Source organism: Megascapheus bottae, chromosome 15 (genome assembly GCF_031878675.1).
Source record: "Megascapheus bottae isolate mThoBot1 chromosome 15, mThoBot2.hap1, whole genome shotgun sequence".
In the NCBI taxonomy this organism is placed as follows: Eukaryota; Metazoa; Chordata; class Mammalia; order Rodentia; family Geomyidae; genus Megascapheus; species Megascapheus bottae.
This window is the reverse complement of record NC_143523.1, coordinates 45388319-45532078: the sequence shown is the minus strand read 5'-3', so window position 1 is coordinate 45532078 and position 143760 is coordinate 45388319. Positions and strand designations below refer to the sequence as shown.

General features: G+C 40.4%; 3 protein-coding genes across 13 annotated transcripts in view; 2 read left to right on the top strand and 1 right to left on the bottom strand.

The window, feature by feature from the left end:
• Ecd (ecdysoneless cell cycle regulator) overlaps positions 1-42216 on the top strand; it is a 47214-nt gene extending 4998 nt beyond the window's left edge. For 3 of the 7 annotated variants that reach the window (XM_090346523.1, XM_090346522.1, XM_090346524.1), the window contains exons 3-15: positions 568-685; positions 3358-3445; positions 3558-3736; positions 6595-6787; positions 7226-7354; positions 8608-8736; positions 10571-10656; positions 12558-12664; positions 12801-12987; positions 15269-15336; positions 18993-19207; positions 21809-22025; positions 33456-33540. In XM_090346523.1, coding sequence (XP_090202649.1) covers positions 568-685; positions 3358-3445; positions 3558-3736; positions 6595-6787; positions 7226-7354; positions 8608-8736; positions 10571-10656; positions 12558-12664; positions 12801-12987; positions 15269-15336; positions 18993-19207; positions 21809-22025; positions 33456-33481 — 1742 coding nt within the window. In that variant the 3' untranslated portion in view covers positions 33482-33540. Of the gene's footprint in view, positions 1-567; positions 686-3357; positions 3446-3557; positions 3737-6594; positions 6788-7225; positions 7355-8607; positions 8737-10570; positions 10657-12557; positions 12665-12800; positions 12988-15268; positions 15337-18992; positions 19208-21808; positions 22403-26150; positions 26930-31089; positions 31208-33455; positions 33541-42063 lie in introns of those variants that run through there. The other 4 variants (XM_090346528.1, XM_090346527.1, XM_090346525.1 and 1 more) reach the window with 4 other exon arrangements.
• On the bottom strand, positions 27728-51784 carry Nudt13 (nudix hydrolase 13). Of its 4 annotated transcripts, XM_090346536.1 has the most exons (10): positions 51665-51784; positions 51490-51542; positions 46682-46774; positions 40531-40670; positions 34480-34614; positions 33477-33583; positions 32105-32230; positions 31790-31901; positions 30783-30937; positions 27728-28621 (listed from the first exon to the last, which is right to left on the bottom strand). In XM_090346536.1, exons 3-10 carry the CDS (start codon positions 46762-46764, stop codon positions 28421-28423), a joined length of 1059 nt encoding a protein of 352 aa, XP_090202662.1. In that variant the 5' UTR covers positions 46765-46774; positions 51490-51542; positions 51665-51784; the 3' UTR covers positions 27728-28420. The 4 variants fall into 4 exon arrangements, with proteins under 4 accessions (XP_090202662.1, XP_090202663.1, XP_090202664.1 ...); XM_090346537.1 differs by lacking the exon at positions 34480-34614; XM_090346538.1 differs by lacking the exons at positions 40531-40670; positions 51490-51542; positions 51665-51784 and having other exon boundaries at positions 46682-46773.
• A 10516-nt stretch (positions 51785-62300) lies between these two features.
• Positions 62301-132220, top strand: P4ha1 (prolyl 4-hydroxylase subunit alpha 1). Of its 2 annotated transcripts, XM_090346545.1 has the most exons (15): positions 62301-62466; positions 86861-86967; positions 88135-88231; positions 92345-92496; positions 97268-97405; positions 101678-101917; positions 104486-104682; positions 108003-108179; positions 111788-111858; positions 120135-120234; positions 122894-122947; positions 123713-123778; positions 127219-127287; positions 127934-128030; positions 131338-132220. In XM_090346545.1, exons 2-15 carry the CDS (start codon positions 86892-86894, stop codon positions 131406-131408), a joined length of 1605 nt encoding a protein of 534 aa, XP_090202671.1. In that variant the 5' UTR covers positions 62301-62466; positions 86861-86891; the 3' UTR covers positions 131409-132220. The 2 variants fall into 2 exon arrangements, with proteins under 2 accessions (XP_090202671.1, XP_090202670.1); XM_090346544.1 differs by lacking the exons at positions 62301-62466; positions 111788-111858 and adding an exon at positions 113077-113147 and having other exon boundaries at positions 86878-86967.
• Positions 132221-143760: the final 11540 nt, after the last annotated feature.

Genomic DNA, 143760 nt, shown 5'->3' with positions numbered 1-143760 from the left:
TTTTCTGCTCTTCCAAATGCAGCTTCCTGGTATTCCTAGAACGTTTAAGCTCTGTGTCTGTACACATGCTATTTCCTTTTTCTGCTCATTCCTGCACTTTGCTTTTGGTTTCTTGTGCTTACGTAGCCTGTACTGCATACCTCTGCTAGGGTTCATCATCTTGTTTTCTGGTGCTTTGCTTTGCTGTCTCATTTACGCATTGGACTCTTCAAGAATTAATATCTTAGGCAGGCTCTGGTAGTTTACACCTATAATCTAGATACTCAGGGGGCTCAGAAAAAAATCCAGAAATAGAGACATGGCTCAAGTGGCAATGTGCCAGCCATGAGTGAAAAAGTCTAGTGAGAGTGAGAAGCCCTGAGTTCAAGCCCTCATATCAATTCTCCTTCAAACTTCCCCTCTTCAAAAAATAAAAAGGCTACGCAGCATTATCTTGGAGTGCCAGCTCCCAGAATAGTACTTAGAACACAGTTCTAGTGAAGGAATATTGATTCAATTGAATGATTGTACATGTATTTTTATTTTCAGTGATAAGTTTATTAATTATATCTTGCCTTTCTTTTGTAGGAAGGGTTCCTGCTCATATGTATGGCATAACCAAGTTTGGGGATAGCATTGAGGATGAATGGTTTATTGTCTATTTAGTGAAACGGATTACAAAGGAATTTCCAGAGTTAGTAGCAAGGTATGGGAGTTATTTTAATTACCCTAAAGGTATAATATATTTAAAATGGAGTAACTATAATTTTATTCTGTAATAACTTTATTTTTGTGGGCTGGTACAGATTATTCACATTTGGGGCAGATTTCAGAAGTGTTGTTTTGTAAATGCTAATTACAAAATAACAAATGTGCATGGTGGTGCTTTGGTTTTCTGGAAATAACCATGAAATTTTCTTGTAGATATTAAGTAATCCACTCGTATATGTATTTCACAGATGTATCTGATATGTTCCCTTCCCCTTTTACTAGATTGTTGCTATATTTTTTCAGAAGTAATACAGAGAGCTGTATTTTTTTCAGAAGCAACACACAGAAGAAATTTAAAGAGCAATCAATAGGAAGCATTGCAATTCTACCTTTTAAAATGGTACTGATAACGGGTAGTATAATAAGGGGCTCCACTGTAAACAATATACTAGCTGAGTCACTCTCAAGTGTAAAGCCTGGTTTCTTGATGCTGTTTACTATGAGATCATTTCCAATGAGTTCTTGTTATTTCTGTTTTCTGCTGGAGAAACTAGCCATCACAAAGAACCTCCGTAGCTGCAAGGTATAGATTATTTACTTGTAACAATATAAAGTTTGAAGAATAAAGGTATGGGTTTTTTGTTTGTTTGTTTGTTTTGTTTTTTGTTTGTTTTTTTTTTGCCAGTCCCGGGCTTGAGCTCAGTTCCTGAGCACTGTCCTTGGACTTTCTTAAGGCTAGAGCTCTACCACTTGAGCCTGAGCACCACTTCCAGCTTTTTTCTATGTATGTGGTACCAAGGAATTGAACCCCGGTTTTCGTGCATGCTAGGCAAGCACTCTACCACTAGGCCAAACTTCCTCCCCCCCCTTTTTTTGTTAATTAAAGAATTTATTAACATTAATTTTTATATCATATTTCAAATGACATGTTTAACAAACGAGTGTCCAAGAAGGGAATCTCTATATATAATCATTGGCACTTAGTTTTTAGAACATAATCAAAATTAGGCTAAGGGTTTATATATCATAGATACATATTAATTTATATAATATAGCATTATGTCTATAGAGTCATAGGTTTTTATGTCTATGTAGTTGTGTTTATATTTCCAATACCACGTCCATAGCATTGGGTATGCAAATATTGAGTCCTCACTCTTGTACTGTTTGGATCTAATAGCCACATATTAAGGATACCACATGTCTTTTGTTCCTTTGGCCTTGACTTGTCTCACTCAACATGATTTGCTCTAGATTCATCCACTTCCCTGCAGATGCCATTATTTTATCTTGTCTGTTGGCTATGTAGAATTCCATTGTGTGTGTGTGTGTGTGTGTGTGTGTGTGTGTGTGTGTGTGTGTATATATATATATATATATATATATATATACACACACACACCACATTTTCTGTATCCATTCATCTGCAGTCCCAGGGCATCTTGATTGTTTCCATCACCTGGCTATTGTGAATAGTGTAGAGATAAACATAGCTGAGCAGGTGTCCTTATCATATCTTGGGTTATGATGTTCAGGGCAGATGCCCAGAAGTGGTATGGCGGGATTATAGGGAAGGTCAGTTTTCAGTTCTTTAAGAAACCACACTGCTTTCCAGAGTGGCTGAACTAGTTTACAATTCCACCAGCAGTGCAGTAGGGTTCCTTTTTCTCCACAACCCTGCCAGCATCTGTCATTGTCTGAGTTCAGAATCTTTTTTTTTAATGGATCATGGGGCTGTACTCGGCCTGGGCACTGTCCCTGAGCTCTTCAGCTCAAGACTATTGCTTTACCCCTGGGCCTGGGCATTGTCCCTGAGCTCTTCAGCTCAAGGCTACCACCCTACCCTTGAGCCAGGTCCCACTTCCCATTTTCTAGAGGTTAATTGGAGGTAAGAGTCTCAGGTCCTTTTGTGCCTTGGCTGGCTTTGAACTTTGAGCCTCAGATCTCAGCCTCCTGAGTAGCTACCGCACTCAGCCTGGATTTTTAAACGAAGCCCTAGGTTTGATTCCTCGGTACCACATACTCAGAAAAAGCTGGAAATGGTGGTGTTGCTGATCACTGTCCTTTGACTTTCTCAAGGCTAGAGCTCTACCACTTGAGCCTCAGCACCATTTCCGGCTTTTTTTTCTATGTATGTGGTACTGAGGAATCGAACCCGGGTCTTCATGCATGCTAGGCAAGCACTCTACCACTAGGCCAAACTCCCGACCTCTCCTTACAATTTTATAGTATCTTTTAGGGTTTGTTAATAGTACTACTAAATGTTTTACTTTCTTATAACAATCTGTGTATAGTACATACTCAAACATTTACTGAGATGAATGGAATGTGTTAGAATAAAGCTGACACTTTGTATGCGTGTTTGTTACAATTGGGAGGCTTGAATTCAGGGCCTGGGCACTGACCTTGAGCTCTTTTTGCAGTCTGCCACTTTGAGCCACAGTGCTACTTTCAGTTTTTGAGTGGATAGCTGGTGATGAGCGTCTCAGTGGGACTTTTCTGTCTGGGCTGGCTTCACACCTTGATCCTCAAGTCTCAGCCTCCTGAGTAGCTAGGATTACAGTCATGAGCCAGGGGCACTGTCCTAGAATTAAACTGTTTTGATACCTAAGGAATCAGAATACCTAAGGAATTTTGAATGCAAAATTATGTGTTGCTTTCCATTAGGATTGAAGACAATGACGGTGAGTTCTTATTAATAGAAGCTGCTGACTATCTCCCTAAATGGTTGGAACCTGAAAATAGTGCCAACAGGGTAAGTATACTCAAAGTTAGAAATTATACCTAGATAAACTTCTACTGCATTATTTTCATGTGTTGTAGATTCTTGCAGGCCACAATGAGAATGAAAATGGGCTCTTTTGCAGGTATTTTTCCATCGTGGGGAGTTGTGCCTTATTCCTGCACCTGGGAGGTTTAGAGCAGAATCCTGGCTACCCACCACACCCCCAACAATCCCACAGGCACTGAGTATCCTCTCAGAACATGCAGAAGAAGTTCTGGCCTCAGAATCAATACGTGCTGCTGTGAATAAGCGCATCCATGGGTAAAAAAATAAATAAATAACACCAATATTGTTGATGGAGGACCAGGGATCTTGCTGAATTTAGAATCCCCTTATGTGGACTAATGCTGGCTTTCATTTTACCTGTATCCTTTCTTCATGAAATAGATAAACACTAATTTTACAAGGTGGAGAGGATTCATTGTGACATTTTTTTCCCCACATACATTCACAGTGTATCCAAATCAACCTTACCCTTCTATCATTCTCCCTTTACCTTCCTCTTTTTAAAAACAATTTCAATTGGAAGAGACCTTTATATCTTTCATTTAAATATATATATTTTTAGATGGGCTCTTGCTGTCTTATCCAGGCTAACCTGGGCTCAATAATACCTCAGCCTCTTGAGTAGCTGAGTTTACAGACAGGTATCTGGCTTAGATGTATTTTTGTTGGTGGTGGTCTTGGGACTTAAACTCCTGGTGCTGTCCCTTAGCTCTTCAGCTCCAGGCTACTGCCCTGCCCCTTAGCTGGGGCATTGTTCCTGAGCTCTTCAGCTCAAAGCTACTACTCTACCCCTCGAACCACAGCCCAACCCAGTTTTTGGTGGTTAATTGGAGATAAGAGTCTCGCAGACTTTTTAGTGCCTGGACTGGTATTGAACTGTTATTCTCAGATCTCAGCCTCCTGAGTAGCTAGGTTTATAGGCATGAGTCACCACACGTGGCTATTAGATGTATTTAATCTATCCCAGTATTTATTTAGCTTAGATATCATATTTATTATCTACAGCCCTATTATCTACAGCTCTAATAATTTAGAGCTGTTTAAAAATGAAACCTAAGGGCCAGAAGTTTGGCCTAGTGGTAGAGTGCTTGCCTAGCATGCACAAAGACCCAGGTTCAATTCCTCAGTACCACATACTTAGAAAAAAGCCGAAAGTGGTACTGAGGCTCAAGTGGTAGAGCTCTAGCCTTGAGAAAGTCCATGGACAGTGCCCAGGCCCTGAGCTCAAACCCATGACTGGCAAAAAAAAAGGAAACCTAAGCAAATACAATGTACTCATTTTTTTTCCCCCAGTCCTGGGGCTGGAACTCAGGGCCTGGGCACTCTTCTTGGGATTTCTCAGGGCTAGCACTCTACCACTTGAGCCATAGCACTACTTCTAGCATTTTCTGTATATGTGGTACCCAGGGCTTCCTGCATTCTAGGCAAGCACTCTACCAATAGGCCAGGCTTCTGGTCCCTGTACTTAGATTATTTTATTTAATTCCTGCGGTTCTGGGCTATATGTGAAATTCTTTGATCTATAAGGAACTCTCAGGACTTTATTCAGAAGGAAAATCTTAGCCTGCCTTGAGATAGCCCAAGGACAGTGCTCCAAGCCCCAGGACTGGCAAAAAAAAATAAAGGAGAGAAAGCCCAAGGATGGTGCTCAGGTCCTAAGTGCAAGCCCAGAGTTCAAGTACCATGAAAAAGAAGGAGTAGAAGTAACGTGAAAGCTTAAAAGAATATACTTTATGACTACAGGAAAGAAGAAAAGGAAACAAAGAAAAGAAAAGGAAAATAAAGGAAAGGCCCAAACATGATGGCTCATGGTACTTGCAAGGCAGAGACTGGGCGGATCACAGTTAAGGCCATTCTAGGCAAAATGTTGGATATTTCAATAAGTAATAAATATTTCAATAAATAATATCCAATAATATTCAGGAAATATTCAACAAATAATCTAGACATGATGGCACATGCCTATAATTGAAGCTACAAGAAAGCCACAAGTAGAAGGATTTTGGTCAAAGGCTAACCCCAGGCAAACACAAAGGATCCTATGTGAAAAACAACTCTAACAGAAAGGGCCAAAGACATGGATCAAGTGGTAGATCACCAGCTAAGCTAGCTTAAGTCCCTGTGTTCAAACCTCAGTACATTAAAAAAAAAAAAAGAAGAAGAAAAGAAAGGGCACCAGTGGCTCACGCCTATAATCCTAGCTATTCAGGAGGTTGAGATCTGAGGATCACGGTTCAAAGCCATCCCCGTCACAAAAGGACCTGAGACTCTTATCTCCAATTAACAGTGCTGTGGCTCAAAGAGGTAGAGCGGTAGCCTTGAGCTAGCTGAAGAGCTCAGGGACAGCACCTAGGCCGACAGTTCAAGCCCCACAACTGACAAAAAAAGAGAAAAGAATGGGGGAATTATGGTAACAATAAAAACAAAAAAAGCCTGCTATACCTTGGAATAAGAATAAAATCAAAATTTATGTTTCTAAAAAAGATTGTAAAAAGTATATGAAAATAAAAATGAAAGGTATGGAGGCATGGCTCACATGATAGAATGCCTGCCTAGCAATCTCCAGGCCCCAAGTTCAAATCCAATACTATAATTAATTTTTAAAAAATAGTTAAAACTAAAAGGGATTTTTTTTCAGCCACTCCTGGGGCTTGAATTCAGGGCCTGAGTGCTGTCTTTGGGGTTTCTCAAGGCTAGAGCCCTACCACTTGAGCCACAGCACCACTTCCAGCTTTTTCTATGTATGTGGAACTGAGGAATCAAACATGGGTCTTTGTGTATGCTAGGAAAGCACTCTACAAGTAGGACAAATGCCTAGCCCCTGTCCCTGAGCTCTTGAGCTCAAGATTACCACCCTACCCCTTGAGCTACAGTACCACTCCCAGTTTTCTGGTGATTAATTGGAGATAAGAGTCTCATGGACTTTGGGGACTTTGGTGCCCAGGCTGGCTTTGAACCATGATCCTGAGATCTCAGCCTCCTGAGTAGGATTACAGGCATGAGCAACCAGTGCCCGGATACTTTCACTCATTCTTGGTGTAAGTCAAGATGTATGAATGGTAGAGGAATTCTAGATATATAGTATAAAATAAAAACATTGTTGCCCATCACAGGTACCCAGAGAAAATCGAAGCCTCCCTTCATCGAGCACACTGCTTCCTGCCAGCTGGTGCTGTGGTCGTGCTAAAGCAGCAGCCCCGACTGGTGGCAGCAGCAGTCCAGGCCTTTTACCTGAGGGACCTCATCGACCTGAGGGCCTGCCGGGTATTCAGAACATTCTTGCCTGAAACACGAGTCATGACATTGGTAAAGTAGCTCTTTTAGTTGATTAGTTTTTCTAACTGGAAAGAGGGTTAAAACATGAATTTTCTAGAGAAAAATTGGAAACATTCTGTCTTCCTAGGATGTTAATACACTTTATTTCTTCTATCTTTTCTCAGAGAAGATTTTAAAGACATGAATCTCTTTATACCTGTTTCTCCCACCATTTTTGACCATATTTTCTCTATTTCTATATTATTTCCTTCTTTACACTGACAGTTCATCTCTTCCAGAGAACTAATAATTATTTATCTTTTACATCTAAGTTTTATATCTCTATAACTGCTCTAATTAAAATTGAGTAGACAGCAACTAGGGTAGATGTTTGCATTTCCCATATGAATGGGTGAATGTGGATAGTTCCTGTGCTTTGACTAGGCTTTCAGTTTCAGAGACTCAGGTATTTTGTGTCCCACTGCCCAGGTCACTTTCACCAAGTGTCTGTATGCACAACTGGTACAGCAGAAGTTTGTGCCAGATCGGCGGAGTGGATACAGGCTGCCTCCCCCATCTCATCCCCAGTACCGAGCCCATGAACTTGGCATGAAGCTGGTAATGTTGATACTTAATGCTTTTTATCCCTTTATGTAAAGGGCTCTTAACAGGACAATCACACAGGTCCTCAAGTCCTGAATCATGCCCTTTGTGTACGTGAATGTAGTACAGATGTTCAGTAAATGATGATAGGATAATTGCAAAACATCTGAAAAACTGAAGTTGATTCATACACGCTTACACCAAGGGAGACTCCATTTGGATTAAATAAACAGTGAAACCAAAATCGGAAAGAAAACACAAAAACACTTTATAAAATGAATAAGGAAATTTTTATGAAGCATGAGTTGACACTAGTAACAATGAAACAAAAGTTGATACTTTCTTTTTTAAACTTTTTATTGTTATAAAGGTGATATATAGCTGGGCACTGGAGGCTCACACCTGTAAGCGTAGCTACTCAGAAGGCTGAGATCTGAGGATTGCATTTCAAAGCCAGCCCAGGCATGAAAGTCCATGAGACTCTTATCTCCAGTTTGCTACCAGAAACTGGAAGTGGTGCTATGGTTCAAGGGGTACAGTGGTAGCCTTGAGCTGAAGAGCTCAAGGCCCAGAGCTCAAGCCCCATGACTCACAAAAAAAGAAAACAAGGAAGGAAGGAAGGAAAAGAAAAGAAAAAGAGTGAGCTGGGTTCTGGTAGCTCAGACTTATAATCCTAACTACTTAGGAGATTTGAGATCTGAAGATCAATATTTGAAGCCAACTGGGGCAGACAAATCCAAAAGACACTTGTCACCAATTAACCAGCAAAAACCAGAAGTAGAGCTGTGGCTCAAGAATAGAGCATCAGTCTTGAACAAAAAGCTAAAAGACATGGCCTAAGTCCCAATTTCAAGCCTCAGTATTAACACACACAAATATACATGTGATATATATATATATATGTGTGTGTGTGTGTCTCTCTCTCTGTATATATATATATATATACACACATATACACACATGTATACATACACGTGAATACATATATATATATATGACATGCATGTATAAGAAAGTGGTGCTTTCATAGTTAGGAAAAAGAATCTCTGATTAGGTACCCTTATTTTGTATCATTTTCTTTCTCTTTATAATCTTCAGTATACAGAAATTGAAAAATTAGATGTAAAGGAATGTTTTTCATAAAATTCGAAAAGTATTCTAAATATCCATATTGCCATGTGTTCAGTCACTTATTCTTGAGTGGCCAAATGGAAAGAAAATAATAGGAAAGGATAAAGTAACAATAAAATTTCTGCCTATTCCCCTAGGCTCATGGATTTGAGATCTTATGCTCTAAATGCATGCCACATTTTTCTAACTCCAGGAAGTCGCATATGACCACCTCACCACTTTGGGCCAGCTTCCTTGAAAGTCTGAAAAAGAATGAGTACTTTAAGGTAGGAGTTTTTTCAGTGTACAATCTGGGGAAAGTCAAGATGGTGACTTAGAAGTCCTGTGATCCATATTAAAAAAAAAAAAAGTAAAAAGGAGCTTATGAGCATGAGAATGAAGACAAGTTTTCAAATATGTAAAGTACAATATGAATGAAATTCAGGACAATTGGGAACATGTAGAATTAATACTCTGTAGCAATTGAATCAATTGTTAATATATGTAAAGTTATAGAAATTGAAGGGCTGAGAATGTGGCTTAGTGATAGAGTACTGTCCTGTTGTGCATGAAACCCTGGGTTTGATTTGTCAGTACCACATAAACAGAAAAAGAAAAGTGGTGCTGTGGTTTAGGTAGTAGAGTGCTACCCTTGAGCAAAAAGAAGCTCAGAGACAGTGCCCAGTCCCTGAGTTCAAACCACAAGACTGGTAAAAACAAAAATTTAATTGAAAGTAATTTGAGCATATATTACAAAAGGTACAGAAAGATGTAAACACAATACTTTCTTTGGTAAGGAAACATCCAAGGAATGGAAACATACATAAAAATAGTGATTATGAAGTTTGTGTAGCAGAATACAAAAGTATGTGTGCTATGATAGCATTTTTTCTCTCTCTTTTTTTTGCCAGACCTGGGGCTTGAACTCAGGGCCTGGGTACTGTCCTTGGGCTTTCTCAAGGTTAGGGCTCTACCTCTTGAGCCAGAGCACCACTTCTGGCTTTTTTCTATGTATGTGGCACCAAGGAATCTAACCTGGGTTTTCATGCATGCTAGGCAGGCACTCTACCACTAGGCCAAATTCCTGGCCCCCCCCATATTGGATTTTTTTTTTTTTACTTTATTTATTTATTGGTTGTAGGTCTTGAACTCTGGGCCTGGGCATTGTCCCTTGAGCTCTTCAGCCCAAGTCTACTCCTTTACCCCTTGAGCCACAGCACCACTTCTGGTTTTCTGGTAGAGATAGTAGTCTCATAGACTTTAGTGCCCGGGCTAGCTTTGAACTGTGACCCTCTGAGCCTCCTGATTAGCTAGGATTACAGGTGTGACCCACCATGCCCGGCTATTATAGCTTTTTGTTTTTTGTGGGTCATAGGTCTTGACCTTTGGGCCTGGCCGCTGTCCCTGAGCTCTTCAGTTCGAGGCTACTGCCCTACCCCTGGAGTCACAGCACCATTTCCAGTTTTCTTATGGTTAATTGGAGATAATAGTCTCATTGACTTTTGTGCCCAGGCCAGCTTTGAACCTTGATCCTCAGATCTCAGCTTCCTGAGTAGTTAAGATTACTGGTGTGAGTCATTGCACCTGGCTTTATAGCATTTTTTTTTTTTTTTTTTTTGGCCAGTCCTGGGCTCGGGCTCAGGCCTTGAGCACTGTCCTTGGACTTTCTCACAGCTAGCACTCTACCACTTGAGCCTCAGCACCACTTCCGGCCTTTTGCTATGTATGTCGGGTACCGAGGAATTGAACCCTGGTCTTCGTGCATGCTAGACAAGCACTCTACCACTAGGTCAAACTCCCAGTTTATAGCATATTTTTAAAGAAGTTAAATATTAGGAATGATTATCAGTAGAAAAATGTATAGAAAACAGAAGTAATAGTTATAGTAAGATTATGCTGTTTTTGGTTGTGTCTTAATTTTTGAAATTAATTGCTAATTAATCATACTCCCTTCATTTGAAGATACTGGAAACTAGGTAAGTACATTAATAGCCAGGCAGAGGCTGAGACTCACATCTTGTGATTTCTGAATGTTGCATCCCTGAAAGTTACTAGCGACCAGGTTATTTTAATGACACTATCAATAATGTTGTGATAAAAAATCTTTTTTTTTTTTTTAAGGGACTGATAGAAGGTTCAGCCCAATACCAGGAAAGGCTGGAAATGGCAAAGAACTACTTCCAGCTTTCAGTGAACCGGCCAGAAAGGTAAATGATAGTTGGTAATTGGATAGTTTGGTTTTTGTTGTTGTTTTATTTTATTTATTTTTTTGTGCCAGTCCTGGGGCTTGAACTCAAGACCTGGGTACTGTTCCGGGGCTTCTTTTGTCAAAGCTACCACTCTACCACTTGAGCCACAGCACCACTTCTGACATTTTTGGTAAGAAATAGGAGTCTCCTGGAATTTCTTGCCTGGGCTGACTTCAAACCACAGTCCTCAGATCTCAGCTTCCTGTAGCTGGGATTACAGATGTGAGCTGCTGGCACCCAGCTTTCTAAATAATAAAATTTGTCTATTGTCATAAAAGTGGCATAGTTATTCATTCTAGCAAATAAAGATGTAAGAAGGAAAAAAATTATACCTGAAGGTTGATCACTATTACTGATTTATTGCCTTCTACAATTTTCTTCAACTGTTTTTGTTGTTGTTGTTGTTGTTGATTGTGGGGCTTGAACTCTGGTCCTGGTCCCTGAGCTCTTCAGCTCAAGGCTACCACAGTGTCACTTCCTTCATCCCTTTTTTTATCTCATCCCTTTTTTTATCTGATGTCTTTTAATATTTTAATATGGCACCACTGTTCTTTCTGTTGTTGGATCTAGTGTGTATCCAGTTTATTATTATCTCGGGTCTTATATTCTTTTTTCTTACTATCTTGCAATTTTAGTTAATTTCTTCCTTCTTCTTCTTCTTCTCCTCCTCCTTCTCCTTCCTATTCTTCCTCTTCCTCTTCTTCTTTTTGCCCATCTTGGGGGCTTAACTTAGGGCCTGTGCCACTGTCCTTGCAGTTTTCTTGAGGCTAATACTCTACCACTTAAACCATAGCACCAGTTCTAACTTTTCTATGTACATGGTATCGAGGAATCAAACCTCAGCACCAGTTCCAACTTTTCTATGTACGTGGTATCGAGGAATCGAACCTAGATCTTTGTGCATACTAGGCAAGCACTCTACCACTAAGCCAAACTTCTTCTTTTTAGTCCTGCGGCTTAAAACTCAGAGCGTGGGCACTGTCCATGAGTTTTGTTTTTTTTTTTAAACCAGTCCTGGGGACTGAACTCAGGGCCTGAACATGGTCCTTGGGTTTTCCTCAAGGCGAGCACTCTACCACTTGAGCTACTTGTTTTTTTTCTGTGTATATGGTACCAAGGAATCAAATCTAGGGCTTTGTACATGTTAGATAAGCACTCTCGTACTAGGCCACACTTCCGGCCCTAGTTACTTATTTCTTAAACTATATTAATATCTAAACTTGTTTCCTGACCTTTAGTGACTCTTCACTTTTAGTTCAGTCATCAGAGCCAGGAAAATTAATCTCTAATCATGCTATTCTCCTCTCTCCTAATAATCATTAGATATTATCTCCATCAAAAAATGCATACATGAAACCAGTCACTGGTGACTCATACCTGTGATCCTAGCTACCAGAGGCTGAGATCTAAGGATCATGATTCAAAGTTCACATTTTGAAGCCAGCACAAGCAGGAAAGTCTATGAGACTCTCATCTCCAGTTAACCACCAAAAAGCCACAAATGGAGTTGTGGCTCAAATGATACAGTACTAGCCTTGAGCACAAAAAGCTCAGGACAGCACCTGGGTCCTGAGATCAAGTCCTAGTACCAGCACTTACACACACACACATACTGCATTCTTTAAGACCTCCAGGAAGCATTCTATTACCTTTTTAACATTTTCTGTCCTTTCTCCAATGAAAATGGTTATTTTTCCTTTGTCTCTTCTCAGCATGTGATATTTGTAAATATTTTTGTATTTTGCCATGTATTAACTTAGTTGGGATCAAATAAGAAAATATATTTTAAATGCTAGTAAAAGTTGCGTGTAGTGGCATACATCTGTAATCCTAGCTCCTTTGTCTTTTATTTTTTATAGTTTACTTGCTATGAGTCCAGGTGAAGAAATCTTAACCATATTACAGACAGTGCCATTTAATACAAAAGAACTCAAGAAAGAAGAGGCTAATCTTTCCCCTGAGGATGGTAAGTGATGGACTATGGTATAGCAGGAAAATTAGAAAGAATGAAAAGATCTCTTGAGTATTCCATAGTCTTTCCTGAGGGGATCTGTCTGTGGCACAGAGTTTCCTGTTTACAGGTATGCTTTCTTCTTTTTCAGATGACCAGTGGTTGAATCTCTCACCAGAGCAGCTGGACCAGCTATTGAATGATGCTGCTGGCAAAAATGAATCAGAGCCCATTTCTAAGAAAGAGGAGGAGCAGAACTATGACTTGAGTCAAATCTCAGAGAGCATGAAAGCTTTTGTATCCAAGGTCTCAACGCACAAGGGAGCAGAGCTGCCTCGGTAATTTGTCTTAAGGAATAATATTTAAATAGTTCCATTGAAGCTGTCCAGGTATCCAGGTAGTAGAAAGTGCTATTTCCACTTTTTTTTTTTTTTTTTTTTGGAGAAAGGGTTCTCCAGGGTAGTCCCAAACACCTGCACTGAAGCACCTGCCTGTCTGCTTTCACCTCCTGAGTAGCTGGGATTACAGACATATTGCCATTTCATGGATCTGGCCTTTTTTCTGTAAATGAATTACACTGCTTTGCTTCCTTCTTTTTTTTTTTTTTTTAATTTTTTGCCAGTCCTGGGCTTGAGCTCAGGGCCTGAGCACTGTCCTTGGACTTTCTCAAGGCTAGAGCTCTTCCACTTGAGCCTCAGCACCATTCCGGCTTTTTTGTATGTATGTGGTACCGAGGAATCGAACCCGGGCCTTTGTGCATGCTAGGCAAGCACTCTACCACTAGGCCAAACTCCCGGCCCCAAAGGACCTGAGACTTTTTTTTTTCCAGTCCTGGGGTTGAGCTCAGGGCCTGAGCACTGTTCTTAGACTTTCTCAAGGCGAGAACTCTACCACTTGAGCCTCAGCACCATTTCTGGCTTCTATCGATGTGGTACACAAAGAATCGAACCTGGGTATTTGTACATGCTAGGCAAGCACTCTACCACTAGGCCAAATTCTCGGCTTTGCTTCCTTCTTTTGGTGCCTGATACAGGCATAACTTACTCATCTGAAATAAAATTTTGAATAAGTTGATTCTTAAACCATTTTGGAAGTGAGACTTGAATAACTCAACAGAACTAAAAGCTGACATCTGGAACCATAGCAGTAAACTGTGCTCTTTTCTTTACTCTGTTACTCAGATCCTTGGTTGTTTTTCGTTTTTTTTTTTTTTTTTTGCCAGTCCTGGGCTCGAGCTCAGGGCCTAGCACTGTCCTTGGACTTTCTGAAGGCTAGAGCTTTACCACTTGAGCCTCAGCACCAATTCCAGCTTTTTTTCTATGTATGTGGTACCGAAGAATCAAACCTGGACCTTCATGCATGCTAGGCAAGTGCTCTACCACTAGGCCAAACTCCCAGTCCCTCTTGTGGACTCTTAGCAGGTAGTTCTCACCAAGAGAACTAAGGCTAAGGCTTAGTTAAGGCTTCTGATCTCCTGGTCCACAAGCTGACTGAAAGCTTCAAATTCAAAGGAAGAGGACTAAGGGACTTCATCTACAACAGAAATGCTAACAGAAACTACATTTGGCAAGTAACATTGAAAATAGATGGATAAAAATATTACTTGCATGAATTAAAACCCTTTTGTGCAACTACTTAAATTTTTTTTTGTTAAGAAAAAGAATTGTTAGTTACACAGCAAGTATATTGGTTCTATTGGTGGCAGTGCTCTTGAGTCTCATAAAAGACTAAACTTCGTATTCCTTATTCTCTCTTAAGGCAGGAATCAGGAAAAGTATGTTCTTTTTTGTTTTGTTTTGTTTTGTTTTTGGGGCTGGACCTAAGGCTTAAACTCTGGGCTTTGTGTATTGTTCCTGAGCTCCTTTTGTTCAAGGTAAGCACTCTCCTATTTGAGCCATAGTGCCACTTCTTACTTTAATTTTTTTGTGTTTTGGTTGGAGATAAGAGTCTCATGGACTTTCCTGCTCAGGCTGGCTTTGGACTATGATTCTCAGATCTCAGCCTTCTGAATAGCTAGGATTACAGGTGTGAGCTACTACCACCTGGCTTTTGTTTTGGAGGGGGAGAGGGAATAGTGGGCGGGGGGCAGTCCTGGAGCTTGAATCCAGCATCTGAGTGCTGTTTCTCAGCTTCTTTTTGCTTAAGGATCTACCACTTAAACCACAGTTCTACATCGAGCTTTTTTGAAAGCTTATTTGAAGATAAGAGTTTCACAGAAAGACTTTCTGTTCTAGGGTTGCAGGCATGAACCATCAGCATCTGACAGTATGTTCTTATTTTATCTTTTCGGATTTGATTATTAACATATATAAATGAACTCAGATAAATAACCTCTTCTAATGTTAAATGTATCTTATAAGTGCATAGCAAATGGGGTTCCTAAATGCATAAGTTAAATGTACATAAGTGAAATTCTTTTCTGTTCTCAAACTTTTCTTTTCTGTTGCCCTGCAAAGGCTAATAAACACATGAATTGTTTTTGGTTTTTTTTAGTAATAAGCTGAAGTTTTCCTTAGTGCTCCTCCTTTAAATATTTGTCAGTTTTCACTACAGTAGCACTACATTAGAAAAAAGTTGTGTTCAGTATAAATTAATTGTCTTTTCTCTTTAATCTTGCAGAGAACCTTCTGAGGCTCCTATTACTTTTGATGCAGATTCTTTTTTCAATTACTTTGATAAGATTTTGGGTAAGTTACAGTGTGATGTTCACTCATTTTGAAATGTAAAGGAGCTGCTAAAACTGCAGTATAAAATCATTCAAAAGTTAAAAGACCTGCTTTCTCCCCATGGTTCTCAATGACTTCAAACATGAGCTGCTACCTTGTTAAATAATTTCACAGAGCATCCTTGCTTGACATAGAACCTGCTCATTACATATTTGAGTGCATGAATGTTAAGTGGTTAGGTAGAGTTTTGACCTTGCCTCCTAGATTGTGTGTGGGGGGGGGTGGCTTTTTTTTTTTTTCCCTTCTCTCTTTCTCTTCAAGACTTAACTATTTTGGAAATTAGTAAAACAACATATGGTGGGGAACGTAGTAAAGCCCTTGGTAGCAGGCCTGGATTCATTCCTACTATCATCAAAAATAAATAAATAGCCAAGTGCAGTGGCTCATGCCTGTAATCCTAGCTTCTCATAAGGCTAAGGTCTGAGGATCTTGGCTCAAAGCCAGCCCAGGCTGGCAGTCCATGAGACTCTTATCTCCAGTTAACCACCAGAAAATTGGAAGTGGTGCTGTAGTTCAAGGGATAGGGCGGTAGCCTTCAGCTGAAGAGCTCAGGGACAATGCCCAGGCCCAGAGTTCAAGTCCCATGACTGACCAAAAATAAATGCCCAATAAAGAAAAAAAAACAGAATATTGAGAAATTTTCTGTGAAGAATACTTTGTGAAGAAAAATACAGTCAGTAAATAATTTGGAAATAGTTATTTCTAGTAAACAAAAAATGCATTATAAAGCCAGGCACTGGTGGCTCACATCTGTAATCCTAGGTACTTAGGAGGCTGAGATCTGAGGATCATGGTTCAAAGCCAGCCAGGCACAAAAAGTCTGTGAGATTCTGATCTCCAGTTAACTACAAACTTTTAGTTAACTAAAAGTGGTGTGGTTTAAGTGGTAAAGTGATATTCTTGACCCAAGAGTTCAGGGACCCAGCCCAGGCCAAAGCATTTTAAAAATATAAATTTGGGGGCCTGAAGTTTGGCCTCGTGATAAAGTGCTTGCCTAGCATGCATGAAGACCTGGGTTCAAATCCTCAGTACATACATTAAAAAAAGCCAGAAATGGTGCTTTGGCTCAAGTGGTAGAGTGCTAGCCTTGAGAAAGCCCAAGCACAGTGTCTAGACCCTGAGTTCAAGCCCCTGGATCAGCAAAAAAATAAAATAGGATAAAAATATATACATATATAAAAATTTTAATGCATTATATTGAAAATTTAATTGATAATAACTAGAGGGTTTTTTGTTCTTTTTTTTTTTGCCAGTCCTGGGCTTGAGCTCAGGGCCTGAGCACTGTCCTTGGACTTTCTCAAGGCTAGAGCTCTACCACTTGAGCCTCAGCACCACTTCCGGCTTTTTTCTATGTATGTGGTGCCGAGGAATCGAACCCGGGTCTTCATGCATGCTAGGCAAGCACTTTAACCACTAGGCCAAACTCCTGGCCCCGTTTTTGTTCTTTTTTATGATGGTACTAAGGTTTGAACTCAGGTCCTGGGCACTGTCCCTTACATTTTACATTTGAGGCTGGTTCTATATTACTGTGACATCTAGATAAGGCCCAGGACTGGCAAAAAAAAAAAAAAAAAAAAAAAAGAAAAAAATCAGAAAACAGCTACCAGATAATACTTCTGTATGGCTTTAAGCAATCGCTTTTTCACTGAGTTACACTCTTACTATTATTATTTTTTTTTTTTGGCCAGTCCTGGGGCTTGAACACAGGGCCTGAGCTCTGGCCTTGGGCTTTCTCAAGGCTAGCTCCCTACCACTTGAGCCACAGCACCACTTCCAGATTTTTTTTTTCCTATGTATATAGTATCAAGGAATCTAACCTGGGTCTTCATGTGTGCTGAGCAAACACTCAACCACTAGGCTAAACTCCTGGACACTTACTACAATTTTTTTTTTTAATGTACATTTTTATTTTTTTGAAAAAGAAATGTTTTATTTGTATTTGTATTTTTTTTAAGGACAACAATCATTAATTATATGGCTTATGTTTACATCATATTTTAAATGACAAGTTTAACAAACAATTGTTCAAGGAGGGAATCTAATTACATTCTCAGGGACGTAGTATTTAGAACTTAATTAAAATTAGGCTAACGGCTTGTATGTCATAGAAACATATCAATTTATGAAATAAAACATTATGATTATAGAGTCATAAGTTTTTTTGTCTATATAGTTATGTTTGTATTTCCATTACCATGTCCATAGCTTTGGGTATCCAGTTATTGAGTCCTCGCTCTTGTACACTTTTGATTTAATAACCGCATATTAAAGATACCATGCGCCTTTTGTTCCTTAGGTCTTGACTTGTCTCACTCAGCATGATTCGCTCTAGATTCATCCACTTCCCTGCGAATGCCATTATTTTATCTTGTCTGTTGGCTATGTAGAATTCCATTGTGTATATATACCACATTTTCTGTATCCATTCATCTGTAGTAGGGCATCTGGATTGTTTCCATCGCCTGGCTATTGTGAATAGTGCAGAGATGAACATAGCTGAGCAGGTGTCTTTATAATATCTTGGGTCATGCTGTTCAGGATAGATGTCCAGAAGTGGTATGGCGGGATCATAGGGAAGGTCTATTTTCAGTTCTTTAAGGAACCTCCACACTGCTTTCCAGAGTGGCTGAACTAGCTTACAATCCCACCAGCAGTGCAGTAGGGTTAATGTACATTTCTTAAAGATGGAGTACCAAAACCAGACTAGCCTCAAAATTTCAATACTGCCTATGCTTCTCAAGTACTGGATTACCCTACTGTATTACAGTACTTGCGAGGTATAGTACTTGCTTGGCTATTTTTTTATTATTGTTTTTTTTTATTTTGCAAGAAAAAAAATTATTTTTTCCAGTCCTGAGGCCAGAACTCAGAATCTGGGCACTGTCCTTAGGCTTTCTCCAGGCTAGTGCTCTACCACTTGAACCACAGCACCACTTCTGGCTTTTTCTGTGTATTTGGTTCGGAGGATACGAACCCGGGGCTTCATGCATGCTAAGTAAGCACTCTACCACTACGCCACACTCCTGGCCCAAGAAAATTTTTTAGAGTTCACTTTACAGAAGTAAGAGTCAGCTTAGCATGCACAAAGCCCTGGGTATAATTCCCCGGTACCACATACACAGAAAAAGCCAGTAGTGGTGCTGTGGCTCAGGTGGCAGAGCACTAGCCTTGAGCAAAAAGTGTCCAAGGACAGTCAAAGTAGACTGACAGCTAGGTACCAGCTGCTCACATCTGCAATGCTAGCTACTTAGGAGGCTGAGATCTTAGAATTACAATTCAAACCTAGTCTGGCCAAGAAAGTCCACGAGACTCTTATCTCCAGTTAACCAACCAGGAGAACTGGAAGTGGTGCTGTAGTTCAATTGATAGAGTGCCAGCCTTGAGCAAAAAAAGCTCAGGGACAGTGCGTAGGTACTAAGCTAAAGGTTTACAACTGACAGGAAAAAAAAAAAAGCAGACAGCATGGCCCATACATTTTCCCACAAATATTGGCATTATAATTTCTAGAACACATATTTGTAAAGTAGTTTGACTATAGTGCTTCTTCTCTGTATGTAACTCTTCTTTGAGAAGTATAATCATTCAAAAAAGTTTACCAGGTGGCTCTTTCTATACAGTGCCAGAGTCATACAAGTCAGACTCTGATGATCTGGATGAGGAAGACTTTGAAAGTCTAGGCAGTGATGATGACTTAGACTTTGGAATAAAGGAAGGTGGTGAAGAGGCGTCTCTGAAAGGAACTCTTGACACTCTAAAGTCATACATGGCTCAGATGGACCAAGAATTAGCACACACCACCATTGGTAAAAGTTTCACCACTCGAGAGCAAATGGTAAGTGTTTTTTATTCTCTGTCTTTATAAAATCTATTCTGTAAGATAGGTAAAATTGTATTTTATCTTAGTTTTTCCTTTTTTTTTTTTTTTTTTTTTTTTTGCCAGTCCTGGGCTTAGACTCAGAGCCTTCTCAAAGCTAAAGCTCTACCACTTGAGCCACAGTACCACTTCTGGCTTTTTTCTACATATGTGGTACCAAGGAATTGAACCTGGGTCTTTGTGCATGCTAGGCAAGCACTCTACCACTAGGCCAAACTCCTGACCCCTAGTTTTTCCTTTTGATTTGTGAGATTTGAAGTAAATATTAACAATGTTAATTTTATTTTTTTACTTATTTATTCTTTAGTGCTGAAGATCAAAACAAGAGCCTTTGCACATGCTAAGCACATCACCCTTGAACTATATACTCTCTGCCCCAAGAACACTCGTATCTTAACTCTGGTAGCATGAAATATTATAGGGGCTAGATGTAGTGGCATATTCATGTAATTCCCAGCTACTCAGAAGAGTTAGTCACAGGACTTCCCTTCCTCTCTCTTGCCCTTCCTTTTCATGACATCTGTATGTTGCCAGCAGTATCTAGCCTTAGAGAGAGACACTTTGGTTTTTTTGGGGGTTTTTTTTGCCAGTTCTGGGCTTGAACTCAGGGCCTGAGCATTGTCCTTGGACTTTCTCAAGGCTAGAGCTCTACCACTTGAGCCTTAGCACCACTTCTGGCTTTTTTTTTTTTTTTCTGTGGTACCGAGGAATTGAACCCGGGTCCTCGTGCATGCTAGGCAAGCACTTTAACCACTAGGCCAAAATCCCAGTAAGAGAGACACTTTGGAAAGACATAAACCCTCGAGAGTTTTCATGGATCAGAATTTGAAACTTATCTTTGTCATCTTCTCTGAGTTAATGGACGCATTAACAAGTAATTTTCATGTCATAGAATTAAAGGGAAAACCAAAGACTCAGCTGTAAAGCTGACACTTAGTGTCAATGCCCATTGCTTTGATCATGTAGACTACATTTACAACTACAATTGTGGGCTAGGAGTCCATACTCCAGTGGTAGAATGCTTACCTAATATGCATGAACCCCTGGGATCGATTCCTTGATACTACATACACAGAAAAAACCGAAAGTGGTTCTATGGCTCAAGTGACAGAGTGCTAGCCCTGAGCAGAAGTGCTCAAGAACAGTGTCCAGGCTCTTAGTTCATCCCAGGACTGGTCAAAAAAAAAAAAAAAAGTTTCTTTCAGTATTTCTCAATCCTAATAGAAAACATATATATTAGGTATCCATAACATCCTTAATTTCATTGTGAATATAATGACCTTGTTACAGTACAGATTTTTATTAAGCAGGTTCTAGATGAAGCTTGAAACTTTCTGTCTCTAGCAAGTCCTGAGAGATACAGATGCTGCTGGTCTACAGTCTGCATTTTGTATCTCAAGGATAAAAAAAGTCTATAGATGAAGCTGTAGGCTTTCATATCCTTTCCCCACCCATGAAATCAAGAGGCTCAAGTAACATTCCAGAGACTTTGTGGCTAGACCCCCACAAAGCCTTATTTTAAGCTTTTTCATGGAGGGGACAAAAAAAAATCTAAATTGTCAAAGAAAATTTAGATTCTTGTCATTTTCAAAAAAAAAAATTGTGTTTTTTTCTTTTGAAAACTCATAGGCAAACTATGAATGTGCCTCCTTAAATCTGGTTCTCTCATTTGTGCTATTTCAAAAGACTTGCTTAATTTGTAGAAATTTTTCAAGTTTTTTTGTTGTTTTTCTTTTTGCCAGTCCTGGAGCTTGAACTCAGGGCCTAAGCACTATCCTTGGGCTTTCTCAAGGCTAGGGCTCTACCATTTGAGCCAAAGCACCACTTCTAGCTTTTTCTATTTATGTGGTACTAAGGAATTGAACCTAGTACATGCTGGTAGACAAGCACTCTTACCACTAGGCCAAACTCCCAGCCCTTAAAGAATTTTTTTTCAGTCCTGGGGCTTGAACTCAGGGCCTGAGCACTGTCCTTGGGCTTTTTCTTAAAAGATTAGTGCACTATCAGTTGAGCCACAGCACTACTTCCTATATATGTGGTACGGAGGAATTGAACCCTGATCTTCATGCATGCTAGGCTAGGCAAGCACTCTACCACTAGGCCAAACTGCTGGCCCAATGTTTTTAAGAAAGAAATCTGTTTTTTGTTTTTGCGGGGGGTTGTGGGGCTTGAACTCTGAGCCTAGGCACTGTCCCTAAGCTCTTCAGCTCAGGGCTAACACTCTACCACTTTGAGTTACAGCGGCTCTTCCAGTTTTCTGGTGGTGAATTGGAGGTAAGAGTGTCATGGACTTTTGTGCCAGGCTTGCTTTGAACCACAGTCTCCAAATCTCAGCCTCCTGAGTAGTGAGGATTACAGGCATGAGCCACCAGTGCTGGATAAAGTATATTATCTTTAGAACTAAGTTTTAATGTGTTAGACTTCATTTTTACTTTATATTAGCAAGTATGAGTTCTTTCCTTTTTTATTTGTAATTCAAGGGTATACTGTCACTTAGCTTTGTATTTTAATTAACATTCACCCAGGAAGATATTAACCTATAATTTCATTTCCTTCCAGAGTAAGGAACCCCTATCCCAGGCTACCAGTAGTAATTCAGAAGAGGAAGATTGTGCAGCAGGAGATTCTGGAATGGCAGCAGTGGATGTAGACCTGAATTTGGTTTCAAATATATTAGAATCCTATAGCTCTCAAGCTGGACTGGCGGGGCCTGCTTCTAACCTCTTACAGAGCATGGGAGTACAGCTGCCTGACAACACTGATCACAGACAGATAAGTAAGCCAATCAAAGATTAGCCAGCATAATAGCTACATTGGTTTTTTTATTGTTGTTGGGGGTTTTTTGCTTGGTTTTTTTTTTTGGTGGTGTTGTTGTTTTTGTTTTTGTTTTTTGTTGGTTGAGGAGCTTGAACTCAAGGCCTGGGTGCTGTCCTTGAGCCTCTTGTATTCAAAGTTACAGCTCTACCACTGGAGCACCACTTCTAGTTTTTGAGTGGTGAGTTGGAATAAAAGTCTCAGGAGGACTTTTCTGCCCGAGCTGGCTTCGAATTGATAGCCTCAGATCTCAGCCTCCTATGTAGCTAGAATTACGGGGTAAACCACAAGTGCCAGCTGCACTGTTTACTTTTTAAATAAATAATGAATCCAAGTGTGTTCCTGTCTAGTTAAAATGCTCATTTAGTAAGAATATTCCTCTATTACAAGTCGCATAGATTCTCTTCTAAGCCCCAGATGTTGCCCTCTCTGCAGAGGTGCGTAAGAGTTTTTGTTATTGTTTGCCTTACCCTAAGACCTTTTATTGTTCTTTAACTCAGACTGAGCTTGAACTTGGACTCTTCCTTCCTCAGCCTCCCAATTGCTACACATGCAGTGTTGGAATTAGCAGGACAGACTCAGACTAGGACAGCCTCTGAGATGAGATTTACACACACTATGTTGATGAACCACACATTTTAATCCTCATGTTTGTTTCTTTAAAGATGATCCTGTATCTCCTGAATAGCTCTATATAATATTTTTGTAGTATAGTGAATATTTTTCTAATTGAAGTGTCTGGTTTTCCTTTAGTGTTCTTATATACATAAATAGATGCCCCGACCTGTGTGTTTTTCTCTGTGAAAGTAAATTAATGGGGGCCGGGAGTTTGGCCTAGTGGTAGAGTGCTTGCCTAGCATGCACGAAGACCCGGGTTCAATTCCTCGGTACCACATACATAGAAAAAAGCCGGAAGTGGTACCGAGGCTCAAGTGGTAGAGCTCTAGCCTTGAGAAAACCCAAGGACAGTGCTCAGGCCCTGAGCTCAAGCCCAGGACTGGCAAAAAAAAAAAAAAAAAAAAGAAAGTAAATTAATGGAAGTATAGTGGTTCCACAGTATCCATAGCAAAACCCGAGAAGTCCTAAGTTCGTTGCATAAAGTGGTGTCTGCCAATAGTCTTTGTATATCCTCTAGTCAGTTCTAGGTTGCCTAGAATACCAAATGCAGTGCAAATGATATATAGTTGATGGTTAAACCACATTTAGAGAATGACAAAAATGTACATGTAGTTTAACCACCAACTATATTTTTAAGGGTTTTTTTTGTTGTTGTTGTTAGTTTTTCTTTATTTTTATCATAGGGTTTGAACTCTGGGCCTGGGTGCAGTTCTTGAGCTCTTTAGCTCAAGGCTACCACCCGACCCCTGGAGGCACAGCCCCACTTCCCATTTTCTAGTGCCTGGGCTGGCTTTGAACCTCTCTCCTCAGATCTCAGCCTCCTGGGTAGCTAGGATTACAGTGGTGAGCCACTACGCTCCACTTATGTTGTTGTTGTTGTTGTTTCCAAAATATCTTCAGTACATGATTGTTGAAGCCAACCATGCATACATAATACATAGATACAGAGAGCGTAGTATAATTCCATACCGCCCCCACTCCATTGACCATGGAAGGAATTAGAATGGTTGTAGAATTCCTATTTAGGAACCTATAGTGTTACCCCTTCCCATATTTTCTCTTTATTTCATAGCAGTGTTGATTTAAATGGGCTGAGAAGAAAGAAAGTGTCATGTACAGATTTAAGAAAGCTTTAGATGAAAATGTTTCCTTTTTTTTTGCCAGGCAAAGGTGCTCAAGCCTGCAATCCTAGCTACTTAGGAGGCTGAGAACTGAGGATCTCAGTTAAGAAGCCAGCCCAGGCAGAAAAGTTCCCTTGAGATTCTTATCGATAATTACTCAAAAATGGGAAGTGGGTGCTGGGAGTTTGGCCTAGTGGTAAGACTGCTTGCCTAGAATGCACGAAGACATGGGTTCAATTCCTTGGTACCACATACATAGTAAAAGCCAGAAGTGCTAGGTATGGTGGCTAATGCCTATAATCCTAGCTACTCAGGAGGCTGAGATCTGAGAATTGTGATTCAAAGCTAGCCTGGGCATTAAAGACTCTTATCTCCAATTAATAACTAGAAAATGGGAAGTGGTACTGTGGCTCCAGGGGTAGGGCAGTAGCCTTGATCTGAGGAGCTCAGGGATAGTGCCCAGGCCCAAAGTTCAAGCCCCCATCACCCACAAAAAAAAAAAAACAAAACCCAAAATCAAGTGGTAGGGTTCTAGCCTTGAGATAAGCCAAGGACAATGCTCAGGCCTTGTGTTCAAGCCCCAGGACTGACCAAAAAAAAAAAAAAGGAAGTGGAGCTGTGGCTCAAAGTAGAGCAGTGCTAGCCTTGAGCAAAAGAGCTCAGAAAGTTTCTTTTTATTATACAGGCAACATTTTAACATTTTGGATATGCTATTAATTTAAATTCTTCATGTGTGCATGAGCACACATGCACATACCTATATGTACTCGTACTAGAATTTGAGCTCAGGGCTTTGCATTCTCTTAGCTTTTTCACTCAAGGCTGGCGCAGTACCACTTAAGACACCCCTGCCTCTTTCTTTTTGATGATTAGTTGAAGAGACTTTTGAATTTGTCTGCTTGGGCTGGTTTTGAACCTGTGTCCTCAGATCCAACCCCCTGAGTAACTAGGATTAGTGAGCTACAGGTGGCCAGCTAATACATTGTTACAATTTGCTTTGAAGTTGCATTTTGCATATTAAGAATGCTGCCCCACATAAAGTACTAACTGATCCTAGTTTCTTGGAATAAACACCAAGACTTTGTGAAACAAAACTCCCTTTTTTCTTTTGTGGGGCTTGAACTCAGGGTCTGGGAACAATCCCTGAGCTCTTTTGCTCAAGGCTAGGCTCTACCACTTTGAGCCACAGCTTCACTTCCTGTTTCCTGGTGATTAATTGGAAGTAAGAGATTCAGAGACATTCTTGCTTGGGCTGGTTTTAAACCACAATCTTCAGATCTCAGCCTTATGGTAGCTAGAGTTACAGATATGAGAGATACCCAGCCGAAAGTTCTAATGGTGCATAATTAAAGTACATCTCGGTGTTTAAAACAGAATAAACAAAGAAAAACTACTACTAATAATAATGGTACCCCAGCTTGATTACCTATGTGACATTAAGTTTATCTTGAGGATTAAATTAAATCTTGAGTAACAAAAGGGAAATAGAGCCAGGTGCCAGTATCTCATGCCTGTAATCCTAGTTACTCAGGAACCTGAGATCTGAGGATCATAGTTTGAAGCCAGCCTGGGCAGGAACCTCCATGAGATTTTTTCTTTTTCCAATGTTAAGGCTTAAGCTCGGAGCCTAGGTACTGTTCCTGTGCTTTCTTGTTAAAGGTTAGCATTCTACCACTTAAGTCACAGTGCCACTTCGGCTTTTTTTTGTTTATGAGGAATCAAACCCAAGGCTTTCTTCATGCTTGGCAAGCACCCACATTCCCAGCCCCTCATAAATCTTTTTTTTTTTTTTTTTTGGTCAATCATCAGGGCCTGGGCACTACCCTTGAGCTTTCTCAAGACTAGCACTCTACCACTTGAGTCACTGCATCACTTCCAGCCTTTTCTGTGTATGTGCTAACTGAGGAATTGAACCTAGGGCTTTCTGCATGCTCAGCAAGCACTCTACCACTAAACCACGTTCCCAGCCCCTAATAAGTTCTTAAAAGTTCTTCAGAATTTAAAAAGCCCTTTACCCCACTAGTGCTTGGTAAGCAAAGTTCAATGCTGCAGCGTCTCCTATTTACTTCTCATCTTTTCTTAAAAACACATTAGTCAAAAAGTAAACAATTACTCCACAATTAGAGAAACTTATAACCAGGAAGCTACGCACTTCTACCACTTTCTATCAGTGTTTTCAGGTTGAGAATGTGTACATATGTGCTCACAAACACACCCCCAAAGATAGAAATGATAGGGAGACAGTAATACACATGGACCCTGAACTGTTTTCCTTTGACTGCAAAATATGAAGAAATCTCAGGCCCTTTTTCGTGAGTGCTTTTTTTCTTCTCCGTGGTTCACTCTAGGTGAAGGCAAACTGCCAACCTAACAGGACAGTCGAGGCCTGACACATAATAGTTCCAGAGGAAAACACCTGGATTTTCCCAGAGCAGTAATGTTTTGCCAATAGCAAAGACAGTAGTGGCCTTTGAGATGGAAAGGAAATTTAGAGCTTTCAATTTTTCTAATTTTAGAATATTGTTTTGCTTAGTCCTGTGGAAGTCTTAATTTGTTGAAGCTTATATCTTAATTATGAATGAGTGCCTAAAATAATGTAAAGATAGTACTTCTGCACATTGTCTTAAGTTTTGCTAACTTTGAACCTAGACTTAAAGATTTGATTGTCAATCCAAAAGAGATTTTTTTTTTCCATCAATCCCTCCATTCTCATTTCCTAAATTTTCATGGGTTCTTAGGACAGAAAGAAAAAAAAATCTGGGGGCCAGGAGATTCGACTAGTGGTAAAATACTTGCCTAGCATGGACAAAGACCTGTGTTCGACTTCTCGGTACATAGAAAAAGCTGGAAGTGGTGCTGTGGCTCAAATGGTAGAGCACTAGACTTGAGAAAGCCCAAGGGCAGTGCTCAGGCCCTGAGTTCAAGTCCCAGGGCTGGCAAAAAAAAAAAAAAGTTCTGAACAGAAACTGTAGACATTTCCTTTGTTTTCCCCCAAACAGGTCTCCTTCTTTAAGACTGGTATAGAATGGCATATTATGAAGAGAATCCTGGTTTTGTTTATCTCACAGGGCTGGTGAAATGGTTCAAGTTTAGGAGAACTGTAATGGAAAAGTAATAATCTTTTTATTTTATTTTTTTTTTGCCAGTCCTGGGGACTGAACTCACAGCCTGAGCACAGTCCTTGGGCTTTCCTCTCAAGGCTAGTGCTCTACCACTTAAGCCATCACACCACTTCTGGCTTTTCTATATATGTGGTACTGAGGAATTGAACGCAGGTCTTTGTGCGTGCTAGGCAAGCATTATACCAGTAGGCCAAACTCCCAACCCCAGTAATAATCTTTTATTTACATAGGTCACAAACTGAGCAAATAATAGACCTGGGAAGACAAAATAGTCTCTGTTTTTGGCAAGTATTACAGTTTTGGGAGTTATTGAGTTATAGAGTATTAGAGTTATTGGAGTGCCTGCTAGTCAGGCACTCTGCCACATCAACAGAGCCTCATTGCCTCCTATTTACTGAGAGCATTCAGAGGAAGCCCCCTCTTTCCTCATCCCTTCAGACAACTTAGAGAAAAACCTTTGGGCTAAGGATGTAGCTCAGGGACAGAGCACTTGCATAGCAGGCATAAGGCTCTGGTTTCTATCCCCAACACTGGAGAGAAAAAAAACAAAATCAACAAGAAATTTCCTCTTTTTTTTTTTTTTGCCAGTCCTGGGCTTGAGCTTAGGGCCTGAGCACTGTCCTTGGACTTTCTCAAGGCTAGAGCTCTACCACTTGAGCCTCAGCACCACTTCCGGTTTTTTTCAGTGTATGTGGTACCAAGGAATCGAACCCAGGTCTTCATGCATGCTAGGCAAGCACTTTAACCATTAGGCCCCAAATTTCCTCTTATTTAAAATGTAGAAGAACATATCTGTACACAGATTTTAAAATATTATGTTTTTCTTAACTGTGTAACTGATTAGGAGTTTTCCATGTTAAGATAAACATCTTAACCATAATTATTCCAGGCACATTTTGGCAGTTAATATAAATACAGCATTAATAAGACACATGTCAGATGTTTACTTCTAAGGTCTTGGAGAAAGTGAATTATGAAGGGCTTACAATGAAACTAATCTCCACTCTTGCTCTGATTTTGATAGTTGACACAAAAATAGCTTTTTCTCTTTAGCTTTTTTTGTTGCTGTTTTGTTTTCTTATTGTTTAGCCTATACTGGCCTGGAACTAGAAACCCACAGGCCTTCCAAGTGCTGGGATTATAAGCATGCACCACCACACCTAGTTTTGTTTTGTTTTGTTTTCAAGAAGAAGTTCTTGCTGTGTGGCCCAGGTTGGCCTCAAACTCCTGATCTGAAGCAATCTTCATATCCAGCCTTCCAAGTTGCTGTGACCATAGGCACATACTACCCTTCTGGGGTTATACTGCCATAATTACTGCCTGTTCATAGGAATGTCTTATGCTGACTTTGCTGACAGATATCTTTCCTTAGGTTCCTCTTTACCACTGTGTAATTTTGAGATTGGCCTATTGCTAATTACCTCTTTTTTACAATAGATCTCTGAAGGCATGCCCTTCAGCCATATCTAGGAAGAATCTAGATTTCCCAATCTGAGCTAAGCAGACAGGGAAGAACAGGCCTGTTTTTCTACCCATTCCTTAATCAGGTGGTGGGCGATGGCTAACTTAGGGGGCAAAGACAATGGGATAGGCTCATTCTGTTGTTGAATATAGCGGCCCTTTCCCCTCAGTGCTGTGACCACCTCATCATGGCTGAACCAGGCAGCTGCCTCCAGTTCTCTCAGGTTCACCTGGATCTAAAAGATACAAGGAAGAAAAGAAAGTAAGGTTAGGAACTATAAAACATTTAAGTAATAAAGCCAAATATGAGAAATGGCTACTATAACTACACAGTCTTAGAATATAACACTCGGTGAGGGCACTAGTGACTCCGCCTGTAATACTACATACTGAGGCTGAGATCTGAGGATCATCACTCAAAGTCAGCCCAGGGAGGAAAGTCTGTGAGACTCTTATCTCAAACTACCCACCAGAAAACTGAAAGTGGAGCTCAGAGTGGTAGAGTGCTAGCCTTGAGCAAAAGAGCTCAGGGACAGTGCCCAGGTCCAGAGTTCAAGCCCCACAACTGACAAAAACAACAAAATCTCTTAGAAGCAAATATAAGGACTAGGATATGACACCAAAACACAAAAGCAAAAATAGACAAGAGTACCTCAAAGGAAAAAGCTTCTGCCGGGGCCAGGAGTTTGGCCTAGTGGTTAAAGTGCTTGCCTAGCCTGCATGAAGACCCGGGTTCGATTCCTCAGTACCACATACATAGAAAAAAGCCGGAAGTGGTGCTGAGACTCAAGTGGTAGAGCTCTAGCCTTGAGAAAGTCCAAGCACAGTGCTCAGGCCCTGAGCTCAAGCCCAGGACTGGCAAAAAAGAAAAAAGAAAAAGCTTCTGCCTAGCTAAGGAAATAAAATGAAAAAGTGCCCTATAGAAGGAGAGAAAATTTTGCAGACTATAAATCTAATAAAGAGTTAATATCTCAGTTTTTACCTAGCTATCTCAATAGTTAAAAAACTGCCCCAATTTAAAAATTGGCAAGGGGCTAGAAATAGGGCTTGGGTTCAACCCTTAACACTATAGGAAAATGAATGGACAAAATACCTCAAAATTTCTCAAAAGAAAGGATCACTTGTTTACCATCTTACAAGTGAGGGAAATGCAAAGCAAAACCTGCTAGAGTAGCTACTGAAAAAAAAACACAGGAGCATTTGTGTGTGTGCATGTGTGTGTCTTTGTTTAATTTGTACAATCAGGTGCAAACAGTAAATCCCCTTTTGCAACCCAGAACTCATTGCTGAATATGAAATTTTAGAACATGTAGGAATCATATTCCTTCTTAAAAGAGTTGGCAATGTAGCTGGGTGCAGTGGCTCACACCTGTAATCCTAGCTACTGAGGGGGCTGAGATCTAAGGACTGGTTCAGAACCTTCCCCGGGCACTAAGGAATGTGAGACTCTTCAGTTAATCACTAGAAAACGGAAGTGGTGTTGTGGCTCAAGGGGTAGGGCGGTAGCCTTGAGCTGAAGAGCTCAGGGACAGTGCCCAGGCCCAGAGTTCAAGCCCCAAGACCCACCAAAAAAAAAAAAAAAAAGAGTTGGCAATTTGGAGGTTTGTTAGCTCACACAGATTGGCTCTGAGAATAAAACTGTTGTGAAAACTAAAAAAAACAAAAAAGCAAATGAAGCCAGCCATTTTGCATGCCCGCACTTGAGTCGCTGAAATAGTATGATCAGGAGTTTGAGACCAACTAGGACTACATAGTGAGTTTAAGGTCATCCTGGGCTACATACAGGATCTTGCTTTAACAACAGATGCTGGCAGAGATATGAGGGAAAGGTAGCTCTTATCTCCAAATAACCACCAAAAAGCCAGAGATTAAGCTGTACATCAAATGGTAGGTCTCCATTTTTGAACTAAAAGCTAATAGCACTGAGTTCAAGCCCCAGTACCATTTAAAAAAAAAAAAAGGAAAAGAAATCTAACTATACAAATACATTAAGATTTGCTCAAAGATATATAGGTCTTCAGTTAACTGCTCTTACCATCAAAAGAAGGGAAGAAGGAGGAAACTTTTGAAAATGACGGAAGTTGATGACATGGACCAGGATGACTGATGGTTTACCTATATGTACTTATCTCCAAACTCATTAAGTAATACACATCTTAATGCATACAGCCTTTTACACCTTAATTAAACCTCAATAAAAAGTGGCTAAAGGAAATTAAACTCATGACTGATACATGCAAGAAGAATGGTGATTTGTTTACTAGACTGCAAATTCTTTGATATAAATTACATCTTCTAGACAATGCTGGACTAGAGTGCTCAATAACTGCTTACTGACCAGCGGATTGGACAAAGCAACGGAAATAGTCACAGCATAAGAGAAACATAAGAACTTACTTCTGTCTGCCCTGGTTTCACAGTTGCATGACAAGCAATCATGAGAGAGCTATTAGGAAAGGGCCAGTGCTGGGATGCAGAGTACTGGAGGCTTTCCAACTCCAATCCCACTTCTTCTGCAACTTCACGACGGACAGCATCTTCTATACGCTCACCTGCGAGCAGAATAAATCAGGGCAGCCTTGGAGAAGAAAGTTTGTGTATCATATATTGATATCAAAGCAGCTCATTTGTGAAAGGAGTACAAAACAGGCTCCAAAGTCTCAATGAAATCCTTTTGTCCTAAATCTCGCCTTTCCAACAACAGGATGCAAGTCTGAAGTTTGATGCTGGTCTGCAGTGCCAAGTCTACTAGGTTCCAATGTAAGGTAAATGTAGCAATCGGTGAAGCTACTGCTGCCTTCAGCTTTAGCACAGTTTTACTTTTCACCGTTAGTAAGCCTTACCACCACAGACTAAAACCAAAGCCCTACAAATAAATAAGAAATTCTAATTAATATTCTGCATGCTGAACAGTTTGGGTTTGTTTTTTTTTTTTTTTTTGGTCAGTGCTGGGCTTAAACTCAGGGCCCATGCACTGTCCTTGAGCTTTCTGAAGGCTAGAGCTGTATAGCACCATTTGCAGCTTTTTCTGTATATTTGGCACCAAGATATCTATCCCAGAGCTTCGTGCATGCTAGGCAAGCACTCTACCACTAGGCCATACTCCAGGCCCTAGGGAGAAAAGTATTCTGATGTCTGGAACCTATACACCAAAAAATAAGATGGATTGATGTATAGATGAATACATATATAATAAAGTTAATTAGCAAAAAAAATTGTAGTTAAGTGGTAGGAATGTTCCAGCTATACTACATGTTTGAGAATGTGTCTGTTGTAATGCTGGAAAATTATAATGCTAGAAGGCAAGATACAAAGAATGTGCCTAAGCACTATGACAGAACAAGTACCTACTACTGATAAGGCTTTCTGTTCTCCATGGTCGCCTGTTTATCCCCTAAACTCACCTATATCACAAAAACCTGCCAGGGCAGAATATAGTCCCTTGGGAAAGGAACTCTGGCGTGCAAGCAGGCATCGAGCCCCATCTGACACAAGAACGATCACCACAGGAGCCATCTAGGAAGGGAGAATGGAAACAGACACTGGTACTTTGGGTCCTGTTAACCGGCAGAAAGAATGGGTGATTGAGGAAGCCTAGAATGGAAACTGAGACACTGGCACTTTGGGTTAACACAAAGATTGGGTGATTGGGGAAGCCTTTTGATTGTACAGGTCTCTCCCCAGAACAGAGACTTGTGTCCTCTTAAAGCACAGTTTACCTGTGGATAATAGATGATCTTATTAGAAGGGCACACACGCTTGCTGCCAGCCACATTCTTCTTAGTGGGCTGCCCACTTCTGCTGCAGAACTGATGGCTGTCATGCCAACGGAGAAGAGCCTGAGCCTAGAAGTACAAAAGATGGGTTCTCATTTCATTGGAGAAAAATGAGTTCATCCATAATGATAGGGGGCCTAGGATCTAGAATAATTCCTCGGAAACAACTCCTAGGGAAATGCCAGCCCTTTTCCAGCTTACCTACTGTAAGTGATCACTAACATAGTCCCCTAGCACCCGAAATCTAAAAAGGAATTGTTACTTGTTTCTTTGTCATTTCTGGGAGTGTGTGTGTGTGCGTGCTGAGTTATGCACAAATTAGGCAAATGTTCTAAATCTTCATTCTAAGAAAGCATTTTAAAATACGTTATGAATTGCTTAAAACATAAAATATGTAAAGCAAAAAATATTTATGATCCAGAGTTTAAAAAAAACAAAACATTTCTCTTATAGTGAAATATCTCATAGTATTCCTCTTTAATGAAGCTGGAATTACTATAGGGGCCGGGGTGGGGGAGAGAGAATGTTTAAAATGAATAATCGTAACAATATAGCAGGGACCAGGTATAATAGTCCACACCAGTTGGCAAAGACAGAAAGATCATTGTTCTAGGCCATCCCAAGCAAAAATAGCAAGATCCTCTTTATTAATCAATCTAAAAGCAAAAATCTTGGGGATGTGGCTCAAGTGTTAAACCATGTAGGAAGTGTGTAAGGCCCTGAGTTCAATACCCAGTACCACCACCAAAAAAGCAAAGCAAAGTAAAACAAGCAAAATCTAAAGTTATAAGGACAAGTCATTAAAGCAATATGAAAGGGCTGGGAGTGTGGCCTAGTGGTAGAGTACTTGACTAGCATGCATGAAGAAGCCCTGGGTTCAGTTCCTCGGTACCCCATCCACAGAAAAAGCCAGAAGTGGTGCTGTGTGGCTCAAGTGGTAGAGCCCTAGCCTTGAGAAAGCTCAGAGACAGTGCTCAGACCCTGAGTTCAAGCCCCAGGACTGGCAAATAAATAGAGAAATAAAGCAATGAGAAATTATTTTTCATATAAAAACTATGATCTATGTCATGGTGTGAGTCATTTTAAATGTTTATCAGGCTAACAGACCCTATTGCCATAGGATTACATGTTCTTTTGAAAAATAGCAGTTCTACCAAAAGCAAGAGCAAAGCAATCTTCCTACAGCACATTATCCCACCAAAGTTTATAGGAAGGACTGTGGTCCACGAAGAAGAAATGTCACTAGCCTTGTGTATGTACTTATGAGCTCAACTATATACATAACTCCTTACAGGAATGAGAAATAAGAATCTACCGTGAATAACAACGAGGAATCCATTGAATTCAGCTTAAAAAGAGCCTTCCTCAGTTCAATGAAAGACCCTCTGAGCTCTGTCTCCATTTCAGGTTTTGGTAAGGAAGCTAGAAAATTAAAAATAGAATGAAATGAAACAAAAGTCAGATTTTTGCCTCTGAGCCTTTCTCTAGTCCATCTTGTTACAGCAGTTTCCCAAACTTGCCTACCAAAACTCAGTTGGGATATGGGAAGAATACATAGATTGTTACATAGCAAAGAGATGAAATGGGACCGCTAAGCTAGCTAGATCTCATTCCAGCATCATGACATTTATACTTAAATCTTAGAAGGAAAGCATGGTAAGAGCTATGAGCCCAAGCAAAGTAGTTCCCAAATGCAGGCCTTAGGACCCAGGTAAGAGAAATAAGAATGATGCTGTATTTTTTTTTTCCTTTTGCCAGTCTTGGGGCTTGAACTCAGGGCCTGGGTACTATCCCTGAGCTTTTGCTCAAGTCTAGCTTTCTACCACTTGAGCACCATACCACTTCCAGCCTTTTCTGTGTATGTGGTACCAAGGAATCAAACCCAGAGCTTAATGCATGTTAGGCAAACACTCTACCACTAGGCCACATTCCCAGCCCCTCCCCCCCCTTTTGTTTTTAGTAAGAAAGAGTCTTATGTAAACTAGGCTGGCCTTGAACTCAAAATCCTGCTTCAGCCTCCCAAGTGCTGAGATGAACTGCCCTTCTCAACTGTTATGAACTTTATAATGTTTATGAAATCTTTAAAACATATAAAGTATCTAAATGTACAGAGAATGAACCAGTTAGAAAAAAAGCACTAAAATGTCCTTTATTTTAAATGTATTTAGTAAATGATAATATTTTTGTCTTTATGTCCTTATTGTTAAAAAAAAGAAGTTGTATTTTTCTATTAGTACAATTTTTCTTAACGTGGTATTATATGAAATCTCCAAATCTATAATTACTTAGAAGTGCCCATTAGGAATAGTATCATGTACCACATATGGAAGATGAGCTATTGAGACCCAGGTCCAGAGCAAACCAAGCTTCATGCTGGTCAGAGCATCCAATCAGCACAGAATCTTCTATTTTTTGTGCATCCTGTCCAAATTTACCCAGGAGCCTTTCCAACTCTAAGAAACAGCAAGGAGATGGGGAATAAAAGAAAACACCAGGATTTCAATCACCATCACGGCTATACTAAGAGGAAAATCATACAATTTTGCTTAAGATGTCCCTCATGAGGTTTCTGTGGAAGAATCATTACAGAACACTTTAGATACCAAAACTGTGTACATGCTTCTATATACTTTACCTAGGCAAACAGTAATGTTAAGCTGTGCTGTTTAGGGAATAAAGACAAGAAAAATGTTTGGGGCCTGAAGCATAGCCTAGTAATAGAGTGCTTGCCTCACATGCAAGAAGCTGTGGGTTCGATTCCTCAATACTCCATACACAGAAAAAGCCAGAATGAGCGTTGTGACTCAAGTGACATAGCAATAGCCTTGAGCCCTAAGTTCAAGCCCAGGACTGGCAAAAAAAAAAAAAAAAAAAAAAAGGAAGACTAAAAAATTTATCCATATTTAGTATAGGTGTCCTGGGGGTTTTTCCCCATTATTTTTGATCCATAGTTTGTTGAATCCAAGGATGTGGAGGTCAACTATACTTGGTTTAAAGTCACTGTTCTGTGTGCTGGGCAAAGCAGAAAGCCACCACATCATCAAAAGACCTTGGTGCCTGACACCATCAATAATTCAGGGTTTATTTACTTCCCCTTTTCCACATCTGTCCAGTACCCCATCAATACTCTGACTAGCTTGCTTTTTAATCCAGTGTTATCCCAGGCCCCACCCTTCCGGCAGGTAGAAAGGGTGAATTAGAGCATGAATAAAATGGATTAGCAAACCTGGGGGTGGGGGAAAGTCACTGTCCTACAATTTACTGCAGTTACTGTGTAACTTTGGTCTAAGCACTTAGCCTTCCTTGGTCTTTGCTTTTTTGTTTTTAAAACCTTTTCATTTTCATTGAAGGCTCTGACAATGAAGAGTTCATACATGTCATCACATTTTGTCATATAATAGCCACTTCTGTTGGGGCCTAGCCTCCATCCCTGAAGCCTGATTCTGGCTCAGCTGCAATTAAAGGGCTTTGTGTAGGCATTTGGTCCTTTGCATACCTCTCTTAAGGCATCTCTGTGTACGTGACTCGATTGAACCCCCCGCAGTTTCGCGGGTCTCGCAGCAGCTCAAGTCGCATACCTCTCTTAAGGCATCTCTGTGTACGTGACTCGATTGAACCCCCCGCAGTTTCGCGGGTCTCGCAGCAGCTCAAGTCTCGCGCGCTTTCCTGCACCTGTCCTGCCCACTACCTGAAAGCCCCACCCAGACCCTTAGTGGTAGCACAGAGGCCCTCTTCCTATTGACTAGCTTCCCAGTGCCCACCTTCTCCTACCCTAACAGTATATAACTAATTGTCTGACGCAATAAAGAGGAGAGCATCAGAGAGCATCAGAGATCAGCAGAGATCAGCAGAGAGATCTGATGCGCTTTCATGGTTAACACTGCTTCTGACTCAGCGTGGTTTTTTCTTCCCCAGTGATTGGGGGAGGGCTGGGTCTTCGACACTTACCATCTCGCTCGGCTCCCGGGGGACTACAGGCTGGCCCTGTGTGTCCCTCCCCGTTCCCGTGTTGCTGCCCCAAGAAGAGCAACACACTTCTAAGGAGGAGATGTAACACGGTAATCATTTTAATACTAGAAATTGAAATAAATCTGAATTCTTTTGTTAGTTTGTTTGTTTTTGGCCCACCCTGGCCAAAAGTCCTAGCTTAAACTCAGGGCCTGATCACTGTCCTTGGGCTTTCTCAAGGCTAGAGCTCTACCACTTGAGCCACAGCGCTACTTCCAGCTTTTTCTATGTATATGGTACTGAGGAGTTGAACCTGGGTCTTCGTGCATGCTAGGCAAGCACGCTACCACTAGGCCAAACTCCTGGCCCCTGAATTCTTTCTCTAAGAAGATTTGGCTAAAACACAAAACATCCTTTTAGCCAGGAGCTAATGGCTGTAATCCTAGCTACTCAGCTCAGAAGGGCTGAGATCTGAGAGTCACAGTTTGAAGCCAGCCTAAACAGAAAAAGAGACTACTCAGAAAAAGCCAGAAGTGGTGCTGTGGCTCAAGTGATAGAGTGCTAGCATTGAACATAAAGAGGTTCAGGGTCCCCTAAGTTCAAGCCCAGGACTCACACACACAATCTTTGTAATAAAAGTAGCAGTGTAGCTTGAAAAGCTTACAAAAGGTATCTCCTGAAAAAGAAGAGAATCAGTTCATTCCTTTTGGCAGAGAAACTCAAATTGAGTGAGATGAACTAGTATAAACTAGGAAGGAGCATCATGTGATAGAAAAGGACAGGACCTAATGAGGACTTTCTCCATGTCAAGCTTACAACTACCTAATGACAACAACACAGGGGGAAAAAAAACTTTTTAATATGCTCTTTAGAAGTAATGACAGGAGAAGATGATACAAATGGTCTTTCTGAATTCCATGAAAAAGCCAAGGTCACAGACGGGACATGTTTATGCCCTTATATTTACAATACCATCTTCAACTTATACCCAAATCAAATACAAACAGCTATAATTCATTCAGACATTTCATCACTACCACACAAGGCCACCAGTGGCACTTGATACAAAGACTTAACTCTTCCTAAGTGAAACAAGCCAACGCAGAGGCTATGCTAGAGGACTTAGTACACTGCTGCTTCCAAATGCCACAGGTGGGACCCACATAGGCTTCTTGCCTTCAGATGAAGGACTGTATATTTGTGCTGGTTTCCTGGTAGGCTAGAAAGAACCAACGTGCTTCTTGGGTGAGGACTTAGATTTCAATTTGATGGTATCTGGAGCAGGCTACTGATTTCACCAAGTATTTCAATTTACCTCTCCTTTTCTATTGGGGATTTTGCCTTCTTTTAAATTTCTTAAACTTTACTTTTTCTCACATTACAGTCTTCATTCTCATCAAAAACATAATTGTCCTCAAAACCTTCTCCTTTGGGGGCAAAAATAGACTTCATATTTGACATCTCAGAAATTTTGTCTTGTGTGGTTGTCCCTTTTTGTTGTTGGTTCACTTTATACCAGCCAGAATAATGTAAAGGTTCTCACCAGCCTGTTGAGTTTCACCTAAATCAATTGTGTCAGTAGGATCTTCAAACCATGATTTCTTTATCATTCCATGCAATTCTGGCTTGTTGTCATTAACAGTGTCACTATCACTGCCTATTTAGTGCAGCTTCCTCTGCTGAGCTGTCGCAGCATTAGACACTGCTTTTTCTTCTTACTTCAACACCAAGATCATCATCTTCCACAATAATTACGTTCAAGTCTAAAGAATCACTTGACTATAGTGCAATTAGACATAGGAGGAAATTTACTCATTTACTATTGCCATGGCTTTCAATACTTTGGTCCTGAGACTTCTGCACATAACTGGTGACTGTCAGTTCCTTCATACAAACGTATAGAAACTTCTACGCCTCTCTGAGAGCTCTTCTCATCCAAAGCAACCCTCGTTTCTTAGGGTTTTTATTTTTTTGTTTTGTTGTTTTTTTTCCTCTTGCAGAAGGATGTCTTCTTTTAGGAAATTATTCAATAGCTATTGAGTTATCTTATTTTAACGCCTTTGATTCTGTTCTATTCTGGATTTCTTGTTAAAGATATAAGAACAAAAAAAAGATATAGGAGCAACACAAAATCATCTCCTAGAGTTATGCAACTATGATTAATTGACTACTTTCTTATTTTGCACTGGGTACACAAGGGTCAATTTAAGAATAGATATCTGGTCAGTGCTGTGGCTCACACCTGTATCCTAGCTACTCAGGAGGCTGAGATCTGAGGATCAAAGTTCAAAGCCAGCCAGGCACAAAAAGGACCTGAGACTCTTATCTCCAATTAACCTCTAGAAAATGGGAAGTGGGGTTTGGCTCAAGGGTAAGGCAGTATCCTTGATCTGAAAAGCTCAGGAACAGTGCTCAGACCAAGTTCAAGCCCCATGACCCACAAAGGAAAAAAAAAAAATGGGGAGATCCTGGGCTGGGAGTTTAGCCTAGTGGTAGAGTGCTTGCCTAACATGCACTAAGACCTGGGTTCTATTCCTCGGTACCACATACATAGAAAAAGCCGGAAGAGGTGCTGTGGCTCAAGTGGTAAACCTCTAGCCTTGAGAAGCCCAAGGACAGTGCTCAGTCCCTGAGTTCAAGCCCCAGAACTGGGCAAAAGAAGGAAGGAAGGAAGGAAGGAAGGAAGGAAGGAAGGAAGGAAGGAAGGAAGGAAGGAAGGAAGGAAGGAAGGAAAGAAAGAAAGAAAGAAAGAAAGAAAGAAAGAAAGTCGGTCGGTCTGAACGGGCTAGGCATTGGTGACTCAGGCCTCAGATATTCAGGAGGCTGAGACCTGAGGATCACACTTAAGAGCTCATCTAGGCAGGAAAGTCCACAAGACTTATCACCAATTAACCACTAAAACAAAGCCAGAAATGGAGCAGTGGTTCAAATGGTAGAACATCATCCTGGAATGAACTTGGTTCCTAGGCCCTGAGTTTAAGTCTCAGTATCAGAATATGCATATGTATATGTACACACACACACACACACACACACACACACACACACACACACAAATTGGAAATCAGCAACTCTCTAGGTAGATGACAACTGTGGTAGTTTTTGATTCCTGCCTAAAAATAGAAATTATTCTCCCTTCCCTGGTGTTGTCCGGCCTCTTGATTTCTTACCAGAAATCTGGGGAGTTTTTATCAAAGAAGGAATTCTATGGGTCTGTAATTACTCGGGTTGTATGATAGAAGGGACATATCCTTATGTTAAGTTTTGTTCATAATATACATGAGAGTTAGCTTATAAGGGCACTGTAAAAGAGAAGTATTACACTTAAGATACCAGAGACAAATCTAGTTCTATTTTCCAGACTGTGTTACTTAGAGTGGAATACTCACTTGAGATCCTGGTCTGTAAAAGGGAAGTGTTATATAGGGAGAAAGCCTGTGCATCAAGGACTCATTTGTTTGCTCATTATACAACATAACATTGCTAAATCTTGAAATGATGTTTTTGCTGTCTCACAAAGTCTTTGTATTCTTCCTGTTCAAGTATTCAAACATGTGACCCATGAGGAAATCCACAGACAGTGTATTTAGAAGTTAGTATGTAGTTACTATTTACATGTCAACTGAAAGCTAATATCTGAATACCAAGTTCCAGCCTGTAGTCCCAGCTAAAGGAGGCTGAGGCCAAGAAACCCATCTCAAAATAATTAACAAGTCCTAATGACTTAGATACCAATAATTATATATACTCAAAAGTCCCCAAATTAATCCATTGTAAATTCTAATACCTTAGTAAAAATTAAGTTTGGATACAAATCTTAAACTGTGTAACTGCATCTTCATTAAGGCAAAAGTTGGCAATTTTTTAAGAGATACTAGGGCCTGGAGTGTGGCCTGTGGTAGAGTGGTTACCTAGCATGGATTCAATTCCTCTGTACCACAAACACAAAAAAAGCCACAAGTGGTGCTGTGGCTCAAGTGGTAGAGCACTAGCTTTGAGAAAGCTCATGGACAGTAGCGGGGCCCTGAGTTCAAGCCCTAGAAATGGCAAAAAACAAAACAAAACAAAACAAAAAAACTAATTTTATTAAGTCTTGTAAGTAGTCCAGTTTTGGTTAAAATCACCCAACTGCCATTTTCTGAGGAAAACATCCATAGAGACAATATCAACAAACAAGTAGGGATATATGCCAATAAAAATTTTTATTTACTAAACAAGCAGAAAGTCCAATTATGATAACAGTTTTGCTGACAGGACAGCTAACATTCATATAGTACTAAACTTAACTGGCAGAAGTAGCTATAAGCTTGAGTCTCAAAAGCTGTCTTGAGAAATCTAGATCCTATATTTCAAGGATATTTTGGGGAGATTCAATATGGTCTGAATTTAGCTTAGTAGCCACCTGTATACTCTGAACTTACCTAATAGGCTAAGCCGGGGGACCAGGTATTGATGTTCTGCTGTCCGAAGTAAAGGAGCCAGGCCATGGAAGAGGTAAAATGCTCCTGTCTGTTGGGCTTTTTTACATGCATCATCATCTTCCTTCAGTTCAAATAAATACCTATATTTGGGAAATTATTAGGTCATAAGACCAAGCTTAATTATTGGTGTAGCACTCATTTTTTGAGAATTCTCCTGCATCTTTCTCCTAGCATGGCTATATTTTTTACATCTTAATTGTTCAAAACAGGATTTGAGATGGCTTCAGGCTCTCATTCATTCCCTTCTCCTATACACAGCTTCCATAGTTGTGTGTTTAACTCTGGTCCTTTCCCTGGGAGGCTATGATCTTTTGGTTTGGTTTATTTTGTCAATCCTAGGGCTTGAACTCAGGGCCTTAGCACTGTCCCTGGGCTTTCTCAAGGCTTGAGCCCTACCACTTGAGCCACAGCACCACTTCTGGCTTTTTTTTCCTTACATATGCGGTACCAAGGAATCAAACCTGGGTCTTCCTGCATGCTAGGCAAGTATTCTACCACTAGGCTGAACTCCTGGCCTGAGACTATGGTCTTTTTAAGGGCAGCAACTACCTTTCCAAGCACTGCACCTCAGTCAGTGGCACAATTCAATATTTATCGACTTGAACTTCAAGGGAAGTAAATATTGAACTTCAAGGTATTTTGCCAATACTATACTATGAGGCAAATTACAGGTACTGGAGTGAAAGGAAAACAAGTACAACGATGAAAACATCAACCACAGAAAGCCTAGAGATGGAGGCACCTTTCATGAGTGCTGGCAGAGTGCATGTGTGGCATGCCTTCAGCAACTCTCAGTCAATCCAGGGAAGATAACTGCCACCCTTCCCGATTGGGACTGAAAGGGATCATTGATGAAGCCAAAGGCTGACCAGGTTAAAATAATAAGGATGTCTTCTTGTTGTTATTATATAGTTGTAAAAGAGCACATTTCCATAAAGAAGGTTATAAGTACAGTGCTTCTTGGTGAATGTAACCCCTTTCTTTGTTCACCCCTTCTTTTTTGTCCCTCTTTGTCCTCCTCTCCTCAAGTTATGTAGAATATCTTTAGCAAAATAGCAAAAACTAGCCAGGTAATCCTGTAATATCTATAATCCTAGCTTCTCAGGAGGCTGAAATCTTAGGATCGTAGTTCAAAGCCAGCCCTGGCACAAAAGTCCATGATGAGACTCTTACCTCCAATTAACCACCAGAAAACAAGAAGTGGCACTGTGGTTCAAAGTGGTAGAGCACTAGCCTTGAGCAGAAGAGCTCAGAACAGCACCCAGGCCTTGAGTTCAAGCCCCACAACTAACGCAAAAAACTCTACAGCAGGGCAGGGGGTTGCAGCTCAGTGGCATGGCACTTGTCTCCCAAGTGCTGATGTTCACTCCCAACACTGGAGAAACAGAAAGCCTAAAACCAGATTCTCGAGTATAGGGAACATTTTGACAGGTAAGTGAGAAACCATTTATGGATTTTTTTTTTCTTTTTTAGGATCGTGGAATGTGTGACATCAGGAGACAGAGTTGCCCTGATGTGAAAATACAAAGCAAAGTGAACACATCTAAGTAGTCATCTTGAGAAACCTCTTTAGACAGTGTGGTTAAAGGAGTTACAATGAGCTCTTTATAAACACAACAAAAGAAACTTGATCTTTCAAGGCTTGTAATATTTTTAAACTTATTTTGAGTGGCTGTGGCCTCATATCAAAGGAGAAATGTGCCATTCAGGTTATCAAATATAAACAAGAAAACAAACACTGCTAGCCTTTATAAAGAGTAAGAGTGGTACAATTTGTGCTTTGTCCTAATGACTCTCAAAAACAAAAATACCTACCAAAATACCCAGGTGAAGGCCTTAAATCTAAGGTCTCAGCAGAACTGGAACTGAGATCCCTGAGCCCTCTACACTTTCCTCCATGAGGAACTTTTTTTTTTTTTTTTCTTTTTTTTTTTGCCAGTCCGGGGCTTCAGCTCAGGGCCTGAGCACTGCCCTTGGACTTTCTCAAGGTTAGAGCTCTACCACTTGAGCCTCAGCACCACTTCTGGCTTCTTTCTATGTATGTGGTACTGAGGAATCGAACCCGGGTCTTCGTGCATGCTAGGCAAGCACTTCAACTACTAGGCCAACCTCCTGGCCCCAACTTTTTTTTTTTTAATATATTTTTTATTGTAATTAATAGAAGGGTTACATGATATTTGCCAGATAAATGGTGCCTTATTTCCCACACATGAGGAACTTTTTTTAAACCTTATTTTCCCTCTTTAGTTATAATTGTATGGAATCAAGATTTTCAAGGATAAAAGTATTTATATGATTTTTAAATTTAGGCAATATTTTTCTTATTGTAATAGGAAAAATAGTAATTCTTTAAAAATCAGGCACTATAGCCGGGTACCGTGGCTCACACCTGTAACCCTAGCTACTCAGGAGGCTGAGATCTGGGGATCACGGTTCAAAGCAAGCCTGGGCACTAAAGTCCCTTATCTCCAAAGAAGTGATGCTGTGGCCCAAGGGGTAGAGCGGTAGCCTTGAGCTGAAGAGCTCAGGGACAACGCCCAGGCCCAGAGTTCCAATCCCATGATGGACCAAAAAAAAAAAAATCAGGCACTATAATTTGTGTGTACCAAGGAATCGAACCCAGGGCTTTATGCATGTTAGGTGAGCACTCTACCACTAGGCTACATTCTCGGCCCCTCAATATAGTTTTTAATGTGTTTATTTTTCTACTTAATTTCTTATTTACTGTTCATTCATTTAACAATAGTTCAGGGCCTACTATGTTCTAGGTACTATTAACTATTTAGGCAGTGAAGGTACCTAGAGTGGAAAAGACAAAGTTTTATCTCTACTGACAGCATAGTAGGGCTTGAACTAAGGTCCTTCTGCTTTCTAGGTAAGCATGGTACTACTTGAGCCACAAGCCTAGTTCTACCTTTGGTTATTTTTCATATAGAATCTTAAGCCTTATCTAACACTGACCTCAAATTTTGAGCATCTTTTCTTGGCCTCCCACATACCTGAGATTCAGGCATGAACTACCTATTACAGTAAGCTTGTTCTTTGAAACAGAGCCTCATTAATTCTTTTTCCCTTAAATAACAGTTCTTTTCTCTCTCCTGTGGAGCATGTCACATCAGGGAAATGGAAACCTATTCTATAGAAAGGAGGCCCAACTCGTGGCCCAGCGCTCACTTCCTGGTCTTGGGACCGCACCTGGCTGAGATGGCGCCTACTGCCGGTCAGAAGGCATGGCTGTGGTTTGTGATGTACAGTAAGGCCACCTCTGAGATAGGCCCCCCGAACCCTTCCGCCCTCTTGGACAGCACATGATTCCCCTTCTTTACCTATAATGAGAGTAAACACGTGCACCTCCCCCACCCTGCCCACCTTTGTGCAAATAGGCTCCTGCATCCTATATTAGCTGAATGTACTTCCTCAATAAACAAGCCTTGATGGGTCTCCCAGACGAGTCTGATTGTCCTCCAGCTGAAGGAGGGCTAGTTGTGGGCTGTCAGTCGGCCCTCTCCTTTCTGGGCTCATCCTGGTCAGGGCGTGTTTTCTGTATCCCTCCTGCAGGTCGGGGGGGACCAAGGACTAAAAACCCCGACACTCTCCTTCCCAAATAGCTTAGATTACAGGTGTAAGCCACCCTGACAAGTCCAATGAAGCTTTATTTAAATAGAATTTAAATGGAATTTTTTTATTTAAAGCTTTATTTAAGTAGAATTTGAATTCAAGAATGTGACGTTGTATGTATTTTAGATATTATTGGAAACTTCAGTTTGTTTAAAAAATTTTCAACTTAAATAATTTTCAGTTGAAGAAAAGCAACCCATGAATCTAAGGCATAGTATAGTTCTAGATTTCTCCCATTTGGGAGAAATCAAGAAAGCAGCCGGGAGTTCTAGTATGGAGTAAGAGGCAATCTGGGATCAAGGGCCAGGTGGTATTTGGATAACTATGAGTAGATGGGATCCGTTCTACATTTCTTGAGCCCTTAGTGGGGAACAGCCAATGTGCCAGAAACTGAAAGTGAATAGGTCATGTCCTCAAAAGCTCTCCCATGTGACAGATGGGAAAACCAGAGTAAGCCAAGAGACATAAATGGCTGTGAAGAGCACAGCTTTCTGTAAACTCCAGACTGCCTAGGAAAATCAAGAATACCCTCTATAGGAAGTACCATTTTAAGTAAGTTTGAATGCCAATTTTCAAATTTAAAGTAATTCCTGGGGCTGGGAGTGTGGCCTAGTGGTAGAGTGCTTGCCTAGCATGCCTGAAGCCCTAGGTTCAATTTCCCAGTACCACATATGCAGAAAAAAGCTGGAAATGGCGCTCTGGCTCAAGTGGAGGAGCATTAGCCTTGAGAAAGCCCAAAGACAGTGCTCAGGCCCTGAGTTCAAACCCCAGGACTGGCAAAATCAATTAAAATTAAAAAGTAACTTGTTTTGTCAAAGAAATAAATGAATAAAAATTTGTGGCCTAAGCCAGGTTCAAAAACAAAGGCATTGGGCCTGGAGTGTGGCCTGGTGGTAGAGTGCTTGCCTACTATGCATGAAGCCCTGGGTTCGATTCCAAATACACAAAAAGCCGGAAGTGGGGCTGTGGCTCAAGTGGCAGAATGCTAGCCTTGAGCAAAAAATGTTCAAGGACAGTGCCCTGGCCCTAAGGTCAAGCCCCAGGACTGGCCCAAAAAAAAAAAAAAAAGGGCCCGGGAGTTTGGCCTAGCGGTTAAAGTGCTTGCCTAGCATGCACAAAGACCCGGGTTCGATTCCTCGGTATCCCACATACACAACCAAGCCGGAAGTGGCAGAAACGAGACACAACCAAACCGGAAAAGAGGCAGAGACAAGACTGCGACGGCGACAGAGAGCGAAAGAAGCGAGCTGAGCTGAAGTGAACAGAGCCCAACCGAGTGGTGGCCGGAGCAAGCGGGGCCGGAGCGAGCAGGACCGGAGCGTGCGGGAGCGAGCCGAGCCAGAGCCAGCGAGGCCGGAGCGAGCGGGGCCAGAGCGAGAAGGGGCCGGAGCGAGCGGGGCCAGAGCAAGCCAGGAGCAGGGCCGGGCCGGAGCGAGCGGGGCCAAGAGCAAGCTGGAGCGAGCCGGGCGGAAGCAAGCGGGGCCGGAGCGAGCGGGGCCAGGAGCAGGGCCGGGCCGGAGCGAGCGGGGCCAAGAGCAAGCCAGGAGCAGGGCCGGGCCGGAGCGAGCGGGGCCTGAGCTAGAAAGGGGGCCTAGCCGGGCCGGAGGGAGCAGGGCCGGAGCGAGCGGGGCCAGAAAGAGAAAGGGGCCAAAAAAAAAAAAAAAGGCAACCCAAAAAATGAACCATGGGCATTTTTTTTTCCCCAGTCCTGGGCTTGAGCTCAGGGCCTGAGCACTGTCCTTGGACTTTCTCAAGGCTACAGCTCTACCACGTGAGCCTCAGCACCACTTCTGGCTTTTTTCTATGTATGTGGTACCGAGGAATTGAACCCGGGTCTTCATGCATGGTAGACAAGCACTTTAACCACTAGGCCAAACTCCCGGCCCCTTTTTTTTTTTTTTTTTTTGCTAGTCGCGGGGCTGGGCTTGGACTCAGGGCCTGAGCACTGTCTTTGGGCTTTTCTCAAGGTTAGCACTCTGCCACTTGAGCCACTTCACCACTTCCAGCTTTTTCTATGTACGTGGTACCGAGGAATCGAACCCGGGCCTTTGTGCATGCTAAGGCAAGCACTCTACCACTAGGTTAAACTCCCGGCCCAGCCATGGGCATTTTTTAAAATTATAATTATAGGGCTTGAACTCAGGGCCTTGATGTCATCCATGAGCTTTTTCACTCAAGGCTAGTACTCTACCACTTTGATCTATGTGCTACTTCTGCTTTTCTAGTAATTAGTCCAATTAATCCAGACAGGAGTCTTACAGACTTTCCTGCCTGGCCTGGCTTTGAGCTACAGTCCTCAGATCTCAGCTTCCTCAGAAGCTAAGATTATAGGTGTGAGTCACCAGCACCCAGTTAATGGGCTATTTTTATCATACATTATCAGTCTTCTGTATAGGATTTTTGAGATGCTTACATTTTATTACTTAATAGAAAAAAAAACAAATAATCAGAGCTCATGTTGGTCAAAACTCACCGTGTCTTTGCGACATAGGTTGACAGTAGCCTATAGCACCATAAACATTTTCTTTTGAGAGCAATTCCACAGTATAAAGACATTGTCAGGTCCCTGTAAGAAACAGCAGTTAAAAATAATAATTATTATAGGGGCCGGGAGTTTGGCCTAACGGTAGAGTGCTTGCCTAGCATGAATGAAGACCTGGGTTTGATTCCTCAGTACCACATACATAGCAAAGAGCCAGAAGTGGTGCTGTGGCTCAAGTGGTAGAGCCCTAGCCTTGAGAAAATCCAGGGACAGTGCTCAGGCCCTAAGCCCAAGCCCAGGACTGGCAAAAAAAAAAAAATAATAATTATAATCATAGTACAAAATTTAAAGTTAATGAGTCACCAAGAAAGTTATATTTTAAGCCAGAATAAAAATCACTTTCTAGGGGCCGGGAGTTTGGCCTAGTGGTTAAGGTGCTTGCCTAGCATGCATGAAGATCCGGGTTCGATTCCTCGGTACCACATACATAGAAAAAAGCCGGAAGTGGTGCTGAGGCTCAAGTGGTAGAGCTCTAGCCTTGAGAAAGTCCAATGACAGTGCTCAGGCCCTGAGCTCAAGCCCAGGACTGGCAAAAAAAAAAAAAAAAATCACTTTCTAAAACTAGGAACCAGAAACTAAATAAGAGTCAGAGGACCTGACTTATACCACTAACTATCAATAGATATCATATTCTCCATGCTGCTTTTATTTATGTATTTATTTTTGTTGGTCATGGAGTTTGAACTCTGGCCCTGGGTGCTGTCCCTAAGCTCTTCAGCTCAAGGCTACTGCTCTATTCTTGGAGCCACAGCCCCACTCCTGTTTTCTAGTGATTAACTGGAGATTAAGAGTCTCTTGTTCTTTAGTGCCCAAGCTGGCTTTGAACTGCAATCCTAGATCTCAGCCTCTTGAGTAGCTAGGATTACAGGTGCGAACCACCACGCCTGGCCCCATGCTGCTTTCTTAATCTGTGAAAGTGATACTTAAGCTAGTAATTTGTGAGTAATTAGTAATTTAAAAATATAGCGCCAGTGGCTCGGTTCAAAGCCTGCCTAGCACAAAAGTCCAAAGTCCATGAGACTCTTATCTCCAAGTACCCACCAGAAAACTGAATGTGGTACTGTGGCTCAAGTAGTAGAACTCTAGCCTAGAGCTGAAAAGCTCAGGTACAGTGCTTGACCCAGAGTTCAAGCCCCACAACAGGCTAAAAATAATAATAATAATAATAATACAGGGCCGGGAGGACAGTGCCCAGGATCTAACTTCAAGCCCCAAGATTGGCAGAGAAAAATAAAAAGGGAAGGGGGGGCCCGCTGGGAGTTTGGCCTAGTGATAGAGTGCTTGCCTAGCATGCACAAAGACCCAGGTACCACATACATAGAAGTAAGTCGGAAGTGGTGCTGAGACTCAAGTGATAGAGCTCTAGCCTTGAGAAAGCCCAAGGACAGTGCTCAGGCCCTGAGTTCAAGTCCCAGGACTGGCAAAAAAAAAGGCAGCTATGTAAACTCACATTAATCCAAGACCTTTCCTTTTGTAGCTCAGTGGAAAAGGGAAAATAATAATTCTGTATTTGAAAATCCAGTTTATAGAAGATGGTTCCTTTTATTTTTTGGTTTCTTTTTTCAGTGCTGGAGATTGAACCCAAGGCTTCATCTATTCTAGGTACTCAACTACCCAGCTATATCCCTAGCCCAGTGGTTCCTATTAAATTGTATATCAGTATTTCCTTCCCCTTTCAAAATACCTTTCACATTAATAGTCAAAGGTATCAAAATCCACTGGAATAAATGAGAAAATCAGTCCAGTTAAATAACCATCTTTTAACTATGCCAAAGAGAAGGAGACTTTGATACTGACCTACCAAGAACAGCTGAAGTTTAGACCTACTTCTTGGTTGCATAATTATGAGTCATTGGTGACTAATCCTTGCATAGTTTTGGCTACAATCTATGTCCTAGGCAAGGGTAAAATATATTTAGCAAATGAGAGTCAACAAAATACTTATTGAGTACTGACATTATGCAAGATCTCTTAAGAAATAAATAAAAGATGAAAATTCCTGTCCCAATGAAACATAAGGAGAAAAAAAACAATTTTCACAAAAAGCAGTCTGTGATATATGGGTTTTAATAATTGCAAGGGCATGTGTGAAATATTGTGAGGAATGTTTTAGTTTTCCTAGTTCATATACAACTCAGAAAATGTAAAAAAGAAAAAAAACAAAACAGGATATATAAGTTCTAGAGATTTATTGTACCAAATGTGACTAGAGTTAATAGTAATATGTTGTGTATCTGAAAATTACTAAAAGAATAAGTATTAAGCTGGCCACCAATGATTTACTCCAGAAAACTCTTTATCTCCATTTAACCAGAAAATTGCTTGATTGGAGGTGTGGCTCAAGTGATAGTACAGCCATAAGCAACTACGGAGAGAGCTTGAGGCCCCGAGTTCAAGCCTTAGGATTGAAACAAAACAAAAAAAGGAAGTAGACAAAAATCTTAAAATGTCTTACAACAATAAAAAAAAAAGGCAATTAGCTGGGTGTCAGTGGCTTATGCTTATAATCCTAGCTACTCAGGAGGCTAAGATCTCAGAAACATGGTTCAAAGGCAGCCCAGGCTCTGTGAAACTGCTATCTCTAATTAACCAGCAAAAAGCTGGAAGTGGAGCTGTGGCCCAAGTAGTAAAGTGCTAGCCTTGAGCAAAAATGCTCAGAGACGGTAGCCAGGTCCTGATTTCAAGCTCCAGAACCAGACATACACAAAAATGACAAGTATGCAAGGTTATAGATCTAATAAGTAGCTTGATTTAATTCCATGATGGATCATGTATGAAAACATCAAATAATACATCATAAATATACAATTTTGTCAATTATATATTAAGCTGGAGGGAAAAAATAACATTAATATTTGGTAGCTAATTTATAAAGACATATAGAAGTGACATGGTGGCTCAAGTAGTAGACTGCTAGCCTTGAGCACAAAAAGGGACAGTGCCCTGGCCATGAATTCAAGCTCCAAGAGTGCCAAAAAAAAAAAAAAAGGACAAGCATGCATATTGTAGTATGCACAAATTCACAAATTAGGTATGTGTTTATTTATATGTTTCTAATGACTAAAGTACAAATACTAAAATAACTAATTTGGGAGAAATATAAAGATTTTTTTTTGTCAGTCCTGGGGCTTGAACTCAGTGTCTGAGTACTGTCCTTGGACTTTCTCAAGGCTAGAGCTCTACCACTTGTGCCACAGCACCACTTCTGGCTTTTTCTATGTATGTGGTCCTGAAGAATCGAATCCGGGTCTTTATGCATGGTAGGCAAGCACTAGACTACTAGGCCAAACACTTATTTTTATTAAAAACTTACCTGTAAGCCAGATGTTAGTGGCTCATGCCTATAATCCTAGGGTGAGATTTGAGGATTGTGGTTCAAAGCCAGCCCGGGCAGGAAAAAGTCCATGAGGTTATTATTCCTATTTATCACAGAAAAGGCTGGAAGTGGATCTGTGGCTCAAATGGTAAAGCGCTAGCCCTGAGCAAAAAGGAGTTCTGGGACAGCCCCTAGATCTAGAGTTCAAGCCCCAGGACTGACAAAACAAAAATAAAACTATGTACAGTATATTCACTTTACAATATAAGCTAGTAGTTGGGCACTGATGGCTCATGTCTGTAATCCTAGCTACTCCGGCTGCTGAGATTTGAGAATTGTGGTTCAAAGTCATCATAGGCAGGAAGGTCCATGAGACTCTTCTCTGCAATTAGCCACCAAGAAAAGCCAGAAGTGGAGCTGTGGCTCAAGTGCCTTAACAAAAAAGCTCAGGGATAGCACCCAGACCCTAAGTTAAAGCCCCAGACTTGAAAAAGATATAATCAAGTAAACTAGGCATGGAGGTGCACACCATCCCAGCACTTGAGAGGCTTAGGCAGTTTTGGAAACACTGCTTCAACCATCTTCTGGGTGTGATGATATGTGCCTATCTTCTCAGCTGTATAGGAGGCATCCATTGGAGGCTCATGGTCCAGGCTGGTCCAGGCAGGATGCACAATCCTAGTCCTAAATTAACTAGTTCCTAGGACTAATTGTTCAATAAGACTATTTCTAAGCTTCTGCTCCCAGAAACTCCTCACTATATTCTCTCTGAACCAAAGGTAAGTTTCTCAGATCTACTTGATATGGTTGTAAGTATTAATCTGTATGGCTCACTGTACTAGGCTGCCTGAAGTCTTGCCCAGTTTCTGTTGGCACTAAATTAATCATAGCAAATGTGGATTACAGTCACCTGCTGACTTGGGATTTGGTGGACAGAAAGCTATTTATGTTTTTTTTCTTAATTAAGTAAAAAGCCTGATAGTAATGTTTTTACCAAAACCTAAGTATGATGAGGCAACCTATTTAAGAATTTCTCTAAACACTCTGTAATAAATGTTTCTTAATCTGTTCATCTTTCTGGAAGACAGATCATTTACGAAGTACAAAAGCATGACAGTAGTGCTCTAGTCTTCCTGGTGACTTTCCCTGCAAAGAGGCCCTGCTGGCATGTGTGGGGCAAGCCCTTTTGATAAAGTCCATCTCTCTATAACTGTGACCTCAAAGGGACATGGATGGAACTATGCAAAGCTGAGCAACCACTAGGATATAGATTTCAAGGTTTCAGTGACCTTCCTTATATGAAAACCTTTTGATTTTTCTTTTTTCCTCCCTTAGTTAAAAAAAAAGGCAAAACCATGAGAAGTTAGCAAATTACATTTTTTCCTAAGCAACTCTAAAAAAAAAAGTATCAGAAAATGATTACCTTTAGTTAATGAGATAGCTCCACAAATTCAAAACGGGTCATTCCTTTGGTTTCTGCAAGAGAGAAGAGAGATGAAGCCAAAATTGTAAAATGCTGTTATCACCTTCCAGTTATATCTCCCTTTAATGCCCTGCCTAATTCAAACGTAAACAGGTTTCTGTTTCACTGTGCTCACACTGAAATCTTTTGTGGAAGCCTTCCTTGGTATTTAAAAATTGTCAGAAACCAGGAAAACCTAAACTTTCAAGTTCAAAAGGTTTCCCTTCCCCAGGGGACTAGTGCTTCTTCCGCCACACCTCCCAGAATCCTCACAAAGATGCACTCTGGGAAATGTAATTTAACCTGTGCCCATTAAAATTAACTGTGCTTGGTTAAAAAAAAAAAAATGTACTTCTGCCACACTTCCCAGAATCATTCTAGAAATGCATTCTGGGAATTGTAGTTCAACATGTAGTTCAATAAGTATGTTATCAAATACAAGCGGAACTAAGCTATCTTGGGAAAAGAAGAGTAGGTTAGAGTCATTAATTTTTTTTTTCAGTTCTGGGGATTGAACTCAGGATCCAGGCACTGTCCTTGGGCTTTCTCAAGGTTAGTGCTTCATCACTTGAGCCACAGCACCACTTCCAGCTTTTTCTGTGTATGTGGTACAAAGGAATCGAACCCAGGGCTTTGTGCTTGCTAGGCAAGCACTCTATCACTAGACTTGTTCCCAGCCTAGATTTTTTTTTTTTTTGGTCAGTGAGGCTTGAACTCGAGGCTAGTGATCTTTTCCTTGCGCCACAGCACCACTTCTGGTTTTCTGGAGGTTAATTGGAGGTAAGGGTCTCATAGACTTTAGTGCCCTGGCTGGCTTTAAACTGCAATACCCACATCTCAGCCTCCTAAACAGATAGGATTTCAGGCATGAGCAACTGGCACCCAGCTTAGATTCATTTTGTTATTAAATATCTTAGGATGTGTAATGAATGTGAACTAAAGGGAAAAGGGGAAATCAGATGAAGTCTTTTTGTTTGTCTGTTGGCTATGTAGAATTCCAGTGTGTGTGTGTGTGTGTGTGTGTGTGTGTGTGTGTCTGTGTCTGTGTGTGTGTGTATCACATTTTTGTATCCATTCATCTATAGTAGGGCATCTGGGTTGTTTCTATCACTTGGTTATTGTGAATAGTGCAGAGATGAGCATGGCTGGGCAGGTATCCTTATCATATCCTCGGTTATGATGCTCAGGGTAGATGCCCAGGAGTGGTATGGCGAGATCGTAGGCAAGGTCTATTTTCAGTTCTTTAAGAAGCCTCCAAATTGCCTTCCAGAGTGGCTGTACTAGTTTACATTCCCACCAGCATTACAGTATGGTTCCTCTTTCTCCACAACCCCATCAGCATTTGTTGTTGTCTGAGTTCAGAATGTTGACCATTCTAATTGGGGTAAGGTGGTTTCTTAGGGTTGTATTTATTTATTTATTTATTTATTGCCAGTTGTGGGGCTTGAGCTCAGGGCCTGAGCACTGTCCTTGGACTTTTCTCAAGGCTACAGCTCCACCACTTGAGCCACACTACCACTTCCAGCTTTTTTCTATGTATGTGGTACCAAGGAATTGAACCTGGGTCTTCATGCATTCTAGGCAAGCACTCTACCACTAGGCCAAACTCCCGGCCCTAGGGTTGTTTTTATTTGCAAATTTAGTTCCCTTGCCCATTTAGTGATTGGTCTGTTGAGTTTGTGGGGATTGGTTTCTTGAGTTCCCTGTAGATATTGGATATTAAGTATTTGTCTGATGTATTGTTGGTAAATATCTTTTCCCAGTTGGTTGGCTGTCTTCCTACTTTAGTAGCTATTCCTTTGTCTGTGCAGGAACTTTTTATTTTTAGGTAGTCCCATTTGTGGAGTCTCTCTCCAGTCTGTTGTGAACCTGGGACTCTGTTCAGGAAGTTTTTGCCTGTGTCTATGAGTTCCAGTGTCTCTCCAACTCTATCATGTTCTATTATGTTCTTAATAGTACACTAGGACCTGGATCCACTGATTGATTCTATTAGTGCTCCCTCCAAACCATGAGTTATTCTTGCTAAGTACTGAATGAACTCTGGGTCCTACACCCAGAGCCTTGCTTCACCAAATAGAACTGAGATTTCTGGCATTCTTGCTGGCTCTGTTTGAGCTCTTGACAAGTTCATTTGGGTGGAAGAATGTGTGGATCAGCCAAGCTCTACAAATCTTTCAGACAGCCAAGTCAGATTCTGTTTTTATAAACAGAAGCATTCTTCTCCAGTGTAGTGTCTCGTTTTCAGTAAAATGTTTAATTTGCAAACATTTTCTGTGTTTGATAGCTGTTGGCTATTTCCCTGCAAACTGTACAAGTTGAAAATATTTAATATTCATGACTCAAACTATTTGTAGTAAGGGGTGATACATTACTAAGATAAGAAAATAGAAATAGAAGAAAATGGAGTCTGTTCCATCTCATGGTATTTATCAATCTTCATACACCCAAATGAACTCACCAATATATTTCTAATACCTGATTCAATGGCAGATTACATTGTAGATTCTCACTAAATACTTTTTTGAATCAATGAAGTAAAATAAACAGAATCTTAACTCAGGGACTGGGTGCTGTCCCTAAATTGCTTTCATTTTTTTTTTTTAATTTTTCTTTCTCAAGGCTAGTGCTCTACTACTTGAGCCACAGCACCACTTCTGGCTTTTTCTGTGTTTGTAGTAGCAAGGAATCATACCCGGGGCTTTGTGCATGATAGACGAGCACTCTACCACCAGGCCACACTCCTGTTCCCCTGAGCTGTTTTCTTTTTTGTTTCTTTTTTGCTCAAGGCTAGCTCTCTATCACTTGGTAGTTTAAAACATACGTATTAAGAACTGTAGTCTGTGCTCCAGAAATCTGACAAAAGTCTCATTAGACAAAATTTTAAAAAATGTCGAGCTGTTCAAAGCCAGCCCCAACAGGAATGTCCATGAAACTTTTCAATTAATCACCAGAAAACCAGAAGTGGAGTTGTGGCTCAGAGTGCTAAGACTTGAGCAAAAAGACTCAGGAACAGCACCCAGGCTCGGAATTCAAGCTCCACAAGTGACAGAAAAAAAAGATTGACAAACATGCATTCCTTTTTGGAGGCTTTAAGGAAAAAATTACATTCCTTGCCTTCCTGGCTGCTAAAGGCCACTGCATTGGCGATCTTCAGAGTCCGGAACACAGCATGCAGCCTGACCACTTCTACCCTGATCTCTCTCTGACCTCGACCAGGAAGATCATTATCAGACTGGATTCACCTGGATGATGCTCTTTTCATCTGAAGGCCCTTAATTCATGGATATTGGCAAGATTCGCTGGTCACATATCTCTAGATTCTGGGGATCTGGATGTAGATATCTCTGAAGAGTCTTATCCTGTTCACCACAGTGAGTATCCCATCCCCACTGAGGCCACATGGTCTGGCTGCTCCTATGCTATCCATTTTCCACAGTGTCACATTATCAAGGTGTTAGGGCCCAGAAAATGTACCAGTTTCAGCTGTATTCTACAATTCCTCATCTCTTGACTTTCATGAGCAAGGAGAAAGGTTCTATCACTCTTGTTCACAAGATCTATCCTCTTACATTGCATTTTTAAAGGTAAATAGTACATTACTCCACTATTTCAAATACTTCAGTGCTTTCTTCTTATACTTGTTACAATACAAAAACATCCTCTTTGATCTAGCATTTCCACACCTCTCTATAATTTCCTCTCTTAGAAGTTTCTTTCTTGCTTATTGTACATAGCTCTACTTTTCTGTAGCTTCTCAACTGAACCAAGGATTTCTTGCTATGTGGCTCTCCACATATTGTTTCCTCTTTTTTCCCTCCGTCCATGGAGCTCCATCTTGGGGCTTGGGCACTGTCTCTGAGCTTTGTTGCTCAATCAATGCCATTACTGTTTTAAGCCACAGAGCCACTTCCAGTTTCTTGGTGGTTAATTGGAGATAAGTGTCTCACAGATTTTCTTGCTGGGATGACTTTGACCTGGGAGCCTCAGATCTCAGCCTCCTGAATAGCTAGGATTACAGGTATGAGCCAATAATGCCCAGCATTTCCTCTTTAAAATCTCTTATAAACTCCCATGAGGTTCACTCAAGACTCTGTTTAAATGTCAGTTCTTTAGGGCTGGGAGTTTGGCCTAGTGGTTAAAGTGCTTGCCTAGCATGCGTGAAGACCCGGGTTCGATTCCCTGGTACCACATACATAGAAAAAAGCCGGAAGTGGTGCTGAGGCTCAAGTGGTAGAGCTCTAGCCTTGAGAAAGTCCAAGGACAGTGCTCAGGCCCTGAGCTCAAGCCCAGGACTGGCAAAAAAAAAAAAAAAAAAAAAAAGTCAGTTCTTTAGCCACACTCGTTGAGTTACCATCTATAATTGTGTCTCCCATTTCTTCTTATTCTTTTTTCTTGCCAGTCTTGGGGCTTGAACTCAGGGCCTGAGCACTGTCCCTGGGCTTTTTTCCCCCCAAGGCTAGCACTCTACCACTTGAGCCACTTCCGGCTTTTCTATGTATGTGGTACTGAGGAATTGAACCCGAGTCTTTGTACATGTTAGGCAAGCACTCTACCACTAGGGTAAACTCCCAGCCCCTCTTCCATTTTTTTCTAACATTTTCCTAGTATTTTCACTTATAAAATATGTATGTACATATGTGTTTCTGAATTTTGTATGTTGTTTTCTTAGAAGGTACCCAAGTTTTATGGCAGCAGCTATCACATACCCAGCTAGACTAAGTATAGTCCAGCTTATATAGTAAGGATACCATTTAGGCTTTAGTTGATAAGTGAATTCTGTAGTTCAAGTTTTAATTCTAATAAAAATTAAGCAGACATTGCCTAATTAAAGCTTTATCTATATCCCAGTAGAAGTATTTTAGATACACAATATGTTCCATAAGTATTTATTCAATGAATCTTAGATTATTAACTATATCCACCTTTTGTTATTCTAAATAACATAGCATTTGTCTAAAATATTCCATCATTGTTATTAATTGTCCAAAGAATGATTATCTGTCCTTTTTTTTTTTTGCCAGTCCTGGGGCTTGAACTCAGGGCCTGAGCACTGTCCTTGGGCTTTCTCAAGGCTAGTGGACTGCCACTTGAGCCAAAGCCCCATTTCTAGCTCTTTCTGTGTATATGGTACTGAGGAATTGAACTTGGATCTTCATGCATTCTAGGCACACACTCTACTACTAGGCCAAACTCCCAACCCCCTATCCTTCAAAATTTTTTTTCATTGTAATTAATAAAAGGGTTACATTATTTTTGCCAGATAGAAGGTGCATTACTTCACGAACATTGCTACCTTTTCTCATATTTTTGTCCCCATTCCCCCCACCCCCACCATCCTTTTCTATACTTTTCTTTTTTAGATCCAAGACTGACACCCAAACTTGTTACCTGATGTTTTCCCTCATTGGCTAATGCTCCAAACCATGCCTCCAATACCACTATTACTTATTGTTACCAAATTTAATTTTTTTATTCTTGTAACTCTGAAGTATACAGTGTATTTCATAATCCTCACAATTACAATACTATCTCAAATTATTTCTAATGTTTCTTGTATGTGAATGTAACAGACAAAAAGAAAAGAAAATGGACAATCCTGGTGCTGGAACTCAGGGCCTGGGCCCTGTCCTTGAGCTTTTTTGTGCTCAAAGCTAGCCCTCTATGGCTTGAGTCAGTGTGAGTTCCAACTTTCCTGTTTATGTGGTACTGAAGAATCAAACCCAGGGCTTCATGCATGCTAAGCAAGCACTCAACCATTAAGCCATATTTCCAGCCCCCAATATTTTTTTTGTTGTTGTTTTTGTTGTTGTTTTTTGCCAGTCCTGGTTTGAGCTCAGGGCCTGAGCACTGTCCTTGGACTATCTCAAGACTAGAGCTGTACCACCTGAGCTGCAGCAACACTTCTGGCTTTTTTTTTCTATGTATGTGGTACTGAGGAATCGAATCCGGGTCTTCGTGCATGCTAAGCAAGCACTCTATCACTAGGCCAAACTCCTGGCCAATCCCCCAGTGTTTTAAAGATGCTTACTTACTAAATAAGTAAGTAAGTATAAATAAGTAAATAAGTTATTATTGATCTATTAATTCAGTTTAAATCTCTGCTACTCTAGACTCAAGTGGCTCACATCTGTTGTTATTCTACCTGTTTAAGAGGAGGCTCAGGCCTAGAAGGTGGAAATTTGAAACCAGTCCAGGCAGAACAGTCTGTAAGAATCCATCTTCAGTTAACTGGCAAAAAGCCATATTAGAGGCATGGCTCCAGTGGTTAAGTGCCAGACATGAGCAAGAAAGCTGAGTTCAAGCCCTGGTACCAGCATGAAAACTGTAATATCCCAGCCATTTTTTTTTGGGGGGGGGGCCCTGAACCTCCCAGCAGTAGAGTCACCAGCACTCAGTGAATTGAGCTACAAGTCAGTTTAATAGCAATGCAGTGGCTACTCTCTACCTTTGGGCTGATAGAGAGCAGCCCCGACCTTCAGTGGGGCTGAGCTTTTAAAGGGAAACACCACATGCAGGTGGTAGTCACTGTATGACATCACCTTATGATGCCCACAGTCAACTACAAGAATGAAACCACACGCAGGTGGTGGGAACCACTCGCAGGTGCTCGAGCAGGTTAAGCTTTGTTTTTTTTAACCAGTCCTGGGCTTGAGCTCAGGGCCTGAGCACTGTCCTTGGACTTTCTCAAGGCTAGAGCTCTACCACCTGAGCCACAGCACCACTTCCGGTTTTTTTCTATGTATGTGGTTCCAAGGAATTGAACCCGGGTCTTCATGCAGGCTAGACAGGCACTCTACCAATAGGCCAAACTTCCGGCCCCCAGGTTAAGCATTTTTACAAAAACAAAAATAATTTGGCAACTAAGCCTGCTAGGTTATTACAAAAACAAAGAAAATCTTCTGTTTATTAGTTGTTACCGTAGCTGCAGAAGTTTGTTTTTTTTAACATATATATCTAATTTTTAACATTTTATTCAAGAAATGTTTCTTTTGTTTTGTTGGTCATTCAGGGGTCTGTCTGCATGCTGTCTCTGAGCAATTTTGCTCAAGGCTAGAGTCCTACCACTTTGCATCACAGCACCATTTCCTGTTTTCTGATGGTTTATTGGAGATAAGAGTTTCATGAACTTCAAACTGTGATCCTCAGATCTCAGCCTCCTGAGTAGCTAGGATTACAGGTGTGAGCCACCAGTGCCCGCCTTACACTCAATTTTTTTTCTTTTTGGCCAGTCCTGGGGCTTGAACTCAGGGCCTGGGCACTGCTCTTGGACATTTTTTGCTCAAGGCTAGCACTTTGCCACTTGAGCCACAGCACCACGTATGGCCTTTTCTGTCTGTGTGTTACTGAGGAATGGAACCCAGGACTTAGTGCATGCTAGGCAAGCACTCTACCACTAGGTCATGTTCCCAGCCCACGTTCAACTTTTTTAGATGCAGAAGAGATTGCAGGAAGTGGATCTGCTTTTTTGCTTTGTCATTCAGAGAGCAGTTAAGTCATTTATTTTCTATTCCTCAAGAAAGCTCTCATTTTCCTTTTCATTATTTGTTGAGGACTGAACCCAGGGCCCCTAAATCTCCATACCACTTTTGTTTTTTTTTTTGATGCTTGAACATAGGACACATAAAGATAACCAGAGGTCTGGCCCTTTACCTTTCCTGTTTACAGTCCTGGGTGGGTCCCCACAATGGGTGGTAAGAGTATTCTTAGAAGCCTGGGACAGCTGGCAGAACTACACATGGAAGAGACTGTAGGTTACAAAAATATATCTCACTAAACTCAAACCAAATGTAACCCTAATTTAACTTTAGCTATATTTAAAAAATTCTTGCTAGCTACTCCAACATCACTAGATAAGAGGAAGCTTGGCAGAGAGGAAGTCACTGTGGACTCAAGATTGCTGTTAAAATATCTTTTACAGAATTTACAAAAGCATATGATTATGTGAACATATCACTAGACCACCTTCCAGAGACTTGGAAAGGGACAGTGCTAATGAGTCTGAAGCTTCAGTGTCACTGGTTTAACAGTAAATTTGTGCCAGAGTCTGGAGCATTCTTTAGTCTTTGACTACTTTACTCTCCTAAAAAAGTATTTGAGGCTGGTCTAGTGGTAGAATGCTTGACTAGCATTCAATTCCTCAGTGCCACATTTATAGAAAAGCCGGAAATGGTGCTGTGGCTCAAGTCGTAGAGCACTAACCTTGAGGAAAGCCCAAGGACAGTGCTTAGGCCCTGAGTTCAAGCTCAGGACTGGCAAAGAAAAAAAAGAAAAAAACAGTACTTGAGAGCTACAGAAAGCTTTTATGTGGGTGATACCTGTATTAGGAGTTAACATGTGCAAACTACTCACTTAAAAACAATTATAAATGCCACATGTCATTGTAAATGTTTTTAAAATATATATACATATATATTAATGTTTTTTCTTTACTTTTTTTTTTTTCTAGTCCTGGGCTTGAGCTCAGAACCTGAGCACTGTTCCTGGGCTTCTCAAAGCTAGAGCTCTACCATTTGAGCCACACCACCACTTCCAGCTTTTTTGTTTTTTCTACGTATGTGGCACCGAGGAATTGAGCACGGGTCTTTGTGCATGATAGGCAAGTTCTCTACCACTAGGCCAGACTCCCGGCCCTGTAAACATTTTTTCTTCAAAAAAAAGAGTTCATGTACTTTATTAACATTTTGAAGTTTCATTTAAACTCTACTTATACTACTGAGGTCTTATAAAAATGCTTCCCTATATTTAAATTTGTAACCATGATCAGGGACTTTAATGAATTTGATTGTCCTTATTAAGACTCCAGTATCTGGGCACTATTATTGCAAGCTTTATATAAATCTCTGCATATATACATTTAGGTAAGCTGACTCGCTGGCTAGCTTTGTAATATATACATATATATGTATATATGGACTGCATTCCAGGCCTGCATGAGAATCTTAAGCTGGACATTATAAAGAGATGTGGAAAAGTGCTTTTCCAAAGCAAGAAGAATGTATGAAGAAGTGTGAGTATTTCTGCAAATCTCTTTATAATGTCCAACTTAAGATTCTCATGCAGGCCTGGAATGCAGTCCATTGCATTAGCTCAGGCTGGGCAGTCTGTGGAGAAACTATGGTATTGTTATCACAGTGAAAGGTACTGAGTCTTATCTTTGACCTTGTTGACTCCCAGACCACATTTTGAAAACCACTGATTTAGATATCTGTACTTTGTAGCTGCCTGGAGCTCTCTGGTATCCTTTTATCTGTTTCTGTTACTACATAATGTACCACACAGCACACACACACACACACACACACGCACACCCGTCTCCAAGATTGTCAGCTGTTAATTATTGCTTGGCTGTGTAGCACATACGGAATATATTCGAAGCAGTTTTTAATGAGTAACTCTTAGAGAAGTTATTCGTTTATAGCTGTCTACTTGGATTGTATGGCTATGTGAGTGTGTGTGCCGTCTGGCCTGGGTGCGGTCCCTGAGCTCTTCAGCTCAAGGTTACCACCCTACTCCTGGAGCCGCAGCCCCACTTCCGGTTTTCTAGTGGTTAATTGGAGACACCAGTCTCACGGACTTTAATTCCCGGGCTGGTTTTGAACCTGGACCCTCAGATTCCAGCCTCCTGAGTAGCTAGGACTACAGGCGTGAGCCACTGTGCCCTAAGGTTCTCTTACACGAAGTACTAACAGTTTCCTTTTCATTCCAGTCCTGGCTTTCGTAGCACATACCACACACACCTGCCTGTGGGTTGGTGCTGCCATTGAACCCTAGGCCTCAAGTGTGGTAGACAAACGGTCTACTACTATGAAGCCCTTAATTTTTTTTTTTTTGCCAGGCATGGGGCTTGAACTCAGGGCCTGAGCACTGTCCTTGGACTTTTTCTCAAGGCTAGAGCTATTGAGCCACTTGAGCCTCAGCACCACTTCCAGCCTTTTTCCATGTATGTGGTACCAAGGAATGGAACCCGGGTCTTCGTGCATGCTAGGCAAGCACTTTAACCACTAGGCCAAACTCCCAGCCTCTGCAACCCTTAATTTAACAACAGATTCTAATATTTACCAAGATCTTTGTGGATGCTAGGCCTCGAGGTAAGTGCTTTACATCAATTATCATTTAATTCTCATAAGAATCTTAGGAGACAGATAATACTGTAAGGCCTATTCCCTGACGAGATAATACCCAGAGTTGTACTGGACCGAGTCCCAGTTTCAATCGCACCACCTGGTTCAATTGTTAACTGATAAAGTTTAAAAGGTTGGGAGACAACAAAATTCCAGTAAGATGAATGCGGGGGAGGGGAAACGTATTTGAACGCAGAAACGCTTTGGGGGCCAACACAGCTGAGACACCAAGACTAAATGCCTATCACTTCCCTCCCATATTCCTTTCTGTTTTATTTTCTACATTTCCGTAAGCTTCTTCCCATTTCCAAGGAATGCTTTTGCTGGCGGCTTCAGCGCTTCGACCGGATCGTGACCCCGAAGTTAAAGCGCTAAACTGAAGGCGGGGGCAGTGCGGGAGTGGGGGGTGGTGGGACGGGGAAAGTCCCGGGGTAACTACGGTAACGGCAGCGTGGCGGCACGCACTGCGCAGGCGCGTTCCCCCGCGGGCGCGCCTGCCCCTCCCGGGCAAGGGCCGGCCGGATCCCTTCTCGAGCGGGAGCTCCACAAGCCGCCGCGGTTGGAGGCGGGAGGGGAGGCTGGCGTGGGGCGCATGCGCCCTCGCGAGGCGCTGGTGTGACCGCACTCACGTAGCGAGGGCTGAAGTCGCCTCCTCCCCGGCGTTGCCGTCGCGGCCTTAGAGGTTATAAAAGGGCTGACGGGCTCCCTCTGCTGCCCAGTCGCGCCGCCAGCAGACTGAGGGCACCGGTTGGGTAGCCGGAGCCAGCGCAGTCGGCCGTGGCCGCGGAGCGTGCGGTCCTCGCTGTCCACTCTCCAGGTGAGACTTCCCCGGACCTCGGTGCCGAGGCGCAGGCCCAGGGGCGGCCGTGGACCCGGTGGGGAGGCCGCAGCGGCTGGGCCTCCTCGCTCGGGCGGGATGGCTCGGGGGGCGAGGGTCGCCCCGGGAGCCGGGGAGTCCTCTGCAGACCAGGCCCCTCGCCTGCGCCTCAGGACCCCCGGCCGCCCCCGAGGCCCGGCCGCCCCGCGTGGCGCCCCCTTCTCTCCCCTCCCCGGGCCGGCGGGGCTGCGGCAGCCTCAGTCCCCGCCCCAGGATCAGAACCTTCTTGAATGTTCCTTCGCGGGAAGGACTCGCCCCGTGGGTGGTGGCGATCGCCGTCGGTACCTGGCCCTCCCGGCGAAGCTGAGGGGACGGCGCGGGCGGGGCGCGGGCTCGGGGCCGCCGCGGCCGCAGATGGTTCCCAGATGGCGGTGGGGTGCGGGTTTTAAAAGCTGGGAGCGGGCGCCCGGGCTCCCCGGGTCGGGGAAGCGGACCTACGCAGAAAGTTGGGGCTGCTCATCTGTTGCGCGCCGCCCCGCGCGGCTGGACCGGCCCGGGGCCCGAGATGAGGCCGGCGGCGGCGGGAGCGGCTGTCACTTCATCCGCGTCGGGGAGCTGGGGGAAGCTGCGGGGAGCTGGGCTTCTTCCTTCCCTTTTCCTCCCCATAAACCTTCCAAAGGTCCGGGAGCGTCTCTCCTCCGTCCCTCCTCCGCATCTCCCTCCCTCCCTCCACTTCTTGTCTTTGCACATTTATCCACTCCAGAAAACATTCCATCGTTATGTGAGGACTCTGAGTAGGGTTAGATGACTGGATCCCAGATGTATATTTCAAGGGGGAGGAAGGAAGGTGATGATGCCTTAAGACTATTTCTCTTACATTGAGCCGGTTGAGTACAAGTCAGTTTTTTAGACGCTAACGTCTTTTATTTTTGAGTTCATATGCATTTGTAACATCAGAGTTTCATTGTGGTATAGACGGCAATAGGCGTTCTGCAGAGAATCGGGAAGACGAGAGATGTGCACTATTTTAAGAAAAGGATGAAGCAGCAGCTAGATCCTCTTTTAGGAACGGATCCAAAAGGGCCAGAGGCTTGGCAATTTCGACTTAACTGCTTCTCAGTGAGCGGTGGCTTTTGGAGTTTTCCTTGGAATGCGCTCTGAAGGGATGGGATGGCCACTACGTGAGTGGGGGAGGGGGAAAGACGTGGCAGCAGTGTTCTTTCATCAACTTTTTGCTCACTTTTTTTTTTTTGATTCTGGGAAGAAACATATTCCCTTGTTAGCTTATGAATGGGGCTAGACTTCTAAATTAATCAGATGAAAAATTAAGTCTGCATAGCAGGAACACCGGAAATTAAAAACACATTTAAGGAGAATTTTGGCGTTTCTGGAATCGGATTTCTATGGATAGATACCTTAAGCAGGAAATAGTCGAGCTGAAAGGGGACAACCTTGAATATGTCCTGTCTTGATTTAAAATATGAACAGTCATGATTTTTTTAAACTTTGGTTTTTAGTTTGTGTTCTTTCAGAATTTGTTTTTTGGAAATTTAAACTTTTTCTTCCTGTGGGAAGATGTATCCTGATGTATCCTTAAAGTTGTGTCAGTTGTTGGTTTTGTAACATTGTGCCTTAAGTCTTTCTAGTGATTTTGATAGTAGAAGGCAAAAGTTTCTTAGAATTATATCTAGACAGGTTAGGAAAAGGTCTATTTTTGTCTCTGTTAGGTGGATTATGCTTTCCATTGATTTACTGAAATGAGTTACTTTAAAGCAGTGAAATCAGGAACTTTGATAAGGGGTTAATTACATTGGCCATTTTGTGTCTTGGTAACTTAGCTGGGGGATAAAATATGTACAACTTTTAATTAGTACAAAGAAATTTAACTAATACAAGTGATAATTGCAAAAAAAACCTTCATATCACTAGTTTAATCTACATTGTTGGAGGAGCTTGGCTTTTGCTGAGAAGATACCAACTTTTCTTATTGTTTGAATTACATACAGACGAGTCTGTCTGTCCCAGCTGACTTTAAACTGTGATTCTGATCTCCACCACCTGAGTAGTTAGGATTATGGGCGTGGGCCCCAGTACCCAGCTGACCCTAATAAACTTTGGTAAAGTGTTTTAACAAAAGTTAATAGGTTTTTAGTGTTGATTTGCTCAATTGTTAACCAGTGAAAGGGTATTGCAAGTTCTCCCTCCTTAATATTGTAACCTGTTTTTTTTTCTGTGCTGAGGGTGGACTAGGCTTGTAAATAAGCAAAAAATAAATAAATTTCATTGCCCTTGGAATGCTCTTTTTGTTGTGTGATGAAACATATATATGATATATATGTTGTGCTGGTATTGGGTCTTGAATGAGGTGTCTTCCCTTCCCTCAAAGTTGGCACTCTGCCACTTAAACGACACTTCTACTTCTGGCTTTTTGCTGGCTAATTGGAGAGGAATCTGACAGACTTTTTCTTCCTGGGCTGCCTTCAAATTGCAATTCTTAGCTCTAAATCTCCTGAGTAGCTAGGATTATAGGCATGATCTACTATTGCTCAGCTGAATCTTATAATTAAATCATAATGAGATATGTGTACACAAATACAATACAAGCCACATAGTATTATATATATATATATGAAACAAAGACTGTGTTTGTTGTACTTAATGAAATTTGTTTATATACACAAGTTATTCTGACCTTAGTTTTCCTCTGGTTCTATGAAGAAATTTACATTCAAATAATTATTTTTTGCCTGTCCTGGACCTTGAACTCTACCTCTTTGTGCTCAAGGCTAGTGCCCTACCACTTGAGCCACAGTGCCACTTCTAGCCTTTTTTCCATAGTTTATTGGAGATAAGAGTCTCACTGGGACTTTTCTGCTAGGGCTGGCTTCAAACTTGATCCTCAGCTCTCTTGAGTAACTAGGCTTACAGGCAAGAGCCACTCTGGCTTCAAAATACACTTATTTAGGCTATACCAACAATGTTTGAATTTGATGTAATGAAAACATTCCTTTTTCAAAGGATTTGATTATTCATTGGTGATCAGTATGACAGTGTATTGGCTAAAAATAATTATAGATATTCATACTTTTACATAATTGTCATCAGTGAATGAGTACTATTCTTGGGCTTCCTCTTCCTGCTAGTGCTTTATATAAATGTATTCATGTTTTGATGGTTTACAGATCTCACTTAAATAGTATTTTTACATCAAATTAATATACTGTAACTCTTATTGGATAAATGAGCCCTATTATAAGAGAAAATTTTAACAGTGGTTTTATCCACATGCATATCTACAGTTAACTTCAGCCAGTTTTCTTCCATCATATTTTGTTTAAACATGTGATAATAAAACATATTATATAGCGGGGCATGGTGGCTCACACCTGTAATCCTTGCTACTCAGGAGGCTGAGATTTGAGAACCAAGATTCAAAGCAATCCCAGATACAAAAGACCTTGAGACTCTTATCTCCCGTTAATCACTAGAAAATGGGAAGCGGAGCTGAGGCTTCTGGGGGTAGGGTGGTAGCCTTGAGATGAAGAGCTCAGGGACAGCGCCCAGGCTGAGTTCAATCCCCATGACCCACAAAAAAATGAAAAAAAAAAAAAAGGCACACACACATTATATGAACATGAGCATATTGTATCAGGCTGTTTTCCATCGCTGTAACAAAATAACATAATAATGTAAAAAATGTTAATTTATCTTACAATTTGGGCATGTCTTGTTTGTTTTGTTTTTCCTTGCTAGTCCTAGGGCTTGCAAGGCCTGGGCATTGTCCTTGATGTTCTTTTACTCAAAGCCAGCATTCTACAACTTGACCCACAGCTGGCTTTTTGGTTTTTGTGGTACTGAGGAATTGAACTCAGCTTCATACATGCTAGGCAAGTATTCTATCACTAAGCTACTTTTCCAGCTCACAAGACTATATTTGAAACTGATCTTTACGTGGTGGGATGGAAAGCCAGAAAGACTCATAGGGGAGGCTCATTCCTTTATTGCAACTCTTGTTAAAATTAATTCACTCTAAGAACATGTTTAGTCCCTTCTGAGGGTGGTGTCTCAGTGACGTATTGGATTCTACCTCTTAGTTTGTACCACCACTCATTACCACAAGGGCAACAAACTTCCAGTATAAAGTCCTTTAGAATATAAACCACATCCAAACTATAACAGTAACTTTTCCTTCCTGAAGATAATTTCCTGTGGATTGGACTGGGCTCTAAAGAGATTTGGAAAATCGTGTACCACATGAGTAAAGCACCTTTAACTAAAACACTTCAGAAAATGTTGCCATCCTCCCATGCTAGGAAGCAAACTCTGGGCCCTGCACATGCTTGGTGAGCCCCTTTCCACAGGACTCTATCCACAGCCCCTGTAACTAGACTCAGGATAATTCTGTGAGGAAATTTTGTATCAGTTTAATTTTATAGACTCAGAAAAGTCTAGTACTAATTTTTTAGTTCAAGAGTATAGTGTCCAAACTAGAACTTGATGATATTCCTTCATCTCTGATAAAGTAATGAAAAAGGAAAAAAGAGTAACATATTTACCAGTGGAAACTATATTTACTATTGGATATGCTTTCAAAATCTAGAGTTGAAATAAAAGATTTGCAGTTAGTAGTAATGAATTAGTCATTTCAGTTTAATTAACTTTTATAAGGTGTTTGGGATCAAATCTAGTACCTGCTAGACAAACACTTCTCTCCATTCAGCTATATCTCTGGCTTAATGAACATTTATTTATTTTTGTGGGTCATAGGGCTTTAATTCTGGGCCTGGGTGCTGTCACTGAGCTTTCAGCTCAAGGCTACCACTGCCCTATCTCTGGGCTTGGGCCTTGTCCCTTAGCTGTTCAGCTGAAGGCTACCGCCCTACCCTTGAGCCACATTACCACTTTCCATTTTCTAGTGGTTAACTGGAGATGAGTCTTGTGTTCCTCAGTGCCCAAGCTGGCTTTGAACCTCAATCTTCAGGTCTCAGCCTCATGAGTAGCTAGGGTTACAGGCCTGAGCCACCGTGCCCAGTTCTTTTTTTTTTTTTTAAGATTAGAGTTCAAAATTTTTTTTTATTCTTTATTGTTGTTTTGGTGACAACACTGGGGTTTTTAAACTCAGCTCCTGAGTGTTATCCCTAGGTTTTTTGCTCAAGTCTGGTGCTCTATTTCTTTTTTTCTTTTTCTTTTTTTTTTTTTTTTTTTGTCAGTTGTGGGCTTGAGCTCAAGGGCCTGAGCACTGTCCTTGGACTTTCACAAGGCTAGAGCTCTACCACTTGAGCCTCAACACCACTTCCAGCTTTCTTCTATATATGTGGTACCAAGGAATCGAACTCAGGTCTTTGTGCATGCTAGGCAAGCACTACACTGCTAGGCCAAACTCCCAGCCCCTGTGGCCAGTTCTTTTTTTTTTTTTTTTTTTTTTTGCCAGTCCTGGGCTTGAGCTCAGGGCCTGAGCACTGTTCTTGGACTTTCTCAAGGCTAGAGCTCTACCACTTGAGCCTCAGCACCACTTCTGGCTTTTTTCTATGTATGTGGTAGCGAGGAATCGAACCCGGGTCTTCATGCATGCTAGGCAAGCACTTTAACCACTAGGCCAAACTCCCGGCCCCCCCCCCCCCCCCCCCCCCCGTGCCCAGTTCTTAATGAACATTTTAAAAGTGTAATGTCCCAGTAGACTATAGAAAAACCAAGAGTAATAGAAAAAGTGTTTCATAGGATAGTTAGGAAATGAAAGTTACATAGTGAATCAACATCATACTATTACTTCATGGAAGTGTTGAATAAAAACAAGTAGATTTACATCCTTATATAAAACCATATTATCAGGGTTTTATCATATGTGGTTGTTTTTTTTTGTTTTGTTTTGTTTTGTCAGTCTTGGGGCTTGAACTCAGGGCATGGGCAAACTCCTTAGACACTTTTGCTCAAGGCTAGTGTTCTGCCACTTGAGCCCCTTCTGGCTTATTCTGACTGTGGTACAGAGGAATCAAACTTAGGACCTCATGCATGCTAGGTAAGCCCTCCACCACTAGGCTATGCTCCTGGCCTCATATGTGGTCTTAATTTTTTTCCTCAACTTGAGAACTTTGGAACTGATATTAGAAAAGAGGGAACTAAAGCCAGGTGCTGGTGGCTCATGCCTGTAATCCTCGCTACTAAAGATCTGAGGATCACTCTCAAAGCCAGCCAGACAGTGTGTGAGACTCTTCCCCAGAAAAGCTGAAAATGGAACACTGGCTCAAGTGTTAGAGTGCTAGCAAAAGAAGCTGAAGGACAGTTTTAGGCCCCAAGTTCCAGCCCCAGGACACTCCCCCCCCCCCCCAAAAAAAAGGAAAAAGAAAAAAAGGAGGGAACTGAAGGCTAGAAAGAGAAAAGGTTTGAATTTAATCAAGCACCCAGGAGATAAACAGGAAGATCACAAGTTTAAGGCTAGCCTGTATTACATTGTGAAACTTGGCCTCCAAGAAAGAAGTAGGTGGGGAACAATTTTGGCAGAAGAATCATGGGAGAAATGAATTCAAGTAAAATATACCTTGATCTCTAAACTATTAATCTATGTATTTGAAGGAGAGCCTTGGATACATGCCTAGTCAATGCATTGTAAGCCAATTTGAGTTTTCTACTTTGAACTAATGTACCCTTGCTTGAATTGGTAATATCCTCAGGTAAAAGCATGTGTGTCCTCTTACATTAGGAATATTTGCGTAATATGGGGTTTTTATCCCTCATGTATAGAGAGCGGGCTAATCAAAAAGTTCCTCAAGGACCTGGAACGTGATGAGAGTGCTTCCCTAGCATGCACGGAAGCCCTGGGTGCAAGTCCTTGGTACCATATACACAGAAAAAGCCAGAAGTGGTGCTGTGGCTGAAATGGTAGAGTGGTAGCCTTGAAAAAGCCCAAGGACAGTGCCCAGGCCCTGAGATCATGCCCCAGGAATGGCAAAAAAAAGAAAAAAAAAGTTTCCATTATAATCATTAAAATTTGACTTTGGAACTTCTCTAAGACCCAAGAATTGGTAATCAACTATTGTTATAAGATGAAAGGGCACTGATTAGTATAGGAAGCATCAAATAAGAGAATAATATATGGTAGGCTTTTCCTATTTTTCCTTGACATTCTAAGACTTACAGGGAATTCCTGAAACTTCAAATAGTACCAAGCCCCTTAAATAGTATTTTGTATACATACATCCCTACGGTAAAGGTTAAATTATAAATTAGGTATTGTAGGAGTTTAATAGCAATAACTAAAAATATAGATCATAGTAACAGACTACAGTAAAAATTAAATGACTGTGGTCCTTCTCTAAAAATACCTTACTAAACTCACATTTAAAGGAAAGTATTTCATGACACTTTTTTAAAAAATTTTATTATCAGGGTGATTTTGAGGGGGTTGCAATTACATTTCATAAGGTAGTGAGTACTTCTTGAACATTGTTACCCTTCCATTTCCCCCCCACACTTTTCTTTCCCCCGCTCCCTCTCATGACCCCCCCCCCCTTTTTTTTTGTGCCAGTCCTGGGACTTGAAGTTAGGGCTTGGTTGCTGTCCCTGCTCTTTGTGCTCAGGCTGGCACTCTACCACTTGAGCCACAGCCCTTCCTACTCCCTTTTTGGCTTTTTCTGTGAATGTGGTACTGGGGAATCAAACCCAGGGTTTCATGCACGCATGGCTAGCACTGTACCAGAGTCACCTTCCCAGCCCCTCATGACGCTTTTTAATTGCATTGTGCTCAAAATATCCTAAAACTTGTGCTCTACAGTAATATTTTTGTACCACAGTTGACCATGGATAACAACCCACAGAAAGTGAACTGAGGATATAGAGACTACTGTATCCTCCTGTGCATATCTACAATGACAAAAGTAGATTGTTGAAGTTGGTTTTGTAAGGTTTCCAGGAAATAAGGGAAATGGAAATTTGTGAAATTTTAATTACGGATTTTTTTTTTCTTTGGTGGGTTATGAGGCTTGAACTTGGCTTGGGCACTGCCCCTCAGCTCTTCAGCTCAAGGCTCCCACCTTACCCTTGAGCCAAGCACGACTTCCCATTTTCTAGAGGTTAATTGGAGATAAGAGTCTCAGGTTCTTTTGGCCTCCTGAGTAGCTAGGATTATAGGCATGAGCCACCAGCACCTGGCAGATTTTTTTTTTTTTTTTTTTTTTTTGCCAATTCTGGGTCTTGAACGCAAGGCCTGGGAACTATACTTGATTGTTCTCAAGGACTGAACTCTAGCACTTGAGCCACAGCACCACTTCCAGCTTTTTCTGTATGTATGGTACCAAGGAATTGAACACAAAGCTTTGTGCATGCTAGGCAAGCATTCTACCATTAGGCTATGTTCCTGGCCCATTAATCATGGATTTAAGACAAATTTAAACATTAACTTTAAACAAGATTTTGTTTTTCTGTTTTTTTATAATGTTTTTAATTTAAAATTTTCAATTTTGGTATTGTTGATCATGGGCTTGAACTCAGGGCCTGGGGTGCTGTCCCTGAGCTCTTTTCAAGCCACATTGTCACTTCTGATTTTCTGGTGACTAATTGGAAATAAGAGTCTTGCAGACTTTCCTGCCTGTGCTGGCTTCAAACCATGATCCTCAGATCTCAGAATAAGCCTCCGGTGCCCAGTTTTTAATTAAAGGGGTTTCAGTTCAACAAATCAATTCATGAATTCATTGCATTTGCAAAATAAGTTCTCATACTTTCTAACCTTGAATTATTTTCTGAATAAAAAATTTTACAGTTAAGAAAAATGTTGAAGGGGGGCCGGGAGTTTGGCCTAGTGGTTAAAGTGCTTGCCTAGCATGCATGAAGACCCGGGTTCGATTCCTCGGTACCACATATATAGAAAAAAGCCGGAAGTGGTGCTGAGGCTCAAGTGGTAGAGCTCTAGCCTTGAGAAAGTCCAAGGACAGTGCTCAGGCCCTGAGCTCAAGCCCAGGACTGGCAAAAAAAGAAAAATGTTGAAGGGCCGGGAGTTTGACCTAGTGGTAGAGTGCTTGCCTAGCATGCATGAAGACCTGGGTTTGATTCTTCAGTACACCACATATATAGAAAAAAGCCGGAAGTGGTGCTGAGGCTCAAGTGGTTGAGCTCTAGTCTTGAGAAAGTCCAAGGACAGTGCTCAGGCCCTGAGCTCAAGCCCAGGACTGGCTAAAAAGAAAAATGTTGAAGCTCTTTTGTATAGCTACTTACAGATAGTAAAAACAAAAAAATGTATACACAAAGATTGGACTAGTGTTTAATTAGAGACACTATTCTGAAAATGTGATTAGTAAGCTTTTATTACATATTATGTACTGAACAGTGTACTGGGAGTAATTTCTAGAACTACAGAATGGAAGATGGTTACATTTGTATGTCTGAGAGAAAATGCATTAATTGGTTTTGTTTTTGTTTTTTTTTGCCAGTCCTGGGCTTGAGTTCAGGGCCTGAGCACTGTCCTTGGACTTTCTCAAGGCTAGAGCTCTACCACTTGAGCCTCAGCACCACTTCCGGCTTTTTTCTATATATGTGGTACCGAGGAATCGAACCCGGGTCTTCATGCATGCTAGGCAAGCACTTTAACCACTAGGCCAAACTCCCAGCCCAAGCATTAATTGGTTTTATATAGGCTCACCATTTCTCTTAACTTTCTTACACTTTAATTGTGTATTAATTATATTTGCAGATCCAGTTCTTTAAAAAAATCAACGTGTATTTATTTAGGATAACAAACATTATTTTCTATGTTAACCTTTGTTTTACCCCATTGTGAAAATCAGCCCTCTGACATTTTTTTAAAACCAAGACAAGATTTTATTCATATCCAAATGTTGCATGAAGATATTTTCAAGGTTTTCATTTACAGCAGTAATTTCTTTCAGGTAGCTTTAAAGATATTTTGACAGTGACCTCCATTTACTCTGCTTGAATATGCCACTGGGCAGCTTCGCAGTGTGCTTTCTCAGTCACCAGTTCTGCTACTTCAATTGTGGCTAATCTTGCTTTCATTGTTGCAGCTGCTACCACCACTACCTCTTTGCTTTTCTTTTGTGTTACAGGCTCAGCCGCAGTATTAATGATAAAAGTCAGAAGCAGTCAAGAAAAAAAGACCCTTTCTTGTGCCTAAAATTATAACATTCAGTGGTAGCAGAGCTGATACACAAAATGAGCTGAAGCTGGGCGCTATTGGCTCACGTCTGTAATAGTAGGCATTGAGAAGGTTGAGATTTGAGGATTGGATCCAGTGTGCCATTCCAATCCACCCTGAATAGGAAAGTCTGTGAGATTTACCTCCAATAAATTACCAACAAGCAAGAAGTGGAGCTATGGTTTAAGTGGTAGAGCTCTAGCCTTAAGAAAGAAAAAAGCTCAGGGACAGCATCTAGGCCCTGAGTTTGAGCCTAGGACTGGCACAAACACAACCCCTCTCCCCTCACAAAGTGAGCTAAACAGGCTGCCTGTGGAGCAACAAAGAGGATATGCTAAGGACATCTAGATCAGCTGTGGAAGTCCCTTTATACGAATGAAGAACTGAGTTTGCCTAGCTAGCAAGTTACGATGGCAGTTGTTATGCAAATGAAGTAGCCATAGGCCTTTTGCTGGTTATCAGGGGAAGTGCTTCCCTCTGGCCTGAGACTAGTAGCTATAGGGTCATCTAAGTTTCATGAATTTGATGATTGCAAAAAGAACTGCTATAAACTGTTCTTGGACTGAGCCTTGAGGAACGAAAGTTGCATTTTGATAGCAAGCTGTGGTTGTTGAATAGTTTCCTCAAGATACCCATGGAAGCCGTGCGGTGACTCATGCCTGTAATCCTAGCTACTCAGGAGGTCAGAGATGTGAGGATCAAGGTTCAAAGCCAGCCCAGGCACAAAAAGACCTCAGACTCTTATCTCCAATTAATCTCTAGAAAAAGGAAGTGGGACTTGGCTCAAGGGTAGGGTGGTAGCCTTGAGTTGAGGAGCACTGGGACAAGTCCCAGGCGGAGTTGTAGCCCCATGACCCATCAAAAAAAAAAAAAAAGATATCCATGGAGTACTCAAAGCAGATGACACTGAGATGAGGGCTGCCTTGCTGCCTAAGTGACTTCCCTTTTCTCAAGGTAGCCAGGCCCGTGGTAAAGGCTATCAAGTGGGAAGGTAAGTTGCTCCATCTGCAGGAGTCATAACATATTTACAAAGGGATTACAGTAAAAGGAATGCTTACAATACAGACTTTCCATTGATGTTAAGTGTTTGAACAGTATTTAATATGATGTTATAATAATGCTATCTACTTCAATGCCCTAGGAGAAGTAGGTCTGTACTGTCTGTGTCACTGAGCATTCATGTGCAGATCTTGTGCAGAGGGGACATACACGTGTGTACGTGTGTGAGAATATCTAGGAGTAGAACAGCTACATTATACAATGACAGGGAAATATTTGGTTTTGAGTTAATAGCTTGTCTTCATTGTTTATCAGTGTGTTTTGAGGAGAGGGAACTGTATTCTCAGACGTGTATGTAGTAAATCTGAAAAGCTGTTTTAAAAAATCTGTAGTGAATAAATTAGTTTGCTAAAACAAGATCAGTATAAAACAGTCAATTGTATTTCTTTTTTCTTTCTTTTTTCTTTTCTTTTTTTTTTTTTTGCCATGGGGCTTGAACTCTGGGCCTGGGTGTTGTCCCTGAGCTCTTCATCTCAAGGCTACTCCCACTTCTGGTTTTCTAGTGGTTAATTGGAGATGAGTTTCATGGCCTTTAGTGCCCAGGTTGGCTTTGAACCCCAATTCTCAGATCTGAGCCTCCTGAGTAGCTAGGTTGATAGATGTACACCACTGTGCCTGGCTTAGTCAATAGTATTTCTATATATTGGTAATAAATTTTGAAATTGAAACTTCATTTCAATAGCTATCCAAATATAAAATACCTAAAATAACTTTACAAAATACATGTGAGATGTTACAAAACTTGGAAAACAGTGTCTTGGAAGATTTTGCAGAATTGTAAACTACTAATCTATATATTCAGTATAATTTCAGCCAAAATTGCTGGCTTCTAATATTAGAAGTCAGATGTAGATGGACTATTTGTTCCCTCATGTTATTTTGGCCCTGACTTTTCCAAGTCTTTTCCTTTCTGTGCCCCTAGAGACATGTTTGATATTAAATCCAGCTATCCTTGAGTTCTTGCCCCATGACAAAAGTAACATTTATTCAATGTTATCTATTTGCCTGATATCCTAAGCACTTTTATATGTAAATGATTGCTTTTGGTAGAATCCTAGCTTTAAGCAAAAAAGCTCAAGGACCAGCACACAAAAAAAGAATAAAGTCATGTGCATTCATAAACTCTGTATCTTTGATACAGAAGTAGCATTTATTGAGTGAACTCTTAAGCAAAACTGTAAAAACAATGCATTACAGTGGAAAGGAGTGAAGTATATGATAGGGTTAAATATGTGAAAATTAGATGGGCACTCATGTCTGTAATCCTAGCTGTTAAGAGAGTCTGAGATTTGAAGATCTAGGGTTAAAGTTAGCAGGGACAGACATATCAGAGAGACTTACCTTGATTTTTATAAAAAATTTAGGTGATTAAATTTTTTTATTAAAGAATTCATTAACATTGATTTTTTTTACATCATATTTCAAATGTCATGTTTAACAAACAGGTATTCAAGAAGGGAATCTATATACAATCACTGGCAATTAGGTTTTAGAACATAATTAAAATTAAGCTGAGGGTTTGTATGTCATAGATCATATTAATCTAGGTAATAAAACATGTCTATAGAGTATATAGCCCATAATAGATTTTATGTCTATGTAGTTATGTTTATATCTCTAAGACCACGTCCATAAATCTTGGGTACTCATATATTGAGTCATCACTCTTGTACTGTTTGGATCTAATATTCACATATTAGGGATACCATGATCCTTTTGTTCCTTTGGTCTTGACTTAACTCACTCAACATGATTTGCTCTAGCTTCATCCATTTCCCAGCTAATGCCATTTTATTTTCTGTTGGCTATGGAGAATTCCATTGTGTGTGCTTTTTTGTATCCATTCATCTGTCGTAGGGCATCTGAGTTGTTTCCATTGCTTGGATATTGTGAATAGTGCAGAGATGAAGGATAGCTGAGCAGATGTCCGTATCATATCCTGGGTTTTGATGTTCAGGATAGATACCCAGGAGTGGTATGGTGGGATAGTAGGGAAGGTCTATTTTCAATTCTAAGAAACTTCCAGAGTGCCTGTACTAGTTTACAATCCCACCAGCATTGCAGTAGGGTTCCTCTTTCTTCACAATCCTGCCAGCATTTGTCATTGTTTGAGTTCAGAATATTGGCCATTCTAATTGGGGTAAGAGTTGTTTTTATTTGCATTTCCTTTATGACCGTGGATGATGAGCATTTTCTCTCTCTCTCTCTCTTTTTTTTTTTTTTTTTTTTTTTTGCCATTTTAATCTCTTTTGGTGTCTCTCTTTAGTTCCCCTGACCATTTAGTGATTGGTTTGTTGTGTTGTGGGGGGAGGGGATTAGTTTCTTGAGTTCCCTGTAGATACTGGATATTAAGCATTTGTCTGATGTATTATTGGTAAATATCTTTTCCCAGTTGGTTGGCTGTCTTTCTACTTAAGTAGCTATGCCTTTATCTGTGCAGAAACTTTATTTTTAAGTACTCCATTTGTTGAGTCTCTCCAAGCTGTTGTGACCCTGGGACTCTGGAAGTTTTTGCCTGTGCCTGTGAGTTCCAGTGTCTCTCCTACTCTATCATGTAACAGTTTCAAAGTTTCAGATCTGATATTGGGGTCTTTGATCCATTTTGAGTTAATGCTTGTGCATGGCTTGTTGCATGTCAGTCGTAGGACTTGAACTCGGCCTGGGCATTGTCCCTGAGCTCTTCAGCTCAAGGCTACCTACCTACCCCTGGAGCCACAGCGCCTCTTCCAGGTTTCTGGTGGTTAACTGGAGATAAGAGTCTCTGTGTTGAACCTCAATCCTCAGATCTCAGCTCCTGAGTAGCTAGGATTACAGGTGTCAGCCACCGCACCCAGCTTTACCTCAGATATTAAGAGAAGTGTAGCTGGCTCTCATTGGGCAGAAGTATGACTGGGATTCAGGGAATCAGATTAAAAAAAAAATGATAGTTTTCTGAGGGCTTATTTGGAAGAACAGAAATGTGACCTAGTTCTGTTAGTAATTACTCTTAGTTGTCTTGGAAAATCCATCCTGCTTAGTTTGAAAAAGTGTGCCAAGTCTGTATGTGTGTGTGTGTGTGTGTGTGCGTGCGTGTGTGTGTATGTGTATGCATGTATGTATGCATGTATGTATGTATGTATGTATGTATATATGTATATATGTATATGTGTATATATATATATGTATGAATATACTGGTTCTGGGGCTTAAACCCAGGGCCTAGGTGCTGTGTTTCTTGCTTAGGGCTGTTGCTCTACTACTTGTGCAGCAGTTCTACTTCTGACTTTGGAATGGTTAGTGGGAGATAGGGACTTTTCTGCCTAGTCTGTCTGAATCTCAGTCCTTAATTGTCAGCCTCCAGAGAAGCTAGGTAAGCCACTGACAACTGACTGTGCCAAGGCACATAAATTGTCACATAAGAAAAGTGGTGATACAGATGTCAGGAGGGCCAAGAGTTGATTTTGAGATGTTTGAGTTGGAATAGTAAGCTGAGTGCTCAAAGAAGTTTAAAATAGCCTAGTGCAGGTTCAGATTCAGGATTATGATTCAAAGCCAGCCTAGACCTGAAAGTCTGAGAGACTCTTGTTTTCAATTAAATGCTGACAAGCTGGAAGTGGAGCTGTGGCTCAAGTAGTAAAGTGCTAGCCTTGAGCAAAAAAATGCTCAGGGACAGTGCCCAGGCTCTGAATTCAAGCCCCAGTATGTGTGCGTATGTGTATGTGCGCGCATGCGTGTGGAAAGTGAAGAGATTGTTAAAAGGTCCCTGTGAAAAACATTTTTACATTTATTGTTATTAGGATGTTGTACAGAAGGGTTGCTATATCATAAGTCAAGTAATGAATACATAGCTTTTTTTGACAATGTCACTCCTCTTTCTCTATTTCCCTCTCCTGCCCTACCCACAATTTATACAGTTAATTTTCCTGTGGAAAAGTTTTAGTGTCTGAATAAGTTTAGAATATCAAGCATTCTTTGGTCTCCTTTACTAATTTTTAGATGATTTGTCTGGAAAAGACAAGCTTTTTTAAAATGTTGCAACTTTTTCTTGGAAGAAAAATGTGAATTGCAAGGACAATAAGATTATTTGCCAAGAGTTCTGGTCTAGTAAATTCATTGAGTAACTTGTACTTAAAATTCAATGAATCCTGAAAACTCAATGCAGGAAATATTTACAGTGTAGTAGAACTGTTATAAAATCTGTGCCCAGGTTAGATTGACCTATTGAGTTTGTGGAGCTGGACTTTCCTGGAAAAAATGCTGTAGAAAGTTTGTGTTTGGGTAAATAGTAACTTTGCGATTTTTTTTCCCAGGCTTATCTGAGAACATGTCGTTCTTTAAGATTTCTTTCATATTCTTTTATCTTATAGTTAAAAAATATAGTCTATATTGTAAACACGTAATATAAACAAATACATATTTTGAAGTTATATAATGAAGTTCAGTTGACAGATTGGAAAATTTATTAAATTGTCAATATTCACAACTTTACAGGACTGTTTTTGTTATTGCCAGTCCTTGAACTCAGGGCCTGAGCACTGTCCTTGGACTTTCTCAAGGCCAGAGTTTCCACTATGAGTCACAGTACCACTTCTGGCTTTTTTCTATGTATGTGGTAATGAGGAATCGAAGCTGGGTCTTTGTGCATGTTAGACCAGCACTCTACCACTAGGCTAACCTCCCAGCTCAAATGTGAAGGGTTTTTGTTTGTTTGTTTTTGTTGGTTGTGGGAATTGAACTCTGGGCTTGGGCACAGTCCCTGAGCCCTTCAGCTTAAGGATGCCACAGAAACCCCTTGGTTTCTCTGGGAGTTAATTGCAGATGAATCTCATGGACTTTCGTGCTGGGGCTGGCTTTGAACCTCGATCTTCAGACCTTGGCCTCCTGAGTAGCTATAGGATTACAGGCCACTGGTACCCGGCCAGCACTAAGTTTGATCCCAGTCTGTTTTTCTTTGTTTTTTTTTTAACTCTTCCTGGGCTTTTCTCCTATTCTTCCTACCTTCTTCCTCTTTGTTTTTCTTTTTTTTTTTTTTTTTTTTCCAGTCCTGAGGGTTGAACTCAGAGCCTAAGCACTGTCCTTGGACACTCTGCTCAAGGCTAGCACCCTGCCACTTGAGCCACAGCACCATTTCCGTTTTTTTTTTCCTATGTATGTGGTACTGAAGAATCGAACCTGGGTCTTCGTGCATCCTAGGCATGCACTCTACCCTTTTTTTCTTTTCTTTCTATTTTTTTTTTTTTTGTGTGTGTGTATAAGGGTTGTGGGGTTTGTACTTGGTGTGGGTGCAGTCTCTGAGCTCTTGTCCCTGAGCTTTTGAGCTCAAGGCTACCACCCTACCCTTCCCATTTTCTAGAGGTTAATTGGAGATAAGAAAGAGTCTTAGGTCCTTTTGTGCCCAGTGGGCTGGCTTTGAACTTTGATCCTCAGATCTCGGCCTCCTGAGTAGCTAGGATTATAAGCATGAGCACCCGGCTTGCTTTTCTTTCTCTGTCTGGTATTTGTCTCTCAAGTGCATTGCGTCTAATTTGACCCATTTAAATTTGCTCTCAAGATTGAAGATGTAGGGTAGGACTTGTCTTACTGGGCTAGTTTTGAACCATATCTCAGCCTTTTAAATAGGATTATGGGCCTGAACCACCAATGCCCAGCCATTACTCTACAACTGTGAACAGATCACTGCGGGCCCTTGATGCACTCAGCCACTGTAGAACGGACGGGTTGTTATCACAGCAGTGCAGCAGTGACCATGGGCTGGCAAATGTCTTTACTGCATCCTTGTAATCTCTCACATAAATGCACAAGTGTTGGATTGCTGTATCATCAGGTCCTTGTAGAGCGTTTCATGTTTTTTAATTAAGCTAAGTTTAATTCAAGCTTTTATGTCCTTTCTTCTTTATTTTTCCTTTTGATTCCAGTCCTGGGGCTTGAACCCAGGGCCTGGACATTGTGCCTGAGCTCTTTTGCTCAAGTCTAGTGCTTTACTACTTGAGCCACAGCTCCACTTCCAGCCTTTTGGTTGTTAGAGATAGGAGTCTTATGGAGTTTTCCTGCCCAGGCTGACTTTGAATCACCCTCCTCAAATCTCAACCTCTTGAGTAGTTAGAATTACAGACCCAAGCCATTGGCACCTGGTCTTGCTTTTCCTTTTCAACTTAAATGTAAAGACATCATCGTATAGCATGTGAAATCTATGAATGTATTTCCCACATAAATGGTTTTGTTTTTTCTTCTTTTTTTTATTTTTAAAACTTTTTATTAAACTGAGGGTTTTTGTTGTTGTTGTTGTTTGTTTGTTTTGTTAGTCGTGGGGTTTGGGCACCGTTCCTGAATTCTTAGCTCAAGGCTATCACCCTACCTCCTGAGCCACAGCTCCACTTCTGGTTTTCTGGTGGTTAATTGGACATGAGTCTCATGGATTTTTTTTTTATTAAAGAATTAACATTGATTTTTACATCATATTTCAAATGATGTGTTTTACAAACAAGTATTCAAGAAGGGAATCTATATATAATCACTGACAAATTTTAGAACATAATCAAAATTAGGCTGAGGGTTTGAATGTCTTAGATACATATTAATCTAGGTAATAAAACATATTTCATAAGTTTTTATGTCTATGTAGATGTGTTGATATTTCCAGTACCAAGTCCATAGCATTGGGTATGCAAATATTGAGTCCTCACTCTTGTACTGTTTGGATCTAATAGCCACATATTAAGGATACCATGCGCGTGCCTTTTGTTCCTTTGGTCTTGACGTGTCTCACTCAACATGATTTGCTCTAGATTCATCCACTTCCTGTAAATGCCATTATCTTGTCTGTTGGCTATGTAGAATTCCATACACCATATTTTCTGTATCCATTCATCTGCAGTAGGGCATCCGGGTTGTTTCCATTGCTTGGCTATTGTGAATAATGCAGAGATAAACATAGCTGAGCAGGTATCCTTATCATATCTTGGGTTATGATGTTCAGGGTAGATGCCAGAAGTGGTATGGCGAGATCGTAGGGAAGGTCAATTTTCAGTTCTTTTTTTTTTTTTTTTGCCAGTCCTGGGCTTGAGCTCAGGGCCTGAGCACTGTCCTTGGACTTTCTCAAGGCTACAGCTCTACCACTTGAGCCTCAGCACCACTTCTGGCTTTTTTCTATGTATGTGGTACCGAGGAATCGAACCCGGGTCTTCATGCATGCTAGGCAAGCACTTTAACCACTAGGCCAAACTCCCGGCCCCCAATTTTCAGTTCTTTAAGAAACCTCCATACTGCTTTCCAGAGTGGCTGAACTAGTTTACAATCCCACCAGCAGTGCAGTAGGGTTCCTTTTTCTCCACAACCCTGCCAGCATCTGTTATTGTCTGAGTTCAAAATCTTGGCCATTCTTTTTTTTTTTTTTTTTGCCAGTCCTGGGCTTGGGCTCAGGGCCTGAGCACTGTCCTTGGACTTTCTCAAGGCTAGAGCTCTACCACTTGAGCCTCAGCACCACTTCTGGCTTTTTTCTATGTATGTGGTACCGAGGAATTGAACCCGGGTCTTCATGCGTGCTAGGCAAGCACTTTAACCACTAGGCCAAACTCCCTGCCCCCAATTTTCAGTTCTTTAAGAAACCTCCATACTGCTTTCCAGAGTGGCTGAACTAGTTTACAATCCCACCAGCAGTGCAGTAGGGTTCCTTTTTCTCCACAACTCTGCCAGCATCTGTTATTGTCTGAGTTCAAAATCTTGGCCATTCTTGTTGGAGTAAGATGGTATCTTATGGTTGGTTTTGTTTTTTTTTTTTTTTGTTTTGTTTTGTTTTCTTGTTTTTGCCAGTCCTGGGCTTGAGCTCAGGGCCTGAGCACTGTCCTTGGGCTTTCTCAAGGTTAGAGCTCTGCCACTTGAGCCTCAGTACCACTTCCGGCTTTTTTCTATGTATGTGGTACTGGGGAATCAAACCCAGGTCTTCATGCATGCTAGGCAAGCACTTTAACCACTAGGCCAAACTCCCAGCCGTTAGGGTTGTTTTTATGTACATTTTCTTTATGACCATGGATGATGAACATTTTCTCATATGCTTTTCTGCCATTTTAATCTCTTCTTTTGATAAGTCTCTTATTTCCTTTGCCCATTTAGTGAATGGTTTTGTTGGGTTTGGGGGGATTAGTTTCTTGAGTTCCCTGTAGATACTGGATAGTGAGCATTTGTCTGATGTATTATTGGTAAATCTTTTTTCCCAGTTGGTTGGCTGTCTTTTTACTTTAGTGGCTATGCTTTTATCTGTGCAGAAACTTTTTATTTTTAGGTAGTCCCATTTATCGGATCTCTCTCCAATCTGTTGTGACCCTGGGATTCTGTTCAGGAATCTTTTGCTTGTGCCTGTGAGTTCCAATGTCTCTCCTACTCTATCATGTAGCATTTTCACAGTTTCAGGTCTGACATTGAGGCCTTTGATCCATTTTGAGTTAATGCTTGTGCATGGCAAAAGGCTCAGATCAGTTTTTAGTTTTTTGCATGTGGCTGCCCGGTTTTGCCAACACCAATAATTGAATAGGCTGTGTTTTTCCACTGTATATCTTTGGCTCCTTTGTCAAATACAAGTTGACTATAGGTATGTGGTTCTATTTCTGGATCTTCTATTCTGTTCCCTTTTTGTGCCAGTACCATGCTGTTTTTGTTATTATGGCTCCATAGTAGAGTTTGAAGTCTGGTATTGTAATACCACCTGCATTGCTCTTTTTGCCTAGAATTGTTTTGGCTATTCTAGGTCTTTTCTTGTTCCATATGAACCTTTGGATTGTATCTTCTATTTCAGTAAAGAATGTCTTTGGGATTTTGGTGGGGATTGCATTGAATTTGTATATCAATTTTGGCAGTATGGCTATTTTCACTATGTTGGTTCTCCCTACCCATGAGCATGGGATGTCTTTCCATTTCCTGATGTCCTCTTTAATGTCTTTTGTTAGACTTTTATAGTTTTCATTAAATAATTCCTTTGCATCTTCGGTTAAATATATTCCTAAGTATTTTATTCTTTTGGGGGCTATTGCAAATGGGATCATTTTCTTGATTTGGCCTTCTGTTTGTGTATTGTTGGTATACAAGAAGACTACTGACTTTTTTTCATATATTTTTCATTGTAATTAATAGAAGGGTTACATGATATTTGCCAGATAGATGGTGCATTAATTCCCATACATTGATACCCTTTCACATGTCTTGGTCCCCATTTCCCTCCCCCTCAAGAGTACTGACTTTTGAAGGTTAATTTTGTATCCTGCCATTTTGCTAAAGTGGTTTATTCTAGGAGTTTGAGAGTAGAGCTTATTGGGTCACTCAAGTAGAGGATCATGTCATCTGTGAATAGGGATAGTTTAATTTCTTCTTTCCCTATGTGAATCTATTTGATGTCCTTCTCTTGCCTATTGCTCTGGCAAAGGGTTCCAGCACTATATTGAAGAGAAGTGGAGAGAGTGGGCATCCCTGTCTAGTTCTTGATTTTAAGGTAAATGGTTCCAGTCTTTTACCATTTAGTATAATACTGGCTGTAGGTTTGTCATATATGGCTTTAATTATTTTAAGGAATGTACCTCTTATTCCTAATTTTTCTGGTGCTTTCAACATGAATGGATGTTGTATTTTGTCAAATGCCTTCTCCGCACCCAGAGAAATTATCATATGATTCTTATCTTTAGCTCTATTGATGTGATGTATTACATTGATTGATTTGCAAATGTTAAACCAGCCTTGCATCTGTGGGATGAAGCCTACTTGATCAGAGTGTATAATTTTTAAAATTTGCTTCTGGATTCTGTTGGCTAGTATTTTATTGAGCAGTTTTGTGTCTGTCCAAGATAGTTCCTTATTTAATTTTTGTTATTGATTGAAAGTTTGAGTTTTATATTTGTGTATAGTTTCTCTTTGTGAATTTCTTTCTTTTTTTTTTTTTTTTGGGTGGGTCGTGGGGCTTGAACATGGGGCCTGGGAACTGTCAGTTTTGAGGCTTGAACTCTGGGCCTGGTGGCTGTCTCTGAGCTCTTCAGCTCAAGGCTACTGCTCTACCACAGTGAGCCAGCCATAGCACCACCTCCGGTTTTCTGGGGGTTAATTGGAGGTTAGAGTCGCACAGACTTTTGTGCCAAGGCTGGCTTTGAACCTCAAATCCCAGATCTTAGCCTTCTGAGTAGGTAGGATTATAGGCCTAAACCACAAGTGCCCAGCTTGGTTTTGTTAATTTTCATGAACTCTATTTTTTTTTTTTTTTGCCAGTCCTGGGCTTGGGCTCAGGGCCTGAGCACTGTCCCTGGATTTTCTCAAGACTAGGGCTCTACCACTTGAGCAACAGCACCACTTCTGGCTTTTTGCTATGTATGTGGTACCAAGGAATCGAACCCAGGTCTTTGTGCATGCTAGGCAAGCACTCTACCACTAGGCCAAACTCCCGGCCCATTATTATTTATTTATTTTTTTTTTTTGCCAGTCCTGGGCTTGAACTCAGTTCCTGAGCACTGTCCTTGGACTTTCTCAAGGCTAGAGCTCTACCACTTGAGTCTCAGCACCACTTCCAGCTTTTTTCTATGTGTGTGGTACCGAGGAATTGAACCCTGGTCTTCGTGCACGCTAGGCAAGCACTCTACCACTAGGCCAAACTCCTGGCCCTCATGAACTCTTTAGAAGAGTTTTCTTAAATGGTTCCTTAGTTTGTTGTTTGTTGTTTCCCCCCTCCTCCCCACTCCTGTGGCTTGAACTGAGCCTGGGCACTGTCCTTGGGCTTTCTCAAGGCTAACAGGCTACCACTTGAGCCATAGCACTTCTAATTTTCCGTGTATGTAGTACCAAGGAAACAAACCCGGGGCTTCTTGCATGCTAAGCAAGTATTCTAGCATTAGTCTATACTGATGCCCTGCCCCCTCGTCCCACTTTTTAAGAGATTGTTTTGTGTCTTTAAGTCTATCAGACTTTTGATAGGTTGATAATTATTTAATCTGGGCTGGAGATGTGGCTGTAGTGGTAGAATACCTTCTTGGCCAACATGTAGCTCTGAATTTAAACTCCATACTACCTCTGGGGGGGAAATGATGAAAAAACAGTTTAGGACCAGGAGTTTGGCCTAGTGGTAGAGTGCTTGCCTAACATGCACAAAGACCGGGTTCACATAGAAAAAAGCCAGAAGTGGTGCTGTAACTTAAGTGGTAGAACTCTAGCCTTGAGAAAGCCCAAGGACAGTGCTCAGGCCCTGAGTTCAAGGTCCAGGGCTGTCAAAAGAAAAAAAGAAAAAACAATTTAATTTTGAAGAATTTATTTCAAAACATGATGGAATGTAAAGATATATTCATTCATCTGAATAATGCTTTGACTTGTTATATAAGAGTGATTGGTCATAAATGCAATTCTCAAATTAATGTATTAAAAAATGTCACCTGAAGCTGCCTTTTGAATTATTTTTGTAAGATAATGGTTCTTAATTCATTGGGAGGTTTAAGGACAAAGGTGACAGATTCTTTTGTGACAATATATTTTAGCAATGAAGAAATAAGCTTATCTGGAAAATCTAAACTCTTCTATTAGAAGTAAAAGTTTAGGCAGCATTTGTAATTAGCATTTTGTTAGTATAGTGAGAGTATATTTTCTGGAAATAGTATACATTCATGAAGAAAATTATGACAGAGATCTATTTAAACAGTGAAAAAATTCTAGACTCTTTAGACAGCATAGGGTTTTGAAAAAGGCTTGGCAGGAGTTCGAGTAAGTGTCTGCATCTGCTGTTTTCTAGAAGCCTTCCCAAAATCCACTGTAAGGTAGCCAAAAAAGCAGTGTATTTCACTACTGTGCCATTCTGGAAATATCTGGAAACCACAACCTTGAGGGAGAAAATATAGGAGTTCTTCCAGAGTGTTATCACATGGTGATGTATTTTTTTAATTGAGATTCAAGTTAGGGGGAAAATGAGATTATTTTCCAGTTGTCATGTAACAGAGCTTTCAGTTTGGCCTGCATTGAGCCTGTTGGTTTAAGTGAAATCATATAGGAAGAATCAGGTGCTGCACAAATAGGAACAAGGTGGCAAGTCCAATTAACCAATACAAGTCTGTTACTAGGGAAACTGTCCTGAAATAGTAACTTACTTTCTTGTGAGGGAATTAGACCTACTTGTGGTAGAGGAGCACAATAATCTTAGCTGCTCAGGAGGCTGAGATCTGAGGATTGTTGTTAAGAACCAGCCTGGCAGGAAAATCCTTGAGATTCTTTATCTTCAGTTAGCCACCAGAAAACCAAAAGTGGTGCTGTGGCTCAAATGGTGGAGCTATATATATATATATATATATATATATATATATATATATATGTATATATATATACACATTTGTTGTTGTTGTTGTTTAAATAACCAATACGAAAAGTGACTGACAGAATGGCTGAAGTGGTAGAGTACTTTCTTAGCAAGCATGGGACTCTTGAGATCAAGCTCTAGTATCACCCCTCTCAAAAAAACAAATAGCCTCATTGAGATATAATTCATATATAGCTTATCTGTTTAATATTCCTGATTCAATACTGTCTTGAAGATTAACAATCACTCACCTCAGTTATAGAACATTTTCAGATTTCATTTCAAAATCCTCAACCTTTAATTAAATTTATTCAAACCATATAGAGGAAAGGTGGCACACGGTAGGAATTTTAAGGATTAACCAGAAAGCTCTAAAATATTTTTGTTTGCTTTAAGACATCCTAACATCATTAAAACTATCAGTAATATTTAAATTATTATAATAAAACATGTGTTTATGAGAAATTCATAGTTTAGCTCTAGATCACAGGGAAAGCTTACTTTTTTCAGACTGTATAAAAAGCCACTACTGTATAGTTACTCACTGTAATATAACCATGTGCTTGAATTTAGGGTGTGAGTATTGTGCCTAAGCTTTTTTGCCCAAGACTAGCACTTTACTAATTGAGCCACAGCTTCTCATAGCTTTTTGGTACTTTCTTTGAAATAGGATTCTGCGTTTCCTGCACAGGCTGGCTTCAAACTGTGATTCTCAGATCTCAGCCTTTTGAACAGCTAGGAGTATGAAAACTAGGAAATTAACTATAGAATTATTAACAGTTTGTACAGATTAACATCAATTCCATGGGCAGCCTTGGAGCCTAACTTTATTTTTGTTCCTGGGAATAGTAGGAAGCCCTTTCTTTCTTTTTTCTTTTTTTTTTTTTTAACAGCAGTATTTTTTCTTGTAGGTGTGTGGACTTGTAAACTTTGTCTTCTAAGATGATTTGGTATATTGTACTTGTTGGGACACTACTTTCCAGGTCTTTGGCTCATCCAGGATTTTTTACTTCAATTGGTAAGTCTTAGCTATTTTTTTAAAAAAATTTATACTGTTATTTTAAAATGTCAAGTTTTTAGTAGTTTTAGATCAGTGAAAACATATAACTATTTCCAAAGTCTAAAATATTCAGTCATTTATGCTCATCTAAAAGGGTCACACATATATATATACATATACATATATACACATATATATATACACACACACACACATATATATACACACACACACACACTTTATTTCTCTTTTAGTTACTTTATTTAAAATTTATTCTGTTTAGAAACTTAAGAAAACTTAGAAAAGCATATCAAAGAAAGTTATTAGTTAAGGACCGGGTGTGTGGCCTAGTGGTAGAGTGTTTGCCTAGCATGCACAAAGTCCTTCGTTAGATTCCTCACAGTGCCACTTTAGCTTTTTCTATGTGTATAGTGTTGAGGAATCGAACTCAGGGCTTCCTTCATACATGCCAAATAAGCACTCTATGAGTAGGCCACATTCTCAGCCCTCCCTAAGACTCCTATCTCCTGTTAACCAGCACAAAGCTGGGAGTAGATGTGTGGCTTATGTGGTAGAGCACCAGCTTTGGCCAGAAAAAAAAACCAAGTGACCTTTGAAGGTCCTGAGTTGAAGCCTCTGGTACAGAAGAAAACAGGAGAGAAAAAAATGAGTGTTGCAGTAATAAGGAAGAAACATTCATTTTGTAAAATAGTGTTGTGTTGTAACTTAAATTTGTTAGATGAAAACAATTTGCTAACATAATCCAAGCTTGCAAAATTAAGTAGCTCGAAAATAAGAACTGGTACACATGATCTGAGAAGTTTTGGCTTTCAGTAGTTAAATCCTCCCATAGGATGAAACATTCTTAGGTGTTCTCATTCTATAATATTTGTGTTAATGACTGATTTTTTTTTTCCCTTTGATTATTGTGATTGAACTCAAGGTCTGGGCACTGCCCCTGAGCTCTTCAACTCAAGGCTAGGGCTCTATCACTTGAAACACAGCACTACTTCTGGTTACTTGGAGATAAGAATCTCAGACTTTTTGTGCCTGGGTGAGGTTTGAACTGTGATCCTCAGATCTCAGCCTCCTGAGTAGCTAGGATTACAGGCGTGAGCGAGCCACCAGCGCCTGGCCTAATGATGAATATTTTGATATAACTTTCTTCCTTTCTTTCCCATATAGGTCAGATGACTGATTTGATTCATACTGAGAAAGATCTGGTGACTTCTCTAAAAGATTATATTAAGGCAGAAGAGAACAAGTTAGAGCAAATAAAAAAGTAAGTAATATATGTTTTACTCATTGTTACTCTGATCCAGTTGGGGAGATTATATACTATATATATTAAAATATAGATATCTATATAGAGATACATATTATGGATATGTCGTATACACGTCATATCTATAATATATTAATATATATTAGCTAAAACATTGAAGAGAAATGAAAGTAATCTCTTAGTCTTACAAGGTCAATTAAATGTCCAAAACAAGAACAGAAAACATGATTCTGGACTGGCTTTGTGGAAGAATGCTTGACTAGCATGCATGAAGTCCTGGGTTTGATTCCTCACTGTGTCATAAACAGAAAGAACCAGAAGTAGCACTGTGATTCAAGTGGTAGAGTGCTAGCCTTGAGGAAAAGAAGCTCAGGGATAGTGCCTAGGCCCTAAATTCAAGCCCCATAACTGGCAAAAAAAGAATGGGGAGGGGGAGAGGGCGGGAGAGAGAATGACAGAGAGAATGAGCCTAAACCTAGGCCAGGAATCATGTGTCTTAGTGACAAAAGCATCTTAGGGAATGAGAGATTGATTTTTGGCCCATAGTGTTAGATTCAGTCCACCATGGGTGGAAGAATTCAGAAGAGCAGACCTGCTTACATTATAACAGTCAGAATACCAGAGTGCCTCGCCCTTTCTTTTTCCCCTTTTATTCCATCTAGTACCTTAGCCTGTAGGATGGTGTTGGCCACATCCAGGGGTAGGTCTTCTCTCTTAATCATCTCTGGAAATTGTCTCACAGACATACCCAGAGGTGTGCTCTACTATCTCTTAGAGAGTGTTAGTTTAATCAAGTTGAAAGTGAAGATTAGCCATTCAAGAACATGGAATAAAATAAGGATATGAATAGACATGAGGAGTTGGCTGACATTTTTTGAAGTGGTACTGCAGCCTGACTTCCCATTTTCTAGAGGTTAATTGGAGATGAGCATCTCAGGTCCTATTGTGCATGGGCTGGCTTTGAATCTTGATCCTCAGATCTCAGCCTCCTGAGTAGCTAGGACTACAGGCATGAGCCACTGTGCCCGGCTTGAAGTGGTACTAAAGTTTACTGTCCTCCTATAACCTCCCCAATCTACCTGCCTGCGAGCATTTTTCCAGTTCCACTTACGTTCACTCCTTGTTCCACTGTAGAGTTAATGAGTTAATGGTAATAAGTATAATTAGTATTTTTTAATAAACATTGTTTTTCTGGTTTTAATTTTATTGACTTAGGTTCATAGTCATTTCTTTTTTCTTTTTTTTTTGCCAGTCCGGGGCTTGAGCTCAGGGCCTGAGCACTGTCCTTGGACTTTTTCTCAAGGCTAGAGCTCTACCACTTGAGCTTCAGCACCACTTCCAGCTTTTTTCAATGTATATAGTACCGAGGAATCGAACCTGGGTCTTTGTGCATGCTAGGCAAGCACTCTACCACTAGGCCAAACTCCTGGCCCCGTTCATAGTCATTTCTGACCTCAGAATTTTTGTCCTTTAATAAGTACCTCAGAATTGAAACTTTTGTTTTAAAATATAGTTTCTAGATTCTGAATACATTTTTGTATAAACTTAAGCTAGCTGAATTTTGTGACACATGCCTATACCTCTACTCAGGAGCTTGGGCAAGAGAATAATTTCTGGCTAGCCTAGTTTTTTTTAACAACAATAACATAGCAAGGTTTGATCTAAGTGTGGTGACTCTCTTCTGTAATCCTAACTACTTTGCTGGGTAAGATCTGGAGAATCATGGTTTGAGACAATCTTAGGCCAAAAGTTTCTGACACCTCAATTCAGTCAATAAAAAGTTAGGCTTAGTGGTAAGGTGCCTATCATCTGAGCTGCATAGGAAGTGTAGATAGAATAGTAGTTTAGACAAAGAGGGAAATTTTATTTTAAAAAGAACAGAAAACACTAAAGACGTGGTTCAAGTGGTAGAGTGTACACCTCGCAAGCACAAAGCCATGACTTTATAAACACCAGTAATGCCAAAATTGGTAATTTTTTTGTTTTTGATGTAAATTGATTCAAATGAACACTTAACTGAATTTTAGTTGATTTTTACTTTGGAATAGTAAGTTATTTGGTCTTTATAATCTATGGGGAAATGGATTTTTAAAATATTTTTTTTTTGGGGGGAGTGGGTCTTGGGGTTTGAGCTCTGAGTCTGGATACTGTCCCTGAGCTCTTCAGCTCAAGGCTACCGCCCTACCCTCTGAGCCTCAGCCCTACTTCCTATTTTCTAGTGGTTAATTGGAGATAAGAGTTTCACATGCTGGCTTTGAACCTTTATCCTCAAATCTCAGCCTTCTGAGTAGCTAGGATTATAGGTTGAGGCACTGTGCCCAGCTGATTTTTGAATTCATTCATTCATTCATTTTTTTTTCTTTTTTTTTTTTTTTGCCAGTCCTGCGGCTTGAACTCAGGGCCTGAACACTGTCCTTGGGCGTTCTCAAGGCTAGTGCTCTACCACTAGAGCCACAGCACCATTCCAGCTTTTTTCTATGTACTGGTACTGAGGAATAGAACCCAGGTTTCGTGCATTCGAGGCAAGCACTCTACCACTAGGCCAAACTCCCGGTCTGATTTTTAAATTCTTTAGAGGAATCCAGTGTCAAGTTCTATAGTTCTGTTGAGATAAAGGAGGTTCTATTTACTGTAGCCATTGAGTGAAACAACATAAAATATAAGTTTTATATTGCCAAGTTATATATATATATTTTTTTTTTTGCCAGTTCTGGGCTTGAGCTCAGGTCCTGAGCACTGTCCTTGGACTTTCTCAAGGCTAGAGCTCTACCATTTGAGCCTCAGCACCACTTCCGGCTTTTTTCTATGTATGTGGTGCCGAGGAATCGAACCCGGGTCTTCATGCATGCTAGGCAAGCACTTTAACCACTAGGCCAAACTCCCGGCCCCGCCAAGTTATATTTTATCCATAAGATTTTTTCTCCCTCTCCGCCCCCCCCCCGTTTTATATTGGGATTTGAGTGTTTAGGATTTTTGTTTACCAGGCAGCATTCTACCACTTGAATAATATCTCCAGCCTTTTTTGTTCTGATATTTTTGAGATAAGTCTCACTTTTTGTCCGAGTAGATCTAGACTGCAATCCTATTTATTCTTTCCACCACAGCTGAGATGACAGGTGTTCACCATTATATCCAGCTATTGATTTAAATGAAGTGTAACTTTTTATTCAGGTTGATCTGGAACTCTGATCCTTCAAACCTCAATCTTCTGAGTAGTTAGGTTTGTAGGTTTGAACCACTGGCACCTTGCCAGGGTCTTCATAATTTTCCTTTCAAAAGAAGTGCTGATGGGCTGAGAGTTTGGCCTAGTGGTAGAGTGCTTGCCTAGCATGCATGAAGACCTGGGTTTGATTCCTTGATATCACATACACAGAAAAAGCTGGAAGTGATGCTATGGCTCAAGTAGTACAGTGCGTAGTAGAGTGCTAGTGTTGAGGAAAGTCAAAGAATAGTGCTCAGGCCCTGAGTTCAAGCCTAGGACTGGAAAAAAGAAGAAAAGTTATGCCGTGCATTAGTGCTTCATCCCTATAGTCCTAGCTACTCAGGAGGCTGAGATCTGAGGATCGAGGTTCAAAGCCAGCTTGGGCACTGAAGTCCATGAGATTCTTACCTTCAGTTAGCCACCAGAAAACCAGAAGTGGTGCTGTGGCTCAAGGGGTAGAGTGCTAGATTTGAGCTGAAGAACTCAGGGACAGTGCCAAGGCCCTGAGTTTAAGCCCTTTGACAAAAATAAAAAAAAAAAAAAAAAGTAACAAGCCAGGTGCAGTGACTCACACCTGTAGTCCTAGCTACTCAGGAGGCTGAGATCTGAGGATTGAGGTTCAAAGCCAGCCCGGGCACTAAAGTCTATGAGACTCTTCAATTAACACCAGAAAACTGGAAGTGGTGCTGTGGCTCAAAGGGTAGAGCGCTGGCTTTGAGCTGAAGAGCTCAGGGACAACGCCCAGGCCCAGAACTGACCAGAAACATAAAAAACCAAGAAGTTGTAGGTATAATATAGCTATAATTCACAATCCTTATTTCTTGTTTTTTCCAAGTGCTTTTAGTCTATTGTGTTTTCCCTTATTAAGTGTGTATTTATTATGTTTACTGTATTTTTATCTTCTGCAGATGGGCAGAGAAATTAGATCGTCTAACTAGCACAGCAACAAAAGATCCAGAAGGATTTGTTGGGCATCCTGTAAATGCATTCAAGTTAATGAAACGACTGAACACTGAGTGGAGTGAACTGGAGAATCTGGTCCTCAAGGATATGTCAGATGGTAAATCTATTTATGAGCCAAAAAAAGAAAAAAAGGCAATATTCCACCTCTAGCAAAAATGTCAGCTTTTTTGATAAACTCCATTTCTAGTACATCAAGTGTTCAGTTTAGTAATTGAATTATTGTTGGGGTGCATTTGGTTTGACTAGAATTAACTTGTTCAAGATTTTGAATTTTTTGATTAAAAATAATTTCTGCTAACTGGTAAGTAATCCTGACGATTTTTTTTTTCAAGTGTAGTGACTAGATACTCTACATGTATTTTCTTAGGGTGAAATAACTTTTATTTTAGGATTACTTTCAGTATGTAAAACTGTGAATTTTTAGTTTTTATAATGTTAGTAGCATTATAAAAACGTAAACATTCTACCTACTGTTTTTGTTGTTTTGTGCTAAAGTAATGGGGCTTGAACTCGGTGCTATCTCTTAGTTTTTTTGCTCAAGGCTAGTGCTGTACCATTTGGGCCACTTATTTACTACTTCTGGCTTTTTGGAATCTCACAGACTTTCTTGTCTTGGTTGGCTGTGGTCATTAGATTCCAGCTTGCTGAGTAGTATAACAGTCAGGAGCCACTGGTACTGGTACCTGGTACTATATAGTAATAATTTTGAGTTTAAGATTGCTTTCTCTGCCGGGTGCTGCAGCTCACACCTGTAATCCTAGCTACTCAGAGCCTGAGATCTGAGGATCACGGTTCAAAGCCAGCCTGGGTACTAAAGTTGAGACTCTTATCTCCAGTTAACCACTAGAAAATAGAAAGTGGGGCTGTGGCTCAGGGGTAAGGTGGAAGCCTTGAGCTGAAGAGCTCAAGGACATTGCCGAGGCCCAGAGTCCAAGCCCCATGACCCTCCCCCACCCCCAAAAAATTACTTAATATAGACCATAAATTGAAAATCTAAGACTATGGACTTCAATAATGAATAAGTCTAAGTGAAATAACAAAATTGTAGTTGGAATAAATATTGAATTGTATAGATATTTTACCAACAGCCACAGAGAATAGTCTGGAATTTAAAGTAGTAAGGGGATTCGTACAGAGTAGAGGTTTAAATATTTGTTAAATAATGAAGGTACCTTCATTCTGCCTCCTTATTCCCCAGCCCCAAAGAAAGGAGAGAACTGAGCTAGCTATAGATTAAATACTCCCATGAGTGTTTACTGATGTTTATAAGCTGTGAAGGAAATTATAGTAATTTTCCCACATCTATCATTTTGCATTTTGTAGTTTTGATTAACTATAGTCTAAAAATACTAAATGGAAAATTCCAGTCTAGTATGATAATTTTTAAACTCTGTGCTTTTTTTCCCCTCTCCTTTCCTCTTGTAGTGATGGCAAGACTTAAACTCAGGGTATCCTGAACTCTTGCATAGCTGTTTTTTGCTCCCAGCTGGCACTCTGCCTCTTGAGCCACATCTCCAATCTAGTTCTTAGTCTACGTATACTGTCTGCCCTGTCTTACCTGCGATGGGAATTATTCCTTGGTCTAGAATATCCAGATACTACCTGTTCCTTGTCAGTTAGTAGCCTCCTTATTATCAAATCATTGTTGCATTGTGATAGTACATTATTATTCAACTTGAACACAAATGCCCAAAAAGTATTTTAGTAAAAAGGTAAAAGTTTATGTAAAAAAAAAAAAAGTATTAACAAATGAAATCATATGCTGAAGTGCTAAGGTCTAGGGTAAGGATGAATATCTAGACATGAAATAATAATGACAAATTCATTTGTTTTATTGTTGTGCCTCAAGTTACAAAAGATAATCATAGTGCTACGTTAAAAAAGAGAACACATTAAATTTGTGTATGTATAGGAAACACATACATACATATGTTACATTCATTACTGTCAATTTGGAATGTGTCCCTGTGAGTAAGGGGGCACTACTGTATTATATCTAGGAAAGGACATTGTAAAAAGAAAAGTAATGGCAAGTACTTATGAATGCTTCATTGCTATGAGAGGGAAATAAGTGCCTGTGATTATTTTCTGTACTATGTAAAATTCTGGCAACATTTGTGTGGAAATACTCATTTGTCTGTTGTCTTTTCCACTGTACACATTTCCTGCTATCCATGCAGTCATCTTTTCAGTAATCCATTTATTTAAATGTAATCTATTTAGTTGTTTTATGAAGTGAACTTTGAGACTTTAATCTGTGGTAGTCATCCCATAATGCAGTAATACATTTTTTTCCTCTTGTTATTATAAAGCACTTAAGGAATGTCTTAGATTTTGTTTTGAGACATTAATCTTTTGTAAAATTCCATGTGGAAATTAAGATCTTAAAACTTATTTTGTACATTTCCATTATAACATAAAAATGCTTAATCTTTTTTGTTTTTTTTGGTCATGGGACTTGAACTCTAGGCTTGGGTGTTGTCCCTGAGTGCAACCCCTTGAGCCACAGTGCCACTTATTTTTTTTTTAATTTTTATTTTTTTGCCAGTCTTGGGGCTCGGACTCAGGGCCTAGCCACTGTCCTTGGACACTTTGCTCAAGGCTAGCACTCTGCCACTCGACACAGCACCACTTCAGGCTTTTTCTGTGTATGTGGTTCTGGGGAATCTAACCCAGGGCTTCGTGCATGTTAGACAAGCACTCTACCACTACGCCACGCTCCCGGTCCAAAAGCTTATTAATCTTTTGCTGATCAAAATGCTTACTGATTATGAGTAAGTGAAATGAGAGGGAAGTCTCATACCTTTTTAACAATGATGACATGTGCATTACTAAAGTGACCCTTTTTTTTTTTTGTCTACCATGGGTCTTAAACTCTGGGCTTGAGCTCTTCAGCTCAAGGCTACCATCCTACCCTTTGAGCCACAGTGCCTTTTGGTTTTTCTAGTGGTTAACTGAAGATAAGGGCTTCACAGACTTTCTGTCCAAGCTGGCTTTGAATCAAAGATGGCGGCCTCCGAGTAGCTAGGGTTATACATGTGAGCCACTGGTGACTGGCTAAACCTTATTTTTGTTGCTTGTTTAGAATTATTTAGCATCTGTACTTCGTGCTTCTTAGGTGCTAACAGGTAATTGTTTTGATTTTTTCCCATATTGTTTGATTTTCTCCATATATATGTATATATATAAACTTTTTTTGGCCACCTGGGGCTGGGGCTTGAACTCAGGGCTTGGGCGCTGCCCTTGGGCTTTCTTTTCTTTTCCTTTTTTTTTTTTTTTTTTTTTTTTTTGACAGTCCTGAATTAAACTCAGGGCCTGAGCACTGTCCTTGGACTTTCTCAAGGCTAGAGCTCTACCACTTGAGCCACAGAACCACTTCCAGCTTTTTTCTATGTATATGGTACTGAGGAATCGAACCTGGGTGTTTGTGCATGCTAGGCAAGCACTCTACCAGTAGGCTAAACTCTTGGCCCAGTCCTTGGGCTTTGTCAAGGCTAGAGCTCTACCAGTTGAACCACAGCATCACTTCTTACTTTTTCTATGCACGTGGTACCAAGGAATCGAACTAAGTTTTTCGTGCATGCTAGGAAAGCACTCTGCCACTAGGCTACACTCCCAGCCTCAAGCCTGCTTTTTGCTGGCTTCTTGGAGAAGGGAGTCTTGCGGAGTTTTCTGATCAGGCTGCCATTAAACTGCAGTCCTCTGGACCCCAGCCTCCTGAGTAGGATTACAGGTGTGCTACTAGCACATGGTCAGTTCTTGTTTGTTTTGTTTCTGAAATGTTGGTGGGGATTGAACTCATGCTATTGTGCCAGGTAGACAAGAGCTATATCACTTGAGCCGTACCCTAGTCCTCTTATTTTTTAGATTTGACAGATCTTGATTGACAAAAACTGTTTGATAGTTAAACATATCTAAAGGTATATTAATAAATCAGCTTAGCCACTGATCCTAAATATATATTTAGACACCTTTCTTTCCCCTCAAATTCTAAAAAAATATATATATAAAATATATAAATTAATATAATTATATAGTATTATAAACATAATATGGAAAAGGTAACAACTTTTTTTTTTTTTTTTGCCAGTCCTGGGCTTCAGCTCAGGGCCTGAGCACTGTCCTTGGACTTTCTCAAGGCTAGAGCTCTACCACTTGAGCCTCAGCACCACTTCTGGCTTTTTTTCTATGTATGTGGTACTGAGGAATCGAACCCGGGTCTTCATGCATGCTAGGCGAGCACTTTAACCACTAGGCCAAACTCCCGGCCCCAAAAGGTAACAACTTTTAAGAGCACAGTTATTTTTTTTTTTTTTTTTGCCTGTCCTGGCCTTGAGCTCAGGGCCTGAGCACTGTCCTTGGACTTTCTCAAGGCTAGAGCTCTACCACTTGAGCCTCAGCACCACTTCGTTTTTTTCTATACGTGGTACTGAGGAATCGAACCCAGGTCTTCATGCATGCTAGGCAAGCACTTTAACCACTAGGCCAAACTCCCGGCCCCAGTTAAGAGCACAGTTATATCTGTAAATACAATTGGTTGGAAGATGAATGTAATTTTTAAATGTGTAAATATGTTCATTTCTCAAGAGGTACTTTTCTTTCTTGCTATATTGTGTAAAAACTATTAGTTCATCCTTTCCTACGTAGCATTTTGAGTAACTTAATATTAGAATTGGTTTTGGAAAACTCAACAGGGGTATATCAAACCTCATTCACTATATGTCCTTGTTTTGATGCATTTTAATAATATGGTAGAAAATAATACACATTGGAAGATTCTAATAAAGACTGCAAATCTTTATAAAGATGCTTACAAGGTTCTACAGCCTCTGTCTAACACTTGCCTTTTTTTGTTTGTTTGTTTCAAGGATTTATCTCTAACCTAACCATTCAGAGACAGTACTTCCCTAATGATGAAGACCAGGTTGGGGCTGCCAAAGCATTACTCCGTCTCCAAGATACCTACAATCTGGATACAGATACTATCTCGAAGGGTGATCTTCCAGGTGAGGTCATTCTTGCAGTATATCAGGTGTCTGGTGCCTACCCATTTTATTCAGTACAGTAGGAATTGTTAGTATAAAAAAAGTATCGTGGGGGCCGGGAGTTTGGCCTAGTGGTTAAAGGGCTTGCCTAGCATGCATGAAGACCCGGGTTCGATTCCTTGGTACCACATACATAGGAAAAAGCCAGAAGTGGTGCTGAGGCTCAAGTGGTAGATCTCTAGCCTTGAGAAAGTCCAAGGACAGTGCTCAGGCCCTGAGCTCAAGCCCAGGACTGGCAAAAAAAAAAAAAAAAAAAAAGTATCGTGGTACACGGTAGTGCATGCCTGTAATCCTAGCTATTCAGGAGGCTGAGATCTGAGGATCGAGGTTCAAAGCCAGCTGGGGCACAAAGATCAGGAGACTCTTATCTCCAGTTAATCACTAGAAAATGAGAAGTGGGGCTGTGGCTTCTGGGGTAGGACGGTAGTCTTGAGTTGATGAGCTCAGGGACAGTGCCCAGGCCCCATGACCTACCAAAAAAAAAAAAAGTAAGATTTTTTTGAAATATGATGTAAAAATCAGTGTTAATAAAATCTTTAAAATACAAAAAACAATTCTGCAAAGTAAAAAAAAAGATTTTAAAGTATGGGGCCGGGAGCATAGCCTAAGTGATAGAATGTTCACTCAGCATGCATGAAAACCTGGATTTTTTAATTCCTTTATTCTTCATACACAGAAAAAGCCACAAGTGGTGTTGGTCTAGCCTTGAGCAGAGTGTCCAAGGACAGTGCTTAGGTTCCAAGTTCAAGCCCAGGACTGGCAAAAAAAAAAAAAAAAAAAAGGTTTTAAAGAATGATTTGTTTCATAGCCTTTTTTCCTTTTTGGTTGAGTTGATCATGGAGCCTGAACTCAGGGCCTAGGTGCTTTCCTGAGCTCTTTTGTTCAACCCTACTTCTTTGAGCCACAGTTCTACTTCCAGTTTTCTGGTGGTTAACTGCAGATAAGAGTTTCACAGGCTTTACTGTCCAGGCTGGCTTTGGACTTTCATCCCAAGATCTCAGCCTCCTGAGTATCTAGTATTGCAGGGATACCAACTAGTTCCCAGCTGTTTCATAGCCTTTGAGTACAAAAATATCCTCCTTTTCTCTAGATTAACAGTGGTACAGCGGTGGATATGCTCCTAAATTGTAACTGAAATTTCATGCCGGTTAGGACTAATTTAAAGTAGGTAGTTTCTTTGTGCTTTTTCTTATTCACTAAAAAAATCATTTCCCCCGAATTTTAAAGGACATCTAATAATACCTAGTTGCATTATGTATAAAACTAAAGGAATTGACAAAGTTTGTATATTAAGTAATTAAAAGCCAAGATATTCTGTAAAGACAGTTGTTACAGTATTTTATAATAAGAACTTGACTTATTCCTTTATGTTGTTTTTTTTGCGAATCTTAGAGTCTCTCTTTTTTTTTTTTTTTTGCCAGTCCTGAGTTTGAATTTGGGGCCTGAGCACCGTCCTTGGGTTTTCTCAAGGCTAGAGCTCTACCACTTGAGCCACAGTACCACTTCTGGCTTTTTTTTTTTTTGTTTTCTCCTCCTCCTTTTTTTTTTTGGTGGGTCATGGGGCTTGAACTCTGGGCCTGGGTGCTGTCCCTAAGCTCTTCAGCTCAAGGCTACTGCCCTACCCCTGGAGCCACAGTGCCACTTCTGGTTTTCTGGTGGTTAATTGGAGATAAGAGTAACACGTTCTTCTTTAGTGCCGGACCTGGCTTTGAATGTCAATCCTCAGATCTCAGCCTCCTGAGTAGCTAGGACTATAGGCGTGAGCCACCACACCTGGCTGTTTTTTTTTTTTGTTTTTTTTTTTTTTTTTTTTTTTGCCAGTCCTGGAGATTGAATTCAGGACCTGAGTACTGTCCTTAGCCTTTCTTAAGGCTAGAGCTCTACCACTTGAGTCACAGCACCAAGTCCGCTTTTTTCTATGTATGTGTTACCAAGAAGTCAAACCCAGGTCTTCATGCATGCTAGGCAAGCACTCTACCACTAGGCCAAACTCCTGGCCCCTTCCTTCTTCCATCTCCTCCCTCCTCCTTCCTTCTTCCCTTCTTCATCTTCCACTTCCTTCTCCCCCCTCCCACTTGGAAACTTGGTTGGTTATTCAGTGCAATATATTCATTTCTATAGTTGGCAGATTTATTTCTTGGGTGGTATTTAAAATAAAAATTATTCTAACTTCCATATCTCCTACAAATTGATTAGTCCTTGAGGTTGTTAGGTTCAAGTTGTTTTAAAAATTAGCTCCATAGGTGGCGCTATGAACTTTGAATTGCATGAATGAGGCATTAAGTTTCATTACATTTTTTGTGATGCTGATGGCTTATGAACAGCTTCAGGGAGTGAAAGCCTAATACTTGCTTATAATGCACTCCCTGAATTTCATTAGTTTGTGCAGCCTTTGCAGATCATTGCCTAGAACTAATTTATTAGAGGAGTGTACAAATACTGATTTTCTTTTTTCTTTTGGTCATTTCATCATATCTAATTTTTTGTTAGCTGGAGGTTTTTTTTTTTTTTTTGCCAATCCTGGGGCTTGAACTCAGGGCCGGAGCACTGTCCTTGGGCTTTCTCAAGGCCAGTACTTGAGCCACAGCACCACTTCTGGCTTTTTTTCTATGTATGTGGTACCAAGGAATTAAACCGGGTCTTGGTGCATGCTAGGCAAGCACTGTGTACCAGTAGGCCAAACTCCCAGACCCTGTTAGCTGGAGTTTTGTAGTTAGTTCTTTCAGGAACCAGTTACCCTGAACTATAGATTTTGAACTATGTTTATACAGGATAGACAGGATGAATCCTTGATTCTTTATCAGGTTCAGAGTAATAAATTGATGCTGTAATAACTTTCTGTAATGATGACCAGTGACATTTATCTAAAATATCATGAGGGCTGGGAGTTTGGACTAGAGGTAGAGTGCTTGCCTACCATGCATGAAGACCTAGGTTCAATTTCATTGTATCACATACATAGAAAAGGTGGAAGTGGTGCTGTAGCTCAAATGGTAGGAACTCTAGCCTTGAAAAAGCCTAAGGACAGTGCTCAGACCCTGAGTTCAAGCCCCAGGACTGGAAAAATAAAGTATCATGAAATCATGGATTTTTATATCTACTATTTTGTATTCAGCCATATATATATATATATATTTTAAAATTAATTTATTTTTTGATGGCAGTCCTGGGGGCTTAAACTCAGGGCTTGGTTGCTGTTCCTGAGTTTTTTGTTTTTTTCTTTTTTGCTCAAGGCTAGTGCTCTACCTCTTGAGCCACCTTTCCACTTCTGGCTTTCTGGTACTTTGAGATAAGAGTTTCATGGACTTTTAAGCTTGGTGGCTCATGTCTGTAATCTAGCTACTCAGGAGGCTGAGATCTGAGGATCAAGGTTCAAAGTCAGCCTATGCACAAAAGGACCTGAGGCTGTTATCTTCAATTAACCTCTAGAAAAAAGGGAAGTGGGGCTTGGCTCAAGGGTAGGGCAGTAGCCTTGAGCTGAAGAGCTCAGACAGCACCCAGGCCAAGATTCAAGCCCCATGCGTGACCCACCAAAAAAAAAAAAAAGTTTTATGGGTTTTTCTGCTCATGCTGGCTTCAAATTGTGAATTGGGATCCTTAGATCTACCTTCTGAGTAATTAGGATTACAGGCATGGGCCACTGGCCCTCAGCCCTCGTTATTAAAGTTAATATTCAGATTATCCCAACTTTAGATTGTGGGAACTTCATGTCAGCTCATTATTTTTGTCTTTTTGTGATGATTGTATTACTCATTGAAAACAAAGAAACTTCTTTGCTATGGAGACCCTGAGGTTAAGCCCCAGTGCCACAGGGCAAAAAAGGTGCAAAAACAAATTAAAATGGGGAAAAATAATTGATTTTTTATTGATAAGTGATAAGAAATTATATCCAGCTAGATGCCAGATGCCAGTGGCTCACGCCTGTAATTCTAGCTGTTCAGGAGGCTGAGATCTGAGGCTCATGTTTCAAAGCTAGCCTGGGCACCAAAATCCATGACACTCTTACCTTCAGTTAACCAGAAGTAGTGCTGTGGCACAAGTGGTAGAGCAATTGCCTTGAGCTTAGGGACACTGTGCTGGCTCAGAGTTCAAGCCCCACGACCATCCCCTGCCCCAAAAGAAAGAGAAAAAAAGTTGTATACAAAATATGTAAAAATTCAAAGCAGTAATTAAGACAGAGTACAAAGTACTATGAAGATTCTCAAAATTCTTCTCTGTATTTTCTTTTCACAGGAGTAAAACACAAATCTTTTCTAACAGCTGAGGACTGTTTTGAGTTGGGCAAAGTGGCCTATACAGAAGCAGATTATTACCATACAGAACTGTGGATGGAACAAGCACTAAGGCAACTGGATGAAGGCGACGTTTCTACCATAGATAAAGTCTCTGTTCTAGATTATTTGAGCTATGCAGTGTACCAACAGGGAGACCTGGATAAGGCACTTTTGCTCACAAAGAAGCTTCTTGAATTAGGTATGTTATTTGGGATTAATTTAGGTTATAATTATATTGAGGATATGTATTATTTGTATGTCTGTCCATCTATATACCTTTATAGATTTGTTAGAAGTCAAGAACCTTATCTGTTAGACATCCTTTCTCCTGTTTATTCTTTTTTTTTTTTTTTTTTGCCAGTCCTGGGCTTGAGCTCAAGGCCTGAGCACTGTCCTTAGACTTTTTCAAGGCTAGAGCTCTACCACTTGAGCCTCAGTACTACTTCTGGCTTTTTACTACATATATGATACCGAGGAATTGAACCTGAGCCTTCATGCTTGCTAGACAAGCACTCTACCACTAGGCCAAACTCCTGGCCCCTCCTCTATTTATTCTTAAAGTACCGATTTTCCTCCCCTAATAGGACTGTAATGGTGACTGCATTTTTATACTCTATTCTCCATGAAATTAAAAATTACATATAATCTAACTAGTCAAAAATGTTTATTTACCCTATTGTCCTATTAAATGTTAATCAGTTTCCTTTAAAGGATAATAGTGGTTTATTGCATTTAATACTCAAATGTTTAAAAAAATATGCCTTTTTTTGGGTCAGTTGTGGGGCTTGAACTCTGGGCCTGGTCACTGTCCCTGAGCTCTTCAGCTTAAGGCCACCACCCTACCCCTGGGCTTGAGCATTGTCCGTGAGTTTTTTAGGCTACTGCCCTACTCCTTGAGCCACAGCTCCACTTTGGTTTTCTGGCCCCAAGTGTTAATAATTTTTTTTTTTTTAAGTGTTGCTCATGGTAAGGAGTTTGGCCTGGTGGTAGAGTGCTTGCCTAAAATGCACGAAAACCTGGGTTCAATTCCTCAGTACCACATACACAGAAAAAAGTCAGAAGTGGTGGAGCTTAAGCCTTGACAAAGCCAAGGATAGTGCTCAGGCCCTGAGTCTAAGCCCAAGGAATGGCCCCCGAAAAAAAGTGTTGATCATCTGAAACATAAGGTTTTTATTTTTTATTTTTTCTGGTCCTGGGGCTTAAACCCTGGGCTGGGGTACTGCCCCTGAACTACTTTTGCTCAAGGCAGAGTAGTTTATTGGAGATAAGAGTGTTGTGGGGGGGAAAAAAAAGTGTTGTGGAGAGTTGCAAGTGTGGCCTAGTGGTAGAGTAATTGCCTAACATGCAGGAAGCCCTGTGTTTGATTCCTTTGTACCACATACACAGAAAACTCTTAAATGGTGCTGTGGCTCAAGTCGTAGAATGCTATCCTTGAGAAAGGTCAAGGACAGTGCCCAGGTCCTGCCTTGGCTGACTTTGAACTGTAATTCTCAGATCTCAGCCTTCTGAGTAGCTAGGATTACAGGCGTGAGCCACCACACCCAGATGAAGGATAAGACATTCTTACACTCTAGGGCTAGATTTTGTAAATACTTCTGTTAATGTTACTGTGAAGTGTCTGCTTAACTGGTCTGCAGTTTTTATTTTAATTTCTATGTGGTGATTTGGATAGTTTTCTTGTCCGGATGGGTGGTGTACTTCTGTTTTCCTTTACTAAAGGGTAGCTAAAAATTATCACTAGTAATTCTGAGGTAGTTAGTGGATTTTGGTTTATTTGAAAATTACAGCTTTAGTTTCTTTTTTCCTTCTTACTTAGAAATTTGGGGCTGAAATCAATTCAGCCTCAGATATAAGCCGTGTTCTATATTTGTAATATATCTGTGATAAATGTTTTTGAACTGTGTTATGTGTTACATAGTGATTACTTATGATTGCCTTTCAGACTTATAAAAATCTTTTTCACTGCTTGAAATAAATAGGATGAGTAAGATTTTAAGATGTATTTGACATCAAATTGAGCCTAGGCTAATTAGTAAGTTCTCAAAGAGAAGCAATAATTGTTGCCTTGAAATAAAAGGCTGTTTTTGTCTCCAGAACTGATTGTATATAGGATGACTATGTTCTGGTTTAATTGAGACAGTACTCTAATATATATATAATATATATAAATATAATTTATACCATAATTATATTATAATTATGGTATAATGTTTATTAATGCTTTCCTTTACTCTCAAGTCTCTTGATTTAGAAAAATAAAAGTATAGGGCCAGAAGTTTGGCCTAGTGATAGAGTGCTTGCCTAGCATGTACAAAGACCCAGGTTCGATTCCTCGTTACCACATACATAGAAAAAAGCCGGAAGTGGTGCTGAGGCTCAAGTGGTAGAGAAAGTCCAAGGACAGTGGTCAGACCCTGAGCTCCAGCCCAGGACTGGCCGGAAAAAAAAAAAAATATAGCCAGGCACTGGTGGCTCATGCCTATAATCCTAGCTTCTCAGGAGCCTAAGATTTGAGGATTGTGATTCAAAGCCAGCCCGGAACAAAAGTTCATGGGACTTTTATCTCCAATTAACAACCAGAAAACCAGAAGTGGCACCATGGTTCAGTTTAGAGCACTAACCTTAAGCTGAAGAGAGCTAGGGGACAGAGCCCACGACTAACCAAAAAAGAAAAATAAAATAAAAGAATGGTCTCACTTATTACTGTATTCTTACCCTTGACTCTAAACTTACTTACATTGAATATGCTTTATTTCTCTTGTCCTAGATCCTGAACATCAGAGAGCTAATGGTAACTTAAAGTATTTTGAATATATAATGGCTAAAGAAAAAGACACCAATAAATCTACTTCAGATGATCAGTTTGATCAGAAAACCACACCAAAGAAAAAAGGGATTGCTGTGGATTACTTACCAGAAAGACAGAAGTACGAAATGCTGTGCCGTGGGGAGGGTATCAAAATGGTAAAGTGGAAAAGCCAATTGTATGTGTGAGTGTGTGTGTGTATGTGTTAGGTGTTTGTACATAGTTCTAGAGAGACTGCAAGTTCTTGTATATGTAAGCCTATATGAAAGAATTATATCACATTTATTTTAACATGCTCCATTTGTTTTTCAAGCTCTTCAGACATAAGTAGATAACTAGGTCCAAACAAGAAAAATTCTGTTTTGTTAAAATTCAGTTTTTTTAAATATATTTTTTATTGTAATTAATAAAAGGGTTACATGATATTTGCCAGATAGAAAGTGCATTAATTCAGTTACATTGATACCCTTTCACATGTCTTGGTACCCATTACCCTCCCCCCACCCCCATCTTGGTTTTCCCCCTTCCCTATCAAATTTCAAATAACCAAATACAAATAAATTCAATGTATCAGATAACAATTGATATCTGATACATTGTTAAAATTCAGCTTTTTAATAACAATGTGCATTATGGTATACATTATTCTCCCCAAAGCAGTTTAACTATGGATAGTATCATTTAGTACTAATGTTCAATTGAGTAAGGAATTCAGGTTGGTGGGTCAAGCTTATTCTCTCTACAGTCCTGGCAAAGAGTAGTTCTCACACTTAATGGCTGGGCCTAGTGATATGTGCCTATTATCCTAGTGACACAGGAAAGTATAAGAGAAGGATTGAAGCCCAGGCTGGCCAAGACATTAAATAAGATTTTACTTAAAAACTAACCAGTGCAAGAATGAGATCTGAAAATCTGTTTGAAGCCAACCAAGGCAGGAAAACCTGCGACTCTAAGGCAGAAGTGGATGTATGACTTGAATGGAAGAGCTCTAGTCTTTACCAATAAAGCTCCTGCCCCTGAGTTCAAGCCCTAGGTCTGGCACATGTGTGCACACACATACAACAACAACAACAACAACAAACTAATCAGTGCAAAGCCAGGTGCTGGTGGATAAGGCTTAAAATCCTAGCTACTCAAGAAGTTGGAATCTTGAGGATCAGTATTTAAAGCCATCCTGGAAGAAAAGTCTACTGGACTGGAGTTGTCTAAAGTGATACAGCACTGGCTTTGATTAAGAAAGTAGGTAGAGAGGATGAGGCCCCGAGTTTAAGCCATAGTACTGGTAACTGCGAAAAGCCAGTTACCAGTACTGGCTTTTTTTTTTAAGCCAATGCAAAAAGGGGCTAGAGGTACCTAAAGTGGGGTGGCACTGGCACCAGGCACCTGAATTCAATCCCAAAGTGAATTTTTAGACTGAGTACTAAATATAAGTATTTGTGTAATGTTTTTCTTGTCTAGTAGCTGAAGTCTGAACACATATTTATACACACAGTGAGGTGCTGAGGCTAGGCTTTATGCTTTGCTATTGATGAGTGTTGTCATCCTAACCCATAACAGCAAAATGTGTGCTTTCAATAGTTAGGCTTGTGGATTTCTAGCAAGATGTGCTTGTTTTTACTTTGGGACCCAATGAGTACATGTAAGAATAACATTTTGTTAGGCTTCTTTTTCTGATTTCCAAATATTTTTGTATATATGTTAGTCAACTTTTTACTACTGTGACAAAACACCTGGGATAAACAAAAGAAGCAAAGATACTTTGGCTCCTAGGTTCACAGATTTCAGTGAGTGGTTTGTTCATATTACTGGTTTGTGCTTGTAGCAAGGCCTATCATCACAAGGGGAAGATTGGAATAAAGCAGACGGGTCCACCTCATGCTGGCCAGGAAACAGGGAGACAGAGAATGAATGGGGTTCTCTATACCTCCCTGAAAGTACACCCGCAGTGGACTCTGTCTAGGCTTAACTCCTGAAGGTTCTGCTATCTCTTAAGTACATTCTAGCTTCAAACTATAATAGTATTTATCTCTTAACAATAAGGAGTCAAAACACAAAGCCATGTGATACCTGAAAAAATTCACAATAGTTCCATAGTAATATCAAATGACTATTCAAATTTCTAACTAAGCAGATTTTTTTTGGTTTCTTTTTATGCCAGCCTTGGGGCTTGAACTCAGGTCCTAGGTTCTGCCCTTGAGTTTTTTTTGGTTTTTGTTTTTTGTTTTTGGCCAGTCCTGGGGCTTGAACTCAGGGCCTGGGCACTGTCCTTGGACACTTTTGCTCAAGACTAGTGCTCTGCCACTACAGCACCACTTCCGGCCTTTTCTGAGTATGCGGTACTGGGGAAATCGAACCTAGGGCTTTAGGCATGCTAGGCGAGCACTCTACCACTAGGCTACTGGTCCTTAGATCTCAGCCTCCTGAGTAGCTAAGGTTACAGGCATGAACCACCAGTGCTCAGCAAGCAGATTTTTTTATTTTATTTTTTTACTTAATAGCTTTTAAATAAATCAGCAAGTAGAACTATAGGTACAAAACGGGAGGCTAGTAATTTACCAGTTTGTTAATGAGACACATAAATGTCAACTCTGCCCACAATAGGGCAACATTTTTTTTTTTTACAGATGTTTAAATTTATTTTGCTAATATAGAAGACTTAATTGACCTAAGCTTTGTATTTGACCCTAAAGTACATGAGTAATAAACATAATTACTTAATAATAAAAACTAATCATATTTCTTCATATTTGATATACGTAGAAGCTTCAGATGTTGGGCATGCTAATGCATGTCTATAATCCAACAGTAAGGAAGCCAAACAAGGAGGATCCGGAGTTCCAGGCTAGCCTGGGTTATATACCAAAGATCCTGAGCCACTCTGCCTTCAAAAAAAATATCAGCTGGCAACGGAGAGGGGGCAGTGGCTCACGCCTGTAATCCTAGCTACTCAGGAGGCTGAGATCTGAGGATCATGGTTCAAAGCCAGCCTGGGCACTAAAGAATGTGAGACTCTTATCTCCATTTAATAACTAGAAAACAGGAAGTGGGGCTGTGGATCCAGGGGTAGGGCAGTAGCCTTGAGTTGAAGAGCTCAGGGACAGTGCCTAGGCCCAGATCAAGCCCAATGATCCAACCAAAAAAAAGTCTCAATGAGAGAAACATTTCATTGTTTGATAGTTACAACTGATACAGAAATGGTGTTCATCAGTCCCACTTAAAAGAAGCCTTTGTTTTCAGTGGATTTGCACAGTGCTTCCCAGGCAGGTGATCTATTGTTGAGTGATACAACCAGCCCCTAAGAATCATTAGTAAAATTTTTCTATTCTAAAGTTCATGTTTGATGCAAAATGTTTACAGTATACTATCCCTTTTATATATGCTTCCAGAAATATTCTACATGCGAGCGTAATTCTTATCTGCACAGGAATAATTGTTAAAAATATTATTATTCTTAATATATTTATCATTTTCTTTATAGACTCCACGAAGACAAAAAAGATTGTTTTGCCGTTACCATGATGGAAACAGAAACCCTAAATTTATTCTGGCTCCAGCCAAACAGGAAGATGAATGGGACAAGCCTCGAATTATTCGCTTCCATGATATTATTTCTGATGCAGAAATTGAAATAGTCAAAGATCTAGCAAAACCAAGGGTAAAAAGAAAATTTTCTGTTTACTGTATATTTGTTGTTAATTTCTCCTTTATAAGATGACAGCATAATTAGTATGGAGGTAATTTCAACAAATAGTTTTAAATATTATCTCAGCATAATGGTTGAATCATTACATTGGCTCTTCTTACATTTATATTTCTGTTACAAATACTAGTAACACATCTTATATCCGGCCTTAAACATTGAATAATCAATATTGTAAATGAAGTTCTTATTTACATTTAACAAATTGGTTTTGCTCTCTTAGTGGAAATATACATACGTGTGTGTGTGTGTGTAGAGAGACAGAGAGAGAGAGAGAGAGAGAGAACACGCGCGCGTGTGAGAGTGCCAGTTCCAGTCCTGGGGCTTGAACTCAGGGCCTCAGTGGTGATTCTGAGGGGGGCGTTTGCTCAAGGCTAGCATATTGCTACTTGAGGCACAGCTCCATTTATGGCCTTTTTTTTTTTTTTTGGTGCCAGTCCTGGGCACTGTCCTTAAGCTTTCTCAAGGCTAGAGCTCTACCACTTGAGCCACAGCACCACTTTTGGCATTTTCTATATATGTGGTACTGAGGAATCGAACCCAGGTCTTTGTGCATGCTAGGCAAGCACTCTACCACTAGGCTAAACTTCCAGCTGTTTTTTTGTTGTTGTTTTGGTAGTTTATTGAAGAGTCTCACAGATGTTCCTGCCCAGACTGGCTTCAAACCACAATCCTTAGATAACTCGGCCTCCTGAGCAGCTAGGATTAACAGGCATGAGTTACAGACACCTGGCTGGAAAACTTTTTTTTAAATATTATTTTGTAGTTTTTATCTCAGATATCACTCAAAGCTCAACTTGTTCATTTCTTGTCATATTTTTACCTGAAGGATTATTTTCATTCCTTTTAGGCACATGAATATTAAGAACCTGTAATTGGGCATAAAAGCATCATGTTAATTTTTAAATGTTTATGTCATTTAAAATTTCTGATTTCAGGGCTGCGAGTTTACGGTAGTGGTCGAGTGCTTGCCTAGTATGCTTGCCTAGTATGCATGAAGACCTGGGTTCAGTTCTTCAGTACCACATACATAGAAAAAGCTGGAAATGCTGTGGCTTAAATGGTAAAGCTCTAGCTTTGAGAAATCCCAAGGACAAACAAAGCTCAGGCCCTGAGTTCAAACCATGGAACTGGCAAAAAGAAAAAAATTCTGATTTCCATTTATATTATATTAGTTAGAAAAATCACATAATATGGATTAGTATAATGTGCATTAAAACTAATCCTATAGATTAATGTGTAAGAAGGTAGGAGAGTATGCTTTTGCCTTTTTCCATAATCATGCTCTTAAATATTTCATCTTACTGATAGTGAAATAAAAACTAGGTATAGTTTTGCTTTATTACATAGAGTTCAAGGTAGGAAATATTAGTCTTGTAGCTGCTATAACTATTCAGCTCTGTCATTATAGTGTAAAAGTAGGCAAGGAAAATATGTAAATGCATGAATATCCCCATGACCAACAAAAAAAAAATCATTGTTCCATGAATGAGTATGGCTATACGCCAATTAAATTTTAATTCTAAAAATAGGTGACAGCTGAATTTAGCCCAGTGAATTTGTTGACATTTGTTATAAACATAAAATTGAAATACTTTAGTATCTCACTTAAACTTAAAAATTACTAATTTGGAAAATAAAAAATCTAAGTTTTAAAAATTATTATTAAATAAATATTCCAGCCTGGTACTGGTGGCTGATGCCTGTAATCCTAGCTTCTCAAGAGACAGATCTGAGGATTGCTGTTTAATTCAGCCCTGGGCAGGAAAGCCTGTGAAACTTACCTCCAGTTTACCAGAAAAAAGGCAGAAGTGGAGCTGTGTCTCAAGTGTAGATTGCTAGCCTTGAGCCCAAAAGCTTAGGAACAGCCAGGTACGGTGACTCACACCTGTAATCATAGCTACTCAGGAGGCTGAGATCTGAGGATCACAGCTCAAAGCCAGCCCAGGTGCTAAAGCACTAAGGTCCATGAGACTCTTATCTCCAATTAATCACTAGAAAATTGGAAGTGGTGCTATGGCTTAAGGGGTAGGGCTATAGCCTTGAGCTGAAGAGCTCAGGGACAACATCTAGGCCCAATAATCTTAGTTACTCAGGAGGCTGAGATCTGAGGATCATGGTTCAAAGCTAGTCCAGGAAGGAAAATCTGTGACACTCTTACCGCCAATTAAGCACCAGAAATCCAGACATGATGCTATGGCTCAAAGTGGTAGAGCACTAGCCCTGAACAAAAGAGGTCAGGGATAGCATCCAGGCCAAGTTCAAGCCCCATGACTGACAAGAAAGGAAAAAAAAAGGGGGGGTGGGGTGAGGGGACGCAGGAGTTTGGCCTAACTGTAGAGTGCTTGTCTAACATGGATTCAGTTCTTCGCTACCACATAGAAAAAGCTGGAAGTGGTGCTGTGGCTCAAGTGGTAGAGCTCTAGCCTCGAGAAAGCCCAAGGACAGTGCTTGGGCCCCGAGTTCAAGCCCCAGGACCAGCCAAAAACAAATATTCCATTACAAAAAATAGATTAGTCTAATGCATGTAAGGCAATCCTTATAACATTGCCAAGCAGAATGCTACTTAATATGTTTATCATATTCTTTTTTTCTTTTTTTAACCTGGGACTTGAATTCAGGGCCTGGGCACTGGCATTGGGCCTTCTCAAGGCTAGAGTCCTACCAGATGAGCCACAGCACCCTTCCGGCTTTTTTCTATTTATATGGTACTGAGGAATCGAACTTGGGTCTTCCTGCATGCTGGGTGAGCAGTCTACCACTTGGTCTACTCCCGGCCCTCCCATTTTAAAAAAAAAATAATTGCCTTGCTTGTTATCTCTTTATTAAGTTTTTTATATTTGCATTTTAGTTTACAAAAATTTTTTTCACTGTATATGTTGAGTGAATATCTTTTTTTTTTGGCCAGTCCTGGGGTTGGGCTCAGGGCTTGAGCACTGTCCTTGGACTTTCTCAAGGCTAGAGCTCTACCACTTGAGCCTCAGCACCACTTCCGGATTTTTGCTATGTATGTGGGGTACCGAGGAATTGAACCCGGGTCTTCGTGCATGCTAGGCAAGCACTTTAACCACTAGGCCAAACTCCCGGCCCCCGAGTGAATATCTTGAAGGGACAAAAGATTGAAACAAAGTTATAAAACAAACATAAAACAAATTTTAAATAGTATTAGCCCTTGGAAACAGTTCTACCATGAAGAATTAAAATTGCAGGTTTTAGAATAGATCATTAATTACACATAGCCATTCTTACAACAAATTATGCTTTAAATTTTAGAAATTTCTTTTTTTTCCTGTCATATCCTCTAACTACTGAAGAAATTTAATTTCCAGACTTTTTGTTGGTGTAGCCTCTGTTCATGCAGCTCAAAAACTAGTAAAAGGACACAGATATCTAAAAATTAGGCTTTCAAAGCCCGACACAAGGTGACTGGAAGTATATGGTTCTGTTTTCTCTATTTGCATTTCTTCGTGCAAAGAAAAGAAACCCAGCATTCTAACTGGTTAGATAAATGTGATTATTTTTTTTGTCTTGTAATGCAACTATTCTGATGGTTGGCTTCACAGCTGAGGCGAGCCACCATTTCAAACCCAATAACAGGAGACTTGGAGACGGTACATTACAGAATTAGCAAAAGGTAAGAGATGTATATGCTGCATATTTTGCCCTCTAATGAATGTTTTGCACATCCTACAGGAATTTTATTCATTTAAGGGAAGTAGGTCATTTTCAGTCTCCAGCTCAAGTGGCCGCCTCATACATAAATAGGACAATACAAAGACCACTTTGTTTCACAGGTTTTTTTCCCCCTAGAACTAGAAGTTCTATTATTAATCTACAATTGGTCTGTTATATTTAAGGAATTAAGAAGTTTTTATTTTTCTAAAGATCATGTATCACATATCTAGCAAACTGCTTGATACTTGTTTTCTTTTTCCCTTTTGTTGCTAAAATGGGAAATAACTGCTCTGAAGTCTTTGCTCCTACATACAGTTCTCTCACATTCATCAGTGCTGCAGTGATTCTTATTATCCTTCATGGTGAATGTGTCAACATTTTTCCTTAGCTTTTGCAATATCATTGTCATTATGGAGTAATTAGTATTCCTCTTCTGGGAGCTTATTTTTGATAACTTGGTGACTCAAATTTAGCTATGGAAAGAACAGAGTTAACATTCCAAACTCAGTCTACAAACTACTTGTGAACTCAGTTGCCTTTTATTTGACAGAGAGTGTGAAAAAGGTCTTATCTTGGTGAGAGTTTTTAAGAAAGGAACTTAGGGCCAGGAGTTTGGCCTAGTGGTAGAGTGCTTGCCTAGCATGCATGAAGACCCGGGTTCAATTCCTCGGTACCACATACTTAGAAAAAGCCAGAAGTGGTGCTGAGGCTCAAGTGGTAGAGCTCTAGCCTTGAGAAAAAGCCCTGAGCTTAAGCCCAGGACTGGCCAAAAAAAAAAAAATGAACTTAAACAAATTTTAATTTTCAAAATATTTGAAGGAACATTAAACTTCTAGATCTAGGAACCTTCCTGTGAAACTCAGTGCTATAGATCATTTACATACAGCATCAAATGCTTTTTTTTTTTAAAGTGAAAGGACAATAAATCTATATCAAAAATCTCTTACCATTTTTCTCTTATTTAGAAGTGGTTGTTCTTACTGCCACATTTCTAAATGTTTTATTGATTTGGAAATACTATCTATCACCAGGACCAATCTGAATCCTTCCAATCACCTGTGGCTTGGCACAATAAAACAAAACAAAATGAACAAAAGCCCAAAATTGCCTGCTACTGGATGTTAAGTCCTCGTCCTTTCTCTTTTTTTTTTTTTTTTATGATTTTTTTATTTTGTAGCTGAGCCGAGCCACAGTACATGACCCTGAGACTGGAAAATTGACCACAGCACAGTACAGAGTGTCTAAGAGGTAAGGGAGTATTGGAGAGAACATTAGTCATATTTGAATCATTGTCTTTCTTGAGAATCTTTAATTTCCACCGAATACGTGACAGTTTCTAAGAATGGGTATACCAAATGGTGATGTCTAAATGGGTTAGTTAACAGATATATTTTTAGATTATAAAATAGCTGGTGAGGCATTCCCAAAGATTCCTCACAGAGCAGGGCCTAATTTGGACTCCTTTATTAAAGCAGGGGTTTACTATAAAATAAATACTTGGAAAGACATTATTGTGTTGATTCAAAGTCAGTTTAAAATTCCTTGCTTTTACAGTATTAAAAAAAACCTTAATTAGATGAAATATTACTAAAATCATACTTCAAAATAGACCACTGTTTAACTTAGAATTACAGAATTGCGGTAATGACTTAATTATTCCAACAGAAGTCCTTTTCTGTTGGCTTACTTACATGAAAAAGGCTTCTTAGCTCTCTTAAAAATGAAAAAAGAAATATAATTACCTAAGTAATATTTAACCATATTTAAAATCAAATAAAAACCCCACCCATTTCACTGGGGACATTTAAAATACATTTCACTTTAAATTTGTTAATCAGTGTTGATTAGGTTAATAGTAATTATAATTCAATCTGAAGGCCATATTTTTTTCAACATAGGCCTTTATGATATAGGAAATTCATATTTTGTCAGTTATATAATTATTTTTATCTTAGAGAAATCCAGTGTGATGAATAGAGTTTGAACTACAAAAATATCACTCTAAGACAAATTTATCAACCTCCACATTTCTGAATAATTATTGTTAAGGGGTATTTTAAGCTTCATGGGATTTGTCTGTATGTGTATATTCACACGCATACATGTTTATCTTGGGCTTGAATCCTCTGTCCCCGAGGTGTTTTTTTTTTTTTTTTTTTTTGGTGCCCGTTCCAGGGCTTGAACTCAGGGAATTGAACCCTAGTCTTGGTGCATGCTAGGGAAGCACTTTTAACCACAGGCCAAACTCCTGGCCTGAGTGCTCAGGCTAGCACTATACCACTTGAGCCACAGTCTTACTTCCAGCTTTTTTTTTTTTTTTTTTTTTTGATAATTGTAGATAAAAGTCTTACGGTCTTTCTTGCTTATGCTGGCTTTGAACCATGATTCTCGCATCATGGATTTTTTTTTTTTTTTTTTTGGTGGGTCTTGGGACTTGAACTCAGCCTAGGTACTGTCCCTAAGCTCTTCAACTCAAGTTTACTGCCCTACCCTTGAGCCAAGCCCCACTTCCCATTTTCTAGAGGTTAATTGGAGATAAGAGTCTCAGGTCCTTTTGTGCCCAGACTGGCTTTGAACCTTGATCCTCAGATCTCAGCCTCCTGAGTAGCTAGGATTATAGGCCTGAGCTACTTCGCCCAGCCAGATCATGGAATGTTTTACAGCACCTCTCATACCCATTATATGTCCCTAGCATCATCCCTTCAGGTGTAACAATTAAAAATATCTCCAAACATTGCCAAATGGCCACATGTGGGGAAAGTCATTTCTATAGACTCTGCCCCTCTGAGAACCACTGTTGTGGATAAGAAAGGAATGAAAATTATATATGGATATACCTGCTATACATACAGATGTATATATATAATTTATATATAAGATGTCCAAGAGCTAAACAATTTTTTGGTTGTGGTGGTGGTGATTCTGGTGATGCTGATGGTACCAGGGTTTGAACTCTGGGCCTCTCTTGCTCAGCTTTTTTTTTTTTTTTTCCTGCCAGTCATGGGGCTTGAACTCTGGGCTTGGTTGCTGTCCCTGAGCTCTTCAGCTCAAGGCTACTGCCCTACCCCTTGGTCTGGGCACTGTTCCTGAACTTTTCAGCTCAAGGCTACCATCCTACCCCTGGAACCACAATGCCACTTCCAATTTTCTGGTGAATGATTGGAGATGAGTCTCACAGACTTTTTAGTGCTCAGGCTGGCTTTGAACCAAGATCTTTAGATCTCAGCGTCCTGAGTAGCTAGGATTACACTGTGCTCGGCTTCTTGCTCAGCATTTTTGCTCACAATTGGAGGTTTGCCACTTGAGTTACACCTCTAGCTCTAAGTGTTCATGTATTTTTTTTATTCAGTTATGGGGCTTGAACTGAGGGCCTGGGCATTGTCTGTGAGTCTGTTTGTGCTTAAGATTACCACTCTACCACTTGAGCCACCACTCTACCACTTGAGCCACAGTGCTACTTTAAGTTTTTGAGTGGGTAATTGAAGATAAGAGTCTCACGGGGACTTTTCTGCCTGGGCTGGTTTTGAGCCACGATCCTCAGATCTCAGCCTCCTGAGTAGCTAGGGTTACAGACATGAGCCACTGGTGCCTGGCTATGTTCATGGCTTTGTTTTGTTTGCTTTTGCTAGTCCTTGGGATTAAACTTATAGCCTCGGCACTGTCCCCGAGCTTCTTTTGCTCAAGGACAGCACTCTACCACTTACATATTTTTGATGATGGCAGATACAATATCACTGTTTAGCATCTACAGATACAGTAAAAATAATTTTCCAGAATTACACATTTTTAGCAAACGAGAGAAATAATTTTAAACTATATTGCTATGAAAATTTTAGTTGTAAACTAAAAAACAGATTTTAATAGTTTTGGAACTATTCCAAAAAAACCTTTTGAATATTACTGGTGTAATTTGGGAATTGGTGGCTCGTACTAATTACTCCTAGCTACTCAGGAGACTGAGGATCTCTCTTCAAATCTAGCTTAGGCAAAGACCTTGAGGCTCCATCTCCAATTAATCAGCAATATACCCAGTTAACTCAATGATAGAAAGAAAAATATTACTGATATTAGTAATAAACTGGAGGAAAGTTAGCAAAAAAATAGATTTAGATGCATTTTGGCATGTCTGTCTCTGAGGAAAAGAGTGTTTCCTTCAGATGGAGGAAAGGATCTCTGGAATGCAAGTCTGAAATATTTTAGAAGCAGGTCAGAGAATTCTTTAATGGCCTGCTTCAGGAGAGAAGGACAGAAGGTAGCTTCCTGCTTCTGCTGTTCCCTCAAATAGCAAAGCATGAAATATTGGCGTAGATGGTTGGGGACACCAACCATTTTAATTTTCATGACTTTGTCAGGAGTAGCAATGTAAATGTAATATTCTTTTTTTCTGCCAGTCCTGGGCTTGAACTCAGGGCCTGGTTGCTATCCCTGAGCATTTCTGTGTTCAAGGCTAGTGCTCTACTACTTGAGCCACAGTGCTACTTCTGATTTTTTTCTGTTTATGTGGTACTAAGGGATTGGTCAGAGCGACATGCACTCTACCATTAACTTACATTCCCAGCCCAAATGTAATACTCTTTTTTTTTTTTTTTGGTGGGTCATGGGGCTTGAACTCAGCCTGGGCGCTATCCTGAGCTCTTTAGCTCAAGACTACCACCCTACCCCTGGGCTTGGGTGTTGTCTCTGAGTTCTTCAGCTCAAGGCTGCTACCTTACCTTGAGCCAAGCCCCACTTCGCATTTTCTAGAGATTAATGGGAGTCTCAGGTCCTTTTATGCCTGGGCTGGCTTTTAACCTTGATCCTCAAATCTCAGCCTCCTGAGTAGCTAGGATTACAGGTATGAGCCACTGAGCTCGACTCCAAATGTAATATTCTTTAAGGAGCATTAATAGATGGTAAAATTTTTCAGAAACAAATTTGGCTAGACATATCTTGAGACACAACAAAATGGTTCTGAGCATTGTTGACTAACCTTAATTTCAAGTTAAGCTGATTTTTCGGTTCATTACTGAACATTATTCATGTCTTTTGGAAAGATTAATCCCTTAAAAACAGACAAAAACAAACAACCCCAAACCTAGCCAGCCAGGTGCTGGGGGCATATGTCTCACCTATAATCATAAGTGTTCAGTAGGATGAGATACGAGGATCATGGTTTGAAACCTGCCCAGCCAGAAGTAGAACCGTGGCTCAAGAGGTAGACCACTTAAGTAAAAGCTAAGGAACAGTGCCTAGGTGCTTGAGTTCAAGCCTCAGGACCAGCACACCTCCTCCCCACCCCTTACACACACACACACACAGTACACACACAGAGAAAAAAAAGTTTAAGCTGTTACACATTAGATAAACATGCATGGTTTAAACATTTCCATTGTCATAAGGTTAATATTTAAGTTGTCTAGGTCTAGATGCTTTTAGAAAACATGAAACATTATTTTATGATAAAAGGTTTTGGAAAACATTTTGGGAATATTTTCTGTATTTATGTCCACTTGGCCACCTAAAAGCTGGAAGTGGAGGTGTGACTTAGTGGTAGAATATCAGCCTTGAGTGAAAAAGCTAAGTGAGAAAAAGAAGCACTGAGGTCAACCTCTAGGATCAACACCAAAGAAAGGTTATATAAACTTTTGTTCTCTTAAAAACTTAGCTGGGCGAGGTGGCTCAAACCTGTAATCCTAGCTACTCAGGAGGCTGAGATCTGAGGATCAAGGTTCAAAGCCAGCTTGGGCACAAAAGGACCTGAGACTCTTCTTTTTAGCCAGCCTCTAGAAAACAGAAAGGTGGGGGCTTGGCTCAAGAATAAAGCGGTATGGGCCGGGAGTTTGGCCTAGTGGTACAGTGATTGCCTAGCATGCACGAAGACCTGGGTTCGATTCCTCAGTACCACATACATAGGGGGGAAAAAAGCCCGAAGTGGTGCTGAGAGCTCTAGCCTTGAGAAATCCAAAGGACAGTGCTCAGGCCTTGAGTTCAAGCCCAGGACTGGGGGGGGGGGGAGAGTAGAGCGGTAGCCTTGAGCTGAAGAGCTCAGGGACCGTGCTCAGGTCCCATGACCCACAAAACAAAACCAAAGACTAAATTTACCTAAACATTTCAAGTATATCTTTAAAAAATAATTCTAGTGTTATGTAGCTAAAAAATAGCTTTATTAGGTTTTTGAGAAAGGTACAACCATACTTATTACTGGCATCAGAAATAACTTCCAGTTACATCAGAGTAACTTGGAAGTAGAATTTTGAAAAGTTCCATAAAGGAATTTATATTTTAAGAAACTCGTTATTATCTTTCTTCTGTGGAAGCACAAATTTATTCCAGAATTCCAGCAAACAGAATTTGTTTAACAAAATGTATGTCAGAATCCTTCACTGTTAAAAGAAAGCCAAGCATCATGGTATATACCAGTAGTCCCAGTTAATTTAGAAGGTGAGTCAGAATTGTTTGAGCTCAGAAATGCAAGGCCAGCCTGATTTCACTACCGTATATTAACTTTTGGCTTATCAGTGGCAAGTACTTACAGAAGAATCACTCCACCTTTTGAGCCCTGAGGGATTTTGTTTTGTTTTCTGGCTATTGCAAAAGAATAGCTTTCTATTAGCTAATTGTAAATTGCTATTTTTTATATTTGTGTTGGGTTAGAAAATAGTGATATTGTAAACATATTGTCATTTTTTGAGGGGGAGGGAGGGGTCTGAGCACCAGTGTCTTGCTCAGGCCTATTGTCTGAGCTTCTTAGGAGGCTGAGATCTGAGGAGCACAGTAGTACTCAGCCCAGGAGGACAAATCCAGACATTTTTTTGGTGGGGGGCAGTTCTGGGGTTTAAACTCAGGGCCTAGGCACTGTTCCTTGAGCTGCTTTTTGCTCAAAGCTAGCACTCTGCCACCTGAGCCACAGTGCCATTTCTGGCCTTTTCTGTGGATGTGGTACTGGGGAATGAAACCCACAGCTTCAGGCATGCTAGGCACGTACCCTTCCACTAAGCCATATTCCCAACCCGGAATCCAGAGATTCTTAGCTCCAATTATCAGCATTAGCTGAGTCTGGAGTGGAGGTGTGATTCAGGTGGTCCAGTGCTTGCTTTGAGTGGGAAAAGTCCAGCAAGAGCTGAGCGCCCAGATTTCAGGCCCCATAACTTAAACATTAATATATTAAGTACTAAATAATTATTAAACATTAAAAATTTCAATAGAAACTCTCATTTTCAAAAGGGAAAGTAGAAAGATTAAATGCACAATTTCCTCATTTTGTTACTAAGTCCAAAAAGAGTATATTTTGGGCTATATTGTGTTTTGTGGTACTGGGAATGAACTCAAAGCCTCGTGCTTACTGACTTGTTAGATTAGTGCTCTACTATTTGAGCTGTGACCGCAGACCTTGATTTTAGTTTATGTTTCAGATAGGCTCTCATGTGAACTTTTCTCAGGCTAATTTTTAACAGTGAGGATCCTTCTACCTCCACCTCCAAGGAGCTGGGCCCCCAGATGTACACTACCATGCCTGGCTTGTTGGTTGACATAGAATCTTAACCAACTTTTGCCACAGCTGGCCTTATCTTATAATCTCCTGCCTCCACTTTCTAAGTAGTTGGGATTCACAGATGTGTGCCACCGTGCCCCGGTACTAGTTTTTTGGTTCTTTTTTTTTTTTTTTTTGCTAGTCCTGTGCTTGAGCTCAGGGCCTGAGCACTGTCCTTGGACTTTCTCAAGCCTGGAGCTCTACCACTTGAGCCTCAGCACCACTTCTGGCTTTTTTCTATGTATGTGGTACCGAGGAATCGAACCTGGGTCGCACTCTACCACTAGGCCAAACTCCCGGCCCCCCGGTACTAGTTTTTAATGGAAAGTTACTTAAAGCTTTTTTTTATCCTCTTGGATCTAAATTGTTTATAGTACAAGAAAAATTAGTTATCTTCAAATGATTTTTTCCTATTAAGCACATAAGTATACATTTCTAAGGATTTAATGTACAAATAAGACTTCCCAGATCTATGAGAATCAACAGGTAATATAAATTACAGAATTATTTCTATTGAGTATTTAACCAGGTCAGAAACAATGTAAATTCAGAGCTGAAGTATTAGACTATACAGTTCCATTTCCAGTTTTCTGGTGGGAAATTAGAGGTAAGAATCTCATGGACTTGATTTGAACTGTGATCCTCAGATCAGCTTCCTGAATAGTTAGGATTATAGGCGTGAAGCAATACCAGTAAAAACTAGATTTTCTTTTTTTAACCCTTAGTGCTTGGCTTTCTGGCTATGAAAACCCTGTGGTGTCTCGAATTAACATGAGAATACAAGATCTAACAGGACTAGATGTTTCCACAGCAGAGGAATTACAGGTAGGTAACCACATTATCAAGTTAATTGTTCACTTCATAGTGCTTAGGTTATATTTCCTGACACAACAGGTAGCCTCTGACTTGCATCATAACTTGAGTATTAAAACTGATGCTGTAGGTTGAAAAATTGCAAAGTGATTCTAGTAATGTTGAAATTACTCTTCAGAGTTGTCAATATGAAAACTGAGTAACAGTGAACAAATGAAAAAGTTTTTCCCAGTCCTGGGGCTGAACCTCTGTGCCTGGGTGCTGTCCCTGAGCTCCTTTTGCTCAGAGCTAGCACTCTACCACTTGAGCCACAGTGCCACTTCTTGCTTTTCCTGTGATTAATTGTAGGTAAGAGTTTTTCCTGTCCAGGCTGGTTTGGACCATCGTCTCAGATCTCAGCCTCCTGAGTAGCTAGGATTAGAGACATGAGCTACTGGCTTCCAGCTTGCCTTCAGATCTTTGATCCGTTTTGAATTTTTTCAGATGGTATTGGAAGTAGGGGATTTCACTTTTTCATGTGGATATCTATTGTCCTAATATTTGTTGAAAAGATTCTTTGCCTAGGAATTGTTGGTTCTCTTGGTAATTAAAAAAATTACTATAAAACGTATCAATAACCTGAACAATGCTACTTTTTGGTTGTACTAGAGTTTGAATTTAGGGTTTGCTCATAGGCAAGTGCTTTACCAATTTAAGCTCCTGTGCTATTCCCCATTCCCCCACCCTTTTTTTTTTGGTCATGGGGCTTGAATGCTGCCTGGGTACTTTCTCTGAACTCTTTAGCGCAAGGCTACCACCCTTTTTTTTTTTTTTTTTTTGCCAGTCCTGGGCTTGAGCACTGTCCTTGGACTTTCTGAAGGCTAGAGCTCTACCACTTGAGCCTCAGCACCACTTCCGGCTTTTTTTCTATGTATGTGGTACTGAGGAATTGAACCCGGGTCTTTGTGCATGCTGGGCAAGCACTCTACCACTAGGCCAAACAGCTGGCTCCCTACCATCTTTCTCTTGAGCCAAGCCCCATTTCTCTTTTTCTAGACTTTAATTAGAGAGAAGAATCTCAGTTCCTTTTGTGCCCGGGCTGGCTTTGAACTTTGGTCCTCAGATCTCAGCCTCCTGAGTAGCTAGGATTACAGGTTTGAGCCACCTCACCCAGCTGCTATCCCCTTTATGTGTTGTTTTCAAAATAGTCGTGCTTTATACCCAGGCGAGCCTGGGCCTATGTTTTTGAGTATCTAGCTGAAAAGGCATTGGTGGAGGTAGACCATCTTGAGGTCCTCCATAGTTGACCACAAATCACATCGTAATCACTTTGTATTAACAAAGGCATATTTATTTTCTCTGGCTGCCTAACCTTGCATACTTGAGCAAAAGCAGAACTATTTGAATTTGCTTATCCTGTATTCCTTAATATTCATCTGATTAATTGCTGAGTCTTTTTACTGTAATATAATAAATCTTTGGAAGGTTTAAAAACTGGTTTCAAGGAAATGGCGCTATAGCTCAAGGTGTAGGGCAGAGCCTTGAGCTGAAGAGCTCAGGGACAATGTCCAGAGTTCAAGACCCACAACTGACCCCCCCCCCAAAGGCTTTCAAGTAAATTCATACATTTTTATGTATTTCTGTGTAATAGACTGATCTCTACAATGTAAGTAAAAATCCAAGTATTTACTATGTGATTTCTATTTTTATAAGTAGTTCTTTTCAACTCTTTGATTTTTGTAGGATTTTATATGGTGGAGGAAAAGAGTTAAAGGCATCATACTCTTTTTACAAATAAGAAAACATTAAAAAAAGAAAGAAAACATTCTAGGGCCTGGAGTTTGGCCTAGTGGTAGAGTGCTTGCCTAGCATGCACGAAGACCTGGGTTCAACTCCTCGGCACACATACGTAGCAAAAAGCCAGAAGTGATGCTGTGGCTCAAGTGGTAGAGCCTTACCCTTGAGAAAATCCAGGGACAGTGCTCAGGCCCTGAGCTTAAGCCCAGGACTGGCACAAAAACAAACAAAAAACCATTCTATACAGTTACATACATGGAGTCTGATCATACTTCATTTCTTTCTCTTTTTTTCCCATTCCCTTCACCCTCCCCTGTACTGGCAAGGGAACTGGTCATACCCCAAGCCGTTTTTTTCAGGGAGAATCTGCTTCTTCTGAGGCTGGCCTCAGACCTTGATTTTCCTACCTATGCCTCTCCTACAACCATAATTATATAAGCTTAGGCCACCAGTTTTCCTTTCTTCTGTTGCCATTGAAGTGTTATAAACTTTTTCCTCTTTATATAAGAATAGGGCTTAAAGTATACTGTTTGTAATATTTAGGAAGATCATTTGTTATGCTGAAGATCCTCAAAATAGCACCTAGATTCTGTCCTTTGTTTTCATCGGAATTTTTTGTTTTTTGGTTTTTTTTGTGGGTCATGGGGCTTGAACTCTGAGCCTGGGTGCTTGTCCCTGACCTCTTCAGCTCAAGGCTACCACCCTACCCTTGAGCCAAGCCCCACTTCTTTTTTTCTATAGGTTAACTGAAGATAAGAGTCTCAGATCCTTTTGTTCCTGGGCTGGCTTTGAACCTTGATCCTCAGATCTCAGCCTCCTAAATACCTAGGCTTACAGGTGTGAGCCACTACACCTGGCTAGGTAGCGGTAATAGTTCATGTATTTTTGTTTTCAGGTTGCAAATTATGGAGTTGGAGGACAATATGAACCCCATTTTGACTTTGCACGCGTAAGTAAATAATAAGTTTACATTCTTAAACAGTTAACTCATGGTTGGGGCAATTAATTACAAGTACAGTAAGGAAATAATTTTTAGCTAGAGGGTGAAGTAAATGGAAAATTACCTATGGGAAAGGAGCATTGTAGCAAACCATCCTACAAGGTGGGAGATAAAGAACATGATCAGATACTAAGGATAGACTCCAACTACCTAACTTAGGACTCGCTGCAAAATTTGACAATGCAGAAATAAACATAGAAGCCTAGTTAGACAGTTGAAGAGTGCTGAGGAGCTTTCATCTTATTCAACATACTGTGTGCATGCCAGGAAGTAGAAAAGTATCAAGGTCTTTAGTTTGTTGAGCTGAGAAAAAGTTAAATTAACAATTGAAGAAACGAGGCTGTGCACACGCTCGCCTCTAGGAACCTAGAGCTTTATATAACTAGCTCTGTGAGAAGCCCTGCCACTGTGCTTACTCATGGACCTGAGAATCAAGCAGAAGTAACTTCTCAATGACAAGATGGGTTCGAAAATGGCTTTGTGACAACCTGAGGTAATGCTGTCCATATGCATTCTGTCATGTCGAGACCTGCCTTCCTGTGAACCTGATTTGAAGTTTGCCCTGACATCTGGAATTTTCTCTAATGTACTTGAGTGGTAGTATATGTAGTACAGGACATTGGAAGGCAGTCCTTTGGCTTATTACTGCTATTTAGTTGCCATTGTATTTTACATTATTGAATATTTGTACTATTTTAATTTTTGTTTTCATAGAAAGATGAGCCAGATGCTTTCAGAGAGCTTGGGACAGGCAATAGAATCGCTACATGGCTATTTTATGTAAGTTAATTTTTGTCCTAACTTTTTGGTTTGATCAATGACTCTTGTGAAGTAGAGATGGAAGATTTGTTTTTCAGTTTCTAATGCAGATGTGCATTATAGAAAGTTCAGGATCTAAAAACAAAAAGATAAATATTTAAACATGCTTTTAGTTGGGTATGATGTATAAATTATACCTGCACAGTGTATGTATAACCTGATAATTTTTCACAAAGTGAACACATCTAGTTGTTGGCACCCAAATCAAAAAATAGTACTTTGATACCCTACAGGTTCCTAACAATAACCACTTCCATATATCACACTGTTTAAAAAACTTTTTTTTTTGCCAGTCCTGGGCTTGGGCTCAGGGCTTGAGCACTGTCCTTGGACTTTCTCAAGGCTAGCACTCTACCACTTGAGCCTCAGCACCACTTCTGGCTTTTTTTGCTATGTTTAGGGTGCTGAGGAATTAAACCCGGGTCTTCGTGCATGCTAGGCAAGCATTCTACCACTAGGCCAAATTCTTGGCCCCTTAAAAAACTTTTAATGTTGTTTGTGTTCAGAGCTAGTGCTCTACCTGAAACATGTAACTTTATAAAGATTAAATCCATTGCACTTCGGGTATTACACTGTGTGAGAAACCTAGGACCTCCCTCATTGAAACAGATATTTCTCCATGAACATGCTCAGTTCCCAGATTATTTTACTGAATCTCACAGTAAAGAAGTTTTTAATAGTTGGGCACGGGGTTATTTCTAGGGTGAGAATGTCCTTTGGACAGTATTGGGACCTCACACTTTTCAGATAGGTTCCCGGCTCTAAGTGGTTTTATAGTCATTTTTTTGGGAGTGCAGCAGACTGGGCTTACACCTGGCTCCTACTCAAGCTTGTGTGGGAGTCATCTGGTGTTTTCATTTCCTCTGGCTGTCCATGGGCCAGATTACAATCCCAAAAGAAACATGTTCTCAAGATCCGCCCCCAGGAAATTGTTTGGATTAGTAAAATGTAGCAAAAAAAACATCACAACTGTTCTGCTCAGCTTCAAGGTGAGGGAACATAGATGTTTTGCCCTTGGTAAAGGTCAGGGCAGTCACGCCCTGGTGGGGGTTGTCTTCCAGTGGTAGAGAGAGTACTTACCTAGTGTGCAGGAAACTCCATGTGGAATCCTGAGCACTGGTAAAAACAGAATGCGACATTGGGCATGTAGTATAGGTGGAAAATACAATCTGTCTTAATTTTGCTTATTTCATTCTTTTTTTTTTTTTTCTCCAATCCTGGGCTTGAGCTCAGGACATGAGCACTGCTGTCCTTGGGTTCCTCCCCTCTACAAGCTAGAGCCCTACCACTTGAGCCACAGTATCACTTCCGCCCTTTTCTATTTACGTAGTACTGAGGAAACTGAACCCAGGTCTTCGTGTATGCTCTGCAAGCACTCTGCCACTAGGCCAAACTCCCAGCCCCTTATGTCATTATTCTTTCCATCTCTTATTCCCATTTTATGAAACTGCATCTCTGCATGTTTGAATTCTTCTCACCTACCTTCTCTAACCTTGCTTCCACAGGTCTCCCTTCTTCCCCATTTTGCATTCCTCTCACCACTCCAGCTTTGTGTGTTTGTTTTGGTCGGCTGTGGGCTTGAACCCTGGGCATTGTCCCTGAGCTCTTCAGCTCAGGCTACCATCCTAACCCTTGAGTCACAGAGCCACTTTGGTTTTTTGGTGATTGGAGGTTAAGAGTCTTACGGACTTTTTAATGCCAGTCTGGCTTTGAACCTGGATCTTCAGATCACAGCCTCCTGAGTAGCTAGGATTACAGGTGTGAGCCACTGCATCTGGCCTGAGTTACATTTCTAAGACTACTAGGAGGAAATAAATAGTATAAATTTAGTCTGTGAAAAGCTGATATGCTTTCTAGGAACGAGTACTCATTGAGTTTACAAGTTTATTCTACTTTTAAGCATAAATCTGTACATATTCCACTTACCAAATAGACAGCTGTTTCAACTTACATTTCTTATTAGAGAAATCTTTTCACTGGGCAGCTGTAGTCACGCCTGTAATCCTAGTCCGTGAGACTCTTATCTCCAGTTAACTACTAGAAAACTGGAAGTGGCTCTGTGGCTCCAGGGGTAGGGCAGTAACCTTGAGCTGAAGAGCTCAGGGACAGCACCCAGGCCCAGAGTTCAAGTGCCATGACCAACAACAAAAAAAAAATTACATCTTTTCATGTATGTAAAAGCCTCTAGTAATTTCTTTTGCTCCTTCATAAATACTGTAATTTGGTCTACTATCCACATGTTAGGTTTGACTGAACATCTTTTTTGTGTTTCTAGAGGCTCAGAATTTTAATTTGTTTAGCATTTATTTCTCCCATTTCTAAATACTATTCCCAGATGACTGGGACACAGACATACATAGTATCTGTGATTTTTTTTTTTCATGTTTTGGTGGTAGGTCATGGGGCTTTATCTCTGCCTGGGCGCTGTCCCTGAGATCTTCAGCTCAAGCCCTGCTCTTAAGCCAAGACTCATTTCCTGTTTTTAGGGGTTAATCAGAGATAAGAATCTTAGGTCCTTTCTGCCTGGCTTTAAACCTTGATCCTCCTATCTCAGTCTCCAGAGTAGCTATGATCACAGGCATGAGCCAGTGTGGTTATTTGTGCTATTCTTTTTTTTTTTTTTGCCAGTCCTGGGCTTGAGCTCAGGGCCTGAGCACTGTCCTTGGACTTTTCTCAAGGCTAGAGCTCTACCTCTTGAGCCTCAGCACCACTTCCAGCTTTTTGCTATGTATGTGGAGTACCAAGGAATTGAACCCGGGTCTTTGTGCATGCTAGGCAAGCACTTTAACCACTAGGCCAAACTCCCGGCCCCTTGTGCTATTCTTATGTAAAGCAGTCCTATAACTTTAAAGTAGCTTTGAGGTTAGTTTTCTCATTAGTTCTTTATTAAGTATATTCTAATTTTTGTTGAAATACCCTCATTCAATATTTTTACTTTGATTTTAAGCTATGGTAAGATTATATATCTCAGGTTCTTAGTGTCACTTGTTTTCTTCTGTTAAAATCTTTAAAGTCTTCACCGATGTTTCTCTTATTTTGGTGTATATGCTTTTTCAGTTTAGAAAATTGTGTAGCATGAGAAATACAGCTGACTTTTTTTTTTTTCAGTCCTGGGGCTTGAACGCAGGGCTAGTGCTGCACCACTTCTGGTTTTTGTATATAGTACCAAGGATTAGAACCCAGGGATTCATGCATGCACAGTAGGCAAGCACTCTACCACTAGGCCATGCTCTTGGCCTATTTCTCTTGTTTACACTTAAATATTATGCACTAAAGTTCAGCAAGAACACAACTAAAAAAAATCCTTGACTCTATGGAGGTTACATTCTACTACTGCAATCAATTACCTCTGTTTTGTTTTTTTCCTACCAATTCTGATAATATCCTTTTGTCTCTTATAGATGAGTGATGTATCTGCAGGAGGAGCTACTGTTTTTCCTGAAGTAGGAGCTAGTGTTTGGCCAAAAAAAGTAAGCTGAGTTTTGGTGAGGCATTTTATATTTTTTCCCCATGAAGAGTTGCATATGGGTGTCTTAACTACCGAATTGACATTTTAAAAGATAACACATTTCTAGGCACATATTCCCCATGTAAGATTTTTGGGTGCAATTTTTTGGGTTTTGTGAGGCACAATTTATGAGTATATAGAGGCTAGGTACAATCTGAGTTTAGTATTTAAAGTCCTCATTTCTAAAATTGATTTTTTCCATATATTTTTTATTGTAATTAATAGAAGGGTTACATTATATTCACCAGATAGAAGGTGTATGACTTTTCTTTTTCGTTTGGTAATGGGGCTTGAACTCAGGGCCTGGGCACTGTCCTTGAGCTCTTCTGCTCAAGATTAATGTTCTACCACTTTGATCCATAACAGCATAACAGCACTTCCTATTTTCTGGTGGTTAGAGATAAGTTTCATGGAATTTCATGCCTGGGCTGGCTCTGAACTGTGATCCTCACATCTCAGCCTCTTGAATAGCTAAATTAATCTTGTTAATCAGTTGGCTCTATATTGTTTTGAAAGACTCAGAATTAAAGCTAAATATGATAGTCAGCTGGGGAAAGTTTAAGGACTGTAACGAGTGATTACCTAGCATTTTGAATTTTTCTTCGTAGGGAACCGCTGTTTTTTGGTACAATCTCTTTGCCAGTGGAGAAGGAGATTATAGTACACGGCATGCAGCCTGTCCGGTGCTAGTTGGAAACAAATGGGGTAAATATTTCCCGTTATCTATAACAGTTTCAAAGTGAGAAGGATTCTGATAACACTTGCTGTCTAATAGGAAAATACAAAAAAAGTCCCTTCATTTACATTCTTCAGATCAGCCATTTTCATGAGATTTTACATTGACAGAGGAGCCCGTAATACTCCTAAGTTACAGGTATATTCTGTTGTAGTCTCAGTCACAAACAGACTATAAAAGTATAATGCAGTACATGCCAATATGAAATAGCAAAGGTGACATCCATCTTTAGAGCTTCATTTTGTCCCTTAAAAGACAATTTCCAAGCCTTTTGGTGAAATGCCACTTTGGCCTGCTATTAAAACTTAGAGGCCCTCCTCAGGTTTAGACAGGTAGAGTTGCCCACATTCACAAATGAACTATGTCAGATGTTCAGTAGCGCTTCCTAGTTACCAATATGAGAGCAAGATTTAAATGTCTTACTCAGTGCACGTAACATTTGAAAACCACAATAGAGAATTGCTCTAGCTCCATTTGGTCAGAAATCAGTAACAAGCAGACAGTCACTGGAACTGAAAAAATTTGCACACCCAAAGACAGGAAATCACAGAGACCCATCCTTTGTTGGATAGTGCAGCTGTTCTACAAAGCAACCTGCAGCTGCCTGAGGCTTGAAGAAAGCCAGACACAGATCACTCCCACATCGCCAAAGGAAACCACCCAGAGCTCCCATGGTCCCATCACTCAGCCTGGTGGTGGCCCAGCAACCCGTGAGCTCCAGTGCATAGATGGACAGCCCACAACCAGTTCTAGGACCAGTGGTGCCCTGACGGGGACCCCACCTCCCGTGGGAGACCAGCACTGCTGGTGACCCACAGATCCGGACCCCTCCCTCTTGTCCCAAGAAGGAACACCACATTTGAAGAGGACCAGGGCTCTTCCCCATCCTCCATCAGCTGCTGGCTTCCTGTGGGAGGCCACGGGAGCTTACTGGACTGGTGCTAGGACCCTGTGTCCCCCACAGCTCTGGCTATCAGGAGAGTGAGCAACCAGAGTGAGCTGCCAGCTGCCTGGGCTCCAGGAAGCACAGACCCTTCAAGTGCTTGCACACTAGTGCATATCAGCCCGTCAAGAGCTGCTGGCCTGTCTGGAACCCCAAAAAGTGTGCATACACGGGCAGCCGATGGAGCACAGAAGACACGGCGGGCCAAGCACTGGCCACTTGTGGGGATAGGAAAACCCAGGGCCAAGGCGTGCACCACATGGGTGCCCAGCCCTTCCCCAGAGGCCCCAGTTTACCTCTCCAGCCTCTGCTGCACACTCAACCGAACCCTTTTCCATTCTCCTGGGGCTGAGTGTGCACAGGTGCCACCCAGCGTGGGACCTACTCACTGAACCAGCCAAGCGAAGGCTGTCACCTGTTGGGTACCCACAGGACAAGCTCAGACCATGGTCCTGATAATCCATGAACCCAAATGTGTAAATCACAATGAAGATTACAAGATGCATAGACTATCAAGACAACAAACCTAATGAGCAATCCAGTAAAGAACTCCAGTGAGAGTGAAGAAGAAATGGAGGACCAAAGACCCATTCAAGAAATGAATAAAAGGGGAGATATAAAGCAATTTTTATTTTTGCTAGTCCTAGGACTTGAACACAGGATCTGGGCACTGTCCCTGAACTTTCTCAAAACTAGAGCTCTACCACTTGAGCCATAGCACCACTTCCATTTTCTTCTGTGTACATGATACTGAGGAATCGAATCTAGGGCTTTGTGCATGCTAGGTGAGCACCCTACCACTAGGCCAAACTCCTGGCCCCAAAGAAGCACTTGTAGACACATCATAGTAAAAACAGTAGACTTAAATAGCAAGGAACTGAATTTAAAAGCTGCAAAATCAAAGAACACTATTACAATGGAAAGAAAATCAGAATCATTGTAGATCTCTCCCCGGAAGCTATCATTTAATTTGTCATGAAAGGTTCTAGTTTCTCGGTCAAAGGTAAAGGAATTCATGAACATTAAATCAGGACTGCAAAGGGAGGAATACAATCTGAAGAAAATTTATGTGGTTTTGATTGTTTTCTGATATTCAACGGAGCCAATCAAAATTAAAACCAAAAACTTAACATTGGAAAAAACACAGCCTTTTCAACTATTGATACTGGGAAAACTGGGCAACCACATGCAGAAAAAAAAAGTAGATCCCTGCTTGTCCCCATGCACTAACATCAAGTCAAAATGGATTACATCAAACTGAAAACTCTGAAACTACTGCAGACAGTAGAGACACTAGAATTTACAGGCACAAGCAAGAACGTCCTGAATAGAGTCACGGGGGCACAACAGATTGGAGAGAGTTGACAATTAGGACATAAAAAGTGTCTGTACAGCTGAAAATGTAGCTACTAAACTAGAAAGACAGCAAACCAATTTGGAAAAGATCTTTACCAGCAATACATCAGACAAAGGCCTAATATCAAATATTTAAAAGAATCTCAAGAAACTAACCCTTCCCAAGCCTAAAAACTGAATCACTAAATGTGCAAGGGAGCTCGATGGCAAACACATGAGGAAATGTTCATTATCCCTGGCTGTAACTGCAAATCAAAACAACCCCAAGATACCATCTTATCCAATATTCTGAATTCACACCACAACAAATGCTTGGAAGGAATGCTTCATAGAGTGTAGGTCATAGGATTTGAACTCTGGGCCTGGACGGTGTCCCTGAGTTCTTCAGCTCCAGGCTGGAGCCGCAGCCCCATTTCTGGTTTTCTAGTGGTTAATTGGAGAGAATCTCAGATTTTAGTGCCTGGGCTGGCTTTGAATTGCATTCCTCAGATCTCAGCCTCCTGAGTAGCTAGGATTACAGGCTTGAGCCACTGTTCCCAGCAAGAAATTTTTTTTTTATTCTCTTTTTCATGCTGGGCCTGAGCACTGTCCCTAACCTTTGTTCCTCAAAACTAGTACTCTACCTTGTGCTCTCTCATCTGAGCCACACTCCACTTTCCAGCTTTTTGGTTGCTTTAATTGAATAGTTTTACAGACTTTCCTGTTCAGACTGGTTCAAACCTTGATCCTCAGATCTGTCTCCCAAGTATCTGGGATTACAAGTGTGTGCCACTTGTACCCAGCTGGCGTTCATCTTTAATATGTCCATTTTGGAAAACTTATTCTTTATGTACCTGAAACTTAATTTCATATGCGACCTTATATTGAGTACTAGAAATTTTTTTAAATGCATAGCTTCTCACATACTTAGGTGTAAATCTATAAATATGCACACACCTATAAAATGAGAATCGATGTATTTTTCTTTCATCTTACAGTATCCAACAAATGGCTCCATGAACGTGGACAAGAATTTCGAAGACCATGCACCTTGTCAGAATTGGAGTGACACACCGGCTCCTCTCCCTCTTGTACTGAGCGTGTCTGACACAGTTCCTAGTCCTAACGAAACTTCGAGTTTACAATTGACTAACACTCCATGATCGATTCAATCAGGAACCTCATCCCATATTTCCTCTGTGCACAGTTTAACCCCACTCACCCTGTGCTATCACCAGAGATAAGGCAGAGTTAAAAATAAGGTTTTTTTTTTCCCCCAGCAGTGGAGATTGAACCCAAAGCCTCCTACTTGGTAGGCAAGTGCTATACCACTTGAGCTCATGCCCCCCTAGTCCAGGCATGTAATCATGTACTATGTTTTTAAAGAACTTTTGATTGGATAAAAAAATGTATTTGATTGTGGTGTTACAGTGCACGGTAGTGGTGGCGGGCACGTGTGGACTGTGATGGGGAAGCAGGGAGCTGTCTTATAGTGCGTGCCAAGGATTCTGCTAATGTGGACTTCCCTGTTCAAATCTTTTGATCTGCATGAACACTAGTTATCCAGACTGATTTAACAGAAAACCCTGCTTTAACAGCACGCAACCTTTTGAAGAGACTTGTTATTTGGTCCACCTCTCCTTTTTCTTAGTGACTTAAAGTGCCCGTACCTACCTATTCCTACTATAGCAGGTGGTGAGATTGGCCTTCTAATGATTACTGTGCCTTGGGAGACTGGAAAATGTGTAAGGTCCTTTGTAATGATGAGGGAAATGATTTTTTTAAAAATAATCTTTCTTAAAAGCCAAGATGTTTTCTAGAACTTCTGAAATGTGTTATGACAACAATGATGTATTTATGATCTTAAATCTTTTTTTAAAATGTTTGTTTCTTTGTGGCATTTTTTATATTTAAATCTGAATGTACACTAGAGCAATAGCAGATGAATTCTAATTTATATAACTTTAGGGTATAGGTTTGCGCTCACACATCATAATGTTATGCAAGGAAAATTTAGAGTCTAAATATCTGTAAATATCTGAAACTTAATCAAAAATGTTTTTTTTAAAATGCTACATGGTAGCATTCTGTCTTGAGTTAGTATTTATTTACCTTGAGCTGGAGGCGTAAACTTGAGACCTGCACTTGAGACCTCAGTTTGTTCTTCAGTAACACCAGAAAACAAAGGTTATATAGGTCATTACATACATAAAGCTTCCTCCAAGTCAACATTGGAGAAACCTATGAACTTTCCACATTACTCAGGATGAATTATTCACACAGGGGTTCTTTTGCATGTATGCATTTTAAAAATATTTTGGGAAAGTTTTTTCAAAAGCTGTGCTTAAAATGAACTTAAGTTCCTTCCTCAAAACTACTCACAGCTATTTTACCAACGGAATTCAGCATTTCCATCCACTCAGCACTTTGTAACCATAGATGTTTTCTTCTTTTGGTTGGTTGTTCATGGGGCTTGAACTCCTGCCCAGGGCGCTGTCCCTGAGTTCTTCAGCTTAAGGCTAGCACTCTACTATTTGAACCACAGCTCTACTTCTGGTTTTATGGCGGTTAATGGGAGATAAGAGTCTCACATTTGCCTGGGTGGCTTTGAAACGTGACACTCTCAGATCTTGGCCTCCTAAGTAGGTAGGATTACAGGTGAGAGCCACCGTGCCCAGCATTTTTGGCTGTTTTAAAACCCATTTTCTATGTGAATGTAGTTTGCAGTTCAGTATGAGATTGGCACAGGAAGACGAGGAAGAAGGTCATCCTGGACTGCTCGGGGAGCCTATGTTGGAGGAATCAGTCCTTTACCACAACAGTTCAACAGCACACTAGAAGACGAGCTGCACTGCTTCAACATTAGATTTTACATGTGTTCCCCGTAACTACACAGAAAACATAGGATGAATACAAATGGAAACAGGAAATCATAACGTGTATAACAAAAAAAATATTAGGGGCCAGGAGTTTGGCCCAGTGGTAAAGTGCTTGCCCAGCATGCCTGAAGACCAGGATTTGATTCCTTGGTACCACATACACAGGAAACGCTGGAAGTGGTGCTGTGGCTTAAGTGTTAGAGTGCTAGCCTTGAGAAAGAGCAGCGAACAGTGCTCAGGCTGTGAGTTCAAACCGCAGGGCTGGTGCAAAAAAGTGTAAAGGACATTGCTGGTAATAGTAAAAACAAAGAAGCTGTAAAATGGAAATGGAGATCCTTAAGCTCGCTAGAAGATTGGCATAATGGACACAAAAACTCGATTTAACTAGAGCTCTAGCCACAGGAGACAGTAGGGGTCAAGGTTGGAAGTGAAAGGCTGAAATTGCATAGTCAAAGGAGGGTTTTGTAAAAAAAAAAAAAAAAAAGCCAAATAGGAATAATCTTAATGGAGGAGGCCTCAGAATTTCGAAATTTACTCCAAATCTATCCTAGTCAAAATACTGTGGTACCAGCATACAAACATTAAATGACTGGAATACTAGTGAACTGAGAGAAAAACTCTTGTAATTAGAAGAAGTTTTTTTTAATGTACAAAGGACTTAAATAGCCATTTTGAATAGCCATTTCTCTAAAAGTACAAAAATGGCCAAAGACACATGAAAGATAAAATATCACTAATTCTAAAGAAATGCAGTTCTGGTTGATGAGGCCTCAAAATTGCTATTACCAAGAATAAAAAGTAATCCCAGCACTTCAATCCCTTCTCTCAAAAAAGTGCTGGCTAGGATGTGGGAAAACTGGAATCTGTTTTAGAGGAGCAGGAATTGATATTAAATGTTACAACAAATACAGGACATTGTATGAAAGATCATTTAAAACTTTTACCTCCTAATCAAAAGTCAACATCCAGCCTTCTATTTCTGGGCACATACTTGAAAGGAAATGAGGGACTTGAGAGATGTGTGCACCCCAGGTGTGCACCCGTGTGCACAGTAGCCACGTGAGTAACAGTGAGGAAGGGGCGGGGCCTGAGCACTGTTTGATGCTTTTTCTCTTTTGGGTAATGAGAATGGAAGCAGGCAAGTTGAGTGTGAGCAGATGACAATGTGACAGATACAAAAGAACATAATCCCTGCTGAGAAACTGAATTGACACATGCACGACATTGCTGTGGACGTTATGCTAAGTGACATAAGCCAGACTCAGAACAAACACTGTATGTTCCACTTCCAAGTAGTATTTCATCAACTCTCTAGAAAGGAGTGGTTGCAGGGGGCAGAGAAGAGGACTGAGGTTAGTATCGGTGGGTACAGAGTTTCAGTGGGGGAAAATAAATTTTCCAGTGGTGATGGCTGCACAGCAGTGTGAATATGCCATCCAGAAAGTCTAGAGATTTGCATAAAAAGAAATGAAGTCATCACGAAGAGTCTCATGATGGATGCTACCATATGTGTGAAACGTCTGAGACAAGAAGACGTATACAGAAGACAATTAGAGGATGAGAGCAGAGGTGTAAGGTTTCAATTTGGGTAATAAAAATTATTTAAAGCTGAGAATATACTAAAAGCCATATATAAAGTATACATACTTCAGTGAATAATATCTCAGGTGATTTTAAAATGTCAGAACTAATCTACAGTAAAAGCAAGCAGAGGAAGATAAAAACTAGAAACAGAAAATGAACTATACAGAAACTCAAATAACATGTACCTAAACTGGTAAAAGGAACAAAAATTCAAATTCTGTTTGTCAAGTATGAAAAGATGTTACTAAAAATTCTACAGTGGCTGGGAATGTGGCTTAGTGTTAGAGTACTTGCCTACCTAGCATGAACGAAGCCTTGGAGCTGATTCCTTAGTATCACATGAGCAGAAAAAGCCAGAAGTGGTGCGTGCTGGGTCTTAAGTGGTAGAATATTAGCTTTGAGCAAAAATAGCTCAGGGACAGTGCTTAGGCCCTGAGTTCAAGCACCAGGATTGGCAAATAAAGCAACTGTGAGCAAGCATGCCACGTGAGCATGAGGCCTAGAGTTCAAGTCACAGTACTTGCACACATGTACACATGCACAAGTGCACACACAAACACACAGAACAGGAGGCTGGACAATGAGGCCAGTCTGCCCTTCACATTAAGCTCTCAAAAACAAAGACAAGCGCTGACGACAATATAGGATCCCTGTAGTCTCATGCTGCTGGAAAAGATAAAGGTTTTTCAAAGAAAAATGGACGAATTTATAGAATCCACAAACAAAAAGGTGACTGAACTCCAACAAATGTCCAAAGAAAATAAAGCTGCTGAGCTAACCACTCAAATGGAAATCAAGGAGCTAAAGAAATCCATACATGATCTAAAACAAGAGATGCAAGGCATCAAAAATGAGCAATTAGAAGCAAGGGAGATGAAGAATAAAGTAGATAGCTTTGGTAGCAGGTTAGACAATGCAGAAGAGAGAATTTCCGGGATTGAAGATAATTTAGTTGTTATAAAGAAAAGAAAATGAGTCAATTCAAATCTAGGAAATATGAGAGAATGCTTCAGGAGGTCCAAGATACAATTAGGAAGCCTAATTTAAGGCTAATTGGTATTGAGGAGGGCATGGAGAAAGAGGTCAATGGTACTGGAAATATACTTCAGGGAATCATCTCAGAGAACTTCCCAAATGTCCAGAAGGGCAGGCCCATCCAGATACAAGAAGCTTTTAGAACCCCAAACAGACCTGACCAGAAAAGGACATCCCACCGCCACATTATAATCCGAACTGGATCAATAGAGACCAAAGATAGGATCCTAAAAGCAGCTAGGGAGAAGAGAACAATCACGTATAAAGGCAAACCAATCAGAATAACCCCAGATTTCTCAGCAGAGACCATGTAAGCAAGAAGAGATTGGAAGGATATATGTCATGCCCTGAAGTCAAATAACTACCAACCAAGAATACTGTACCCAGCTAAGCTCTCATTCATAACTGAGGGAACAATAAAAACATTCCATTCCAGGGAAAAGCTGCAACATTATATAGCAACGAAACCAATATTACAGAAAATTCTCAAAGATGTTCTGCACATAGAAAACCAACACAAATGTAATACAGAGAAAGATATGGCACCTAAAACTCATAACATCTAAGTACCACAAAAACTATCAAGACACAGGCCCTAATGAAAGCTTGTAAAAATGGCAGGAACTAATAAATATTTCTCAATCCTGACTCTCAATATCAATTGACTTAATTCTCCAATTAAATGACATAGATTATCTAGTTAGATCAAAAAGCAAGAGCCATCGTTCTGCTGTCTTCAAGAGACACATCTTACCCCAAAAAACAAACATTTTTTGAAACTGAGAGGTTGGAATAAACTATCAAGCTAACGGCCCCCATAAACAGGCTGGAGTTGCCATCCTCATATCAGATAACATAGGCTTCAAACTAAAATTAGTGAGAAAAGACAAAGAAGGTTACTACATACTACTAAAGGGATCTTTCCTCCATGAGGACATAACCATCCTAAATATCTATACACCTAATCCCGGAGCTCCGAACTTCATCAAGCAAACTTTACTTTCACTGAAACCATACATAGATCCAAACACAGTGATTGTTGGTGACTTTAACACACCACTCTCACCTATGGACAGATCAACAAGGCAAAAACTCAACAGAGAAACCTTAGAATTGAACAACTATATAGACCAACTAAATCTAACAGACATCTGCAGATTATTCCACCCAGAAACAACACAATATACATTTTTTTTCAGCAGCACATGGAACATTTTCCAAAATAGAGCACATTTTAGGCCATAAAACAAACCTGGACAGATTCAGAAACCCTGAAATTATTCCCTGCACTCTCTCAGACCACAAGGGCATCAAATTGGAACTGAACACCCATCTCCACCAATGAAAACCCTGTAACTCATGGAGATTGAACAATACGTTGTTGAATCACCAATGGGTCATCGAAGAGATCAGAACAGAAATCCAACAGTTTATGAAATTTAACAAAAAACACACAAAATACCAGCTCCTTTGGGACACAGCAAAGGCAGTACTCAGAGGAAAATTTATAGCTCTGAGTGCCTACAATAACAAATTGGAAAAATCGCAAACCAACAATTTGTCACCTTAAGCTCTTGGAAAAAGAGCAACAAACCAACCCTAATCCCACTAGAAGGAAGCAAATTATTAAAATCAAAGCAGAATTAAATGAATTGGAATCCAAAAAAACTATAGAAAGAATCAACAAAACAAGGAGTTGGTTCTTTGAAAGAATTAACAAAATTGACAAACCCTTAGCAAATCTTACCAAAAAAAAGGGAGCATACCGAAATAAAAAAAAATCACAGACGAAAATGGTAATATCATGACAGAAATTACCAAGATCCAGAGTGTCATGAGGGAATACTTCTCAAACCTTTACGCCAACAAATTTGAGAATCTAGAAGAAATGCATTCCTAGCCAATATTAACATACCAACACTGAACCAAGAACTAACCCAACTAAACAGGCCTATTTCAAGCTCTGAAATAGAAATGGCAATTAGAGAACTTCCACCTAAGAAAAGCCCAGGGCCAGATGGATTCACAGCTGAATTCTATAAGGTCTTCAAAGCAGAGCTCACACCAATACTCCTCAAGCTCTTCAACGAAATTGAAAATGAAGGTTCTTTACCAAACTCATTCTATGAAGCGAGTATAACCCTCATCCCCAAACCAGACAGAGATTTATCAAAAAAAAGAGAACTATAGACCTATTTCTTTGATGAACATCAATGCAAAACTTCTCAACAAAATACTGGCCAACCATCTACAACAACTCGTCAAAAAAATTATACACTCTGATCAAACTGGATTCATCACAGGGAGGCAAAGCTGGTTCAACATACGCAAATCAATTAATATAATTCAACACATCAACAGGAGCAAGGACAAAAATCACATTGTCTCAATAGATGCAGAAAAGGCCTTTGACAAGATCCAACACCCCTTTATGTTAAAGGCTCTGAAGAAACTAGGAATCCATGGAACATTCCTCAATATAATAAAGGCTGTGTATGAGAAACCCACTGCTAGTATTACACTTAATGGCAAAAACCTAAAGCCATTCCCTCTAAAATCAGGAATGACACAAAGATGTCCACTCTCTACCCTCCTCTTTAACATAGTATTAGAATTCCTAGCCAGTGCAATAAGGCAAGAAGCAAGCATAAAGGGGATCCAAATAGAGAAAGAGGAAGTAAAACTTTCCCTTTTTGCAGATGACATGATTCTGTATTTAAAGAATCCTATAGACTCTACCCCCAAGCTCCTTGAGCTGATTCAAAACTTTAGAAGGGTAGCAGGGTATAAAATTAACCCTCAAAAATCAACTGCCTTCCTCTACGCCAACAGTGAGAGGAACGAGGCAACGATCAGGAAAGCAACTCCTTTTGCAATAGCCTCAAAGAAAATAAAGTACCTAGGAATTAGCTTAACCAAGAATGTAAAGGACCTTTTTGATGAAAACTTTAAAACCCTGAAAAAGGAAATTAAAGCAGAACTGAGGAAATGGAAAAACCTCCCATGCTCCTGGATTGGAAGAATTAACATTGTGAAAATGACAATCTTGCCAAGGGCTATCTACAAATTCAACGCAATACCCATCAATATCCCAATGTCATTCTTTAAAGAAATAGAACAGGCAATCCAAAATTTCATATGGAATAATAAAAGACCCTGTATAGCAAGAACACTTCTTAGCAGAAAGAACAGCGCAGGAGGAATTTCAATACCAAATTTTAGATTCTATTACAGAGCTATAATTATCAAAACAGCTTGGTACTGGCACAAGAACAGGCCTGAAGACCAATGGAATAGAACTGAGGACCCAGATATTAAACCACCGACCTATGGCCACCTAATCTTTGACAAGGGAGCCAAAAAAATAGAACGGAAGAAAGATAGCCTCTTCTACAAGTGGTGCTGGCAGAACTGGTTAAGCACCTGCAGAAAACTAAAGTTGGATCCTTCTTTGTCACCCTGCACTAGAATTAACTCTAAATGGATCAAAGACCTCGAGGTAAAGCTGACACACTGAAAACTTTACAAGAAGGAATAGGAGATATACTAGGCCTCCTTGGCACAGTTCGAAACTTTCTTAATAAGGACCAAGAATCCACAACAAATCAGAGAAAGTCTGGATAAGTGGGACAGCATTAAACTGCAGAGCTTTTGTATGGCAAAGGACATAGCTAGTAAATTAATTAGGAAGCCTACAGAGTGGGAGAAGATCTTCACCAACCATACAACAGACAAAGGCCTCATATCTAAAATATATAAATATTCCAAAAATTGAATCACTCCAAAACTAATCTCCAAAGTAACAACCATCCCATTAACAGATGGGCCAAAGACTTAAAGAGAGTCTTCTCTGAAGAAGAAACAAAAATGGCCTATAGACACATGAAGAAATGCTCAACATCTCTGGTCATAAAAGAAATGCAAATCAAAACATCTCTAAGATTCCATCTCACTCCAGTTAGAATGGCCAGGATCAAGAATACTAATAACAACAGATGCTGGAGGGGATGTGGCCAGCAGGGATCACTACTACACTGTTGATGGAGTGCAAACTCATTCAACCACTGTGGAAAGCTGTATGGCAGTTCCTCAAAAGACTAAACATAGAGCTCCCCTATGACCCAGCAATTCCACTACTTGGCATTTACCCAACCATCCAGAAACAAGGGCATATTAAATCCACTAGCACAACAATGTTCATTGTGTAACTTCCATCCCCCATATAGTCCCCTGGCATACAATTTCCTGTTTGAGTACAAACTTGGTTACAGTGACAAATGTCTTGACATTTTTATGCCTGACATGTTTTCACTTCTCTTGGGTGACAGAATTAGTACGTGGTAAATTCTTACGAAGTATTAAACTATGTAAACTATCTTCCTAAATTTTTTTCATATATTTTATTGTAATTAATAGAAGGGTTACATTATATTTGCCAGATAGACGGTGCATTAATTCACATACATTGATATTGATTATGACAAATGAGGGAAACCAATGAGCCTAAGTTCCTTTGAGTCTGGCTTACTTCACTTAGTATGATTTTTTCTCTTTCCATTTCCTAACAAATGGGGCGATGTCGTTCTTTCTGACAGCAGCAATGAGTTCCATTGTGTACAAATACCACATCTTGTCGATCCACTCATCAACTGAGGGACATCTAGGTTGGTTCTACATCTTTGCATGGTAAATACACAAGGCACATTTGGGGATATGAAAAGATTCAATGTCCTGGTGATTACTCAGGTGTGGACATTTGTCAAAACACTAATTTATGACTAAAGTAAATGCAGGAGTACTGGGGTTTGAACTCAGTTTTGCATCTGCTAAGCAGGTGGCAGGTGCTCTCTCAATTGCTACATATACCTCCCACTCTTTCTGCCTTAAATTTTTTTTTTTTGGCCATTCCTGGTGCTTGGGCCTTTTTGTGCCCTGGACTAGTGCTCTACCACTTGAGCCACAAGCTTCTTCCAGCTTATTCTGAGCAGTTTATTGGAAGTAAGAATTTTCAGGGACTTTCTTCCCTGCTGGCTTCCCACGGTAATCCTCAGATCTCAGCAAACTGAGTATCTAGGATTATAGGTATGAGCCATAGCTCTGGGTGGCTTTATTTTTGAGATAGGGTCTTGATTGTTTTTTCCTGCTAATCCAACCTGGACCATCATCCTCTTATTCTTCCTGCCCTAACTTGAGATAAAAGGATTCTAGTAAGATAGAGTCTCATGATGTTTGTCCCCCAGCTGGCCTGGAATTTGAGTGCTGTAGCCCTCAAATCTGTTTTCCTAGTAGTGAGGATTCCAGATGTGAGCCATTGACAGCCAGTGTGTGTATATTTTACTCTGAAAAATATGGGCTGGGAATATGGCCTAGTGGTAGAGTGCTTACCTAGCGTGCATGAAGACCCGGGTTCAATTCCTCAGTACCACATACATAGAAAGCCGGAAGTGGTGCCAAGGCTCCAGTGGTAGAGCTCTAGCCTTGAGAAAGTCCAAGGACAGGGCTCAAGCCCTGAGTTCAAACCAAAGGACTGGCAAAAAACAACAGAAATAGTTGGCAAAGTCTTTTTTAAAAATTAACAAATTTAGCCAGGTGCTGGTGGCTCATATCTATAACCTTCTCTAATCAGTAGGTTGAAATATGAGGATCACAGTTTGAAGTCAACTTGAGCAAGGAAGTCTGTGGACTCATTTCCAATTACTCAACAAAAAGCCAGAAGTAGAGCTGTGGGGCTCAAGTGGTACCAGCAGGAAGCAAAAAAGCCAAGAGACAGTGCTCCAGCTCTGAGTTTAAGCTCTAGTACTGGTGTGTGCATACACACACAAGTATACACACAAGCATGCACACCCACACAATTAGCAAACTATTCCGCAATACCACCCATGAAACAAAAAGATAAAAGTTTACCCTGAGACTATAGGATAGCTCAGTATTTTATATATCTAATAAAATTATTACCCTAGAATATATATTAGGGAAATACATTCTTTAAGATTTGCTTCCAATTTAAAAATCAAACTACTTGAAAACTGGACGGGAACTTCCTTAATTGGATTAGAACTAACTGCTATCAGCTAGCAGATTACATGCTAGACTCTTTACGAGATTCATTTCATTTTGGAGCACTGATTTATGTCAGAAGTTCAAGTGCATGGCAGCACTCTTCTATTTGAATGGTTCTGGAGGTGCTGCGAAGATGCACAGGGCTGCAGATCCCTGATGGCTTCAGAGAAGCAGTAAACACAGGAACCTCACTCCAAAGAAAAGCTGCCTCATAGAAACCATCGAGCCGCCCTCTCCCTACTTACACCTACACTCACAGCTGCCCTTCTGCTACTGACCTCAACATTACAACAAACAGCCTGCACAACCCTGACACTGATGCTGAAGCCACAGTGAAAGATCACTAACTTCATAAGTAAACAAGACAAGGCATCCACTACCACCAACCCCACAGTGAGGGACTTAGGTGAGAGTGAAGACTGGCCAAAGGATCCATTGAAGACAGAAATGGCTAATGAAATTAAAGAACAGATTCCAAAGCGCTACATGAATTCCAAAATAAATTTCACAAGGAAATACAATTAAAAGCCATCTAAAAGAGGGAATACAGGATATGAAAGAGGAATCAACAAAGAGGAAAAGTAAGAAGAGCTCAGTCATCCTAATGCAAAATACAGTTGAAAACAAGGTGTCCGGTGTTGAAAATACAACAGGGGAATTAGATCAACAATCAAAGGCATTGAAAAAACAGGGAGATACCAAGAGGACGTGCAAGAACTTACTGACAAACGATCAAGTTTGTGTATAATGGGAATAAATGAGGTGGAGGAATTAAAAACTAAAGGCAGGGGAAAGGAATGACATTGTCTGCAAAATAAAGTAATGGACTCATTACCTAGGAAATGCTATCTCCTCTCTGTTTTTTATATATTTAATATATATATATCCACAAATATATATAATATCAGAAGGCATTGCTTCCCCAACCTTGAAAACTTCATTTGTCTGACAGAGGCATGCAGTCCTCCAATCAGACAAAATAAGAGAAGAAACATCCTTAGACATATTGTAATTTAATAAAGGATTCATATTGATGTCAGCAAAATCAAAGATGGAATTTTCTTACAAAAAGATTAGAATGCACACTTCTCATTGCAAACTAAATGCAAAGAGATCTTAGAAAAATAATTCAAAGTCTAAAAAGATAATTCAAGGTCTGAAGGGCCAGTGTTCACCTAAACTACTGTACCTAGCAAAGCTATCATTCTCGAGTGGTGAATTAAAACCTTCCATGAGAAAATCTAAAGGGCCAGGAGTGGGCTAGTGGTAGAGTGCTTGCCTAGCAGGCATGAAGCCCTGGGTTCAATTCCTGGATACCACATACACAGAGAAAACTGGAAGTAGTGCTGTGGCTCAAGTGGTAGAGTGCTAGCCTTGAGAAAGTCCAAAGACTGCCCAGATCCTGAGTTCAAGCCCAGGACTACACACACACACACACACACACACACACACACACACACACACACACAAAAGCAAACTAAAAACAATAAAGGAATTCGTGACCCAAACCAGCACCACAAAGGGTACTAAAGGGAAAACACAGCCTCCGAAGAAGACAATCAAAATCCAAGACATGTAGCTAGGAATAATCATTATGAGAATAACAGTAAAGCAGGAAGAAGCAAGCACCACAAAAGCAAACTGGCAGGAAACCTGACATGTCTCAATACTAACATGAAAGGCCAGTGGGCTCAACTCACCAATCAAAAGGTATAGAGCAGCAACCTCCATCAAAAAACAGTGAACCGCTGGGCACAGTGGCTCATGCCTGTCCTGTAATCCTAGCTACTCCAGAGGCTGAGGTCTGAGGATTGAGGTTCTAAGACAGCTCAGGCACAAAAGAACCTGAGACTCTTATCTCCA

What these genes read in the sequence shown, in the direction of transcription:
- P4ha1 (XM_090346545.1), top strand. Translation starts at nt 86,892, where the DNA reads ATGATTTGGTATATTGTACTTGTTGGGACACTACTTTCCAGGTCTTTG. An exon ending in AAAGAAGCTTCTTGAATTAG is followed by an intron (nt 101,918 to 104,485) that starts GTATGTTATTTG and finishes CTCTTGTCCTAG; the next exon opens with ATCCTGAACATCAGAGAGCT. An exon ending in AAGATCTAGCAAAACCAAGG is followed by an intron (nt 108,180 to 111,787) that starts GTAAAAAGAAAA and finishes TTGGCTTCACAG; the next exon opens with CTGAGGCGAGCCACCATTTC.
- Nudt13 (XM_090346536.1), bottom strand. Translation starts at nt 46,764, where the DNA reads ATGTCTTTATACTGTGGAATTGCTCTCAAAAGAAAATGTTTATGGTGC. An exon ending in CCCCCGGCTTAGCCTATTAG is followed by an intron (nt 34,615 to 40,530) that starts GTAAGTTCAGAG and finishes GCTGTTTCTTAG; the next exon opens with AGTTGGAAAGGCTCCTGGGT. An exon ending in AGATCATCTATTATCCACAG is followed by an intron (nt 31,902 to 32,104) that starts GTAAACTGTGCT and finishes CTCCCTTCCTAG; the next exon opens with ATGGCTCCTGTGGTGATCGT.